The sequence below is a fragment of the Sorex araneus genome, chromosome 1 (genome assembly GCF_027595985.1).
Source record: "Sorex araneus isolate mSorAra2 chromosome 1, mSorAra2.pri, whole genome shotgun sequence".
NCBI classification, from domain to species: Eukaryota; Metazoa; Chordata; class Mammalia; order Eulipotyphla; family Soricidae; genus Sorex; species Sorex araneus.
Genome location: NC_073302.1, coordinates 1,922,266 through 2,033,683, shown reverse-complemented (window position 1 = coordinate 2,033,683; position 111,418 = coordinate 1,922,266). Strand labels below are relative to the sequence as shown.

The 111,418-nt window shown below is 65.7% G+C and overlaps 3 protein-coding genes across 10 annotated transcripts; 1 reads left to right on the top strand and 2 right to left on the bottom strand.

The window, feature by feature from the left end:
* Nucleotides 1-6,120: 6,120 nt before the first annotated feature.
* Nucleotides 6,121-68,042, bottom strand: AK8 (adenylate kinase 8). 3 transcript variants are annotated; one of them, XM_055126623.1, is made up of 13 exons: nucleotides 67,784-68,042; nucleotides 66,462-66,546; nucleotides 64,536-64,585; nucleotides 62,656-62,778; nucleotides 59,578-59,646; nucleotides 50,037-50,118; nucleotides 49,598-49,669; nucleotides 48,216-48,416; nucleotides 46,995-47,126; nucleotides 43,875-43,964; nucleotides 33,525-33,666; nucleotides 6,766-6,846; nucleotides 6,121-6,494 (listed from the first exon to the last, which is right to left on the bottom strand). In XM_055126623.1, exons 1-13 carry the CDS (start codon nucleotides 67,907-67,909, stop codon nucleotides 6,257-6,259), a joined length of 1,491 nt encoding a protein of 496 aa, XP_054982598.1. In that variant the 5' UTR covers nucleotides 67,910-68,042; the 3' UTR covers nucleotides 6,121-6,256. The 3 variants fall into 3 exon arrangements, with proteins under 3 accessions (XP_054982598.1, XP_054982462.1, XP_054982534.1); XM_055126487.1 differs by having other exon boundaries at nucleotides 66,462-67,921; XM_055126559.1 differs by lacking the exon at nucleotides 49,598-49,669 and having other exon boundaries at nucleotides 66,462-67,921.
* SPACA9 (sperm acrosome associated 9) lies at nucleotides 67,971-73,168 on the top strand. 3 transcript variants are annotated; one of them, XM_055126802.1, is made up of 6 exons: nucleotides 68,002-68,069; nucleotides 68,475-68,540; nucleotides 71,124-71,283; nucleotides 72,300-72,502; nucleotides 72,666-72,813; nucleotides 73,101-73,168. In XM_055126802.1, exons 3-6 carry the CDS (start codon nucleotides 71,140-71,142, stop codon nucleotides 73,110-73,112), a joined length of 507 nt encoding a protein of 168 aa, XP_054982777.1. In that variant the 5' UTR covers nucleotides 68,002-68,069; nucleotides 68,475-68,540; nucleotides 71,124-71,139; the 3' UTR covers nucleotides 73,113-73,168. The 3 variants fall into 3 exon arrangements, with proteins under 3 accessions (XP_054982844.1, XP_054982777.1, XP_054982711.1); XM_055126869.1 differs by having other exon boundaries at nucleotides 67,971-68,069; nucleotides 72,666-73,168; XM_055126736.1 differs by lacking the exon at nucleotides 68,002-68,069 and adding an exon at nucleotides 68,149-68,304 and having other exon boundaries at nucleotides 72,666-73,168.
* Nucleotides 73,169-73,440: 272 nt separating this feature from the next.
* Nucleotides 73,441-106,755, bottom strand: TSC1 (TSC complex subunit 1). 4 transcript variants are annotated; one of them, XM_055126184.1, is made up of 23 exons: nucleotides 106,516-106,755; nucleotides 98,256-98,318; nucleotides 94,026-94,206; nucleotides 93,309-93,412; nucleotides 92,193-92,345; nucleotides 88,886-89,030; nucleotides 87,599-87,753; nucleotides 87,336-87,409; nucleotides 84,272-84,447; nucleotides 83,628-83,746; nucleotides 83,135-83,246; nucleotides 82,796-82,890; nucleotides 81,676-81,745; nucleotides 81,330-81,434; nucleotides 79,662-80,232; nucleotides 78,971-79,014; nucleotides 78,669-78,835; nucleotides 78,267-78,449; nucleotides 77,842-77,952; nucleotides 77,609-77,731; nucleotides 76,471-76,658; nucleotides 75,997-76,155; nucleotides 73,441-75,888 (listed from the first exon to the last, which is right to left on the bottom strand). In XM_055126184.1, the coding sequence occupies exons 3-23, from the start codon at nucleotides 94,165-94,167 to the stop codon at nucleotides 75,456-75,458; spliced, it is 3,429 nt and encodes a 1,142-aa protein (XP_054982159.1). In that variant the 5' UTR covers nucleotides 94,168-94,206; nucleotides 98,256-98,318; nucleotides 106,516-106,755; the 3' UTR covers nucleotides 73,441-75,455. The 4 variants fall into 4 exon arrangements, with proteins under 4 accessions (XP_054982159.1, XP_054982364.1, XP_054982233.1 ...); XM_055126389.1 differs by having other exon boundaries at nucleotides 78,971-78,996; XM_055126258.1 differs by lacking the exon at nucleotides 106,516-106,755 and adding an exon at nucleotides 105,807-105,835.
* Nucleotides 106,756-111,418: the final 4,663 nt, after the last annotated feature.

Here is a 111,418-nt window from a genome sequence, read left to right as displayed (position 1 = left end):
GTCAGAGCAGCTCCTCCTGGGGGGCCGGGGGCTGCGAGTCAAACCCCAAAGGGGCTCCGAGAGTCCCGTGTTCGAGAGGAAGCAGCTCTGGCCCGGCTGGGGGCTGCCTGCCGCCCCCTTCGCGCCTGCGACTCCTGCCTGGGCGTCTCAGAGCCCTCGACCCGGGTCCATCACGTGGGGCCCCGCACCCGCCTCCCGGGGAGCCTCCACTCCCGCCCGGGACCCTCAGGCCCAGAGGACGGCTGGCGTGCTGCCTCCATTGCTGCCCGGGAACAGGGGACGCACGGGCACCTCTGTCGCGTGGCGGTGCCCGGGGGCCACGGGTTCCCTCCCTGGTGGCTGCTCAGGGCTGGTCCTCACGAGACCCAGGCTTCAGGCCCCTCGGCCCCGGGCGGCTGGTGCAGCTCAGCCCTGCACACCCGGGCCCTTGGCTGACGGGTCACCCTGGGGCTCCCCTCGCAGCCCTGTCTCCTTCCGGGCCAGCCCCCGTCTGCCTGCTGACCCCCCATTGACAGTTTCCACCTGTGACCTGGGGGCCACACAGCCCCCGCTGAGAAGCTGAGCTCAGGCCCTGCGGCTTTAGCCCCCCAGGGACACCCCCCACCCCCACCCCTGCCAGTGTTGTTCTTGACGAGCAGGAGTCCAGCGGAGTGGCCGGAGCGTTGGAGGACAGTCCCCGCGCCCTTTTCTGCTCCAGACCTCGCCGGGAGCTCGCGCCCTGCAGCACAGCTGGCCCCCTCCCTCCGGGTGCAGCTCACAGGACAGGAATCCGGCCGCTCCCCTCAGCAGAGTCCAGACAGACGCGGAACTGCTTCTGCTCGGCCCCTCCTGTGCGGCCCGGCCGCAAGGGAGACCCGCTGTCCCGGGCCGAGGTCAGGTTTATCCCAGTCCCAGGCCGGCCAGCTCTCGGCCACTGGGCCTGCAGGCCGGGCTCGGTCAGCGCCTCAGCCCCGCCCCCGCCCAGGCTGTGTCTGCAAATCTGTGGCCAAAGGGCTTGACCTGTGGCTGCGGGCCTTCCGGCGTCCTCCGCCACATCTCGTTTCCTATCTGGCTCCTGAGTTCCTGCTCTCGCGACGGGCCGCGACCCTCTCTGCCAGGGGGGTAGGGGGTGTTGCTCTGCAGCTGCGTTCCGGGGTCTCCGGCTGGCTGCATGGCCCAGCAGAGGAGTCAGAAAAGGGAAAGGCCGGATTCCCGTTGTGGGGGTTGTTGATTTTTAGGCCACACCCAGCGGTGCTCGGGGCTTACTCCAGGCTCTGTGCTCCGGAATCGCTCCTGGGGTCTCGGGAGACCCTGTGGAGTGCCGGGGATTGAACCCGGGTCAGCTAAGAAGAGATTTCAGGAATCGACGTCTTCTGTCTGTCTGCATGTGGTTATCTCACTGTCGGGGAACGCTAGTCCAGGAAAACGCCCTGCAGGTGGGTCCAGCGCGTCCTGCCGGAGCCTCAGGCCTCGAGCTCGCCAGGTCCCCGGCTGAGGGCCTCCTGGCTCGGTTTCGGTAGGGTGCAGAGTGAGCCCTCCCTCCCCAGGACTCAGCTTCGGGCTCCGGCAGGGGAAGGGCCAGTAGGTCTGGTGGAGGGGCCGCCCGTGCCCTGGGCAGGACCGGCCGTTCCCCCGGACGCGGCTCTCAGCTCCGCGTTGGCGCACGTCGGACCGGCTGAGGGCGGAGGCGCGTGTTAAGGTCCCCTCTCCGAGGATGTCAGAAGACTCGGCGCAAATTTCATTCTCGTCTGCAGTCCACCTCTGGGAAACGGGCTGTTTCCTTGGCCCGAAGGCCCCGGGCTGCTCCTACCCACTGTGCTCCACCGAGGGGTCGAAACGAGCTGGAGCTGTGGGTCGGACTAGAGCAGAGACCCCGGGGCGCCCCAGATTGTCTTGGCCAGCGGGATGCAGAGGGCGTTCCCGTGGCTCTGTCGCGCTGGGGGTGTGGACCAGGGGGACCCCACTGCTCTGACCTGTTGGCCGGTCCCTGAGGGGTGGGAGGCTGGGCTGGCCGGGTCAGGCCCCTGGGAGGCCGCAGTCGCGGGGTCCCCTCGTGCACGCAGCCGTCGGCGTGTTCTTGGCCACGGTTTTGTTCTAGGTCACCCATGGTGTCTTGCCTGCGTGTGCGCATTTGACCGCCTGGGTGATGGGGAGCGACGGGAGAGAGAAGCGCCTCCAGCCCCCTCGCAGCGTCCCCGCCGGGGCCAGCCAGGGGCCTTGCACGTGCCAGGCACGTGGCCTCCCAGCCCCCTCTGCTGGCCTGGCCCCGAGTTCTGCAGTGTCTCTCCACGGGGGTCTGGCCTGCTCCGACAGCGCCACTCCCACGCCAGAGACACGGCACGCAGAGAAGACGCCAGGCCGGCCGCCACGGACACCAGGGAGGGGACACGGAGGACACAGGGGACGTGGGGGAGGGGCATGGAGGGCACAGCAGGGCCAGAGAGCAGTCAGGGGCCGGGGCACGGGTGCCCACAGTTCTGTTCTGACAGGGCCCAGCGGGGTTCCCAAACCAGACCACCCGGCCAGGGGCCAGTCCTGCCCGCCGCCCGGCCCCAGCAGAGCCCCCTGGAAGCCGCTGCCTCGCTGCCCGCTGTGTCCGCCTTGGCCCTGGTGGGCTCCTCGCGGCCTCCCAGGCCGTCAGCCCTGTTAGCCAGCCCCCGTCTGAGGGCAGAGGGCGTCGATGGGAAGTCACGGGTGTGGGCGCGTTCTTCCAAACAGGCCGGCCCCAGACCCCTCGCGCCTGCCACGAGGGGACAGACCTGCTGGACACGGCGTCACGGGGACTTGCCGAGTGCTGTCAGCCAAGCGTCCGGTGCTCGCTCGCCCAGGAGGACACCTGGGAGGTGGTCGCGGCCCTACCGACAGCCGTGGCCGAGGCCGGACCACGTGGCCACAGCGTGGCTGAGAGCCCCGGCGGGGCGGGCTGAAGCTGACCACACCGGCCATGTGCCGGACGGCCCAGCCAGGCTCCCCACCCCGCAGGGCTGCGAGCCCGAGGAGGGGCGGCGGAAGGGTGACGGTGTGGCACCCCGGGAGCACGGGGGTCTCCTTCCCCTCTGCAGGGTGGCCGGCCCCCCAGGGCAGGGTCTTCTGCAGGGGCGCCTGGGTGTGGGCGGGGAGCAGCCAGAGCCCGACCCACACGGGGCAGGGGCGAGGGGGGACGTGACCAGCAGGCCAGCGGCCGGGCAGGGTCAGCACATGCTGGACCTGAGACTGCAGCCGAGACGAGTGGCCTGTCCACTGCGGGCCTCCCTGCGCCCGGCATGGGCGGCTGCCCCCATGGTGATAAGTGGGCGCCCCTGTGGTCCCCCTCTCTCCCCCGCCTCTTCATGGAGGTCTGCACCCCAACCTTGAGGTGGCCCACGGCCCTTTGCACTGGCCACTGAGTGGGGGGGTGTCCCCACCCCCACCTCAGGCTTCTGCAGGGCCGGGAGTGGCCTCTGCTGAGACTCAGCCGGCGGGGGCGGGGCAGGGGGCCCTTCTCAGTCCTGACCAAGCACACGCGTCTCCGGGCACAGAGGGGAGGGGGGTGCAGAGCAGGGCGAGTGCCTTGGGGAGCACGGGGATGGGCTATCGAACCCACGGCCGGGGAGGGGCGGCCGCTGCTCTCCCTCCCCGCTGGCCCAGCTCGGCCGCCGCCTCCAGGCTCGGAATCGAGGGAGGGAAGCAGCTTCCCGGAGGATGCGGCCGGGGCTTTGGTGGGGCGCCCGAAAGATGTTGCAACCCTCGGAGGACGGGGCCTCCTGGCGGGGCGTAGCTGGGAGCTGGCCCCCTCCCCTCCCAAATTTCCATGGTGGGCAGGAGGGGGCCGCTGGCCGCGGGCGGGGTGCGGGGCCGCAGGGCCTGGAGGGGCATTGTGGGAAAGAGGCGGGGAGCTCGGCCGGAAGCGGGCTGAGGGGCCCCGGCGGGCCGGGGGCGAGCGGCTCTGTGCTCCCAGCCTGGTGCAGGGCCGGGGGGACGTCAGGACGCACAGTCTCGGGGGTCCGTACCACGCAAGCGAGCTGCCGCTGTGGCCGGGGGCCGGGCAGACGGGCACCGCGCCCGAGGAGCCGCAGGGCACCCGGCCCGGGGGCGTCCTCCAGCTGGGCCTCTGCCCAGCGCCGCCCCTTTTCCTGTTTCCTGAAATCGGATCCTGCAGAACGTCACTTTGGACCATGGTGGTCCTCGGCCAACCACGGGGCGCCGCGTTGGCGCTACAGGGGCGGGCCAGGCTCTCAGCGCCAAGCACCGGACCCCGCAGGCAGAGCCCCCCACCACCGCCTCCCGCCCCCGGGAAACCCTCCCTTCTTGTACTGAATGTTGGGGTTCATAGAATCAGAGGTTCTGAGTCTGGGGGCACCACCCCTCCAGGGGCCAGAGTTCCACCGGACTCCCCCCAGCCATGAGTGCTGCCCAGCAACTTGGGGTCCACAGCAGAGAAAAGAGGGTGACGATGCCATCCTGGACCCCGATACCGCAGGTGGCCAGCGGAATCGGGCAGTGAGACAGTGGCCGCTGGGGCCTGCGGGTTGGGTGGTTCCCACAGTGCTGGCGGGGGCTGGAGGCATCGGAGGGACCATGGCCAAATGGGCCCTGACCCTCCCAGCCCTCGGCTGTGGGCGAGCTGGACGCAGCAAGTAGCCACCAGTACTGGACAGCTATGCAGCCTGCAAATTGGCGTCTCCCTGGCCAGGAGCTCCCGCAGTGGCACCCCGAGATCACACGAGGATGTCGGGAGTCAGTGCCCTGGGCTCATCCCGAATCCTGGGACTGGCGGCTCAGTGTCCCCAAGCACTGCAGGGATGACCCGACCCCCGCAGAGGAGTCCAGGGGACAAGTGATAGGTCACTAGAGTTCAGTGAAGTTAGCGGTTTCTGCCGGATGTAGAGGAGAGCTGCTTGTCTCCTTCATAGGCATGTGCAGTGCCGTGTGCATGCTGCAGGGGGGTGCCGTTGCAAGGCTGTGTGCTGGGTGCTGTGTGCAGTGCTCAGTGGGGTGTGCAGTGCGGGTGTGCAGCGCTGTGTGCAGTGGGGTGTGCAGTGCTGTGTGCAGTGCTGTGTACAGTGGGGTGTGTGGCGCTGTGTGCCGTGTGGCGTGTGCAGTGGGGTGTGTGGTGCTGTGTGGTGTGTGCAGTGCGGGCGTGCGATGCTGTGTGCAGTGGGGTGTGTGGCTCTGTGTGCCGTGTGGCTGTGCAGTGGGGTGTGCAGCGCTGGGGGCAGTGCAGGGGCAGTGTGGGGCAGGGGCAGTGTGGGGCAGGGGCACTCAGCCTTGCTCCGCTGCTGTGAGCACTGGCTTCATCAGCAGAGGGCAGTGGACAGGGCAGTGGGAGGCGTTCCCTGGATCCCCGCACCCCGGCCCTTCCCTCCCTGCCCTCTCCCTTCTTCTCCCCGGCCCTCCCACTCGCAGCCGCTGCCTGGTTGGGAGAGAATTCCACAGGGGCTCGGCCCCCAGCCCGAGCCTCGAGAGCAGCAGCTTCCGGGCTGCCCCCGGTGCAGCCAAGGGTGCCCTCCCCAAACACTAACAGACCTGGAGCCCCCCATGCTGGGAAAAGCGAGGCTCTTTTTCCTCACAAATAAGCCTCCATATACACAGGGAAGCTTTGTTGGTTTTATGCCTCATCCAGCAGTGCTCAGGGCTGACTCCCGGCTCTGTGCTCAGGGCTCATTCCTGGTGGGCTTCGGGGACAGTATGTGGTGCCGGGACCAAACCCATGGAGGCTGCATGCAGGGGCAGGAGGACGGCGGCTGGACACCAGGTGCAGCCAGAGCCCCTCTTCCTCCTCAGACCCACTCGGGATGTGGGGTGCCGGCAGCCGGGCTCAGCAGGATGCAGCCCCAGGCAGTCACCCCCACATAGTCCATAGTGTCCACTGTCCAGCTAACCAGTCCATTAAGGATAGGCGTGGACTGAGTCCAGCCCCTCTCCTGCACGCTCGCTCCCACACCCCAGCAGCTTCCCTGGTGCCCTTCTCGGGGCCCCCAGGTGGCCCCACTGGTCCCACCTGCTCCTGTGGGCTTCTCCCCCCACTCCGAGGGGCTCTGTGGTCACACTGGGTCCATAGTCCCAGTCTGCGCCCTGTGGCTTCCGCTGGGGGCCGGGAGCGCCCTCTGCTGGTACCTCATTGCAGTGCGTGCATCGCGGTGGCCAGCGGGGGCGCCCATCCCCAGTCCCAACTGCCCGAGTCTCCCAACTGGACACGTGGCCTCGCTGGCTCATGCCAGCGTGCTTTATTGGCGTGGCAGAGTTCCAGAATGTCGGGGTGGGGGGTGTCTGGGAGGGGGCCCCTGCCCCGAGCCCCTCAGTGGACCTTCTTGGGCAGCGGGTTGATGACCCCACTCTCGATGTACTCGAAGACCGTGTAGGGGTCCTGGTCGCCGTTGAGCGTGATGGCCCCGGGGTAGCACGCCTCCAGCTCGGCCGAGTTCCTGTAGTACTGGTCCAGCTTGGCCTTGACCCGCTCCTCGGCGTCCTGCGGGTTCTGCAGGAGCCGCTGCTGGGCCTCCATGGTGGGCGGCGGCTTGTGCAGGAGGTGGTACCTGGGCGCGCAGAGACCCCCAGAGGCCCCCCACGGGGAAAGGGCTATGGGCCCCGGCAGTGACCAATGCCAGGGGGTCCGGGGCAGGGCATCCCAGCAGGAAGCGGCAGGGAGGGCTGACCAGGACCCCCGGGGCAGCCCCAGCACCGAGGGACAAGCATTCGTGACTGCCTGAGGAGTCAGGCCCTGCCCGAGGACGTGGCTGGGGGAAGCCCCTTTCCAGAACCTTCTGTCTGTGTCGCCAGTGCCGGCCCTTGTCAGCTGGCACTGACCTTTCTCCCGTGACGGGGTCGGTCCTCCTCAGGGTGAGCCGCTCCATGATGGTGTCGAGCGGGACGTTGAGGATGAAGACCCTGTGAGGACAGGCGGCCGGGGCGGGCAGTCACGGCCCCGTGGCCCTGGGCACTCAGAGGTCCCATCCGTTCATGGCTGGCATGAGGGGCTCCCAGCCCAGGGCGTGGGACCCCAAGGGGAGGGGACCCGGGGCAGACCCCAGTGCTTGGCAGAGAATGTGTTTGAAGCCGAGAAGGTGAACATGAGTGATGGAATGTTCCAGAAGTTCTTCACAGGTGGGTCTTTGGGTTTCGGTTGTTTTCATGACTTGCGGGACCACCAGGGGGGCCAGAGCAGCAGGGCGAGCAATGAGCTCTCGGGGCCTCACCCGCCCGTCCACGGGCCGTGGCCTCTGCACGTGAGGCCCGTGAGGAGCCTGGGGAGACTCGTGCTCGGGGGAGTGGCCCAGGAGCCACGGGCCGGGAGCACTGGGGAGGGCCCTGCACCCCCACCCCAGCCCCAACACTGCACAGACCCCCGCGGCTGCTCTGGGCAGCCCCCCGGGAGGCAGTGCTCCCCGCTGACGGACGCCCATCTCCGGCCTGGCGGCTCTGCTGGCAGGTGGGTGACGGAGTCACCTGGTCCCTGGGCTCCACGGGAGTGGGAGCACGTGACCTCTGACGGCGCCTCCACTAGGCCCCGAGGGGCACCTGCCACCACTGCCACCGGCAAGGCTGAGCTGGCTCGGCCCCCCACTGTCCAGCGAGGCTGAGCTGGCTTGGCCCCCCACTATCCAGCGAGGCTGGGCACCGCCTGGTCCTGCTGCCACTGTCCAGCGAGGCTGGGCACCGCCTGGTCCTGCTGCCACTGTCCGCGCACCCGCCCCCTCGCCCTGAGGCCAGGCAGGACCTGGCAGCCCTGAGGGCCCAAGGTCGCCGGGAAATCAGGCACTGTCATCAGGTTCCCAAAACAGTGCCAGTTTCGGGACCAGTGGCGCAAGGGCCCGCCTGGCAAGCCTGAGGCCTCGGGTTCCCCGGGGTGCCCCACATGTGCCGGGCGGCTCACGCAGCCCTGCTGGCGGGAGGCACCATCACGGCCCCGCAGTCTCCGCTCACCGCAGCCCGGTGTGGGCACCGCAGCAGGGGTGTGGGCACCGCAGCAGGGGTGTGGCGTGACACGGTGCACAAGACACCAAGGTCAGGTGTGCAGGCACCAGGGACAGGCGTGTGGACACCGTGGTCAGTGAGCAGGCACCGTGGACACTCAGGGGTATGTGTGTGTGTGTGTGTCTGGAGGCATACTTGGCTGTGTGTGGGCGGGGGGCACCGTCATTGCTGACTCGGTCCCCAGCACCCTGGGGTGGCCCCTGTGGCAGAGCTGTGCATTTCGTGTCTGTAGCTTTGACCAGGACGAGCGCTCAGCGGCCTGGGGAGCTGGCAGAGTTCTCGGCGAGTGGGGCGGGTCGGGGCTCCTCGCCCAGCTCCCCCAGTGAGGTGCTGTGCAGACGGGAGCGTGGGCCGGACCGAGGCCAGGAGAGTGCCATCCCGAGCCAGGCCGGCACCAGCCCAGACCCCTCGGCAGGCGAGCCTCCCCTGAGACAGACGAGGCCCGGACAGAAAGCATTTTGTCAGCCCATTTTTCTCAGACACCAAAGCAGGCTGGAGTGGCCCCAGAGAAAGCCAAGGTGCTCGCGAAGACAGACGCAGAAGCAGCAGGTGATACCCTCGCGGGGCGGGGCTGGAGCCATGGGCCAGCGGGAGGTCACCTGCCGGGCACGCGGCTCACTGGGGGCTGGTCCCGGCACCCCAGGGGGCCCCCTGAGCACCTCGGGAGGGATTCCTGAGTGCACCCCCCTGAGCAGCGCCAGGTGTGGATTCCCCACGCCCCCCCAAAAAAGCCTCTAACAGGTTGAATCCAGCAATCCATTAAAATATTAATATATTAAATTACGTGGGGCTCAGTCTGAAAACAAAAGTCAGCCTGAACGTTTGTAACTCAGTTCACATAATTCATGGAATGGTTACACTAAAGAAGAAAAATTATATTAATAGGAGATACGGTGCCGCCAGCAGGTCAGCCTGCGCCTGCGGGGCGAGTGCATCAGCAGCCTGATGGTGCCCTCAGGCTTCCAGATACCCCAAAGTTGCTGCTGTGCCTTTGACCAGACCCCAACAACTTAGGGCCAAGCTTACCAGGAAATTAAACCGCCAAAAGTTAGGTATGTGGAAACCATGCCCACAAACCACCTCCGGCTCAGCTATATAAGCTCATTTATTGGCCTTATTTCAGAGACCCATAAATCTCAAAAGAGATCAAAAGATGCAATTAGGGCGTGTAGCGCAGAGGTAGGTGGGAACCCATGACTGAGAGCTCCAGGCTCACTTGGATCGGGACTGGGCATCCTCCCCCCAGGTCCCCAGTTTCCCAGAAGCTTGGCAGTCACACCCACAAACTTCCCTGGCGCCATGTGATCTCATCAATGGCCAAGACCCAGAGACTATGAACTATAAACCGGAAGAGAGCGCCACAGAGGGGCTGGCGCAATAGCACAGCGGGTACGGCATTTGCCTTGCACGCGGTCGACCCGGGTTCAATTCCCAGCATCCCATAGGGTCCCCTGAGCACCACCAGGAGTGATTCCTGAGTGCATGAGCCAGGAGTAACCCCTGTGCATCGCCAGGTGTGACCCAAAAAGCAAAAAAAAAAAAAAAAAAAAGAGAGAGAGCCACAGAATGGTGTGACCCCATGCCAGGCTGTCTTCACCAGGCACCTCGGAGAGGGGCGGGTTGAGTTTCCTTCCCTGCCCCAAGCAGAACCCCGGCAGTGGAAAACCTCCAGAACCCAGGCACCGCCATGTCCAAGGCCACTCTCCACATGCTCGGATGAGCCTCACCTAGGAGGGGATGAGCCTCACTCAAGAGCAGACCGGCAGGAAAACCCAGAAATACAGGAACCCGTGACTGAGATCGCCAAGCCCGCTTGGATCAGGACTGGGCCTTCTCCCCCAGGTCCCCAGTTTTCCAGTAGCTGGGCAGTCACACCCACAAACTGCCCCGGTGCCATGTGATCTCATCAATGGCCAAGACCCAGAGACTATAAACTAAAGCTCCCAGGAGAGAATGACACAGCATTTCCTGGACATTCTATTTGACAAGCAACACAAATCGTCTGGCACTGCCTTTTCATCAGGTCTGAGTGGTGGTGAGACTGGTGTCGAAATAGCGAATGTGACCAAAGTAGAGAGAGAGTATGGGGGAAATTGTCTGCCACACAGGCTGGGGGTGGGGGGAGGAATACTGGGGACTTGGGTGGTGGAAAGTGTGCACTGGTGAAGGGACGAGTGTTTGATGATTGCATGGCTGAAGCTCAAACACGAAAGCTTCGTAACTATCTCACGGTGAATCAAAAAAAAAAAGGGAGGCGCATATGCTGCCCGAGCCCATGTGCTGCTTGCGCCATTGTGGCCGAGCACACGTGTCGCCTGCATCTCCCCCTTGAGATGTGGACTTTCATGCTTTCGTGTCTAGTGCTGGGATGTGTGTAGAGCTCTCTCCACCCTTGGAGAAGCCCGTGTTCTCTCTTGAGCGCGTTACTGTTACTATTCTCTCTCCCACTTACCTTCCTCTTTCCCTCAAAAAGCCTCTAAGTAAAATCTGTTACTTCACTAAAAAATAATAATAAAATAAAATAAAATTAACATTCAGAACAGAATAACAAAAAAGTAATGTGGAGTTCATGCCAATTCAATCAGCTTAATCAATGGCTGAATAAATCACAGTACTCCTACATTATAAAAAGAAAATTATATTAATAATAGAAAACCTCTCACGAACGTTGACAGCCACTTTGGCGAAGGAACCTGAGCAAAATATAGTATATAGAAGGTGCCGTCCTGTCCCAGTAGAGGGCCTGTCCCACAAAGGCAGGGGAGGTGGTGTGGGCCCCTGGGTGGGGGAGAGCGACCCCTGCAGGGGAGTGGCCGGGAGACGCCCCGAGCCTTTCCAAAGATGCTACTAACACTAGTACCTAGTGACCCCCAGGCTAGGAAGAGCCGTGCACAGGAGGAGACTGACCGTCTCTCAGCTCACTACCCTCGCATCAGAGTGAGATACACGGGCGCGAAGCTAACGGGACAGGCCCGCGGTCTGTGAGCTGACAATGACAACACGCTGACCAGCAGGTCTCGGCGTGATGAGGAGCCAGGCCAGTCACCGGCCAGAGGCCACGCCCGGCCCCGCGCAGACCCACAGGAGGCCCGTGTGATTCTCAGTGGCCGGGGGTGCTGGGCGCGGCTGGGGGCTCGGTGCTTCCCGGCACGGGCGGCGGCTGGCTGGGACACGTGGCTCTGTCCAGGCCTGCACAGGAGCGGGCAACGTGGCCGGGGCCCCCCGGAGTCTGACGGGCTCCCCCACTTGGATCCAGAGGCCCAGACTCACTGGACAGCCGCCTGCCCCCAGCAGGGGAGTGTGGAGCCCCCTCGCGGCACCCCAGGGAGTGTGGAGCCCCCTCATGGCATCCTACAGGGAGTGTGGGCCCCCCTAACGGCACCCCAGGGAGTGTGGCCCCCCTCTCGGCACCCCACAGGGAGTGTGGGCCCCCCTCGTGGCACCCCAGGGAGTGTGGAGCCCCCTCGCGGCACCCCAGGGAGTGTGGCCCCCCTCTCGGCACCCCACATGCCCCAACACGGGCCCCTCGTGTCCGCCGAGGAGCAGCGTGAGGCTGACGGCGGCAGCCCTCCTGGGTATCACGCAAGCACCCGCGGGCTCCACACGGGCACCGTGCAGACACCCTGGGGCATCACACATCCCTCTGCTCCCCCACCAGCCCCCGCACCCCTGCAGACGGGCACACGCCGAGGCGGGCGAGTTAAAGCGCTGACAAGGGCGGGCAGCGGCCGCAGCTGGCAGGGCAGAACGAGCCCATTTGCCAGGTTGCGCTGGGGGGTTGGGAAAGGGCCACTCGGGGTGAGGCTGCGCAGGAAGCCACTGGCTGCGGCCAGGGGGCAGAGGACGCGGCCGGGGCCCCTCGGGCCTAGAGGTCAGCCTGTGGCTGCGTCTGTGCCCAGCTCCGGGAACCAGCGCCCAGACTGCCCGTCCTCCCGGGTCAGGGCCCTGTCCGGCTCATCGGGACAATTCCGTCACCAGCACACAGCCACGCCGCGGGGACACGAGCCCCTCCCCGCGGGAGGCGGCCCACCCAGGCCAGACCGGGCGGCCCCGCAGCACCCTCTGGTCAAATGCGAGACGGTGCCGGCCAGCTCTGAGTGTCCACCGGGGCCCCGCGCCCTCCCCTCACTGGTCCGGGCGTGACTGGGCAGAGCAAACTCCCCCCGAGGGACGAGCGTGCGGGCCCCTGTGCGCCCACCACGGGCGCCTCCCGGGAGAACACCTGGGCTGGGGGACAGACGCGGGGCACACAGGCACCACCATCCCTGCGTGGGACACTGAGGCGCCCGTGTGTGTCCGGCACAGACTTCGCCGGCCCCACCAGGGAGGAGCAGCCAGCGCCCCACAGACTCTGGGGACAGGGCCCGGGGGCCACGGGCACCCCTGCACAGCCATGGTGGCGCTCAGCACCCACAGCCTCCGGGCGGGGAGTGGCTCTGGCGAAGGACGGACACTGGGGGGCTCCCGGGGCCCAGCGGGTCAGAACGTGGGGACAACAATGTGGGGGAACAGCTGCTGCTGGGCCGAGGCGGAGGCGGTTTCGGGGTGCGGGAGCACTGCCCTGAGCACCGCTGTCCCCTGGAGTGCCCGCCCGGCGGTGCTCAGGGGTCGGCCCTGTGGTGTAGGGGGAGCACTTGGGCGCGGGAGTCAACTCAGCGCCCCGCCGTGCTGTCCCTCCCGCCCCGGCCCCGCCCGGCCACTTCCTTCCTTCCTCCAAGTCTCCTCAGGTCTCGGTCCTGGACTCACCCCCAGGTCTCCGCGCAGAGAAGCCGCCGCGGGAGCCCCTCGCCCAGGCGCGGGCGCGGGAGGCACCACACGGCGGTGTCTGCACCCCAGGCCCCGGCGGCCTCCGCGGGACTGCACTGCCCACGGGGTCAAGCCCACGGGGCCAGGGACACGCAGACCTGCTCTGGGCGCTGGGCAGGGCAGCCCCGCGCAGGGGACAGCCCAGCCAGGCCCAGCCAGAGGAGAGGCCCCTCCGCTGGGCACACCATCCCGCCCTCCCCCCTGTCCTCCTCCTCCGAGACCCCTCCGCTGGGCACACCATCCCGCCCTCCCCCCTGTCCTCCCCCTGTCCTCGCCCTCCGAGGACTTGGACCCCGCTGGCCCCTGCAGCCTGCGGGCACCACCCCGGGGTCAGCTCCGCGGGCCAGCACAGCCCCGGGGAAACACGGCGCTTAGCCCCCGCCCCAGCCGGCCCCTGGCCCCGCCCGCCCCGTGCCCCGCTCGCACCCGACCCTGCGGCTTCCTGAACAACTCCATCCACTGCAGTCTGCCCCGCCGCCCAGAACTAACTCGGCCAGAGCCGGACCCCGCCCCAGGGCCCAGAGACGCCATGGAAGACCAGGGCTGTGCCCAGTGGCCTCTCTGCCTCCCCCCCTCCTCCTCTTCCTTCCCTCCCTCCTTCCCTCCCTCCTTTCTTTCCCTCTCTCCTTCCTTGCTCCTTCCCTCTCTCCCTTCCCTCCGTGCCACGCCAGCAGTGCTCAGGGCTCACTGCAGGCTGGCAGTGCCCAGAACGGAACCCGGTCGGCTCTGTGCAGGGCCAGCACCTCCCGGTAAATCCTTGGCCCAGCAGGCCCGGGTTCGAGCTTCTCTGAGCCTCCCGGCTCTGCGGCTGGTGAGGTTCTGTGGCTACCCGGAGTCCTTCGCGCTGCACACAGGTGGCGATGGCAGAGAGGGGCCGGGCGGGGGCGGGACCGGAGAGGGGGCTGCGCTTCCCGCCTTCCTGCTGAGTTGGGGGGGTGGGGGGCAGGCCCGCCCTGGAGGCCCCTGGAGGCGGGGCAGGAGCTTCCGCCCGCGCGCCCCACCCTGCCGCCTCCTCACGGGGCTGTCAGTTTCGCTGCTTAATGAGTTAAAGGCTTTTCTGCAAAACGTTTATCACCTGGGCCCGCCCCTTCACCTCAGAGCGCGCACTGCGCCACGTGCTTGACCAGGCCACGTGCTGAGACGGCCACGTGCTGAGATGGCCACGTGCTGACCAGGCCACGTGCTGAGATGGGCCACGTGCTGAGACCAGGCCACAAGCTAAGGCTGGCCACGTGCTTGACCAGACCACGTGCTGAGATGGCCAGTGCTTGACCAGACCACGTGCTGAGATGGCCAGTGCTTGACCAGACCACGTGCTGAGATGGCCAGTGCTTGACCAGACCACGTGCTGAGATGGCCAGTGCTTGACCAGACCACGTGCTGAGACGGCCACGTGCTTGACCAGACCACGTGCTGAGATGGCCAGTGCTTGACCAGACCACGTGCTGAGATGGCCAGTGCTTGACCAGGCCACGTGCTGAGACGGCCACGTGCTTGGCCAGGCCACGTGCCGAGATGGCCATGCGTGGTAATTAGCTGCACTGCTGATGCAGCTGCGGGGCGGGGGTGGGGGGCGTCCTTCCCGGCCTCTGTGATCACGTGCCGTTTGAATTCCCGTGTCCGCTGGCGGCGGCCCCGTGGGGGGCTTCCCCCACCTGGCGGAGGTGCTCGCGGTGCGGCCGGGAGGGGAGCGTTGGCCCTTCTCTGCCGGAGCCGCTTCCAGAAGCTTCTCGCTCCGCCTCCTCTCCCTGCCTCAGCACCACCCCCTCCCCGGCCGCCAGAGCCGCCGCCTCACCGTGTCCCCCATCGCGGGAGGGCCCCCGGGCTCCCAGGGACGGGCCCCTCCTCAGCTCGCCGGCCAGGGTCGCCCCCGGTGGCGGACGGGTCCCGCGAACTCCAAGGCTCCCTCGCGCCCACCCAGCTGCCGCCCGCGGCGTCTGCCCGTGTTGGTTCAGCCACACTTTAATTACTCCAAAATTATGTCAAATCCTTGCATAAATATTGCAGCGGCATCTTCCAAGAATTTCATTACGGCAGGTTGGGCGGCCGCCAGCCCCTCTGCCGAAGGGTCCGGGAGCAGACACGCGCGAGCGTGGGCCAGGCGCCGGGGCGGCCCATTTCACAGACGGAAGGGAGAACATGCCCCCCGGCCTTCCGAGCTAATAAATAGGCTTAACGCTTGGAACACCCAAAAGCTGATGAAATATTAACAGCCGCGGTATTAATTAAGGGGGAAAAGCCCATCGCGAGAACCCCAATATGTTCACAGTGTCCTCGGGAACGGGGGAGACTCACAATCAAGTGTGTAAATGTTCTAAAACAGGGTCCTGAATATTTTATGAATATTTGTCATAAAACAGAAATAATAACCACTGTGCAGAGCTATTAGAATTAATATTTATGCCGCCCGCGATGAAATATTCATGGGGACAGAGAAAGGGGGGCCGTAAGACAAGAATTAATTTACACTGGGCTCGGTTTACCCGCTGGCTTGATGTTTAAAGACGGCTGACAAGCCTGGGTGCGCATCCCCCGCGCCGCGCCGAGCCGGGCCGCGGGCCGGGGCGGGCCGGCCGCTGACAGCCCGCAGATTGAGTCCCTGACAGCCCTTACAAGCCCCGGCACCCCCCCCCCCACCTGTCCCCTTCTCCCCTTGCCCAGGGCGTTCTGCCCTGCCGCCACCGTTCACCCCACCTCCCCTTCCATCTGCTGAAATTAACGAATTAATGAGCGCGATCCACTTTACGGAGGGGCCTATGAATGTTTACAGGCGATTAAATTATAATGCGGGCCGGCTGTATAATTCATGAACCAATTAAAGGAAGTGTTAGTTGATTTGATGGGATGAGGACGTACAAAACGCATTTAACTAATGGGAAGCCGCGGGCCGAGAGCGGCTCCCCCGCTCGAGTTACGCGGCTAATTGCGCGCTTACGGGCCGCGCGGTGCCATGCATATTTCATTGTTCTCAAGTGCTCCGGCCGCAACCTGGAGAAGCGGGGCCAGCGCGGCTGGAGCGCCGTGGCCAGGCCGTGGCCAGGCGCGGACACCCGAGCTGGGGTGTCCGGTGTCCCCGCCATTAGGTGATTAAAGCGCCCTGCGTTCCGAGGCCCGCTGCTTCCCTCGGTCTCGAGGCCGGGAGCATGGCACCGAGCACCAAGCCCCACGTGGGGAACCCACCACCTCGGCCCCCTGCCGGGCCCCCGCCCGGACACGGCCTGGGTGAGAGGTGTCCTCCAGGCCCGGCTCTGTCCACTACGCGTGGTTGGGGCAGAGGTGGGCCTGGACCCCGGCTCTGCCGGCCTCAGGTCCGGCGGCCCCACAGGGGGGCAAGGGCGGGGTGGGGGGCAGAGGCGGAGGATGAGGCTCGCAGGGGTCGGCCGAGTACAGGCCGGCCAGAGCCCGGTGGCCAGTGACCGGCCGCTCTCACACCAACAGCAGCAGCAGCTCCCCCTGCCAGCACTGGGGGCGCCCAGCCCACCCCGGGTGGCTGGAGCCCCTCCACGAGCGCCTGCGGGATCCCCATGAGGAAGGGGGCTCCGGGGTGCCCAGGAAAGTTCTCTGGGGCTGGAGAGACATCACCGGTGAGGCGGGTGAGCCGTCTGCCTTGCTTTTGCGACCCACGTCAACCCGTGCTACCAAGCATGTCCCTCAGCTCCACTGGGAGTGACCCCTGAGCACTGAGCCAGGAGCCAGCCCTGAGCACTGCTGTGTGGCCCAGAACAGAACCACAGACGTTCTTTTGCCCTCGAGTCTAACGTTAGGTCGTACCCAGCGGTGCTTGGGCCACACCTCGTGGTACTAGGGATGCAGGCGGGGACTCCGGAATTTGAACTCTGCACTCCAGTGCTCACTTCCACACCCAGCACCCTGGGCTGCAGGGCGGGAGCGAGTGTCTGTGGGGTTCCCCAGGGGCGGCCACCCAAGCTCAGCGGCAGAGGGACCAGGAACGCTCCCGCCATGCCAGAGATGCTCCAGGGACTCAGGCCATGGCACGTGGCACCAGGCACCACTGCGGGAGATGCAGCTTAGGGTCGGGACAGCCCCAGCTGGACTTCAGAGTGGACACACCCTGTCACAGGGGCCGCGGCGAGCCTCGGGGGCCGTGATGGGCAAGGTTACAGGCACTGGACAGCCCAGGAGGTCAGGGCCACAGGGAAGAGGAAGCACTGAACAGCCAGGGGTGCGGGGTGGGGGGAGGGGGCAGGGGAGGGGGAGGGGAGGGCAGGGAGGAGGAAGGGGAGGAGGGGGAGGGAGAGGAGGGCCCAGGCCTCGCGTGCTCCGCGGCCTCCGGAGGTGGACGCTGCAGTGCCCAGGCCCCTCACCGCCCACAAAGTCGCACAGGAGACCCAGGGCTGGGCCACGGCCTCTGCTGTGCCCCCCCGGCCGGTGCCGCCTCCAGGGAAGGGCCTCACGGGCTCCGGGGGTCTTACGGTCTTCCCAGCACCCGTCTGAGGGCTTTCTAGAACATTCCACCTTGGGAGGGGGCTGTGGGCCTCGGGGAAGGCCTCGCTCTTCTCTGTCTCGGATTTCCAGGGCGACCAGCACCGCTCTGGCTCAACGGCCTCCTCGGGCGTCACCTGGGTGGCCCTTCACTGCCCAGCCCCCACGAGGAGCCTGGGAAGAGGGTGCCAGGGCCCCGCCTGGGCCACTGCTGACCTGGCCACCGCCCTGTTTCCACAAAAATGTCACTTGGGTCCCCGGAAATCTACCTCCTTCACATGCAGAGCACCCGAAGGTGAGCCCACGAGGCAGTGCAGGAGCAACCCCCGGGCATCACCGTGTGACCCCCAGAGAAGGGGCCCCAAGAGCACCCCGCGCTCAGCACACCCCTCGTCCCAGCTGCCCCCGGGAAGGAGGCCAGGGTCAAGCTCTCTATCGGGGTCTGCTCGCGGGCTAAACTCCTTAAGTGACCGACCGAGGCAGCGAAACTAGAGTTTCCAGATAAGCCTCCTTGTCCTTGGCTCGGGGTTCGGGCCTGGAACTTAAAACTGCGGTCCCCGAGCAGAGAAATCGATGCTCGGTCCTGTCCCCCGGCCGGGCAGGCGGCCCGTGTCGGGAGAGAGGTACCCGGCTCCCCCCGCCCCACGGGAACCTAACCCGCGTGCCGCGCACAGCAGCGGGGGTCAGACACGCAGATCCAGGGTGGGGGCGGGAGGAACAGGAAACAGGCGTGAGACTAAGGCCCACTTGGAGCTTTGAAGCGGTCAGCGCCTGTGGCCACTGGACACTCTCCTGCGTATCCCATCGAGGCACACCCCGTGTACCCACTGCTCGAGAGACGCACACACGGTCCCCCTCGTCTGGCTCTCCGGCCGGCAGCCCTGGGACACGCCAGGACCCCCACCCAACCCCACTTCCAACCCTCAAGGCGGTTCCTGCTCTGCAATCAGGGTTGGCTCACGTGACCCTTCTGGGGGCCGGGGAGAGTGACCCGGGCAGGGCACTGCCCGAGTGTGATTTCTCGCACCCCCTCAGCTTCCCTGAGCCCCGCTGGGATGAACCCTGAGCACGCCAGGGGTGGCCCTAACCACCACTGAGGGAGCACCGAGGGTGCTCCAGGTTGACAGTGCTCCAAGACGGCCCACACAGCCGCGACACCCGTCCTCATACCCATCCCACAGCTTCCAATCCGACTCACTCCTCAAACCAGACAAATGAAAAGGCCTCAAGGCCCAGGCAAGCCACGCGCGGGCCAGAGCCTCCTGCTGTTTCCATCAGCGTCTCCCCTTCCCACGGGAGCAGCCCGCTGCGAGTTTGCCTTTCAGCACAGTGTAGGGTGTGTGTGTGTGTGTGTGTGTATGGAGTGTGTGTGTGTGTTGTGTGTCCTCGAGAAACTTCCCTCTTCCCCCATGTCAGGCTGGAACCCCATCCAACCTGCCATACACACAAACACACCACACCACACCACACACACCACACACACACACACCACACGCCACACACACACACCACACACACTATACACGCACACTGATTTCTTGTCCAAGGGTCTTCCTGGCTGCATCCCCCTTTCTTGTCCAAGGGTCTTCCTGGCTGCATCCCCCTACCCTGCGCCTCTCAGCCCAGCACCCAGGGACCCCCTTCTACAGGCAGGTCTCCTGGGGGTGGACAGTCACGGGGTAGCACTGAGCATCTCCAAACCGACTGCCTGTGTGCTGTGACTGTGTCACCCCGCCCAGAGCCCAGAGTGACTGAATGAATGAGCGACCCCCACCGGGGCTCAGCAGAGTGAATGAATGAATCACCCCATCGGGGCTCAGCAGAGTGAATGAATGAGCGACCCCCACGCGGCAGAGGCGTCAGCGTGTGGCTGTGGCCTGGTTGTGGCCCAGCTCCAGGACAGCCGGGACTTGGGGGGGGGCGCTCTGCTCCCGGACTGGGAGTCGGGGTGGGGGAAGAGCCGCTGCGACCGGCCGAGTCCCAGCCTCGCGCACACGTGCTGCTCCGGGTCGCCACGTCCCGGGCCCCTCGACCCTGTGCGTCTTGCTGTGGGCGGAGCCTGCGCCGAGCCACTTGCCCACACAGCAGAGCCCCTGGCCAGGACCGCGGGCCCGGGGACGTGCCCGCCCAGCAAGACAGCGCTGGGAACCCTCCCTGGAGCTGAGAAGGGCTTCCCGGGTGGGACACAGCCCAGACCCACGCCTCCCGCAGCCTGAGGTCTGGCCGGGGCGGGGCAGGGCAGGGCGCCCGCAGGTCAGCGTCCTCTGCAGCTGGCCCCGGCCACTCCAGGGGGCTGTCGGCCTGGGCGGCTCTTCCCCAGCCACCTGGAGCCCCGCCCCGGGGTTCGAGGTGGAGGCGTGGACCCCCCATCTCATCAAATTAACGTCTGCATAGCCATAAAACGCCTCGCTCAAGATCATTACCGCCCGACATGCATAACGCAGCAGATTGGTGTCTGGGGAGCTCCGCTCGCCTAACTGCTGCACAGCCCGACGCTTCACAGAGCCATTTCCTCCCCAAATATTTATGTTCTCAAATGTTTATTAGCCTCTTGGTCACGATGCGGGTTTTACGAGCACTCTCGGCCAGCCGTGAATTAAACACGCCGTTTCGGCCCCATCCACATCCAGTTCGGTGTGACGCGTCTCAATTATGCCACGGCAGCCGCCGGGGGCACCCACGGTGACAACCGCAGGCATGAGTGTGGGCAGCCAGGGGCACTGATGTTTCAATCTGGAAGCAGCCTTGGGGACTTACCGTGGGCTGCGGGAGAGAAGTCTCCAGTCCCAAGACACAGAGAACAGGGCGGGGGGGGGTCTCGGAAGCAAAGGGGGGCTCCTGGGCTGCCGCCCTCGCTCTACAGGCCAGACCTCGCAAGGCAGACACGCAGGCTGGGAAGCTGGACGGAGGACAGGCTGCCTTTCGCGCGGGGTGGGTGAAGAGCGGCTGGGGAGAGAGCGGCCAGGCCACCCCTCACGGCCAGCACACGGCGGCCCAGTGATCCTGCGAGCAAAACAGGAAGGCGGGTCCTGGAAGGGGAAGGAAGGGGATGCTTGGCCCAGTCTTCCCCTCCCCCCCTCTCTGGGGGCCCTGGAGCTACTTACAGCAGCTGGTGTGAAACAAGCCCATGAGCGTCCCCAGGAGAGAAGCCCGCCACCACCCTGACCCACGGGGGTCTCCAACGTCAGAGCTCGCGTTTTCATTAACGCAAATCCCACCCCCTCTTGAAAGAAACAGAGGCAACCTGGTGGGTCCTGGGGCAAGTGGAGTGGACCCCTTGAATCTACTTCCCGAGGCGCTGGATGCACACCTTTCCTCCCCAAGGAGGGAAGATTCCAGAATGCTGAGCCACCTGGCCACAGGAGGGGCCCAAGCTGAACGCACCGCCTCTACCTTTAAGAGCCGTGCCACCTGACAGCGCGGCTCTCGGGCCCAAAGGGCAGAGCCACGCATACTACGGTGCCCCGCCCACACGACACATAACCCCGCCCACAGGCAGGTGCCCCGCCCACACGGCTGGTGCCCCACCCACACGACACATAACCCCGCCCACATGGCAGGTGCCCCGCCCACACGGCTGGTGCCCCACCCACACGACACATAACCCCGCCCACATGGCAGGTGCACCACCCACATTAGATGCCCCACCCACACGAAAGATGCCCCGCCCACATGAAGGTGTTACGGCCATATGAAATATGCCCCGCCCACACGGTGCCCCGCCTATGTGAGATGCCCCTCCTACATGGCAGTGCCCGCCCACATGGTAGCTGTCCCACCCACATGGCAGGTGCCCGCCCACTCGCGGCACAGGCTCCTGTTGGGAACAGCAGGGGAGCGCAGGCCTGGCCGCTCCTCCAGGGCGGGCCTGTCGTGTCATGACTGTGAGGCTGAAAGAATGTTAAGCCATTGTCACTGCTGAAACACACGGTGACTGCTGGGCCTTGAAAGAGAGCCTGGCTCTGTGGCTGGAGTGACACTACAGTGGGTGAGGCGCTTGCCTTGCAGGCGGCTGACTGGCTTTGGCCCCGGCCACCCCCTGGAGTGACCCCTGAGCACAGTGCCAGGAGTAAGTCCTGAGCACCACCCAGTTCGGTCCCCAAACAAACAACCACGCCCACTTCCCCAGGAACCCTGCCCAGGCCACGCCCATTCAGGGATCACGCCCAGGCCACGCCCACTTCCCCCAGGATGCCCAGGCCACGCCCACCCACCAATACCTCTGCCCGGGCCACGCCCATCCGGGACCCTGCCTAGACACGCCCACTCAGCTGGAAAACCCAGGACGCGTGCACTTCAGGGGGAGCTCCCCAAGACCCGGCCCACTCCCCGGGACTTCGTGCGTGCGCGGGGCTTTACTCAGTCCTCTCCCCGGGAGTGTCCACTGCATGGCGCGGGGCTCGCCCACCGTCACCTCACTGGTCTCTGTCCTCTGTCCACAGCGTCTCTGCTCCGATCCCGGGGGTCTGTGGGGCCCGAGAGTCTGCACTGTTCCTTCCCCAGCGTGGCGCCCCGGGAGACCACCCACATGACAGCTCAGCCAGGCAGTGGGTGCAGCCTCACAGCTCCCCTCGGGCGCCCTGGAGCATCCCGCCCGGTCCCGCGCCAGCAGGGCCCAGCAGCTTTGTACGTCTGAGGCCTCTGTGCCGCTATGGCGTCAGGGTCTCTGTTCCTCCCCGGGAGCATGTGGCGTGTGGGCGGCACCATGCTCCACCCAGGCCCTGCAGTGCCCCCCACACCTCCCTGAGCTTTAAACTCACAATCACCTGTGGGTATAGTCACACGCGGGTGTGAAGGGCAGCGCCGCCACCTCTGCCTCTCTCCCACCTAGAGTGTCTCTGTGTCCGTCATTGGTGGGCGCTTTCGTCAGCCTTGGGCTCGGACGTGATGGGGGAGGGGTGCTTTGACTAGAAGTTCCCAGTCGTGACGTGTCCGGGATAGGGAACACTCTCCCGGGTCGCGAAGACCATCCGCTCCTGCCCACTCTCCTCAACGCTGGAAGGCCTCGTCTTTCAGGGCTAAGCAGTTGGGCCGTTCGGGATGGGTCGTTTCCTACGGGGCGAGTGGCCAACGGAAGCCACTTTCCCGGGCGGACATGCCGTTGCCCCAGGGCCACCCTTGGGAAGCCACTGCTGGCCCCTGATTATAACAAGCACAAGCAGGGGGCGAGCAAGGGTCCAGCGGGAAGGGACTCGGCCTTGCGTGGCACTGACCCGGGCTCGATCCCCAGAATCCATAGGGTCCCCCGAGCACCGCCAGGAGTCATTCCTGAGTGCAGAGCCAGGAGTAAGCCCTGTGCATCGCTGGGTGTGACCCCAAAACAAAACAAAACAAAACAAAAACCTTTTGCGGGGATGGAGTGACAGTACAGTGGGTTGGCTGACCCAGGTTCAATCCCTGGCACCACGAGGTGCCCTGAACCCCTCCAGGAGTGACCCCTGAGCACTGCCAGGTGTGGCCCTGAAACAAACAAACGGAACAAAAAGAACAGCCTCTAACTCTCTTGTTCCTTTGTTTCCCATGCAGGGTCGCTCTGCCTCTTGTCCGGGCCACTCTGTATTATTTTCTTTAATCAAAATCAGAGGCCGAGACTATCACTTCTCAGTCGTTCTTTCTGGGGGGTCGAGTTTTCTCTGAACACCCGCATTCCTTCCATTTTTTATTCCTTTCTATCAAAAATAAAAGTAACACACTTCTCCTTGTGCAGACACAGCCTTTGCCTAGTAATTCCCTGATTGGAAATTTTTCCTTAAAAAAAAAAAAAATCTGTTGCTACATCATTTCCAATAGAAAAATCTGGAAACATCTGTCTGCGGACAGAGGCATTGAAGCCGACGTCAACACAGCCGCACCTGCTCTAGGTAACAGTTTCCCTTGTGTGCCGTGTGCAAACACTTAATGAACCATAACTTAGGTGCCGAGAGAGGGGCTCGGGGTTCCCGTGTGTGAAACGCAGAGTCCGGGGCCCCGCAGCAGGAGTTCCGGTCCCTGCCCCTCACTCAGGAGAAGGAACCTGCCAAGGCCAACGTGCTGTGACAGTCAGGCGCGAGGGAGGGCTTTCAAGTGGCCCCAGGTCCCGTGGTCCTCGCCGGACAGCTCAGTGGGTTCGAGGGTTCCTGGGGGACATGCCCAGCCCTGGAGACGCGGCTCAGCTGTCCCCCGACAGCGAAGAAGGACCCCGAGGGGTGGAGGGAGGGTCCGGGGCTACGGGGATCGCCTGGCCAGTGCTGGGGAGCCCTGAGCACTCCTGGGTGTCCGTGCACCGAGGGACAGGCCAGGAGGAAGACAAGGAGGAAGAGGGGGAGCGTCTGGGAGCACCCCCAGAGGAAAGTCTGCCCGCTGGGCACCTGGGGGATTGGGGGGGGCGGGCTGGGGCAGGGCTGGGGACTGGGGTCGCCCAGCCACACCCTCCCCATGACCTAAAGGGCCAGGCCCCGCCACTCTGAGCCCTAACTTGGGGCAGTAAAACAAGAGACTTCGACTAAAGATCTCAGAGAGTCCTCGGATTCTCTGCGGGCGGGAGATGGAAGGAATGGAAGGTGTATGCCCCTGGGCCTCGGGCCGGGGAACCCCGAGCACCCGCGCCTCGAGGGCAGGGACCCCACCGTGCACACGAGAGGTGCAGGAGAGAAACTGGGCAGGGGGCCCAGGCCCAGGAGGCCACATTGGAGCATCAGGGACACCGAGCCCTTTCTAGAATGTTCTAGAAAGTTCCTTGCAGGTGGTCACGAGCGTGTCCCCAACACAGCCCAGGCTGAGAGCCCCGCATCCGCTCCGGGAGCTGAGCCTTCCTCTTGGCAGCCACCGGCTCCTTCGAGGTGATGGAATGGCAGCTAATTAATCACCCTGTCAGGTGGGCTGCCCCCATTAGCGCCCCCTCCCTGGCAGCTCAATTAACGGCCCCAAGCCTCACTGGCCTCTCCTCCTCACTGGCCCGAGCAGCGCCTGTTAGTCGCCTAATTGGGCCTTCAGCAGGGTAATTAGACGCGATGGCGTCCATTAGTCGTACAAGGCTAATTACCGTCTCGCAGAGACCACACTCCCAGAGCTCAGTGCTGAGGGCGCGGGAGGGGCGGGGCGGGGAGGGGCGGCGGGAAGGTCTCGATCCGCAGCCCTGCCCCTGCAGGAGCACCAGTCGGGACTCCACGCGCAGAGCTCCGGCCAGGGACAGCCCCTGGGCTCAGCCTCCGCGCCCCGGCCAGGACTCCCGGTCAGCACCCGAACCCCAGGGGCACTGGAGCCCGGCCGTGTAGACGCGGTCTGGCCTAGAACTCCAGACACTCAGGGGGACACCGCCCAGGCACTAGGCGAAGCCTGGGCCCCTCCTGCACCCCGCCCACCTCCCCACCCTCCTCCACCCTCCTCCCCGCCCCCCACCCTCCTCCCCTGCCCCTCCCCCACCCTCCCCTGCCCTCCCCCGCCCTCCTCCCTGTCCTCCCTCCCGTCCTCCCCCCTCCGCCCTGCCCTCCCCCCGCCCTCCAGCCCGTCCTCCCTCCCCTCCCCATCCTCCCTCCTGCCTCCCTCCCGTCCTCCCTGCCCACCCCCATCGCAAAGCCTCTGACCAGCTTTGTCCACTACAGATGCGGTGAGAGCCCAGCCCTTGGCACCCATGTGGCCGCCCCTGGCCTGGGCTGCTCCCCACAGTGCTCCTGCCTCCCCGCCCCCCTGCCGCTTGCATGACCCTCTGAGAAGGTCAGTCAGGCGCAGGGCTCACGCACCTGCCTCACCAGCACGGTCTTGGGGGTCCTGGGGTTGCCGGTGCCCTCTTGTGCCCTGCCTCGCTCTGACTGCTGCCAAGCCAAGCCCGATGTGGGCGCGCACCACAGAAAGGGGCACAACCCTCCCAGCGACACCACGGGGGACAGGCTGCACAGAGAGCACCATGCGAGCCTGGCAATCAGAAGGCAGCCCAGGGAGCACTGTGGTGAGAGTGTAGCCCGGGGAGCACTGTGGTGAGAGTGTAGCCCGGGGAGCACTGTGGTGAGAGTGTAGCCTGGGGAGCACTGTGGTGAGAGTGTGGCCTGGGGAGCACTGTGGTAAGAGTGTAGCCCTAGGGAGCACTGTGGCAAGTGTGCAGCCCTGGGGAGCTCCGGCGTGTTTAGTCCTTCAGGGAGCACTGTGGCTAAGCATGTGAGCACCGGCCTGTCTGTCCCACCCCCACCCCCATCCTGGTGACACGGTCACCACCAGCACAGAGAGAAGCCCAGCTCAGGCCCACGCCCACCCTCCTGGCCGTCCACGCACGGCTGCCCAGCGTGGCCGCGCGTCCCAGGAGGCCCTGCTGATGTCCCTTCAACCTTCCCGGCCCTCCTGCCCCCACCGCGACCTCCAGGACCCCCATGCCTGAGCCCCGACTCAGCTGTCACCAGCCTGAGGCAGACACGGGTTCTGGAGTCACTCACCGTGCCTCCGGTCAAGGTCATGCCCTGCTCACACGGGAGCGAACGGGCTCAGAGACCAGGGCGCCTGCCCGGAGGGCATCCTGGAGGAGGTGACCTGCACAGGGAGCTTTCAGAAGACAGGCTTGGCACAGCCCGACAGGGAGCGACTGTCTCAGGATCTGGGAAGAGCGGGGGTGGGGAGGGAGGGGGAGGCGGGGGTGGGGGGGTGCAAGGACACCCCTGCTCGGCCCGCACCTCCCCACTCTGTGAGGGGCGTCTGGGTCTGGCGGGCACGTCTCTGGGCCTGCGGTCTCCCGCCTCCCCCCAGGCCCCCGGGACTCGGGCTGCGCGTCTCCTCGGGGCGGGGTTCGAGCGCGGCTCCTGCTGGGCGGCTGTGATGTCCCCGAGGCGGGTGCCAGGCTGGCCCGCGCCCGCGCCCGAGTTCAGCAGTTCAGAGCTTGATTTACGCCTCCGAGGGAGCCAGGAAATTGAAGCGCCCGCCCGCGTCCCCGGCCCCGCGGGGAGGGAGAGCAAACACGGCTTCCGCGAGTCTCGCCCAGGGAGGCGCGGGCTGAGCGCGGGCCCCGCGCGGCGAGCAGGGCCTCGAAAATGCCACGCGCCCGGCGGCGGCTGAAGGTCACCTGTCACTCACCAGCCTCGGGATTGCTTCGGCGCCTGACCAGCGGCCGCGCCCACCCCCCCAGACAGCCTCGAGGGAAACGAGGCGGAGGGGAGAGAGCCAGGCGGGGCGGCGGGTGACGGTGAGGGGGACGCAGTCGGCCTTCACGGGGCCGGGCCAGCCAGCCCGAGAATCAAAGGGACCCCATCAACGCTCAGGAGACCCCGGGGCCCTGCCAGCGCCTCTCAGTCTAAGGACCCCGTCCTGGGGTGCCGGGAGGCCAGGGGATGTGCAGCTGAGCCTCTGCCACCAGGCCGCCCGCCCGGGTTTCTGGGACAGGCAGACCGGGGAGGGTGAAACGTTCTCAGCCACGGTCCCAGCCATGAGGCGGGGAAAGGGGGCGAAGGCGGGGGGATTTCAGGGTCATTTGCTGCCCAGCTTTCATCGGCGTGTTCCGAATGCTCGGAGGGGCCAGGCGGGCGCCAGGAGCTGAACACCCCGAGAGTCCAGGCCCCGCCCCCGCCGACGGCCCAGTGACCACCCTCGGCCAAGGGTGCCCCTGTGTGGTGGGGCTGACCTTCTCGTGTGTCTTTGGTCACTCCTGAGGGTGCTGGGGGCGGGAGGGGCCTGCACTGCAGCCCCCGGCCTGGGGGGGGGACGGGGCCTCCTGCCCGAGGGCCCACCCCCCACCCCCCGCCCCGCTTCAGGCTGCTGCTCCCCCCCCCCTGGCTGTCCCCCAACCCCGGCCTCCCGGGACCTTCCCCACGGCGGGCGTGTTTGGTCCCCGCTCTGCCCCGCGGTCTGCCTGCAGCGGGGACGGCCCCCCCCAGAGGCCCCGGCCAAAGGACCATGCACATCCGTGGCCGGTGGACTCTGAGGAAGGAGCCCCGGCCTCCGGCCCGGCCAGCACAGCCCTCCAGTCCCCGGCGGCCCAGGACAGCGGGACCGGCCGTGCGCCAGCCGAGCTCTCTCCGGCGAGCGGCTGCGTTCCCGGCTCTGGGCCGCCACGCGTGTGCACACGCAGTGTTGCCTGCGGAGACGATGGCTCCCGGAGAGGCGGCCGCTGGCCAAGCGTCCGGGGGCTGGAGCCACAGCACAGCGGGGAGGGCGTTAGCCTTGCACGCGGCCGACCCGGGTTCGATTCCCAGCATCCCATAGGGTCCCCTGAGCACCCCCAGGATTGATTCCTGAGTGCGGAGCCAGGAGTAACCCCTGTGCATCGCTGGGTGTGACCCAAAAAGAAAAAAAAAAAAGAGCATCTGATCAGGAAACCGAGTCACTGAGCAGGAGGCCGGCACGGCCGGGCCGTGAGGGCTGGGAAGGATGGGTGGGGGCAGCTGCCGGGTGTGGGCACCGAGGGGGCGGCCGAGGGCCACTGACACGGGCGCCCCAGGCCCCGGGGGCCCCACTCCAGAGCCACGCCTGGGTCTCCCCAGGTGCCAAGGGACCCCGGTGGTGAAGGAGACCCAGGGCCCGGCCCGTGGGCAGGGGGTCCTGCCGGCCCGCCCCGCCCACGGCGCTGCAGGCTGTGCACGCGCGCCCCCACGCGTCCGGCTGGCGGCCAGGCGGGGTCGGCGGGTTCTATTAGCTCAATTAATGAGGAGTGCGGGAAGGCTAACAGGCTGGCCGGCCGGCGGCTCTCCCGGCGCTGCCGTAATGGAGTTATTAACCTGCGGCAGCCGCCCGGCCCGCGGCTGAGCCCAACTCCATCTCCCGGTTCAGGGCTCCATTAATGGGCTGTTTATTAACCCTAATCCACGGCGGATCAGGCGGGGAGCTTCCTGGGAGGGCCACGCAGGAGTGAGGGCGGGCGGGAGCCTCTCTCGCATTTTAATGTTCCTCCGTCCCTGGGCTCCACGTCCCGCCTCCCGCTCGGCCCGGGACACGGCGGCACACGCAGCTGGACGGAGCCCGCTGCCACCCGCGGCCCTCTCCTCTCCGGCAGGAGCCGGCCCAGGGACGCTCTGCAGCCACAGCCAGCGGCGCCCCACCCCCGCCCCACATCACAGTGACCACCACCCTCCCGAGGGAACAGGCTGCCTAGCGGGCTCAAGGTCCTGGGTTCAAGCCCCAGCCCTGCTGCCTGTGCCCCTCTGGGCCGCCGGGTTCTGAGGGGAGAGAAGCCGGCAGGGCTGCAGCGAGGGGACAGTCACAGTGGACAGCAGCATCACGGTCAGCCCCCCGGAGTCGGGGCCCGGCCTGTCCACTCCTCAGCCTCACAGACCTGCGGGGTCTGAGCGAGAGGTCAGGAGGGGGGGTGGGTCAGCACGAGGCAGCCCAGGGGGATCCCCAGGGCTCACCCACACCTGCACATACACACACTCCATACGCACACACGCACACACAAACATGTATGCACACACATGCACACACGCACTCACATACACACACACTCACAACCATGCACACACACGTACACGCATGCACACACACTCACAACCATGCACACACACTACACACACATACACACACTCACAACCATGCACACACGTACACGCACACTCACATACATGCACATATACGCACACACGTGTGCACACAGTACATGCACACATACACACACACAGACACAGTTCTCTCCAGGTTTACTTTGTCGCTGCCAGAGCAGGGGTGATGCCCATGTCACAGTGGGGAAGACTGAGGCGAGAGGCCGCCTCCGGGCCAGGGTCAGCGAGTGGGCACTGCGGAAGGCCGCAGGGCCCCCGTATTGCCAGGATGGGGCGCACACGCCTTAACTGAGCAGGACTGGGGCGGCCGGCAGGAGGGCGGGCAGGTGGTCCCTGGCCCCTCACCAGGTCCCGCTGCCTCGCCCCACCCGGGCCAGCCCCACCCTGTGGCCTCTGCCCAGAGAGGCGTCGGGAGGGAGAGTCGCGAGGGCGGCCTGAGGGCCCCAGGACCCCCGCACTCACCCGGCAGCGACGGGGCCCCCAGCCCTAAGGCACAGTGTAGGGGGGGAGGGGAGCCCCTCCCTCCTCTGCTCTCTGGCTCCAGGGGACGGGCCCGGGCCCTCGCCCAGAGACATGAGCACAGGGCCGGCTGGAAAGGCCACGTGCCCACCAGTGCTCCATAGCGCCAGGCCGACAGCCCGGGGGAGGTGACTGGATGTCAGGACGAGGATGATCAAGGGGTGGCACCATAGGGCCAGGAAGAGTGCACAGCGGAGGGCACCGGATTTACAGGCAGCTGACCCAGGTGCGATCCCAGCACCCCATAGGGTTCCCCGAGTACCACCAGGAGTTAGCCCCGAGCACTGCCAGGAGTCAGCCCTGAGCACAGAGCCGGGAGTCAGCCCCAAGCACAGAGCCGGGAGTCAGCCCCGAGCATAGAGCCGGGAGTCAGCCCTGAACACAGAGCCAGGAGTCAGCCCTGAGCACAGAGCTGGGAGTCAGCCCCAAGCACAGAGCTGGGAGTCAGCCCTGAGCACCGCTGGGTGTGCCCCAAACCCAGACCAAGTCATGGCCATACTCTGAAAGAGCGAGATCAGCCAGGCGCCAAGATGTGGCGGAGCCGGGAGGGCTCCCGGGAGAGGAGGCAGCGGGCGGAAGGGCCAGGCTTGTCACCCTGGGGGTGAGGAGGGCCCGTGTCCTGGGGGGCGGGTGCGGACGGTGACGGGAAGGCGCGGCACAGGCGGCAGGGCAGCCCAGCTCAGCCCCCCCGCCCCAGCCCCGGCACCAAGGGGTCCCCGTGCCCGGCGAGGGATTCCTGAGCAGAGGATGAGCCTGAGCGACGCTGGGCAGGGCCCAGACAAGCCGGACGATAAAATCAACACACTCGAAAGCAACACCCCGAGCCCACACCGCCCTCCGCGTCCCGGTGCAGCCGCGGACACGCAAACCGCGCACCCACACTGCAGCCGCCAAAGTGCACCAAGCGGCAGGAGGGACGAGGCTGGGCGGGTGGGCTGGCCTCCGCCCGCTCCCTGCTCGCTGCCCGCCCCCGACAGTGCTCCTCCCCATGGCAAACATTCATTTTTGATGAGAGCCGTGTGCCAGCCTCGTGCCGCACGATGAATTACTTCCCAGACGGCAGAGGAGGGCTGGGCGGCCCCCGGCCCTTGTCTCTGCCGCCCGCCGGCCCGCACGCCCTTCCTCACCCTCATTACTACGTTTTAACAAACTTTATGGCCCGTTTTATTTGTTCTCAAATAACTTTCTCTCCGCCTTCCCGACACATCAATCACTGGGCTGGCTGCCTCCGGAGTGATCCGGAAACGGGGGTCGCTGTGGCTCTGCGGAACACAATTTAGTGCTCTGTGCCCGGCCCGGGCAGGAGCCGCGGCAAACGCCACGCCTGAGCGTTCCCCGTTCGTTAGCTCCGAGGAGAGATTTATATCCGACCGAGAGACAATAACTTTGCCTCCTGATAAGTCAGAGGGTCTATTTCTGGCGCCAATACCCAGAGAAACTGCCCTTCCCTGCAACTCTATTTACTCGTGCGAATATATTTTAATAATAAAATTGATATATATGTAAATTTATTTTAATCTAATTTCATCGAACACTCCCGAAAGTCAAAAAAAAGGAAATAATAAAAAAAAAAGAAGAACTCTTTGTGGAGGGTTTCGGGCTGAGTTATAGATTTGTGTGTCACACTCCCACGTTGATTTCTCAGCCATAATTCTGCCAGGATTTCCTCCTGGCGCCGAGAACGGCAGCCCGCCGCCCGCCCGCTTCCTGGCCGGCCCGCACAGCCGGCAGGCCTGACGCCGCCCGCTCTTCCTTAGCTGGCGCGGGGGCTCGACGGGGTATTGTTAGAATCGCTTTCTGGGTACATCATTGAAAGGTCTAACCGACCGCGAGGGGCCGAGGGGCCCAGGGGGCAGGGACCCGCCCCACCTCCCCCCACCCTCGGGTCCGAGAGACTAACTCGGCTGCTGACAGAATCTGCTTTGTTTGCTTTTGCTCTTGGCTCCGACCGGCGGTGCTCAGGGCTGACTCCTGGCTCTGCACTCGGGGGTCACGCCCAGCGGGCTCAGGGACCTTTTGGGGGTCGGGGGTCAAACCCAGGCGTGCACGAGAGGGAAACGCCCGCCCCGCTGGACTGTGGCTCGGCCCTCGGCGGGGTCCGGGGGGCTGCTCTCGAGGTGCGGGGGCTGGGGAAGGGTTTCCCTGCAGGCCTGCCTGGGCCAGAGGCCCGGAGCACCCTTTCCGGAGTGCTCATCAGCGCGGGGCTCGGGAGGCCAACGCGGGCCCCCGTCCAGCCGGGCGCTTCCCGCCAGCCCTGAGGGCCCCTGGGGCTGAGCATGGAGGCGGCCCCGCACCCACCCGCGTTGGCATAAGTCATGATGGGCAGCCTCGTGGCACCTTGACCCCACGGAGGGGTGGGGTGTGGACGCAAGGTCTTGCTCCCCCTGCCCCGGTCACCAGGGGGCGCTCTCCCGCCCAGGGCAGAGCTTGGTGTGGAGCCCGTGGTTCCCCACCTGACCTTGGCAGCCCAGAGCCATCTCTGCCTCTGTCAGAGGCCTGGCCCGGGCTGCGGGCGCCCCAGGAAGTGCCCCTCCCCCGCCCGTGACGCTCTGCGCTCAGGAATCACTCCTGGCGGGGCTGGGGGACCCTGTGGGATGCCGGGGATCGAACCGGGTCAGCCGCCTTCGTCACAGGGGCCCTCCCGGCCCGGCTCCCCTCTGCCCTCGCACCCACTGCTCTTATCACTCAAAGGCCAATGAGACTCACTAAAAAAAAAAAAAAATGCTGGCCAGGGGCCAGAGCCGCCAGAGCGGGGAGGGCGTGAGCACCATGTGCTGCCGGCTGGGTCCGGTCCCGGCACCCCACGTGGCCCCCAGCCCCAAGCACCGCTGGGCGCGCCCCCTACAGAAAATAAAGCTAGGAACGAGCCCGAGCGAGTGCAGTGGGTGGGGGCTTGCCTTGCACGCGGCCGGGCGTCTGAGGCCCCCAGCGCCCCACGGGCCCCCCCAGGCCCTCCCGTGGCCCTGCAGAGCCAGAGTGAGCCCCGCGCCCGGTGCCCCTTCGGGAGGGAGCCGGGAAGCCCGGGACGGGCAGAGTGAGCCCCACTGCTGGAGTGACCAGAGGGGCCATGCGGTCACCTCGCATCGTGCCACGCCGCGGGGCCAGCGCGACGGGCCCAGACTCGCGCCGGCCTCCGGCCGCCCCGGGGAAGCTGCCGGCTCGGGCCCAGGACTGTCCTGCAGTCGGAGCATCTGATCTAATCTGCTAAGTGACCTTGGCCACACCTGCCAGGTCCCATCCGTCAGAGCCGCCGTCCACAGGTGCGGGCGCGGGGCCGCGGGGTGGCACCACGGGCCCTTCAGAACGTGAGAACGGGCGGCAGGCCCTTTGGCAGAGCCTCGCTGTGGCTTTCTGGAAAATGCAGCTGGGCCGGAGCTGGCAGAGAGACGGCCCCGAGCAGGGCGCCCAGCACGGCCCGTCCAGTGTCATCAGGCAGAGAAGTGTAAAGGCGAGAAAGGGGGCGGCGAAGTGGACGTGTCTGCCCGGCCACAGAGCAGCCGGCGGGAAGGCTGGCACCCAGAGGGGGGGGAGGGGGAGAGGGAGAGGGAGAGGGAGAGAGGGAGAGAGAGAGAGGGAGAGAGAGAGAGAGGGAGAGAGAGAGGGAGGGAGAGAAAGAGAGAGAGGGAAAGAGAGAGTGAGAGGGAAAGAGGGAGAGGGAGAGAGAGAGGGGGAGAAAGGGAGGGAGAGATGAGGGGAGAGAGAGAGAGGGAGGGAGGAGGAGGGAGAGGGAGAGAGGGAGAGAGGGAGAGAGGGAGGAAGGGAGGGAGGGATGGAGGGAGAGAGAGGCAGGGGAGAGAGAGGGAGGGCAGAGAGAGGGAGAGAGGAAAAGAGGGAGGGAGGGGAGAGAGGGAGAGAGGGAGGGAGGGAGAGAGAAGGAGGGAGGGAGGGAGAGAGAGGAAGAGAGGGGGAAAGAGAGGGAGGGGAGAGGAGGAGAGGGAGGGAGGGAGGGAGGGAGGGAGGGAGGGAGGGAGGGAGGGAGGGAGGAGGAGGGAGGGAGGGAAGGGAGGGAGGGAGGGGAGAGGGAGGGAGGGAGGGGAGAGGGAGGGAGGGAGGGAGGGAGGGAGGGAGGGAGGGAGGGGAGAGGGAGGGAGAGGGAGGGAGGGAGGGGGGAGGGAGGGAGGGAGGGAGGGGAGAGGGAGGGAGGGAGCTTTAGCAGGAGGCCGAGGTCAGAGAAGCCGGAATGTGTGTCACCCCTGGGAATCGGAGGCGGGCGGGGGCGGGACTGTGTGTCCTACCCCAGCTCGGGCGGGGCTGGCCTGGGATTAGGCCGGGCCCTTGTGGCCAGCGCTGGCCTTTGGGGGCAGCCTCCAAGTCCCGCAAGCACAGCGTCGTCCAGAAGGGGGCGCTGTCCTCACCCCGCCCAGCCCGCCCGCTCACCTGTTGGGCCTGTGGCCGAGGTCGTCGAGCAGCCGCGCCTGGTCGGGGTCGCGGGGGAAGCCGTGCAGCACCCAGCCCCTCTGCACGCAGTCCGGCCGGTCCAGCCGGGGGCCCAGCGCCTTCATGATGAGCTTGTCAGGGACTGCAGGGAGGGGGGGCGTCACTCTCTCCTCCGGTGGCCCCGCTCCCCAGAATGGGCCCGGGTCAGAGAGAAGAGTGACCGCAGGCGGAGTGGACGCGGCCGCCAGGGAGGGGCCAGCGGCTGGCCCCCGGGACCACCCCGTGCTCAGACTCAGATCCAGTGTTTTTCTTTGGGGGGGTCACACCCAGCAATGCTCAGGGGTCACTCCTGGCTCTGCACTCAGGACTCACTCCTGGCGGTGCCCGGGGGACCCTATGGGATGCCGGGGGTCGAACCCGGGTCGGCCACGTGCGAGCAAACGCCCTCCCCGCTGTGCCGCGTCTCCGGCCCAGGGCCAGCTTTGCAGTGCAAGACCTCGGGGGTCTCAGCCCGGACAAGCCTTTTCATGCTCTCCCCCTCGTGCTCGTGGCCCATTGGGGACCACTGCCAGCATCGCCCGGGCCCGGGGTGGCCCCGGGGTGCCTGCCCGGACCAGCCCCGAGGCGCAGACGCCCTCACGCGTGGGGACACTCGCCACTACTGACTTCCCGGAACTTCTCTGTCCCTCTGTCCTGCAGTGGACGTCCCTGGGGCCGCCCGTGCCTTGCGCAGACACCACCGCCCTGTGGGCCGCCCTGCAGCAACCTTGGGCTGGGCCAGAGGGCGCAGGACTCCTGCTAGAAGCTTCCAGAAGGCCCAGGGTGACAGCGGGGGCGCAGGTCACGGCCGTGAGCAGGGCTTCTCCCCGTCCCGCCTTCCTCCCGCCCTCGGACTGCAGCCGCCCCCCCACGCGCCCCTCCCCCGCTGCCGCCTGCCTGCAGAGGTGCAGTGCCTTCATCTGCTCTTTGGTTTGGGCTGATGCCCTGCTGTGCTCAGGGCCTGCTCCTGGCTCTGTGCTCACGGGTCACTCCTGGCGGTGACGAGAGCCACACGGGGCGCCGGTGATGGGACCCGGCCGGATGTGTCCAGGAAATGCCCTCACCCCGTGCTGCCTCCGGGGCCCCGGCTGGTACATATCAATACAGAGCGCGCGCGGGCCCTTGATCACGGGTCACCATCATGCTCATCACGTGTCACTACCACACTTGTCACGTGTCACTATCTCGCCAGGTCATGTGTCACTATCATGCTGATCACGTGTCACTACCATGCTGATCACATGTCACTATCACGCACATCACGTGTCGCTGTCGTGCTGTTGCGCCTCCTGCCCGGGGCTGCAGGAAGCCAAGTGGCCCTGGGGCCCACCCTGATCACGGGGGGGGGGGGGGGCTGCACCCCAGGGTCCCCAGGCTGCTCCTCCCGTCTCCAGGGGCCGGGGTCTGCCCTGGCCAGCCTGGCTGCTCTGAGGGCGCCCAGGCACGTGTCCGGCCGGGGGGTCCCGCCCACCCCACGCTAAGCCCCCGTCTCCCGTCGGCTGCCTCTCTCCCTGCAGGACCTGGCCAGCGGCTCCGCACAAAGGCCACTTTTCTGCCACTGAATTCTCACTGCGCACAGTTCAGGACCCCTGAGGGCCGGGGAGACGGCCCGCGGGGCCAGTTCAACCCGCCCAGACGCTGCCAGACCCGCCTCACCCCTGCCCGCTCGGCCTCAGGAGTTGGAAAGTTGCCGCCCTCTGCTGGCCACTTGGGGAACAGCATGAGGGTGGCTCCCAGACCCCTCCCCGCTCTACGGCCCCCCAGACCCCTGGCCCCCATCCCTTCGCTTCACACCTGCGTTCCCTGCACACACAGCTACACCCTCACACACAACCCTGCACAGCCACACAGCAACACGCACATGCACGGCTCACACCACTGCACACAACACACATCTACACACATGCACAGCTCCGCCAAAGTGGGGGGTGGGAAGCCAGCGGGCTGCGGGCGGTGGGCACAGTGGGAGGCTTCAGAGGGGAGGGGGCACAGCCCTGGGGCGGGAGCGGACCCCAGCACCCCCGGGCCCCCCAGCCCCCTGCAAGGCCCGGCGGCCCCAGGCACTTTGTTGTTCTTTCCTGCCACCTGCTGGCGAGCTGGGGCACTGCATCCACATTGCCAAGGCCTTGAGCCGGTAGATCCCCCTGCGGGGTAGGCCAGAGGGCGCAGGACTCCCAGGCTGGGGTGCCGCAAGCCCCCTGTGGCCGGCCTTGGGCGCAGGGAAGAAGAGCAGCAGCCTCGGGAGCACTGCAAGGCCGTGCCGTGCCGTGCAAGACAGCACCGCCCGGAAGTGGATATTTTCCAGCCCCCCCCTCCCGCGGCTCCCCCCTCCCTGCCACGTCTCCATCTCGGGCTGCGGGCAGGGCTGAGGCCGGGAGAGACGCCAGGCCCGGCCCGGCCCCTGCTCCTCGCTCGGGAGGCGCCTGCCGCACTCAGCGGCCAGAGAGTGCCCCGGAGCCCTGCCAGGAGTGACCCCTGAGCACAGGGCACAGCCAGGTGTGGCCCAAGGCCTCCTCCACACACACACACACACACACACACACACACACACACACACACACACACACACGGCAAAGGGGAAGAAAGAAAAGGAAAGAAAAAGCAAAAGCGGGGCTGGAGCCTTGGCACAGCGGGGAGGGCGTTTGCCTCACACACAGCTGGCCCGGGCTCAATCCCAGCATCCCATAGGGTCCCCCGAGCACCACCAGGAGTCATTCCTGAGTGCAGAGCCAGGAGGAACCCTGAGCATCACCGGGTGTGACCATCCCCCCCAAAGATAGAAAGGAAAAAAGGAAGGAAGGAAGGAAGGAAGAAAGAAAGAAAGAAAGAAAGAAAGAAAGAAAGAAAGAAAGAAAGAAAGAAAGAAAGAAAGAAAGAAAGAAAGAAAGAAAGAAAGAAAGAAAGGAAGAAAGAAAGAGAGAAAGAAAGAAAGAAAGAGAGAAAGAAAGAAAGAGAGAAAGAAAGAAAGGGAGAAAGAAAGAAAGGGAGAAAGAAAGAAAGGGAGAAAGAAAGAAAGAAAGAAAGAAAGAAAGAAAGAAAGAAAGAAAGAAAGAAAGAAAGAAAGAAAGAAAGAAAGAGAGAGAGAAAGAAAGGGAGAAAGAAAGAAAGAAAGAAAGAAAGAAAGAAAGAAAGAAAGAAAGAAAGAAAGGGAGGAAGGAAGGAAGGAAGGAAGGAAGGAAAGAAGGAAGGAAGGAAGGAAGGAAGGAAGGAAGGGAGGAAGGAAGGGAGGAAGAGAGAAAGTGCCATTCAGGGGCCAGAGAGGCAGTACAATGGTCAGCGCTCTTGCCTTGCCATGTCCAACCCAGGCTGAATCCCTGGCGTCCATATGGTCCCCCAGCCCTGCCAGCAGTGATCCCTGAGCACAGAGCCAGGGGTCCGCCCTGAGCACCACCTGGTGTGGTCCAAGACAAAACAGCAGAAGGAGCCGTTCAACTCGACGGAAAGAGAGGCCCTTGGCCAGCAGCACGTCCCCGGCCGGGCCTGTGGGGACCCTCGAGGACTCCTGGTTCCTTCCTTCCTTCCTTCATTCATTCCCAGCCAGGCGCCATGGCTCATTCATTCATTCACCAACCTGAGCTCGCCGACTTCCTCCCGCCAGCCCTGCGGACGGACAGAGCTGAAGGGCAGCCCGTCCCCTCGCGGGCAGCCGCCAGCAGGAGCCGCCCCGCCGGCCGGCCTGTCACGGCGCGTTTCACAGCTGAGCGGCCAGCGGGGCCTCTACCCATCTCCCACCCGCGGCTCCACCGCGGCCTCCCAGAAACGTCTGCGCGTGCAGGAACACGGCGGGGCCAGGGGTCCTCGAGCTGTCAGGGGTCACTCACAGCCTGTTTCCCCGCTGACTCGCAGCTGCCCGGCCTTGGGGGACCGTGACCGCACCCCACTTGGGGTCAGGGCCGGACGCTGACTGAAGCCCCGGGGAGAGCGTGCTCTGTGTGCAGTGCTCCGAGCAGCCCGAGGCCCACCCCTGGCCCTGAGATGGAATCAAAGCACCAGGCGCTGGGTGGGGGCGGGGGGGCGGGGGGCACAAACCTGTTGGCAGACAGTGGGCGGCCCCCCCTTCCTCCACCTGCCCCTAGCAGGGCCCGACTTCCATACGGAGACCTTTGTAGCGGCCCCGGTGGGAAAGCCCAAAGTGTGACTTGAAAAAAGGAGCCGCTTCAAAAGCACTGTCACGAGGTGAGGGAGCCTTTAAAATGCATAAACGCCGGGCGTCTGTCCACCTGCCTGCGGCAGCCCGCGCCAGCAACACGGGACACGAGTGCAGCCGGGTGCGGGGAGGGCCAGGACGCACACATGAAGTAAGAGAGTCAATTAGTGTGTCTTACTGCTCGGACTGTGCGTGCCGGAGCCCGCAGGCCCACGTGCCCGCGTGTGTGCGTGTGTGTATGTGTGTGTGCGCGTGTGTGTGTGCGTGTGTGTGTGTGCGTGTGTGTGTGTGCGTGTGTGTGCATGTGTGTGTGCATGTGTGTGTGTGCGTGTGTGTGTGCATGTGTGTGTGCGCGTGCGTGAGTGTGCATGTGTTTGTGCGTGTGTGTGCGCGTGTGTGCGCGTGTGTGTGCGTGTGTGTGTGCATGTGTGTGTGCATGTGTGTGTGTGCGTGTGTGTGTGCGTGTGTGTGTGTGCATGTGTGTGTGCGCGTGCGTGTGTGTGCATGTGTGCGTGTGTGTGTGTGCATGTGTTTGTGCGTGTGTGTGCATGTGTGTGTGTGCGTGTGTGTGCGTGTGTGTGTGCATGTGTGTGTGCATGTGTGTGTGCGCGTGTGGGGGGTGTGCATGTGTGTGTGCACGTGTGGGGGGTGTGCACGCGCATACACACAGGAAAATTAAAGAAAATGTAGGTTTTTCTCCTTCAATAATAAAAAGGGAGTTGCACCACAGCCCCCGAAAGCTTGTGAAAAATTAAACTCGACGGATTCAAACTGTCCTATTTCCACTTCAAAAGCGGAGAGGCGCTGAGCGCTGCCGACCCACCATCAAACGCCAGCACCCTGGAAAGTTTCTTTACAAAAATAAAGGCTCGGCTCCCCCAAGCGCTGCAGCGGTTACTGTGCCCGCGTCTCTTCCTCCCTAATTATACCCCTGTGAGTCTATTAATCAAACTGGTAAATTATTCAGCGAGGCAGGCGCCGCCCGCCCGCCGCCCCCGGGGGCCCCTCTGCTGCTCAGCCCGGCTCAGCGCTGGGGCGGCCGCTTCAATCCAGAAAGTTCCTCCGCCCAGGCCCCCCCCCGCCCCCCGTCTTTCAACTCGGGGGCCCTTTGCAAGTTTTTGTCAAAAGAGAAAAGTCGGTCTCTCGCCGGATCTTTGGTGAGCGTTTAGTGATGAGAATATTAATCCAGCGCCCCCAGCCCCAGCCCAAAACAAAGGAGCCCCTTAGGTCGGGCTCCCCACGGGATGGGCTCATGGAAGGCTCTGGAAAAATGCTCCTAATCATCCCGATTTGGGTGTGGCAGGGGCTTGTTTGTGTTTGGGGCTGCCTGGGAGAGGCGGGCTCAGGGCCAGCCGAGGGGAGCACCAGCGTTCTCTGGAATCCTCCGGCCGGCCAGGCCAGGAGGCACCCGAGCTGGGGGGGGAGGGGCGCGCCTGTCTCCGGCCATGGTGGTCTCTGTGCTGGGGAGGCCCCGCACCCCCCAGCTGCCCCTCCCTGGGCCTGGAGGCGCTTTCGGGGGGCTTTTCCTTTGTTCCTGAGCCATGCCCATGTCAGCCAGACCCCTGCAGGAGCCCCCCAAGACCTGATGAGACCCGCAGCCCCCCGGCCGGGCTCCTCCTGGGGCCTCTCAGGGAGCCCGGGAGCAGGAGCCCTGGGTGGGGGCTGGGCAGCCAATAGGCATGGGGAAGGCGTGAGGGGACGCTTGTCCCTGCCCAGGGCTGCAGGGTCCCTTTAATTTTAGGGGCCACATCTGGCAGTGCTCAGGAATCACTCCTGGCTCTGTGCTCAGGGTCACTCCTGGCAGTGCTCAGGGCTGACTCCTGGCTCTGTGCTCAGGGTCACTCCTGGCAGTGCTCAGGGCTGACTCCTGGTTCTGTGCTCGGGGCTGACTCCTGGCTCTGTGCTCGGGGCTCACTCCTGGCTCTGTGCTCGGGGCTCACTCCTGGCAGGGCTTGGGGGACCCTGTGGGGTGCCAGGGACCAAATGCGTGTCGGGTGCACGAAGGCCAGCGCCAGCCCCCGTGCCTCTGGGCTGTGCCATGCTCGGGGCAGGGGCTGAGGCTGGGTCCTGGGGCCCAGCAGGGAGCAGGAGGCGCGGGTAGCCGTGGGCGGGGGCAGAGCTCTGGAGCGGCGCCGAGTGTGGACGAGGTGTTGGCAGCACCGTGAGGCCCCGCAGCAGAGGGCAGGCGGCCGCGGGAGGGCCAGGGACAGCTCGGTCAACTGGCCTGGCGGGAGGAGAGCCGGGGGATGGGGGGAGAAGCCGCTGACAGGGGCTCCGGAGAGACGGGCAGGAGGGGCCGCGGTGGCCGGCAGCCAGGAGCGGGGGCTGCCCCCAGGACCCCAGCAGCTGGCCAGTGCCCGCAGGCGACCGCTGAGGAGGGCGCAGGGTGCGAGGGGGAGAGGCGAGGGCGTGAGGGGCCCGGGAGGGAGGGGGGGCTGCACATGGTGGGTCTGAGGCTGGAGCAACGTCTGTGTCGTGACTGTTGCCTCCACCCTCGGCTGAGCCCCTGGTGCGGGGGCACCTCCCCCTCCCCCCACGCAGGGGGCACAGGTGCTGCTGGGGCAGCAGTATCGGGCAGTGCCTGGGGCCTCACGGGGGAACCTAAGAGCTACCATGGGCGCCCGGCAGGGAGCAGGGGTGAGGAGTGCCTGGTGGGAAGCGCCTGGCGGGGAGCAGGGGTGAGGAGTGTCTGGCAGGGAGCAGGGTGAGGGTGCCTTTTGGGGAGCAGGGGTGAGGGGCACCCAACAGGGAGCAGGGGTGAGGAGTGCCTGGCGGGGAGCAGGGGAGAGGGGCACCCAGCAGGGAGCAGGGGTGAGGAGTGCCTGGTGGGGAACAGGGGTGAAGGTGCCTGGTGGGGAGCAGGGGTGAGGAGCACCTGGGGGGGAGCAGGGGTGAGGAGTGTCCAGCGGGGAACAGAGGTGAGGAGTACCTGGCGGGGAGCAGGGGTGAGGAGCACCTGGGGGGGAGCAGGGGTGAGGAGCGCCTGGCGGGGAGCAGGGGTGAGGAGCGCCTGGTGGGGAGCAGGGGTGAGGAGTGCCTGGCGGGGAGCAGGGGTGAGGAGCGCCTGGCGGGGAGCAGGGGTGAGGAGTGTCCAGCGGGGAGCAGGGGTGAGGAGTGCCTGGCGGGGAGCAGGGGTGAGGAGTGGCCACCCTGTCCAGAAGTGCTGTGAGGGATGGGCCGTGTTGGGGACAAGCCATGTAGCTCTTTTTCTTTTTTGTTTTTGCTTTTTGGGTCACACCTGGCGATGCTCAGGGGTTACTCCTGGCGGTGCTGGGGGACCCTATGGGATGCTGGGAATCGAACCCGGGTCGGCCGTGTGCAGGGCAAACGCCCTCCCCGCTGTGCTGTCGCTCCGGCCCCAAGCCATGGAGCTCTTGGCACCGCAAATAACCTCTGATGTGAGCAAGGCAGAAGCCGCCCCTGCCTGCCCCCTCAGCCCAGGGGCCCCCCGGGGCCCCCCAAGTGTGAGGGCCCGGGGAAGGCATCAGGACCCTCCTTCCCCCACCGGGAGTGCAACCCTGTCAGCACCTGCACCCACCGCTGCCCCCTGCTGGCCGCGCCCCGGAGGACACGGCCAGGAGGTGCAAGTGAGGGTCCCGGGTCAGACCCCAGCCCGGCCCCTCTGCCCTGGCACTGCCCGCTGGCCCTGGAGTCCATCCCCTCACGGAGGGGCTCAAACCTCAAGGGGCAGAGCGGCACCCGAGGCCGAGACTGGCTAAGCTGAGTCACCTGCCCGGCGACGTTCCGCCCCCGCGGGTCTGGGTCCCCCCCCCAGCCCTGAGTCCCCGCACCCCCCCCCCGACCGGAGCAGGGGGCCTCCGTGCCCGCCCACGGCCCCCTGCTGCACGTCGCTGCCTTAAGAAACTCCAGAGCCCCCGCCCAGGCGGGGCAGCCAGGGGGCCCGGGGGGTCTGCACCCCAGCCGCCCGCCCGGCCACGAGCACCCCAGCCGCCCGCTCGGCCACGAGCACCCCCAGCCATGAGCACCTCAGCCGCCCGCCCGACCCTGAGCACCCCAGCCACCCGCCCGGCCATGAGCACCCCAGCCACCTGCCCGGCCATGAGCACCCCAGCCGCCCGCCCAGCCCTGAGCACCCCAGCCGCCAAGCCAAGGCCGCTCCAGGCAAACCGCCCTCGGGGCCTCTCAGAGGGCGGCAGCCCCTCCCCGCAGGCCCTGGGTCCCCGAAACACCCGCAGACCGCACAAGCCTGACAGCCCAGCAGGACGGCAACACGCGCCACAGGCTCAGGACACAGCCACTCGGGCCCCCGACACCCCGGGGGGGCCCTGGGCCGCAGCCCGGCCTGCAGCCTCTCAGATTCCCTTCAATGGAGGTTTTTCTAAAAATAATGATAATAATCGCACTGGCCACTATTTGTAACAGGCAATGTCAGGCAGACTGCTCTGTGCTGGCTCTGGGGTGCAGCCGGCGCTGGGGGCGCAGGGCGGCAGCGGGACGGGGAGGGGGTCGGGGACGGGGATGGGGACTGGGACGGGGACGGGGACGGGACGGGGACGGGGACGGGGACGTGATGGGGACAGGGACAGGGACGGGGAGGGGACGGGACGGGGACGGGGACGGGGACCTGACTGGCTGGCTGCCCCTGACCGTGACCCAGGGGAACAGGACACCGCAGGGAGGGGTGTGGAGGGCAGGTGAGGGGCCCCCTTTCCAGGAGGCAGGTCACGGGGTCTAGAAAGCCGCCGGGTCTCGCTCCCCCCAGGGCCCGGCCACCCCCACAGGGACAGAAGCGCCCGCTGGCCGCCCTCCTGCCGCTGACCGGGCCCAGGGTCTGCTCGGGGCCGGGACAGGCGGGAACTCTGCGCGCGGCCACACCAGAGGCCTCGGGCGGCCCGAGACAGGACGGCGGGAGGCCCGGCTGTGCTCACTGCCCACCCGGGTCCAGCCCTGAGCCCACCAGGAGCACCGAGTCAGGAGTCAGCCCTGAGCACTGCTGGGTGTGGCCCAACGTCAAAACAAAAATCCTCAAAGGCAAAGTGTGGGGTCCTGGAAGGGGCGGGGGTCCAGTGTCCCTGGTGGGGGTCACTGAGAGTGTTCCAGGTGGGGGTCACAGAGTCCCCTGGTGGGGGTCACAGGGAGTCCCCAGGTGGGGGTCACAGAGAGTCCCCAGGTGGGGGTCACAGAGTCCCCTGGTGGGGGTCACAGGGAGTCCCCAGGTGGGGGTCACAGAGTCCCCAGGTGGGGGTCACAGAGTCCCCAGGTGGGGGTCAGAGAGTCCCCAGGTGGGGGTCACAGGGAGTCCCCAGGTGGGGGTCACAGAGTCCCCAGGTGGGGGTCACAGAGTCCCCAGGTGGGGGTCAGAGAGTCCCCAGGTGGGGGTCACAGGGAGTCCCCAGGTGGGGGTCACAGAGTCCCCAGGTGGGGGTCACAGAGAGTCCCCAGGTGGGGGTCACAGAGTCCCCAGGTGGGGGTCACAGGGAGTCCCCAGGTGGGGGTCACAGATTCCCTGGTGGGGGTCACAGAGAGTCCCCAGGTGGGGGTCACATATAGTCCCCTGGTGGGGGTCACAGGGAGTCCCCAGGTGGGGGTCACACAGAGTGTCCCCAGGTGGGGGTCACAGAGAGTCCCAGGTGGGGGTCAGAGAGTCCCCAGGTGGGGGTCACAGGGAGTCCCCAGGTGGGGGTCAGAGAGTCCCCAGGTGGGGGTCACAGAGAGTCCCCAGGTGGGGGTCACAGAGTCCCCAGGTGGGGGTCACAGGGAGTCACCAGGTGGGGGTCACAGATTCCCTGATGGGGGTCACAGAGAGTCCCCAGGTGGGGGTCACAGATAGTCCCCTGGTGGGGGTCACAGAGAGTCCCAGGTGGGGGTCAGAGAGTCCCCAGGTGGGGGTCACAGGGAGTCCCCAGGTGGGGGTCAGAGAGTCCCCAGGTGGGGGTCACAGAGAGTCCCCAGGTGGGGGTCACAGAGTCCCCAGGTGGGGGTCACAGGGAGTCACCAGGTGGGGGTCACAGATTCCCTGATGGGGGTCACAGAGAGTCCCCAGGTGGGGGTCACAGATAGTCCCCTGGTGGGGGTCACAGGGAGTCCCCAGGTGGGGGTCACACAGAGTGTCCCCAGGTGGGGGTCACAGAGAGTCCCAGGTGGGGGTCAGAGAGTCCCTAGGTGGGGGTCACAGTGCCCCAGGTGGGGGGCCCAGGCCGTACCTGTCATGTCCTTCTCAAAGTAGGTCCGGATGACCTCGCCGAGGTTGTCCTGGGCGGCCACGGTCTCCTTGAGCAGCTGCCCACAGCAGACTGGGGGAGAGAGACATGGTCAGGGGTCCGGGCATCCATGGGGGGACCCTCGGGAGAAACGTGGAGACCCCGCGGGACCCCGATAGTCCACTGAGGCAGGGGCGTGCCCCCGGGGCCCCATAAGGCTGCCCTGACCAAGCCGAAAACCAGCCAATGGCCACAGTCCACACCCGGCCACTGTCCACTCCCATCCAGGGCTTTTCTACGGTGGCAGGTGAAGGCATGGGTCACCCCTGGCAGTGCTCGGGGGCCGTACAAGGAGGCGGCAGGCGACAAGGCGAGTGCGTCCCTGCTGAACTGCGGACCCAGCCCGGGACTTGACTCTAACTCACAGTGCTCGGGTGGGGGCTGCCCCCTCCCCACGGGCGGGGACAGACAGACACCGCACGAGGGGCAAAGGACAACTCCCCCCTCCAGCCCAGGCCCCCGGCCCAGACCAACACAGAGCAGCTCAAGCACAGAACAGCTGGACAGAAGGGGGCGGGGCTACGGCAGGTGGACAGAGGCCAGGGGGCGGGGCTACAGCAGGTGGACAGAGGCCAGGGGGCGGGGCTACAGCAGGTGGACAGCGGCCAGGGGGCGGGGCTACAGTAGGTGGACAGAGGCCAGGGGGCGGGGCTACAGTAGGTGGACAGAGGCCAGGGGGCGGGGCTACAGCAGGTGGACAGAGGCCAGGGGGCGGGGCTACAGCAGGTGGACAGAGGCCAGGGGGCGGGGCTACAGCAGGTGGACGGAGTCCAGGGGGCGGGGCTACAGCAGGTGGACGGAGGCCAGGGGGCGGGGCTACAGCAGGTGCACAGAGGCCAGGGGGCGGGGCTACAGCAGGTGCACAGAGGCCAGGGGGCGGGGCTGCAGCAGGTGGACGGAGTCCAGGGGGCGGGGCTACAGCAGGTGGAGGGAGGCCAGGGGCGGGGCTACAGTAGGTGGACAGAGGCCGAGGCCGAGAGAAGAACCCGGGAGTCTGACGGGAAAGCAGCCCGTGGGAGTCTGCTGACCTACTGTGCTTTTAAGGCCTCCCCCGGGGGCGGCCAGGGGTGAGTCCAGACTCTGCCCCAGGACCACGGGGGCCAGGAAGCCGACCCGAATGTCCCTCACATCAGCGTCCACTCTGGCCTTTGCGGTCAGTCTCCCCACCCCAAGGGCGGTATCTTGAAGCCGATCTGGGTTCGATTCCCAGCATCCCATAGAGTCCCCAGAACCGCCAGGAGAGATTGCGAGCGCAGAGCCAGGAGGAACCCTGGCATCGCCCAGTGTGACCAAGAAAGCCTGGCTGGGTGCCACGAGATGTCAAGAGCATCTAAACCTGAATGAAAATCGGGGTGTGGAGGGCACCGTGGGACGGGAAATCCCCCACCACCAGGCACCCACGGGGTACCGGAGAGAAGAGACGGGGGGGAGGGGGGCGCCTAATCACCTCCGGACAGCGACATTTCAAAGCCAGATTAAGAATGTCAACCCCAGGGACCGGAGCGACAGCACAGCGGGGAGGGCGTTTGCCTTGCACGCGGCCACCCGGGTTCGAATCCCAGCATCCCATAGGGTCCCCTGAGCACCGCCAGGAGTGATTCCTGAGTGCAGAGCCAGGAGTAACCCCTGTGCATTGCCGGGTGTGACCCAAAAAGGAAAAAAAAAACAAAGAAAGAAGAAATAAAACCTGTGCTGGCCTGACGGAGACCTGGGGGTCAGGGGCTCGCTGCCCGGCCCGGCCCCCCGTCGGGGCGAGGGTGGACGAGCCTCCCTCACCTGCGCCCTGCGGGGCTGACCCCACTGCTGAGCAGGCCCCGGGGGGCAGCAGCCAGCGGGCGGGACTGAGCCCCATCCCCGGCACTGCTCGGACCCCGGACCCCGGAGCTTGGCGTGACCAGGTGGCGCCCGCGCTGAGCCCCGCCCCGCTCCTGCCGCAGGGCAGCAGGTGTTTCGGGCATCTCTGGGCACGTCTCACTCACCTGGGGGTGAAATCTCGGGCCTTGGGGAGGGAAACATGCCCAGGGCTGACTCCTGGCTCTGTGCTCAGGGATCACTCCTGGCAGGGCTTCGAGGATCGAACCCGGGTCGGGCACCTTCCCCACTCAACACTTCCCGGGGAAACTGAGGCTACCTAGGCCACAGCACTTGATTGGGGCAGGGCAGGCCTCTGGCCCCGCCACCCCAGCCCCAGGCCACGGGGGCGCCCCCGGGGAGCCGGGGGCTGCAAAGTTTCTGACTTTAGTATCTTCTCCCCACCTGGGGAAACAGTTATTGAAATTGCACAGGGCAGCAGTTAGGGTGGAGAAGGGCCAATACGACAGAAATAGTTGGAATGATGACACTAGGCAGGAGCAGAGTGTTGAAAGCAGTAAAGGGGTATGCACGATACAGACCACCATGCCAAGGAGCGTCTTCCCTCCCTCTCCTCTCCCGAAAGAGGGGAGAGAGAGAGGAAGGAGGGAGGGAGGGAGGGAGGGAGGGAAGGAGGGAGAGAAAGAAAGAGAAGGAGGGAGGGAGGAAGGGAGGGAAGGAGGGAGGGAGGAAGGGAGAGAAGGAGGGAGAAAGAGAAGGAGGGAGGGAGGGAAGGAGAAAGAGGAGGAGGGAGGGAGGGAGGGAGAGACAGAGGGAGGGAGGGAAGGAGGGAGGGAGGGAGGGAGCATGCCTGCCATAGCGGCGGGGTGGGGTGGGGGTCGGGAGGGGAACTGGGGACGTTGGTGGGAAGCACTGGTGAGGGAATGGGTGTCGGGCCATGTGTGACTGAGACCCAGCCATGAGTAGCTCTGCAACTGCGTATTCACAGACTCAACAAGAAGGAAAGAATGAATAAGTTATTTTATTATTTAAAGAGATGAAAAAGAAAAAAGAGAAAAAGAAACTGCTGCAGAGGGCAAGAAGCGGAGCACTGATCCCGGAGCCGTTTGCCCGGAAAGGGCTGGGCTGGGTGTGGGGGGGTGCAGCAGCCCCGGGGGGCTGGGCCCGGGGGCAGGAGGATGGGCCCACCGGGACAGCGGCTCCCCGGCACGGGGCGGGGGGGACTGGGTGGCGCGAGGGCCGGGCACTCACCGTCCACGAGGCCGTATCTCTGGGCCAGGAGCGCGGCCTGCAGCCTCCTCCCGCTGCCCACCGGGCCCAGCAGCACCACCCGCGGCGTGAAGGGCGCGTTGGACCGGTGGCTGCTCTGCACGTAGGTCAGCGCTGCGGGGAGGAGGCGCGTGAGGGCCGCAGGGCCCCGGGACCCTCGGCTGGGACGCACCCCGCCCCCCGCTTCCCTCCAGGGACAGGAGCCTGCTGGGCAGTGGGTGCCCGGGTGTAGGCCTGCCTCTCCACACGTCTACACCCGGGGCTTCGCTCGCGGTAAGCAACCCGTTAATCAAGGGCACTGGTCCCGGACGGCCGCCTCGCCGTGCCTCTCTGGCAGCGGCAGAGGAGGGAAACGGCAGCGGGGGAGTGTCCCTCGCCCTGGCGGCAGGACTGATTAATGGTGATTGATACTCAGATGTTCACGCCTTCATTTCCAGTTCCGGGCACGAGTTCTTTATGAATGAGCGTAGGAACGCAAACGTGATCAAGCAATCTGGAAGTAATTAATGGATAAACTCCGAGCCCGACCCTAAGTAAAGGGGGTTCTCTGTCTTCGGGCGGCTCGCGGGGACCCCCAGCAGGAGGGCTGGCAGAACCCTGCCACCCCCCCAGAAACTCCAGCCACGAGATCTGAGAGATGCAGGAGACTCTGGGGGCCCAGGACCTGCGGACGGGCAGGCTGTGACCTGAGCCGCAGGGCGGGGGGGGCTGGGGGCTCCCCAAGACTGTGGGGGGCGGAGGGACTCTATAGCGCGGAGGGCGCTGGCCTTGCACGTGGCCCACCCGGGTTCAATCTCCGGCACCACATAGAGTCCCCCCTGAGCACCGAGCCAGGAGTCAGCCCTGAGCACTGCCAGATGTGCCCCCAACCCTGCAAATGAAATCCGGAGTGCCGGGAGCTGTGGGTGCCCTGTTCGGGGGCAACACGGCCTCTCGCCGCTCGGCTCAGGCTGTTGATACGAATAGCCACAACCTGGGCTGTGGGCGCAAGCAGGCGGGACCCGAACCCCAAGCCAGGCCCGGCCCGGCTCCGGTGTCAGGGACGGGGGAGATCTGGGGAAACCGCCCAGCGCGGTGACCCACACCCCGGCCCTGAGCCTGGGCGGCCTGCCGCTGTCCACCCTGGACACGAGGGTCACTGCCAGGGGCTGGGAAGCAGGGAAGAGGAGGGAGGGGCCCCGTGACCGTCCCCAGAGAGCTGACCCTGGTAGAAGACGTCCATGCACGGCTGGTCAGCGCTGATGGCCTTCAGAATCCTGGGGTACGCAGGGGTGACCTCGGTGATGTTCCTGTGATACTCCAGGAGCCTCTTCACCGTCTCCGGCTCCGAGATGCCCGGGGGCACGACGAGCCGGTTCTGGACGTCGATGTCCGAGGGCCAGTCAAAGGTGGTGTGGTAGATCTCTGCAGAGAAGCCAGTCACCACAGCCCCTGACCGCAAGCCTGGGTGCCCGGCGACCCGATAGAACACAGGGGTGCCAGCCAGGACAGGTGACCCTGAAGGGGTAGGGCCAGGGCCTCTTGGAATCCCTCTGGGTGCTGCATGGGGCTAGCATTGGGGCTATGGTTAAGGTAGGGTTAGGGGAGGGGTAGGGGTAGGGGGCTGTTTGGGGTTAGGGTTTGTGTTTGGGGTTAGGGTTAGGCTTAGGCTTACGGCTAGGGTTAGGGTTAAGGTTAGGGTTAGGGTTGGGGTTGGAGTTGGAATTGGGGTTGGGGTTGGGGTTAGGGTTGGGGTTGGGGTTGGGGTTAGGGTTAGGGTTGGGTTTTGTATTGAGGTTAGGGTTAGGTTTAGGGTTAGGGTTAGGGCTAGGGTTAGGGTTAGGGTTAGGGTTAGGGTTGGAGTTGGAGTTGGAGTTGGAGTTGGAATTGGGGTTGGGGTTGGGGTTAGGGTTAGGGTTGGGGTTTGTGTTGAGGTTAGGGTTAGGTTTAGGGTTAGGAGTAGGGTTAGGGTTAGGGTTAGGGTTGGGGTTGGAGTTGGAATTGGGGTTGGGGTTGGGGTTAGGGTTAGGGTTGGGGTTGGGGTTGGGGTTAGGGTTGGGGTTGGGGTTGGGGTTGGGGTTAGGGTTTGGGTTAGGGTTAGTGTTAGGGTTAGGGCTAGGTTTAGGGTTAGGTTTGGGGTTAGGGTTAGGGTTGGGGTTAGGGTTAGGGTTAGGGTTAGGGTTAGGATTAGGGGCTGTTTTGGTTAGGGTTAGGTTAGGGTTAGGGTTTGTGTTAGGGTTAGGGTTAGGCTTATAGCTAGGGTTAGGGTTAGGGTTAGGGTTGGGGTTAGGGTTAGGGTTAGGGCTAGGGTTAGGGCTAGGGTTAGGGCTAGGGCTAGGGTAGGGGGCTGTTTGGGTTAGGGTTAGGGTTAGGCTTATAGCTAGTGTTAGGGTTAGGCTTAGGGTTAGGGCTAGGGCTAGGGTTAGGGTTAGGGTTAGGGTTAGGGTTGGGGTTAGGCTTAGGGTTAGGGCTAGGGTTAGGGCTAGGGTTAGGGTTAGGGTTAGGGTTAGGGTTGGGGTTGGGGTTAGGGTTAGGGTTGGGTTAGGGCTAGGGTTAGGGCTAGGGTTAGGGCTAGGGTTAGGGCTAGGGGGCTGTTTGGGTTCTACCTCCAGTTCTGGGGTCGATTCTCTTGCCCAGATTCCTCTCGATGAGAACCACATCTGGCGCATTGAGAACAACTGCACAGATGTGAAGCAAAGTTCGGTGTGGATTGGGGACACTCTCCTTGTGTACCCGCAGCCGCCCCATCGCCCCCGCTGGTCCCTGCCCTGCCTGGGCCCTCCAAGGCCCTTCCCTCTCCGTGTCCCCAGGAGACCCAGGGTCCGCCCCACCCGCCCACTTGGAGGCCCCTTCCAGAGACGGTGTTCGGTCCTGGCCCTGTTCGGCCGGGGTGGGGTTTGCAGGACTCGCCCTCACCTCCCCGGCAGCTCTGGCTGCCGGCCCGAGCTCCCGTCCTGTGGTCAGGTGCTCCCTGCGTCCCCGCATGGCCCCTCCCACGCCCGGGGGTCAGGCCTGCAGCGCCGTGAGCGCCCGGGGGCTACTCACTGACATGCCGGGGGCTGATCCCGGCCGTCTGGATCCTCAGGGTCTCCTCCCTCGTCTGGGGGATGCTGTCCAGAATCCAGCCCTCGGGGACAAGCAGAAAGTGCGTGTCTGTCCTTCTCGATGGTTTTGGGACACTGATATCAAAGGGGGGTCTTGGGGGCCGAGAAACAGTCCCGCCGGTAGGCCTTTGCCCTGCACGCGACAGTCCCGGGCTCGATCCCGGCACCCCCCACTGCCCTGAGCCGCCCGGCGTCATTCCCGAGCGCAGAGCCAGGAGTGGCCCCTCAGCACTGCTGTGTGCCCCCAAACACCAAACCACAACCACAACCCAACAGCCCTTCCTGCAGGCCCCGGGAGCATCTCGCCCAGACGCTGGGCCTGTCCCCAGCCCCCTGGCCCGGCCCCCGGGGGGGCTCAGCCATTCGCGGCTTTCCCTGGACAGTGAATGTTCCCGCTCTCGGCTCCTTGGCTCCAACATCGCGGGAATTTCCCCCGACTCGGACACTCGGACCCGTCTCCCGCCCACCCCGAGGAAGGTGTCCCTGAAACGCACATCAGACATGCGGGAGACCAATTTCTGAACGTTGCTTCAGTGTCAGGCCATCACTGCCTTTTGCCACGTCACCCTCCAAAGTGGCCCCACACGGGTCAACGCCTCCCCCGGCCCCGCGGACAGGCGTCACTGTGGGACATCGCTCCAGAAAGCGAGAATCTACCAGTTTCCTCTTCTCCGGTCATTGCTGCGGTTCAGAGCTCTTGGATCTTCTTCCCCACGGTCAGTGCAGGCCAGCACTGCCGGCCCTGAGGCGCTCTCACGGCGGGAGGCCGTCACGTGAAGGGCGTGACCCCTTGTGACCAGCACTTGTCTGGCCTTCTGATATCGCGGGTGGTGTTGCTCTGAGCACATATTTTGAGCCAGATCCGCCTACCTTTCCCTCTTTGGGTGCTGGCCCAGCATAATCCCACGGAAAGGCCTCCCGGGCGCCAGGCGGGTCCCAGAGCTCCCCGACCCTTAAGCAGGCCGGGGATCACGCAGGATTTCGGACCTGTGGTGAGGCTGGGCCCGGCGTGGTTTCCCTGAGGTCTGCTACGCTCCCGAGGGCCCCAGAAACAGCCCCACACCCCAAACACAGTCTCCCCGGCCAGCAGCCTCCCCGAGGGCCCTGCACCCGCAGATCCGGTCTCCTGCGACACTGTCCAGCGGGGGAGAGAGGACCGCGGGGAGGGTGCTGGCTCGGCACGACCCCGCACCAGAGACGGCCCTGAGCCCGCCCCCTAGGATGCACACAAGCACCAACAAAGACAGGCGAGAGAGACCTCTCTCAGGGAACAGCACCGTGTCACGCCCAGAGCCGAGTCAGCTGGACTGTCCAGCCCACACTGTCCCTCCCGTCCCGTGCCGCGGAGCTGGTGTCGCCCGACCAGGGGCACAGCAACCCGTTTCTAAAACCCTTCCCAGTCCCCCGAGTCAATACTGCTGGTGCTCATACGCACACGCGCACATGCACACACACACATACTTGCACACATGTGTACACACCACAGCACACACGTGCACCTTTAGTGCACAAGTGTATGTGTACACATGTATGTGCGCACATATACATGTGGCCCGTGTGTGTGCAATCAGCCTGTGTGCACACACAAAGGTACACGTTTTTACATGTACTACGTGCAAGCACATGTACACGTACGCACACACGCACATATCCTACTGAACGTGATGTGTAGCCCCAGGTCACCTGTGTCCGGCCAGAGGGGACACGGCAGCACATCACCCAGGACGAGGTGAGGCCCAAGCTGGGGCCACATATCTGGCTCCCAGGGGGTCCCCGCCCCCCTCACAGCCCCTGCCCTGGTGTTCTGGGAGCTTGCTGGCTTTAACACCGGGGGGTGGGCACGTGTGACTCAGGCTCCTAATCAGCAGAGTGTGGCGTGGTAGGGGGCTTCAAAGAGGGGGAACGTCACTTCCTCCACAATGAAACATTTAGGTGCCCTTAGCCTCCAAGGGTTTTTTTAATTTATTTTTTGCTCTTTTGGGTCACACCTGGCCCCTGCCTCTGTACTCAGGAATCACTCCTGGTGGCGCTCAGGGGACCCCATGGGATGCCAGGGACCAAACCCAGGTTGGCTGTGTGTGCGGCAGACACCCTGCCCTGTGCCACGGCTCCGGGCCCTGAGGGCAGTTCTTCAGGAAGCAGGGCAGAGCGAGCAGGGCTGGGGGTCAGAGTTTTGCTTTTTGTTTTCTTTTTGGGTCACACCTGGCAATGCTCAGGGCTGACTCCTGGCTCTGCACTCAGGAATCACTCCTGGTGGTGCTCGGGGGACCCTATGGGATGCCGGGAATCGAACCTGGGCCGGCCGCGTGCAAGGCCCTCCCCGTAGTGCTATCGCTCCAGCCCCGCCGTCCGTTAATTTCTTAAAAGGAACTGGAGCTTCGGGAACTAACAGAGCTGAGGAGAAACCAGCGTTTCTGAGCCGCCCTCGGCTCCCTCAAGAGCTCGTTAGAGCCGGGCCCCCGCCCGGACACCCACGGGGCAGCAGGAGCCCGAGTGCCTCCCGCCTCTGCGTCTCTAACTCCGGAGCGCCTGATTCCCTTTCTTCAGAGACCCCCGCCCCACCCGCCGCCCCTCCAGCCTCTGCACCTCCTGCTCAGCCCCAGCCGGGCTCTGAAAGTCACGAGCAACCGCTGTGACCTGCCAGAGTCTGAGCCGCGCGGGAGGGCTCAGGGCCTTGCGGCTGTCCCGGCCCACTCCTCCTTGGAAGGAGCTTCTGGCCACGCAGGGGACACGCTCCCTTGTGGGCCGGCCTCGCCAGCCCTGGAGGGTGGGAAGCTTCCGAAAGGAGGGGGCCGGGGAGCGGGGGAGGCTCCAGGCAAGGCCTCCAGACTGGCGGGGACGGGGAGAAAGGTTCTGCCTGACAGAGGCTGGCCGAGGCCTCCACGTCGGGGGGGGGCCCCCCCCCGGCCTGGAACCCACCTCCCCCCCACCCCCGCACGGCTGTGTCGGGACTGACACCACAGGCTTCACTTGGCGAGGGGAACCGTGACGCGGGCACGGCGGCCTGTGGGGCGGGTGGCAAGAGCAGCAGGAAGCAGCCCCCACGCCTGGCCAGGGCAGCCCCGGGCCGTGCAGGCGCCCCCATACCCTTTGGCTCGGGGTCTGACCTCTGGGGCTGGCCGGGTCCCTAATTAGAATCCACGCTCCATCTCCCCGACGCAAGGCCGCCCGGCTCTGTGAGAGCAGGTTAATTGATATTCTGATGCTTCCGCCCGTCCCTGGGGCTCGCGTCTGTTTTATCACACATCAAAAAGGCCGTATGCTCAGGGCTGGGGTCTGCACAGCTGCGCGGGGCGCGGTATCACAGGGCGGACAAGCACCAAGCAGATGTCACGGATAAAAAAAACAAAAGCTGAAAACAGAAAGAAAAAGGTCCCGAACGCAGCCAGCCAGCCCGGGGAAGCGCGAGCCCAGCAGTGCCCACGCGCCCGCCCGCCCGCCTGGGAAGGCGCGGTGCCCAGCGCTGTGCCCGTCTGCCCGCCAGGACACCTCCCGGCTGTTATTAAAGCGCAATTAGCCGCTTCAAAAGCAGAGCTGCCGCCCTCTGGGCCCGCCTCTCCCGTCCCGCGAGGACGCCCAGCCTAGCCCCGGTGCCCGGGGACCCTGAGGCTCGCGGCTCGCCTCCCTCTGGGGAGACGATCTGAGACTCGCGCGCGGGGCCCATACATTGGCTCCTTCCAGCTCAGATCTGAGTCTCGGGAGAGGGGCGGTGCCCACCAGACGCCCCCCACGTCGCTGGTGAAACACGACACAGTTCCCAGCCCGGGGACGAGGACAGTTTCTCAGGCGGGGAGGAAACGCATCTCCGGGGATGAGGTCTGGGAAGCTGATGTGTGCGGAGGGCGACGCGGGCGCGGGGGGAGGGGAAGGCCCCCCAGGCCCCCGCACCCCGCCTTGGTTTACCCACAAACGGAGACTCAATCTGCGTACGCTCACGTACCTGCCCGCCATCACACTCTCCCGAGAGACAATGAGCAGGTGCTCGAGGCTGACTCCTGGCTCTGTGCTCAGGCGTCACGTCTGGCGGGGCTCGTGCAAGTCAAGCGCCTGCTGTATCATCTCGCCAACCCCAAGGATTTTTACTAATTTATGTATCTGGGGGCCACACCGGGTGGTGCTCAGGGCTTGCTCCTGGCTCTGTGCTCAGTGCTCCTTCCCGGTGGAGCATAGTGGATGCGGAGTGCAGGGCAAGCGCCCGCCCACTGCACTGCGGCTCCGGCCCCATAAAACTGCTTACCTTTGCTCTGTGGGGGGCCCAGGGCACCCGGAGCCCCCGAGGGCCGCACGTAGAAACCTGGAGCGTGTCCGAGGACGTGGCTGCCCAGAGCCTCGGGGCCTCACCTGCGGCCCCGGGCAGGGACAGCGCAAGGCCTGTGCTCCCTTCCCGGCCCGTTTCAGTCTAATCGCAGACCGGGACACACACCGTCAGGGCCGGGGCCGCAGGGGGCTCCCCACCGCCTGCTCTGTGCCGGCCCCGCGGCCACGGCTGGACCGGCCTGCCCCGGCCTGCTCCTCCGCCGCCAGCCCCAGGACGTCGCAACCAGGTCAGGCCCTGAGTCCCCAGACGGTGACGGACCCTCCGAGTCCAGGTCACAGGGCAGTGCCTGGGCCTGAGCTGCCGGGGAGGGTCGGGGTGTGAGGGCGACCGAGCCCAGTCATCTCTGGCAGTTTGGGCTCATGACACGGGGGTCGGGGGAGCCCCTCAACACCGTGGAGCGTGCTGGGCCGCCTCTTCCAAGACACAGCCAGCCCTGGGTGGGGCGAGGCACCCACAGCGCCCGAATCACTCTCCGGCTCCACTCCCGGCTCCAGCCCGGCTTGTCCTGAGCTGGGGAAAGGCCTGGCGCCAAGCCGTACTGTCACCTGGGCCCGCCCCACCCCACCCAGCCCAGGGAGTGCCCCCAACCCTGCTCCAGGGCCGTGAGAAGACCTCCTTCAGGGAGGGGGAGCTCTCCTGCGGGGGCTCGGAGACTGCGGGGCCTGGGACAGACAAGGGGCCCCTCCTGGAGAGGGTGTGGGCCAGATGCGGTGCTTGGGGTGCAAGGCCGGACCGGGCTTGTCCCACAGGCCTGGCGGATACAGACCAACAAACAGAGCTGAGAGCCAGGTGCAGGGGTGGTGCGGAGGCGCCTGTCACGGCTCCCGAGGGCAAACCCAGCTGCGGCCTCTGACCTGGAGTGGGGTGTGCGGGGCTCGGCAGGGGTGACGCGAGAAGGGAGGCTGGAAGCAAGGGTGGTCTGCACCTTGGACCGGCAGAGGGCGGGACCCCACATCTACAAGCGGCCAACCATGGCCCCGACCACCTCTGGGTACAGGGACACCGCCAAGTGAGGGCAGGTGAGGACACGCCCCACCTGCTCCCCCAGCCCCAGGTGTTTCCCTGCGGACCTGAGACAGCCCACTGCGAGCCCCGCCCACCCGCAACCCCGCCCACGGCGCAAGCAACGCCCAGTCCAAACCCCGCCCACGACGCAAACCCCGCCCATGGCACAAACCCCGTCCATGACACAAACCCCACCCACGCAAAGCCCTGCTTATTTGGTAAGCCCCGCCCAAACCAGCAAAGATTGCTGATAGCCCCGCCCACACATCAAGACCCACCACAATGCAAGCCCCGCCCACTTCAAGCCCCGCCCATGTATCAGGCCCCAACCCACCATGAAAACCCCGCCCATGCTTCAAGCCCCACCCACAATGCAAACCCGTGCCTCAAATCCCACCCACAATAGCCCCGCCCACAAAGTAAGCCCCGCCCTCCACCGTGCTTCTGCCGCTCCCGTAATGCTACAGGTCTTCGGGGACCAGCAACAGCAAGGAAGCCAGCGTCCATCCCCGGAGGTGCCTCCCCTGCGACCCCGGGAGGGGGTGAGCGGCAGCTGCGAGTCTCTGGACCCTCGTCCGGCGCTGCCACCAGAGCAGGGCCCCACAAGAAAACCCCGCGTCACCCCTGACCCAAGCAGGGAAGGGCTCGGCGTGGGAGGGACGTCGGGGGGCCGAGGCCCCCAGAGCCCTGCCGGGAGTGAGCCCTGAACACCACCAGGTGTGGCCGAAACCCACCTCCACCGGAGAGAGAGAGAAGACAGAGGGTCCCGGAACCCCAGCAGGGAGCTGCGAGCTCCCGTGCCACCGTGCGAAGTCGGCCCCCTGCTCCTCTTTGAGCGCAGTGAGCACCGAGGGTCCGAGAGCCTCTGAAGGGACGGAAACACCCCGCCCCGCCCCCAAGCGGAATCCGGGGCTGGGGCAGTGCCCGGAGGACTGCCCGGCTCAGCCTCATGGAGTTCCACATCTGATGACACAGCTGGGAGGGGGCGGGGCGGGCCAGCCGCGTGGCCGTGGGTGTCCGGGCCTCTGGCAGGTCACTCACAGCCGCCCTCGGCTCGGCCATGGCTCCGGGGACAGTGAAGGGTGGCAGGGCTCATGGGGGCCAGCGCCTTCCTTTGTCGTGTCCCTGCCCGCCTGGAAGCCAGGGGTCAGCGTGTGGGTTCGAGGCCGTCCTCAGCGTTCTTCTCCGGGACGGCTCGGGCGGTCTCCACGCTCGGGCTCATCCGGCTCCTGCCTTCCTGTCTGCTCCCCCCAGACCAGGGGCCAGGGGCTGGGCAGGGCTGGGCAGTCCCGCGCAGCCGGGCACCAGCAGGGCCTCACACGCCTGGCCGCCGCCCCAGGGCCCCCTGGGTGATGCCTCGAGTTAACCCTGGGGTGGAGCTGGCTCACCCCGGGCTTTCTCGGGCACTCAGGCCGAGCATCGCAGGGAAATGAGGTGACGGCCTGGGGCGCTGGGGGGAGGATTGCCCAGGCAGGTCTGGTCAAAGCTTCCCCCCCATCCCGTGGGGTCCTGATGCACCATCAGCGTGGGATGGCGCCCCCCGGCCGAGGGTCCAGGGCAGGTACCGGCCAGCAGGGAGCCCCCAAGCTGGGAGCACAGGGCTCTGCCCACACCAAGAGTGAGGGGCTTCCGAACGGGCAGGGGAGGAGGGCGGCTGGGGAGACCCACCCTATCGGCTCGCCTGGCTCTCCCAGCCCGGACTCCGCCGTGCGCCCTGCACCCCAGTTGCGCAGACTTCAGGGCGCCCTGCCCCGGCTTCTCTCCCGGACACGCGTGTATACTGCATCGGCACCAACCGTGTCCTCGGCCGGTCTCACCCGCTCCTGCTGCAGAGGGAGGGAGGGCACCCCAGACGGGGGACAACGGTGGCCCCCAAACGGAGATCAGGGCCGGCCTGGCGACCAGGGCGGGGAGCGGCCGGCCAGGGCCGCGCAGAGGGCGGGGCTAGCGCTTGATTGACACCCCGGCGTGGCGCGCCGGCCCCCGGCCTCGGACTGGATGCGGGACCCGCCAGCCCAGGAGCCCCGGACAGTGGCCGCTTCCTGCCGGCCGCGTCCAGCGAAGGCGGCTCCTTTCAAGCGACTCCGGTGCCCCCGCGTGGACGCGCGCGCCTTTCATGTGGGCCCCGCGGGATTCCGGGAGGGGGCTCCTAATTACGCGCCTGGCTGTACGGGGCGGAGCCCACTGGCCCCGGGAGGGGGGGCGTCTCCTGCATATTCATTTCCGTGGGGGTGATCATTATTATTTAGCTGCGCCGACGCGAGGATGCGCCCAGCCGCGAGTCTGCTGCAGGTTGGGGTGTTCCTCGCGCCCCCGCCTAACGCAGTCTCTTTGAAGCCTCCTTTTGAAGTGACCCTGGGTGGCCAGAGGAGGAGGAACTGGCGCGGCCCGCGGGCCCGTGCAGCGATGCCGAGGTGAGCACTGCCTGCGGGAGCCCCAGCGCCTGCGCCCGCGCCACGTTCCCGCTGTCCAGAGGCCCCTCTGAGCGCTCACGGGCGGGTCTGTGCTGCTGTTTTGGGGGTGGGCGCTTTCCCGACGCTGAACGGGGTGGGGAGGGCTGGCAAGCCAGCAGCTGCCCTTGGCCGGGCTCCTCGGCTCATGGTGGCCCGCCTCGTCCCTGGCCCCAAGGCACCCGAGCACACCCGCCCCCCTCTGGCACCGGCCTGGCTGCCTCGCTGACCTACACTCCTGGACAGATGCCGGGTTTTGTTCTGGGGTGACACCTAGACTTACTCCTGGCTGTGCACCCAGGGGTCACTCCTGCAGGGCCCAGGGCACCCTGTGGAGTGCCCAGGGTTGAGCCTGGCCAGCTGCGTGCAGGGGAAGTGCCCTCCCCTCTGTGCCCACTTACCAGCGCCACGAGACCTCCAGGGCCTGCCCTGCTGGGCTCACTGCGGCCTCCGGCCTCCTCGGCTGCCCCTGGGCCCTGCACAGGTGGACATGCGAGCCCGCGGCTGCCTTGCCCTCGGCTACTCAGCCCAAATAGCCAGTTACTCCCAGCCTGTAACCCCAAGGGGCTGGGCAGCCACCCAAAAGGACCCCCAGGCAGCACCTGCCCAGCCCGGCGTCGCGAGATGGCCAATGCTGCTGACCGCTCTGGGAGAGCCGGGCCCAGCGCCTCGGCCCCGGGGGGAGTGAGGGTGGGGGGCCCTGAACGTGCGGGCGGGAGCGTCTGTGCAGAGCTGCAAACCCAGGGCCGGTGCCCTTCAGGAGTCAGTGCCCAGGGAGGGCTCGGCAGGACGACGGCCCAAGCCTGACCCCTGGGCCCACAGGGAAGGCCCCGCTGGGCCTGAGCCGCCCCGGGGAGACGGCCCCCAGCGCCTAAGAAATGTGAGATTCTAAAAGATGTTAGACATGCTAAGATTTCTTTCCAGGACGTGCACAGAAGGCCACTTCCTCGCTTTCTTTGCAAAGGGGTGGGGCAGAGGGCAGAGGGCAGAGGGCAGTGGTGTCCTGCTGGGGCATCCCTGTGTCAGGGGTCGCCTCCCCCACACTCCTGCCGCTGCTCTCCCTCAGAGGTGCTCCCTGAGCCCTGGGAGGCAGCCCTTCCTAGGGACCCCGGGGACACCCAATGCTCCCTTGTTACTTTCCCTCCATCCAAAGGCAAGTCCACGCCCACAGCTGACCTGCATGGAGCTGTCCCTGCAGGGAAGGGGGTTCGGGCCACACCTGGCAGGGATCAGGGCTGACTCCTGGCTCTGCTCAGGGCTAACTCCTAGTTCTGTGCTCAGGGCTGACTCCTGGCTCTGTGCTCAGGGATGACTCCTGGTTCTGTGCTCAGGGCTGGCTCCTGGCTCTGTGCTCAGGGCTGACTCTGGCTCTGCTCAGGGCTGACTCTGGCTCTGCTCAGGGCTGACTCTGGCTCTGTGCTCAGGGCTGACTCCTGGTTCTGTGCTCAGGGCTGACTCCTGGTTCTGTGCTCAGGGCTGGCTCCTGGTTCTGTGCTCAGGGCTGGCTCCTGGTTCTGTGCTCCGGGCTGGCTCCTGGCAGGCTCACGTGTGGAGCCCGAGACCGAGTGCGGTTGGCCACATGCCAGTGTGCCTCCCCGGTATGCCCAGTCTGCCTCTCTCCACCTCTGGCAGCGTCTGCGGCAGGAACACGCGTCCCCACCCGACAGTCGACACCCACAGCCCCGGGAGGTGGCACGAGTGCCCCTTACCTGCCGGACACAGTCGTCCTCGGCCAGCCGTAAGCGGAGCATCTGGACGAGCAGCGGGCTGCTCAGGGCCTGGGGCGGACAGGGACGCTGAGCCTGACCCACACCCGGGGCCTCCTCCCTCTGCAGCCCGGCCCACCTGCCTGCTCTGTAGTTTCCCCCCCACAGAGACACACAGGCACAGACACACGCAGACACACACAGACACACAGACACAGAGATACATAGACACACACACACACACACACACACACTCACACACACAGACAGCCCCGTTTAGCTGTGAGCCCACTGCATGCTGTCCCGCCTCGCCCGACAGCCAGGTTCCCTCCAGGATGGCCAGGGCCACCGACGCCCTCAGCCACCAGCTCGGCTCCCCCTAGCCAGCACGCAGGCCCTGACCACTGTCCACCCCTGTCCCAGAGACGGCCACAGTTCCGCAGGAGGGGAGCCGGACCTCACTGACGGGGTCCGGCAGGGGCGACCCCGACACCGAGTCCTGTGACCTCGCGGGGAGCTCAGGATGGACCAGGGCCGGGTGGATGTGGGGGTGAGGGGTGGGGGGTGGGTGATGGACAAATTGACGGACGAATGGACGGATGGAGGGATGCTGGGCGGGTGGGTAAGGGTGAAGAATGGGCGCGCTGGCTGGCTGGCGCGGAGGGAACGGCAGAGGACATGGGGGCTCGCCCGTGTCCACGTCTGCTGGTCCCAGCACCTCCTGAGCCCCCCATGTGGCCACGGCCCCTCCCTGTCCCAGAGGGACAGACCCACAAATCACTGGTCTGCCTGTGACTGCGTATCTGTAACAGGGTCTCAGGTGAGGTGACAGTATCAGCACCAGCGGCCACGGGCCTGCCCTCGGGAACACCAGCTCACCGCACTCAGCAGCCAGGGCCAGGGGCAGGCAGGCATGTGCAGAGAGAAACGCAGGCACACACACAGGCACGCATGCAATAAACACAGGTATGCATGCAGACACGCATGCACATCAATGCAGGTACGCACACAGGCATGCATGCAAGCATGCATGCAAACACAGGTAAACACACAGGCACACATGCAGGCATGCATGAAGATAAACGCAGTTAAACACACAGGCACAGGAATGTGTGTACATATGAAGGCACACATAGTCATATACACATGCTGGCACACATGCACGCACACATGAAGGCATGCACACAGGCATGTACGAGGGCATGCACGCAGGCATGTACACAGGCATGTATGAAGCCGCACACAGGCATGTACACAAGCATCTATGGAGGCATGCAAACAGGCATGCATGAAGGCATACACACAGGCATGTATGAAGGCGTGCACATATGCAAACACAAAGGCATACACACAGGCATGTATAAAGTCATGCACACGGGCACATACACAGGCATGTATGAAAGTGCGCACACAGGCACACACGGATGGAGGGAGGCTCGAGCCTCGCTGCTCTCAGGCTGCCCACCCAGGCTGGAGAGGTGGGGCCAGGGAGCAGCGTGCCCCTCCCTCCCCGGGGCAGCCCCCATCCAGACCCGCTCAGGACCCGGGTTCAGGTGCCTGTGGGGGGCGGGCAGGGCGGCAGCCAGCCCCAGAGCCGGGCGAGGAGCGGCGTGGGGGCGGCCAGGGCCTTCCAGGCTGCCTCCGGGAATCAGGCTCCATCCCGGCCCTGCTCTCCCCCGCGGCCCCCGCAGGGCTGGGGCAGTGGAAGCCCTGCCTGGTGACGCTGCACCAGGGCTCCTGCTCTGTGTCCCCGGGACCCTCCGAGGGCCCCCAAACAGTGATCAGGAGTCGGGGTTCAACCATATCGCGCAGGCACCGGGCAGCCCGCACCTCACGGTGGCACTGAGCTGGCGGGGGAGACGCCCCAAATCCTGGCTCTGTCCGGGGTTCAGTCAGCAGCCTCCTTGCAGACCCGGGGCCCCGGGGCGTGGGGCGGCGGGAACCACCCACAGTGGGTGTCCGCCCCTCCCGGGCCAGAGGGGCCCCTGTGAGTATGGGGGGCCACTGCCGGGGCTTCCCCTGGCACCTGGTCACAGGGCCGGAGCAGGGGCACAGCGGGGAGGGTGGTTTGCCTTCCACCTGATGACCCGGGTTCGATCCCGGCATCCTATAGGGTCCCCGGAGCCCCACCAGGAGTGATCCCTGAGCACAGAGCCAGGAGTCAGTCCTGGGCACCGCTGGGTGTGGCCCAGAAAGAAAAACAAAAAAGAAAAGAAAAGAGAAAAGAAAAGAAAAGAAAAGAAAAGAAAAGAAAAGAAAAGAAAAGAAAAGAAAGGAAAAGAAAAGAAAAGAAAAGAATCTCTGCTCCGAGGGCGCAGAGAGGCTCCAGCGAGAGAAACAGCAGGAGTCCCGAGGGCAGGAGAGCTCCAGCGTCCAGCCGGGGTGCGTGGGGGGTGGGGGGCGCCCCGACTTCTCTGGGACAAGCGTTTCTGCCACCCGTTACTCAGCCGGGCCTGGAGGGACCTCGGGGCTGGCCTGGGGCTGATCCCGCGTCCTGGGCAGTAGCTGCAGCCGCCGTGGGCTGGGGGTCCTGCACTCGTCAGCAGACGCCAGTAAGGACTAGGACGGCAGGGGGGGGCAGAGCACCCACACGCCCCCGCGGGCCCCGCTCTTGGCCCCTCTCGGCTCTGCGCTGTCTGACCGGCCGTGAGGAGAGCAGGTGTCTGTCACAGCGACTAGGGAGGGGACTCCAGGGTGGGGGTCTCAGCTGGTGGGCCTGAGTCACAGGGAGGCCGGGCCGCCATGGCCCAGGGGTCCTGTGAGTCGGCGCGAGGGGCGACCTGCATGAGGCAGACTGAGGAGGGGGGGTCTGCAGGCCCCGGGACCACCAGCTGAGACCCCTTCGCCAGCGCTGACCCTGGAAGGCGGGAGCCAGTGGCTGCGGGGCCCCGACTCGTCTCTGGAACGTTCCGTAATGGCTCCGGGTTTCGGAGCTCCCCTAAAAACGCTGCAGGTGGGGCTGTGGGAGGTGGGGTGCAGGAGGCTGCCCTTCTGGGACTGGCCCCTGGGGGGCGCCCGCACTGCGGCTCAGAGCAGCAGGGGCACCGCCCTCACCGGCCCCGGGTCCCGCCGCCAGCCTACCTCGAGCCTCTGGCCGGGTGGCCTCTGGAGGTGTCCGTGGGACTCGGCCAAGGAGGAGAAGCGGCGGGACAGGCTGTCCCTGGTCACGAGGGTGCTCCTGAGGTGCTTGCACAGCCACATGCCCTGGGGGGGCCAGGACAGCCGTGACCCGGCGCTCCGCGCGCGCGCACACACACACACACACACACACACACACACGCGCACGCGCACACACACACACACACGCGCACACACACACGCACACACACGCGCACACACACACACACACGCGCGCACACACACGCATGCACACACACGCGCACACACACACACACACACACACACATGCCCTCCTCGCTGCCCGCGGGGCAGCCCGGGCATGGTGCCCCCAGGCCAAGGCCCTGCAGACACAGAAACTGGCCCAGAACTCAAGGCCCCGGCAGGAATCCGGCTGCTCCCAGCAGGGCCGCCCGGGCTCATGTCTGGGTGCAGAGGGTTGACGGGAGGCCTGACCAGCCCTGGGCTAGTGCTGCCCGCGGAGGACAGTGGCCGCCACGGCGCTCGCTGGGGTCTGAGCTGCCGGGCAGGGCGGGGTCACGCCAACAGTCACCCCACTGTGCGCAGACGGGACTCGCGACCTGGCCACTGGCGCAAGCCAAGTGTGTGGGGGCCGGAGTCCGGGTGATACAGCTCCGACCTTGGGCCCCAGGCCTGGCCCCAGGGGACCCCCGTTCACACCCCGCACTGAAGCAGCAGACTTGGGGGTCCCCACACAGCTGACGGGGGCAGTGACAGCAGAGGCTCCCAGCCAGGGCCGCGGGAGGGACGCAGGAGTCAGAGGCTGGACGCCGGCTCCTGCGTCACCACTGGCCAATGCTACAGCGACCAAAGCAGCTTCAAAGGAAATAAAACAAGGCTCGGAGTGGGGCTGGCAGGGAGGGCGCCTGCTGTGTACACGGCTGACCGGTCCCCAGGCCCATAGCATCCCCAGAGCCTGCCAGGAGAGGAAAGAAGGGAGGGAGGAAGGAGGGAGGGAGGGAGGGAGGCAGGGAGGGAGGAAGGGAGGAAGAGAGGAAGGAGGGAAGGAAGGAGGAAAGGAAGGAAGGAAGGAAGGAAGGAAGGAAGGAAGGAAGGAAGGAAGGAAGGAAGGAAGGAAGGAAGGAGGGAGGAAAGGAGGGAGGGAAGAATGGAGGAAGGAGGAAAGGGAGAGAAGGAGGGAGGGAAGGATGGAGGAAGGAGGAAAGGAAGGGAGAGAAGGAGGGAGGGAAGGAGGGAAGAAAGGAGGGAGAGAGGGAGGGAGGGAAGGAGGGAGGGAAGGAGGAAAGGAAGGGAGAGGAGGGAGGGGAGGAGGGAAGAAAGGAGGGAAGGAGGGAGGGAGGGAGGAAGGAAAGGAGAGAGAGAAAGAGGGAGGGAGGGAGGGAGGGAAGGAGGAAAGGAAGGGAGAGGAGGGAGGGGAGGAGGGAAGAAAGGAGGGAAGGAGGGAGGGAGGGAGGAAGGAAAGGAGAGAGAGAAAGAGGGAGGGAGGGAGGGAGGGAGGGAGGGAGGGGGGAAGAAGGGAGGGGGAGGGATTTCCTTTGTCTCCCCCACCTTTCCCGACTGGCTGGTCAGTGACTGAGACCCGGCTATCTGACGTGAGGAGCCCCACTTCCTCCTCCTGGAACCGGGTTCCAAGTCTGTCACTGGGGTGACTGGAGCAAGCAGAGAAAGTGGGGGGCAGGGGAGCAGAGCCAAGCCGGGGGACCGACCCCAGGACTCGGGGTCTTGGAAAGTGGGGTGGGGGCTGTGTCGAGGCCACAGGCGGCCCCTCGGGACAGAATAAGGCAGGATGGGAAGGGGGGGAAGTGCGCCTGTGGAGGTGATGAGGAATTACGGTATTACCGTATATAATGTGGCACACTTACAATCGTTGTTTTCCCTGAGGCCGGTGGACCCAATATTACAATCTTCGGCACTGCGGAAGAAAAAGATGAGACTGTCACCCCTCGCTGTGACAAAGCGACCCTCACGTCCCGGCACCGATCCTCTCGGTTCCTGCTCGCCCCAGACTTCATTTTCTGCCAGTGACACGGTCGTTTGTAAAGGCCACGGAGACGCACTCCCCAGAAGGCGCCGGTGTTTAGAGTAAGTGATGGCCACGGCGGTTTATTCTTCTGTCTCTGCTGGGACACGCACACGGCGACTCGTTTGCCAAAGTCGTAAATACCAGAAACGATCGGGCTTCAAACGCCATAAAGCATCTTAAAGGGGCCTTTGTCTGCGGACGCCCTCGGAGAAAGCTGTATTTCATGTAAATCCACCCTCGAAGCTTTTGTTTTCCCTCCATATTTATGATTTCTTATTTAGTAAATTGTATTCCCCATCATGTTACCCAGGGAAGTAACGAGGGGAGACGGGCGCGCGGGCCAGATCGATAAACCCAGGCCAGGAAGGTCTCGGTGTTCAAATCGGGGCATTTCTCTGCAAATGGGAGACTCCCTTCAGCCTCGCGCCCCAGCCCGGAAGGCTCCCGGCTGCCGCTGCCCACTGGGCCCAGCCTTCGCAGGGACACAGAGCAAGGTCCAGGGGGCGGCCGCAGAGACGCCCCCAGGCTGAGGTCCCGAGTCAGGGCCCCGGCAGGAGCCCAGCCTGGACAACAGGGACGCCCCACCCCGAGGCTGACCCGCAGGGCCCAGCGGGGGCTGTGGGAAGAGGCGAGGGTCTTCCTCACCCCCACGCACCCGGGTGCAGGGGCCTCGGCCCCCCACCTGCCCCTGGCCTGGACCGTGGCTGCCGAGGCCACCCTAAAGCCAGGCCCCGCGGGGTGGGGCAGACGCACCCCAGGTGCTGCCCCGCCGGACACTCCTGCCGGGAGCCCGCCCCGGGTGTGCGGGGCGCAGCCCTCTGGAGGCGGGAGCCCAGGCCCGGCCCGGCGGGTGGGGACATGGGCAGGTGAGGGGGCTGCAGTGGGATACTATGGGGGTCTGTGGGAGGGTCTGACACAGCTCATGCGCCCACACCTGCCGTCACCCCCTGCTCGGCCTGGGAGCCTGAGGAGCACTCATCCAGGAGCACTCGGGGGCCGAGTCACAGTCCCGGGCTCGCGGGTGCTGGGAGAATCCCCCTGGGACTGGGCGTGATTCCCCTGGCTGAGGGCAGCGGCCAGTGCTGACGTCCCCTCGCGCCCCACACACGGACGGATGGACGGACAGACGGACGCGGCGTCAGCCCCGGCCCCACGGAGAGGAGCCGTTTGTAACGCAGTCCTGAGGGCTGAAGGGCGAGCAGCTTCTCTGCACTACTTCCTGCCCGGCAGGGCCGGGGGCTCCCCCACAGTGCTCGAGGCTGCCCCCACTCCCCGGTGCCCCCCACTTCAGAGCCCGGCGTGGGGAAGCCAGAGGCCCGGCCACTGCCCGGGACGCCCATGAAGGCTGCGGCCACTCCCAGGGGCACCAGGCGGGTTTCTCTCCTCGGGAGCACCCCCAGGCACCCACCCAGCCCGAGGAGGGAGACCCCCAGACACGGCCGGGGACCCCGTGCGCTGGCGAACAGCGGGGCCCGAGCTCACGCCACAGGCGCACAGAGGCCTGCGCCCGGCACTGGGCGCAGAGCACGGACGCCCCCTGCAGCGAGGCCCTGGGGCTGTGGCGGTGTGGAGGGGACACGGGACATCTGCGGGGTGCAACACGGGCCGTGCAAACACCACGTACGGTGTGAGGGATACAGTGCGTGAGGTGTGGGGTGGGTGTGACACAGGCTCGTGTGTGAGGTGAGACCTGGAGCGCTGACCCCTCCCTGGGCGCTGGGCCCCTCGGGCAGGGAGAGGACAGCGGGGCGGGCACGGGGCTCACCGTCATCGTTGTCCAGCTCCAAGTGATGGATCATGAACTGAATGGGCTCCGGGGGCTGGTGGATCAGCAGCTGCTCCAGCAAGGACTGCGGAGAGAAGCGCCAGGGCCAGCTGCAGAGACACGGAGAGGGAGAGAGAGACAGAGACAGAGACACAGAGACAGAGACAGAGAGAGAGAAAGAGAGACTGACAGAGAGAGAGACAGAGAGAGAGAGACAGAGACAGAGACAAAGACACAGATAGAGAGAGACAGAGACAGAGAGAAAGACAGAGACAGAGAGAGACACAAAGACAGAGAGAGAGAAAGAGAGACAGACAGAGAGACAGAGACAGAGACAAAGACAGAGAGACAGAGAGACAGAGAGAGAGAAAGAGAGACAGACACAGAGAGACAGAGACAGAGAGAGACAGAGACAGACAGAGAGACAGATAGAGAGAGACAGAGAGAGACAGAGATAGAGAGGGAGACAGAGATAGAGACAGAGAGAGAGAGACGGGAGACGGGCCGGGGGACTGGCGCAGGCTCCGAGCCGTGCCCAGGGCCCAGTGCTCTCATCTTCAGGACTCGGGGTACTGAGCCTTGACGGACTGGGGCTCGGCTTCTCGGAGCAGAGCGCGAGGGCGGGGCGTGTTCGTGCCGCCGGGCGGCTGGGGGGGGGGTGTCCCTTCCGCAGAGCAGCAGCGCGGGGGCCGCTCCCGCTTTCCCCAGGACTCGGGATGCGCCTTCCCCGGGTGACCCGCGCTGTGCTCGGGCTCGCCCGGCTGCGTCTGCTCCCTCCCATCACGGGCTGGCGCCTTGGGTCGCCGTGGCCACGGGCCTCCCTGACCACACCCGCAACTGGCCGCGGGTCCCCTAGTCCCAGGTCGAGGTGTCTGCTGGGGACGAGCACGCCGCGCTGTGTCCCCCGAGGGAGGCCGAGCAGCGGACAGGCCAAAGCAGCCCGCAGCCTGCGCTCGGCCCCTGCCCTGGCCCTGCCGCCCGGCACACCCGTCTCTGGCCCTGACGGCCCCCCGTGGCTCAGCCGTGTGACTCCGGAGTCTGGGCAGGGGCGTGAGGCGCGCGGTCACCCCGGGGGGCTCCGGCCCACGCCCAGCTGGGCCACACGGGGCCGCTCCCGCCCCTACTCGCTCGCTGGCCCCGCGGGGCCGACGGCGGCGAGGGCGGCGCTGCACCCCGGGCCCCGCAGCGGCACCGCGCCCCGCACCCCGGGCCCCGCAGCGGGAGCGTTTCCTCCGCGGCTGGCCGCCCCGTCCGCGAGCACTGGGCAGGCCCCCGGGCTGCAGCGTCCGGCGGGGACGGGGCGGGAGCACTGGCCGCGGCACCTGCATCATCTCGAAGACGTGGTTCTCCTCCCCGTACTGGGGCATGTCGGCGGGGACGCGCGGGGACCGGCTCGTCTCCACGCCGCCCGGGACCTTGAAGACCGCGCCGCCCTGCGGGGCCGCCATGGCGCCGCCGTCGCCATGGAGACGCGTCCTGCGTCATCAGAGCGCGCCGCCGCCGCCGCCGCCGAGCCGGCCCGCACCCCGCGCGCCCGGCCGCGGCCCCCCGGGACAGGGGCGCCCCCCGGAGGGGCCCCGCGCGCCCGGCCGCGGGCAGCACCCCAAGGCACGTCGGCCCCCGCGGGCGCGCGCGGCGGGCCCGCCCGGCCCGGCCTCGGTTTCCCCGTCCGGACGGCGCGGGCGCCGGGGTGGGCGCGGGGGGCGGCCCGGGCCCCTCGAGCCGGCTCCAGCCCCGCCCGGGCGAGGCGCGGGTTGCCACGCAAACAATCGCCGCCCCGCCCCCGGGCGCCAGACCCCGCCGGGCACCGAGGCCTCGGGCCGCGCCGCGCAGGACGGGCCAGGTCCCCGCGGGCCCGGGACGGCTGGGGGCGGGCGGGCGGCCGAGGGGGGGCACGCGGGCCGGAGGGGGGGCTCTGCCTTCCCGCTCTGCAGGGGAGGGGCTGCAGGGGCGCGGCGGTGCGGGCGGGCCGGCCTGCGGGCGAGGCATTCCCTCTTCCCCGCCTCTCTGCAGCTCTGGGTCTGGCAGCATCTGGGATCCAAGGCTCTTCAAGGGAAAGCAAACTGCCCTGCTTTACAGGTGGGTAAACTGAGGCCCAGGGAGGCCAGTGTTGTTGGCTGGGTCACTTGTGGAGTCAGAAAGGTGGAGCCCCTGGGCTGGAGCAATAGCACAGCGGGGAAGGCGTTTGCCTTGCACGGGCCGACCCGGGTTCAATTCCCAGCATCCCATATGGCCCCCCGGGCACCGCCAGGAGTAATTCCTGAGTGCAGAGCCAGGAGTAACCCCTGTGCATCGCCAGGTGTGACCCCAAAAGCAAAACAAAAAAAGGTGGAGCCCCTCCCCGGGACCACACACCCAGGTGGGCTTGTCAGACCTGCCCGCAGAGGCCCCCGCCCCACCCCCAAAGATCGCAGTGGCCTGTGCTCATGGCCGCCTGGGCGTCTCGGGGGCGCTCGCCTTTCGCTTTGTTTCCTGCTCTGGGCACTTTCTAACCAGGACTGACGCTTCTCTGGCAGCCTGGAAAGTACAAGTCTGAGAGCCCCGAGCCCCGCCCCGTGGGTCAGTGGCGTGTTGACACTCCAGTGGCAGGGCTGAGCCGCCTTGGCCCTTCCTCCCGCCCCGCAGGTCCCTGCACCCCGGAGCCCTGTATGCCCGCGCAGTTGGCTGCGGTCTCAAGGCTCCGTCGCCCTGAGGCTCTTTGCAGCCCCTCTGCCGGGCAAGCTTGTCACGAGCTGCCCAATCACAGGCTGCGTTGGTTTTGCTCTCGGGAATTCTGCCCGGCGGTGCATCCCGGGGCGTCTGGCGGGAAGTGCACAGGGCGGCCCCCCGCCCCCGTGTCCTCACTGCTGGGGATCAGGCTGGTGGCAATGGGACCGTGACCTGGGTGACGTGGGTCCTCCCCCCAACCCCCACCGCCCTTGTCGAGGGGCCTTAGCGAGTCGGGCAAGGCTGCACTGCGTCCTGGAAACTCGCTTCCTCCCCGTGGCCCCCGTTGGCTCATCTGTCATGGGACCTCCTGGACACCCCTTCCCGGGCGGTGGCGAAGACCCAAGCAAAGGAGGAGCATGCTTCTGGGGGGTTGCACCCCTCCATGCTCAGGGGTCACTCCTGGCTCTGCACTCGGGAATCACTCCTGGCGGGCTCGAGGGACCGACCCAGGTGGGCTGCGTGCGAGGCAAACGCCCTCCTGCTGTGCTGTCGCTCCAGGCCCGAGTGCTTCCCTGGTCCCCCTCTCCCCCTCTCCCCCTCTCCCCCTCTCCCCTGCGCTCAGCGAGGATTTCCCCAGGTTCTTGGCCGGTGCCGGCCTCAGCGTGAGCTTTCCTGCCATGCAGGGCCCCTTGGCCCCACGCGCACCTGCACCCTCAGCACCTCCACGGCCCCTCTACCAGCCCCCCCCCAGCGGCCTCACTGCCCACGAAGCACCCCCCCTCGCTCGCTCCTCCAGTGCCACCGCCCAGTGGGATTTGAACTGAAACTCGTGACCCCAGAGCCTTGCGTTTTCCCTAAGGGGAGGGCGAGCTCCAGCCGCACACACTGCCCCCAAGTGCATGCTCTGGCCTTGTCCTCTGAGCACTGTGTAAGCGGGGAGCGAGCCAGGCACAAATCAGGCCTCGCTGTGCCGGGCCAAGACGCGACTCCCAGGGCCTACAGTGCGGTGTGCAGTGGGAGCGGGGGTGACCCCACCAGGCGTGACCCCCAAGCCCAAGTAAGAATAAACATTATTGCCAGACCCCACTGGGGGCCTCACACCGTGGGGGGGCACGGCTGTGTCTTCCTCCTCTGGCCCCCCAGTGTCTGCTCACTGGCTCGGGGGCCGGTGCCAGCTGCCTCCTGCCTCTGTGCCGAGGCCATTCCCGGGGCCGGCGTCTGACCTCTGGCCCTGGGCTCCCGAGCTCTGACGGCGTGTTTGGCCGTGACGGGGCAGGGCTTCACACGCTGGGTGCCGCCCTCCGCCAGGCGCACACGCCAGGGACGAGACTCCGGCCCGCGCTGGCCGCCTGCTCCCTGGGCCTCCCTGGACTCTGGGGCAGTCGTTGTGGCTTCCCAAGGACAGGACGTTCCACGCGAGTCCCCGGTCCTGGCAAGCCCAACGTGCAAAAGGGCACGGGAAGGCCACGCAGCGCCCCCTGCTCCCCCGCTGACCCGGCCAGCGCCGTCGCCATGGCTGCGGGTCCTGCCCGTGCATGCCAGCCCCGCTGGGCGTGAGGCCCCAGGGCTCGGCCTGCCTGCCACCGCCCGCGTCTGCGGCCCCCCACCCGGTGGTACCCGAGCCCTCCCAGCCCCAGCCTGCCCGGCGCGTCCTTCCCACCCTGCCCAGACCCGACGGCCTGGGGCCCCTGCACCACTGGGCTCCCCTCCCCCTACTCCAGTAAGCCCCTGGCCCTGGGGCCCCTGCAGCGCTGGGCTCCCCTCCCCCCTCCCCTGTAAGCCCCTGGCCCCGGGGCCCTGTGCCTCCAGGTCTGAATGACAGACCCCACCCACGTGTGAACACCTGGGGGCGGAGGGAGGCTGGGTCGGGAGGGTGGTGTGGACCCCGGGCGGGGGGCCACGGCGGCCCTGTCCCAGAGAGGGGAAGATGCAGACGCCTGCGGCTCAGCCTGGAGGCCGGGGGCGACGAGACCCCCCTGCACAGGCCCCCGTGCTCAGACGCTGCCCCCGCAGCCGCGCCCCTGCGAGGATGAACCAGCTGAAGGAGGCCCTGCGCGCCGTGGAGCAGCGGTACCGGCTCTTCCAGCAGCAGCAGTTCACCTTCATCGCGGCCCTGGAGCACTGTCGCGAGCACGCCCACGACAAGATCCGGCCCGTCTCCACCATCGCGCAGGTGACGCAGGCCCTGCACCCCGTGGGGCCCCCAGCACCCCCAGGAGTGGTTCCCGAGCCCAGAGCCACAAACACCGCTGGCCAGGGCCCCGGCTGAATGCAGGCACGCGGGCACACGCGCCAGTGCAGTGGTGCATGGGGTACTCCTGGCTCAGTGCTCAGCACTGCTCTCTAAGTGCTAGGATTGAACCAGCCCTGCCGGGCACACCTGTTCAGGGCGTGTAGCCGGGGCCCTCCGCAGCCACGGGAGGGGCCCTGGCTGGATCTGCTCAGAAGTGCAGGGAGGAGTCCGAGCGGCACCCAGCCTCATGGCTCCCCGGGGAAAACAATCTTGGCCTTGCATGCACTGACCTAGGCTCGATCCCCAGTATCGAATACGCCACTCGCAGAGCCCGGAGTCGTTCCCGAGTGCAGAGCCAGGAGAGACCCCCAAGAAACAGTTCTTAATAGAAATGAATAAAATCCCTCTCATCCCCCAGCTTCTGGGCTCCACCCAGCACTGCTCAGGGCTTGCTCCTGGCTCTGTGCTCGGGGCACCATCGGGGTGGCAGGACCGGGCCCTGGGCAGCGGCTTGCAGGGCCAACTCCTTCCCGCGGTGCCAGCTCCCGCCAGACACCTGAGCTCCCAGCCCCGTTCGGTGCCCCCCCAGCAGCCCCCCGACTGTCACGGTGCCCCGCTGCTGGGCAGGCCCCACACAGGCGGACTCTGCTCCTGGGGCCGCCCCCGCCAGTCCCTCCCTGCCGGAAGGCCCAGGGTCCCAGGCCTCTTGCTTTCGGGGCTGCCAGTGGTGCCCGAGGGAGCTCCCGCCCGGAGTCACCCCTGTCCGTCACACAGCAGGTCGAGTCCTTGCCTTGCTCGCGGCCGACCCGGGCTCAGTCCCGGGCACCTGGAGCCCTGCTGGGCGAGATTCCCAAACGCAGATCCAGGAGTCAGCCCTGGGCACAGCCAGGCGTGGTCCCCAACCAAACGTGAATAGAAACGTGGGGAGCCCAGGCCGCGCTCACGCCCGCCCGCAGGTGCAGACCTACATGGAGCACCACTGCAGCAGCTCCACCTACCGCCGTGTCCTCTGCCTGTTCCTGGACATCTGCGCGGAGCTCGCCAGGCTCTGCCGGCACCTGGAGGGCCTGCACGCGGGCACACCGGTCACCAGCAACATCCTGGACAAGTGCAAGACGCTCGTCAGCCCGAGCCACGACCTCAGCAGCCTCCGCGCCAAGTGAGCCCGGCCCCGGGGAGGGTCCCCTCACCACGGCCCCCACTCCGGGCAGGGCGGCAAGAGCTGGAGGAGAGGACCGCGGGGCATAGCCTCGCTCCGGGCTGCTCCGCGGCCGGGCGCCTGGACAGAGCCGGCCGGGCGCTCACGCGGCCCCGGCCCACAGGTACCCGCACGACGTGGTGAACCACCTGAGCTGCAACGAAGCCAAGAACCACTACGGTGGCGTGGTGAGCCTCATCCCGCTGGCGCTGGACCTGATGAAGGAGTGGGTGGCGCACTCGGAGAAGCTGCCGCGCAGGGCCCTGACGCACGTGAGTGAGTCCCAGCTGTACCAGGATGCCGGCTACCCGCGCCCGCCCGCCCACCCCCAGCCCGGCGCCGGGCTCCCGTGCGGGCTCCGCATCAGAGACGAGCTTAGGGGGAAGAAGCAGAGCACGCGGCCTCCCTGGAGACCACCCGGCAGGGGCCTGTAGCCCCCTCTGGCCGGCCCTGGCCCCGGTCTGGGGGGCAAGGCAGGCCCACCCACCTTCCAGGACGGCACCTTGGCCGGCGTTGGCGAGCCCGCGCCCCCGGCTAACTGTCGCTCTTTCCTCCGCAGGGGGCGGCTTAGCTTCTGTACCCTTTGCTTCCCGGGGCGGCAGGCAAGAATAAAGCGTTCCCCCGCCCGCCTGGCCTGCTTTCTGGGACTGGCCCTGCAGGGGACGGCAGCCGCTGTGGACAGGGACAGGGGACCCCAGCCCCCGTGTCCACTTTCGACTCTGGCGAGGGCCTGCCAGGACAGGCACAGAAACCCCCCGTGGCCAGGGGAGGGGGGGCTGGTGCTCTCCAAGTGCACCACGGAGGCTGCAGGGCGTCCCCTTCCTGGGCCCAGCGCGGGGCCTGACCGCGGCCACAGGCCAGTGCCCGGCGGGAGGAAGCCGGCCGGCCCACACGCGCGGTAGTGCAAAACGATAAATGTTTATTTGTTCACAGTTAAACACAAGCGACTGCCTTGACATTCGAGAACGTTCCGAGAAGGACGGCGCCCTCCCCCGTACCGTGACTCCTGCCCTTTGTGTTCACGAGCAGGGCGGGAGCCGGCGGCCGCCGGGCGAGGACGGTCCGGAGGGAACCCGCGTCCCTCCCGAGGCCCAAATGCCGTGGCCGCCCGGGTGCTGCACGATCGAGCCACGGAACTAGTCGAGTCTCGGGGACAGGCCTGCGGGAGTCGGGGGACACTGCGCCCAGGGCCCCCTCTCGGGGCGCACCCCTGCCCTCGGGCGCCACCTGCTGGCGGGGGGGGGGACTGCGGCCCAGAAGGCGGATGCGGACACACACACATAAGCGTCTCCGTGGCCGAGCGCGTCCCTGGGGAAGCCGTCATGCCCTCGTCCACTCGCCCTCGTGTCCTGCTCTCAAAGCCCGTCAAAGCCCAGTGAGCCGGCAGCCTCCCCCTCGCCCCTCAGCGCGCCCAGGGCCCTTCCCTGGAGTGTAACCGTCTCGGGGCGGGCCCTGCCCCCGGAACCCAGCACGGCCCGGGTCACCCCAGCCACGCCGTGAGCAGCTCGGCAGAGAAGAGAGTGCGCGAGCTCTCCTGGGGCACGTCCCCACCCCCTGGGCTGTCTGCCACCGAGGGAACCGTCTGAAGCCCCACCGTCCCCTCCACGCCCCCAGGGAGACTCTCCCCGCGCTCATGGCCGACCTGAGAGAGCTTCTCAGACCCCATGGGAGTTCTGCTGGTGCACGCGGGGCCGAGGCCCGACCCGGAAGCCCTTCCTCGAGGGCCCCTGGACTCGGACACTCGCCACCTTCCCACGGGCTCTGCTGCGGGGGGCAGCAGTGGGCAGCCCGAGGCCGCTCTCAGTGGACTGGCCGAGGCACCCCCTCTGAGACCCCGGCGGGCACCAGCTGCACTTCATGGGAGGCGCTGCCCTCGGGCCTTCCTGGCCACCCCACGTGCCCACCGGGCAGGCACCCCAACCCCTGCCACGTGCATCACCTCCCAAACCAAGCTAGGGGCGCAGCTCCTGGGCCCACGGAAGCCACCGCCAGCCAGCACTGCTGACCGGGAGCCCTCCTGCCCGCGGCATGGGGTCCAAAGTGCGTTTCCCTGTGGCCGTGAAGGCCACGGGCTCTCACCTGTCCGGGGACACGGGGACGTGGGGGCCAGGGCTCAGCCGTGACCTGCGACCTCTGCCCCCCCGGGAATCCATCGGTGCTTGACTGAGACTCGAGTCGGACCCGAGCAGATTGGCTTTCACGCTTTCCTTTGGACAACGCTGACCAAGCGCGTGGCGGGATTCTGCCCTGGCACTCGGCCCACTCGGGTGCCAGTTGCCCGTGGGCCAGAGCGCTGCCCGCCGCGTTCTACCCAGCAGCCTGAGCCCGCGCTCGAGCCTTCGTACCGTTAGTCTGTCTCCCCTCCTGACTCCCCGAGACACGGGCGCCTCCAGCCCCTCCGGCCCTGCCCGGCCGAGCACGGGGTCCGGCTGCCGCCTTCCGGCTCCTGGCGCGCGAGAAAGCAGAGGTAGTGGGTGACGGGGCAGGGGGCTCCGGAGGGCTGCGGGCACCCGTGCCGGCCCAGGCTTTCCCAGACACACACGACTTCACACAGAACTTTCCAGGAGCTTGTCAGACCCCAAGGAGGCCGCGGGGGCGCACAGGCCGGGGCGGGGAGCTTCCGCGGGGCCTGCGGCTGGCGGGCTTCAGGGGGGAGGCGCGGGCGGCTCCAGGGTCCCACCTGGCCTCGCACCACGCAGGCGGGGCCCGGGGAGAAAATAAAGCTACAGAGGAAGGCAAACTGGCCCGACGGGCAGGGCCAGGGCGCGGGGCCCGGGGGAGCGGACGGCGGGAGGCGTTTCGCCCCCGGCCCCGGTGCCCCGCTCGTCCGGCCAGCTGCCGCTTCCCCTCCGTCTCCCGGGCCGGGCGGGCGCCTGCTCTGGCACCGAGCGGGTCAGCGCCGACCGGCCTGTCCTTAGCTGTGTTCGTGGTGAGTCTCGTTATAGTCCATGATGCGGAGCTGTCCGACGCTGTCCGGGTTTGGGGGAGACGGGCGCGGGCTCTCCGGGTCCCCCCCCGCGTCTCTGCCCGGGTCCGAGCCCGAGGCCTCCGAGGGGCCCACGCCGGCCACACCGTCCTCGTCGCACTGGCTCTCGCTCTTGTTGCGGAACAGCTCCCGCGCCTTCATGCCCAGGAAGCTCCGTGAGCTGGGCAGCGAGCCCACGGCCGGCTCCCCTGCGGCCGGCTCCCAGCGGCCGCCCAGCGGGCCTGCCCTCAGCCCGGGGCCCTTCTCGGGGGTCGGGAGCTCGCCGCCAGGCCGGGGGGGCCGGGACTCCCCGTTGCGGTCGGACACCTCCTCCCCGCGCCCCGCGGCGGGGCCCGAGCAGCCGTCGCTACCGCGGTCGCGCCTGGAAGAGACGGGCGAGGGGGGATGGGACGGCGGGGATGGCGCTGGGACTCCCGTCCCGCCACGCCCAGCCCCGCCAAGCGGCCCTGCTCGGGGACAGTCCACCCACCTTTCTTCCGCCATCGCCGCGTCCGCGGTGGCCTCCTCGCGCTTCCTGAGGAGCCCGCCCTTCTCCAGCCTGCCGTACAGGTCCAAGATCTCCAGCTCGAAGGCCTGCGTGATCCGCTTCTGAGCCACGTACCTGCCCTCCGCGGCCTGCAGCTGCTGCCTGCAGACGGACACGGCGAGGGAGAGGCGGCCCCTCCCCCGGGCCCGGTGGGCACAGCCCACGCCCAGCACAAACCCGGGCCAGCACACGCCCACTGCCAGCACACAACTGTACCCAGCACACACCTGGGCCAGCACACACCTGTACCCAGCACACGCCTGTAGGCAGCACACGCCTGGGCCAGCACACACCTGTACGCAGCACATGCCCGGGCCAGCACACGCCTGTACCCAGCACACGCCTGTACGCAGCACACGCCCGGGCCAGCACACGCCCACTGCCAGCACACAACTGTACCCGGCACAGCGACGCTACCTGGCCTGGGCCTTGACGTCCTCCAGGTACTTCTTCTGCTCCACGAGCAGGTGGTCCTTCTTGGCCAGGTGGGCTTCCAGCTCCTGGACCCGCTTCTGGGAGGTGTCCAGCCTCTGGCTCTGCTGCAGAAGGTGGCTCCGGTGCTTCTCCAGCTCCTTCCGGTACGCGGCCTTCATCATCTCCACCTCCTGACAAGCAGAGCAGCCCTGGGCTCACGTGCCCGCCCCAGGCCGCAGGGAGTGGGGGGGAGGACCAGGAGCTGAGCAGAGCCCGAGGGGAACGTGTGTCACAGACGACCTGCCCGGCCCGTCACTGCCTGTTTGTCACGGAACACGACACGGAGGGCCACGACGGTGTGTGGGCCGCTTGCCTGGCACACGCCGGCCGAGACTCAGCCCCCAGCACCACATACGGCCCTGAGTGCCCAGGAGAGAGCCCGGGGCCCGGCGGGGCAGAGGTGCGGCAGCAGGGCTGGCACTGACTCGCCAGCGGCCTGCGCCCAGAGACAGGAGCACTCTCCGAGGGCCCACCTGGCAGGGGCCAGGCCACCCCCGGGAAGATGGCGTCTCCCGGGGCAGCAGGGAGCAGCCGCCCGCCCACAGGACAGATGGCAGGGGACAGCACACAGGGCGTCCACTCGGGCTGCGACTGCTGCTCCAGGCCCAGGGAGGCCCACACCCGCCTCTCGGGGCACTGCTGTCCCCATCCCCGCTCGGCCCTCTCCTTCCAGCACCTTCTACGGGAGTGCCCACCTGTCTGTCGGGAGAGGCCTCTGGTGGCTAGCCCCGGGCGGCTGCCCGGAAGCCTGTCCCTGCCCCAGTACCGACACTCCCGGGCCGTTGAGAGAGACAGAAAACCCGCACGGCCACCCGAGCCACCCTGCTGCCGTCGGCCCAGCGTTAGCAGGGGAACGACACGGAGGCCCTGGAGTCGGGCAACAGACTTGGCCCGTCTCCCCTCAGGCCTTTGGAAGGGGCCGGACAGTGGGGGGACGGCTGCCCTGCATGGAGCCCCCAGCACGGGGGGCGGTGGCCAGAGCCCCCCAACATCACAGGCCCTGCAGCACCCTCCGGACCCCACGGAAAGGGCGTCGGGGCTCCTGAGCACTGCTCAGACCCTGGGGCGGGGCCAGGCCCACCTGCGTGGTGTCCGCGTGCTTGTTCTGCAGCTGCTCCAGGTACAGCTCGTTGACCTCGCCCAGCACCAGCAGCTGCCTGTTCAGGAACTCCATCTGCTGCTGCACCGACTCGCTGTTGGAGAGCTGCGGGGGGAGCGTGAGCGCGGCCGTCCCAGGGAGGACGCCCTCGCCAGGGCGCCCCGAGCCCGCGGGGACGGCTGGACCCCCTGCACCCCGGGAGAGGCCGCGCCTACCTTCCGCGCCAGCTGGCTGAGCTGCAGCTCCGCCTGGCACACCCTGCTGTTGGCCTTCTTCAGCTCCAGCCGCAGCTCCGCGACCATGTTCCTGCAGTCCTGCAGCTTCGTCTGCGGCGGGGCAACGGGTCAGAGCAGCCCCGGCCGGCGGCGAGCCCCTCCCTCCCTGCGCCAGCAGCGCCCTCTGCTGACCACCGTGCCAACAACACGCTGCGGTCGGGGAGTTCGGGCCGCCCCTCCCCTGCGGCCACTGCGGGGGCTGCTCTGGGAAAGGCCGGTGAGGCCCCACAGGGAGCGGGACGTGCCGGCAGCCCCCGAGACTCCAGATCCTGGCAGGTGAGAAACTGGTGGGAGAAGGAACCTGGACCCTGGGGACTGTCCCTCCCACACAGGTCCCGAAGCCGCAGGAAGCCGCGGCCGTGTACCTGCAGCTCCTGGCTCTGGCTGTAGAACTCCTCGCGGTCCTGCTGCAGCTGCCGGACCTGGCCGTGCAGGTGGCTGACCACCGTGTCGCGCTGCTCCTGCAGCTGCCCGTAGCGGGCCTGCTCCCTCTGCAGGCAGGACTTCAGCAGCTGGATGTCCTTCTCCTGCAGCTTCAGCTGGTCTTTCTGGCGGAGACCAACAATGGCCTGTTGGCTGCCGGCAACACACCGCCAGGCCAGGGGCCCCGCCGCCAGCCGCTGCGCCCAGAGCCCGGTCGGGAGCTCCCCGCTGCTGCACTCGGCCTCGGCACAGGCGCCCCGGCCCCCACTCAGCCGAGGGGCCTGCGCGTGTGCTGCGGCGTCACCGTCCTCCCGGCCCCACCCCCACCGGCCCGAGGGGCTCACCATGGCGGCGTTGTGCTCCTCCAGGGCGGCGGCGCGGATGGCCCTGCGCAGGAGCCGGCGGTTGCGCTGCGCGTGCTGCTGGCACTGGAAGCGCTCGTACACCATCTGGGTCCGCAGCAGGAGCAGCTGCGCCCGCAGCGTGCGCACCTCGTCGGCCGGCGGGGAGCCTGGGGGCCAGGGCGGGCTGCGTGGCGCAGAGGCCCCGGCAGGAGGGCAGGGCGGGCGCTCCCGGGGCCCCTCCCTGCCCACCCCCGCCCGGGTGGGAAAGGCAGCAAGCAAGGGCCTGGGGGCAGCGACGTTACCTCCGAAATGGGTCCAGTCCACAGACCTGCTGGGCAGAGACGACCTAGGGAGGGGCAGCCGGGCTCACACCAGCACCCGCCCCAGCTGCTCTCGCTGGCTCGCCTGCCCCGAGGGGCCGCTCTCAAGCCCCCCCCAGCCATCTCTGGCCTCAGGCAGCACCCGCTGGGCCCCGCCCGAGTGGTCACACCTCCCCGTTTCTTTCCTCCTGAGGGGGCGGGGCGGGGCCGTGCCAGTGGTCCCTGGCTCGCTGGGCAGGGCAGTGCTCGGCAGACGCGAGGGTCGCAGAGCCAAGCACAGCCCCGCAGGGCGCGAGCCGGCAGCATTCGGGACTGACTCGGCGGCGGGGGCCAACTGGGGCGCGAGCCGCCTCCCGGCCTGGGGGGGCAGGAGATGGGCGGGATTCCCTCCACCAGACCCAGGGGCCCGAGCGGTGCCACATGAAGGGCACCGGACCCACAGCCCCGCGGGGAGTGACCCCGACACAGAGCCAGGCACGGAGCCTGAGCAACAGCGAAGACGACATCCTAAGGGTTCCACTGCTCGCGTGACCCCCGCAGCCCGGCCCTCTGCCTCCCCCTGAGGCGGGCAGGGGCTCTGCCCTGCACCGCAGTGCTCACGGCTTCGTCTCGGGGACGTGAACGGAGCCTCTAGTCGGCGGCCTGGGTTGGGGGGTCGGACCCGGGGCCTCACCTGCTCAGCTCTGCGCTGTGCACGTCCGCCCCCTGCTGGATCAGCCTGTCCAGCACTTCCGCCGGGGAGCAGGACGGGCCCAGGTCCTCCTCGGCGCCCCCGGCCTGCTTCCGGGACAGCTCGGCGGTCTTCTTGCTGATGAAGTGATGGGCGGTCTTTGGCAGTGCCACCTCGAAGAGCTGGTCGTACGGGGGAGGCTGGCCCCTGGCGGAGCCGTGGGCCCTGGGCGGCGGGGCCTTGTGGGGGCTGGGAGAGAGGGTGCTGGTGTCCGAGGCTGCGTGGGGCTCCCGGCCTCCCGCGGGGCTGTGGGCGGCACGCGCACAGGGCGGCTCGATGGGAGTGAAGGTTTGCTTTGGTGTGTCGGGCCCCGGCCTGTCCAGGGCCGAGTGGGGCGGCTCAGGGTTCCCGCCGGGGCCCGCGGCACACGAGGCAGCCGGCTGCAGCTTCCTGGGACAGCTGGGGAGACAGCCAGGAACACTGTCGCGGTAGAAGGGAGAGTCGAAGCCACCTCGGGGGACCAGGGGCTCGGCGTCGGCCGGGGTGATCTCAGAAAGCTCTTGAGATATTGCCGCTGAGGAGGGAGGGAGACGAGACCGAGTCAGGCCAAGCAGGGGTGCCCACTGCACGTCCCCGAGACAGAGCATGCCTTTCGACACGGCTGGACCCCGGGTAACAACCCCCTGTCCCCTCCATACACATGCTCACATACACACAAGCTCATACACACACTCAGATACACACGTGCTCACATATACACACTCTGATACACGCGCTCATATACACATATACACACATGCTCATACACACACGCTCATATATACACATGCTCGTATACACACTCATATACACATGCTCATATATACATATGCTCATATACACACTCATACACAAGCTCATACACATATATACACATGCTCATATACACACACTCATACACACACGCTTACACACATGCTCGTATACACACACGGTCATATACACACGCTCACATACACATATACACATGCTCAAATACACACATATACACACTCATATACACATGCTCATACACTCTCCTATACACATGCTCATATACACAAACTCATACACACATGCTCATACGCACATTCAAATACATGTTCATATACACATACACTCATGCACACTCATATACGCATACGCTCATATACACATGCTTATATACACATGGATCTTATAGCCTAGTTCTCCCTCTCGGAGAACCTGGCAAGCTACCGAGAATTTCCTGCCCACACGGGAGAGCCTAGCAAGCTCCCCGTGGCATATTCATATGCCAAAACCAGTAATGGGTCTCATTCCCCTGACCCTCAAAGAGCCTCCAATGCAGCATCGTTGGGAAGGACGAGAGGCTTCCAAAATCTCAGGGCTAGAACAAATGAAGACGTTATGAGACCGCTCAAGAAAATTCACGATCAACAGGATGATGATGATGATAATGATGATGATGATGATATACACACGCTCATATATACACATGCTCATATACACACACATACACACGCTCAAATATATACACTCATACACACGCTCACATACACACTCTCACACACACACTTTTTCTGAGGGGAAGCCGGCCAGCCGGGGCGGGCTGACAGACAGACTCCACAGGACAGACTCCGCCCTGCGGCCCTGGCAGGCCCATACGTCTACCTTCCTCCTTGTCCTTTTCAACGCTGTCTTCTTCAGACGCCAGCCCGCCGAGAAACCCAGGCAGATCACTCAGAGGCACAGAGCCCTTGTGGTCAGAAAGCAGCTCTAGAGAGACAGACGGCTCCCGTCAGACAGACAGACCACAGGACACACAGGGAATCCCCATCCCAGAAACACACAGAAGCCTGCGGGTGGGGCAAGCACCACTTTCCCCTCCCGGGGCTATCCCGCACCAGACCCCACCCCAGAGGAGCCGGCCTGCAGCTGCGGACACGTGACCTCCCACCCCTCGGTCTGGGCGCCGGTGGGGCGTGCCGCTGGCTTGGCTCTGTGTCGCCCACCGTACCTGCTCCTCGGTCGTTGGGAAGGTGGTGCTGTCTGTGCAAACAGGGCCGGGCGGCGTCCGCTTTTTCCTCCTGGAGAGACAAGGAGGGCCATCAGAGCGCGGCCAGGCCGGGGCCCGGGGCCCTCACACCGCCGGGGCCGGCCGGGCAGCGCCGTGGGTCTCATGTCATCTGGCCTCGGGCATCTTTGCTGTCTTCAAATGGATCGAGACTCAGAGCCACCATGCTAGAAATCAGACTTTCCAAAATATTGATCATCTACGTTGTATGACTGAAAATCACGAACAGCTTTTTGTAATGCTCTCATGGTGACTCAATAAAATTTTAAAGAAATGTGTTTTATAAAAATACACGTATGTTTATCTCCCTGAAAAGAGCAGAGCCAGGCCAGAGAGAGCCCCAGCTGGGCACCAGGCTGGGTCCCAAACCCAGACCCAACACTGGCTTCTCAGGCCTCGGGACGAGGAAATCCCCATCCCCAGAGAGACTCTGGGCATGCCTGAGCCCAAGGACTCCGGTACCACACACACATGGTTCTAAAAAGCAAACACGGTAAGTTTCCAGACAACTTTTTTCAGTTTAGACCACGCCTGACACGAGGAAGGCTGGGCCCCTGCCTTTGGGTACTCAGGGGCTCCTCCTGGCTGCGTGCAGGGATCACTCCTGGTGGCGGCAGGAAGCGAGCCCAGCCCGGCTCTGTGCAGGGAAGGGCCCGGCTGCTCCCAGCCCAGGAGAAAGGATTCTGTTCCAGAAAGGCAGAGGCTGACGCCACAGGGAAGCAGCCGGCCAGGTCAGTCCCTAGAAGTGCCCGGGCCAGCGGCATCCTGCTCCTCACGGCCGTCAGCGACATTTTTTTTTTTTTTTTTTTTTGCTTTTTGGGTCACACCCAGCGATGCTGGCTTTGCACTCAGGAATTACTCCTGGCAGTGCTTGGGGGACCATATGGGATGCCGGGGATCGAACCCGGGTTGGCCGCGTGCAAGGCAAACGCACTACCCGCTGTGCTATCCCTCCGGCCCCGTCAGCGACCTTTTTAACTGTTCTTGTTCACACGCTCCCATTTCCCGCCACGATTCTCTCGGGCTCCTAGATGCAGCTGCGGCCAGCGGTCACTGCACTTACCTTCCTGCCGGGGGCGGCTGTGGCGTCGTCCGGGGCGCAGAGAGGGGCTGGCGGAGGTGAGGTGGCCGGGGTCCCCAGGGGCGTTCCTTTGCCACCTGCCAGGAGACACGCACACAACAACCCCCGGGCACTTGAGAAGCGCGAAATGCTTTCCAGCCGCGACCGCAGACGAGGCTGTGGGCGTCAGCTGCAGGGAGCCAACGTCTGCTCCTGAGCCCACCCGCCAGGTTCCAGAAGCCCCCGCGGACAGGACCTGCCGCGGTTTGAGGCGCCCACGCTCAGTGCTCCGTCTGAGACGGCACAGGCCCACCAGCCAGGACCCCCCGCACGCACACGTACCGGCGGTACCAAAGACTTTACTGTAAGGATGAGACGCGTCAGGGGGGCCGTTCCCGGGAGACGTCGGAGGGGTGGTCAGACCACAGATCATCGAAGGGCTCCAGAGGGAGGCCTGCGGGCAGACAGGGGCGTCAGGAGCTGGAGCCGCGTGTGGCTGAGCCCCCGGGCTGAAGCTGCTCCGAGCGCGAGTGGCCTCTGAAGGGACCCCCCTCTGCAACAAGGCCCAGCCAGACCCAGGGCCACCCTGGAAACTCAGGGGGAGGCTGGCAAACGCCTGCTGTGGCCCGACTCCAGCAGGAGGCCACAACGCGGAGGAGCAGGACAGAGCTGGCACCAGCACAGAGCAGAGAGCACTGAGCAGGGAGCACTGAGCAGGGAGCAGAGAGCACCGAGCAGGGAACAGAGCACTGAGCACAGCAGAGAGCAGAGAGCACTGATGAGAGAGCACGACGGAGCCCGGAGCAGAGACTCGGCACGCTCCTCACTGTCATACCTGTGACGGCGGTTCAGCCGACAGCCGTGCTGACGGGGAACTCAGGGTCTGAGGTAGCTGCCCTGGCGAGCTGAACGCAGTCAGCCGAGAAGAGGAGTGAGGGGTGGAAGTGGCACTCCCTGAAAGGCGGGGCAGCACCGTGAGCGTGGGGGCGATGGGGACCTCTGGGGACCCCAGGCCCCCACGCCCGCCCAAGACGACCCGGAGCTGTCGGGCAGGTCACAAGTGAGGGCGCCCAGGGTCGGGGGCAGCAGAGGGGACGTCAGGGCGAGCGGGCACTGGCCAGACCGGGCCTCCCCGGCAGGCTCCCCCCGAGCCAGCCTCCACTCAGAGCGCCTCTCCGGGGGCCGGAGGCACGGGGCGCCGTCCCCCAGGGACAGGCGGGGGACACTCAGGCAGAGGCTGGGGACGCGGACTCTGCAGGACACTCGAGGCCCGGAGAGAGGCTCCAAGGCCTGGGCACCGGCTGCATGCAGGAGGCCCGGGTTCGAGTCCCATACAGCAATGTCCCCCCAGCACAACCAGGAGTGAGCTCCAAGGACAGGACTGGGAGCTGTCACCAAGCACCGCCAGGAGTGACCCCACCCCTGGCCCCCACCAGAAACTCCCCGAGGAGCTGATCAGGGAGCGCCGGAGCGTCCTACCGTGGCTGCTCGGCGTGTCCCCGTGAGGGCTGGCGCTGGGGTCGGCCACGCAGGCAGCGAAGCGCGCGGAGACGGGCTGGGGCAGAGAGTAGCCGTCTTCGTAGGAGGCTTCGGCGGGGTCCAGGGAGATCCTGGCACACTCGATCACGACATCGTGCGTCTCTAACCTCTTCCACCTGTGCCGCAAAGCCGAGACTCGGAGGTCACAGTGCGGCCGCGACAGGCCCACGGCCAGCGCCCGCCTCAGCCCTCCCAGAGAACACGGCAGGAAACGGGAGGGCGCCTGACTGCAGGCGACCAGCCCAGGTTCCATCCACATCCCGCAGGGTCCCCCGAGCACCGCCAGGAGTGACTCCTGAGTGCAGAGCCAGGGGGACCCCCTGAGCATCGCCGGGTGGGACCCAGAAAGCAAAACAAGAGAAAAAGCAAAGAGCAGGGCCGGGCCCGGGGGGAGCAGCGCCAGCGCGCCAAGAACGCTTCTCGGTCCACAAACCGGGCCCGTGAGACACACCGAACAGAGGCGGCAGTGGCCGGACACTGGGGGGCCCTCCCCACCCCGCCCCGCCAGCCCCCCGCGCACAGAGCAGGCAGGCCTGGACTCAGGGCCCCGCCGGGAACACGGCCGCCTCAGGCCGACCCAAACCCAGGCAGAGCCCAAGAACCCAAGAACTGTCCACGCAGCCCCGTGTGGACCCAGAGGAGAAAGGAGACCCCGGGGCCCGAGCACAGAGGGGACGCGTGCAGGGAGGAGAAATCCCGTCTCCCACGCAGCCTCGGGGCACGGGGGGCGCCAGGCCCTGGCTCTGCCCCTCCCCTGCCGGCCGGGGCCAGCCCCCACCGGAACTCGCGTCTCAGTGCCCGGGCTGTGCTCCCGGAGCCACCCCGATGGCCCGAGCATCCCCTTTCCCGCCAGGTGTCAGGCTTCCCGCCCCGATTATTTACCTTTTGGGGGGCTCTGGGGACTGGGCCGCCCCCCGCAGTGCCCGGGGGTCACTCCTGACAGGCACGGGGACCCTACAGAGGGCCGGGGCCGAGCCGGGGTGGCTGCCCGCAGGCCTGAGCCTGCCGCGCGCTGTCGCAGCCCCGGCCTACAGCCGCATCTTTCACCTCCCAGTCCCCGGGGCCAACCCGGCCTCAAGGACGACCTCCCCGAGGCGCAGCCGGCCTCTCCCTCGCAGGCACCGAGGCGTGGTTCTCTGGACCTCTCTCCAGACACGCGGGCGGAGCCTCCCGACCCCCCTTGTGCCTCACTGCGCGTTTCCCCTCTTTTCTCCCCTTTATGCTGAACTCTAGCTTGCGCCAGAGCCGTCCTCAGAGCCCAGCCCACCCGGGGAGTGTGGCGGTCCAGACTTCCAGCAAGAACAAACACCAGCGTCCCCCGCGTGACCCGCCTGCAGTAGCATCGGCCCCGGCCGACGGGGAAGAGGCGCAGGCACCGTGCCACTGTCTGAGCCCGGCGGGAACGGACAAGGCGTGACCAACTCCGCAACGCCAGAACCCGCGGCTGCTCGTGTCCCCGGAGTGCCAAGGAGGGAGGGAACCGGGCGCGAGGGCCGCCAGTCAGCCCAGCCACGAGGCGCAGGTGCCACCCCACACCCCCACCTGGCTTTAGGGCCCTGGGCTGCCTGGCCAGAAACCTCTACAGAGGAGCAGGGACCGGACATCGGGGAAGGCACCTGCCTCGCCGCAGCCAACGCAGGTTCCATCCCTGACACCCCCATGGGGTCCTGAGCACAGTCTGCAGTAAGCCCTGGGTGTGGGGCCCCCGGGCCCTCAAATCCCAGCAGCTCAAGAGGACGAGACTGAGAGTCCCCAGACGCACAGAGCACGCAGAGGGACACGGCCACCGACACGTTCACCCAGGCACCGGCAGGTTCCCGGGTCTCTGCAGAAAACCCCCAAATGTTGAAGAATGGCAATTAACAAAAACCACTAAGGTTGGTAAGAAATAAAAACCCATTAAAAAAAACAACCCGCGCCTGACATCCTCAAGGCCAGGAACCCAACCGCTGCTCCGAGACGGTCTCGCGAGCGTCACGGGCAAGCCTGGCCTGTCACGACCCGGGCGGCAGGAGCACCAGCAGGAACCGAGGCCGGGGCCAGACAGCGGCAGGGCGCCTGCCTGTGCGGCGGGCCCAGGCCTGTCCCCCAGCACCCCAGAGGGTCCCGAGTCCCACAGGAGTGACCCCTGCGTGCAGGGCCAGGGCTAGCCCTGAGCACCGCCGGGGGCAGTCAAGAAAACCGAAAACCAGAAGCTGCAAGGCCTCGGGGGAGGGAAGCTTCGGCGGGCCGGCGCGGAGGAAGAGCAGACCGTGGGCGGCAGGGACAGGAGCAGCCCCGGGAACCGAGGGACATGCCCCGAGGAAGGCTCCCGGGGTGCACCTTGTCTTCCAGAAGGTTCTCGTGCCTCAGCCCACGCATGCCCCAGAGGGCTCCTGTGTGCCCGGGAGCCACCGTGCTCCGCCCGTGTCCGGGCTCCGTCCAGGGGTGGGGGGGCCCTTTCCTTCCTGAGGCCCGGCCTCCCCGCCAACTTCCAAACAGCCACCCCCACGGAAGACGTGGCGGGGGTCTCTGAGCACGAGCGCAGGAAGGGTGGGCAGAGGCCGGCGGGGGGGACGGCCGCTGCCAGTGTCGCATGGTCGCTCCCTTGATGGACTCCACACAAAGCCGGGTCAGCGGGCTGGGCAGGGGTCCCCAGACTGAGTCCCTGTGGGCATTTGCTGCCCGGGGAGCAGAGGGTGGGCGGCAAGGCACTGGGGGGTCTCGGCACCAGCTCCTGCTCCAGGGGGTGGCGGGGGGCGGAGCTGGGAGCCCAGCTTCTTCCTCCCCACACCACCACCACGCCCCCCTGGGCTCACGGGTCCCGCCGGCCAGCGAGGGGCTGCCCACGTCAGCCTGGAGGGCGAGGTATGACCTTCACGTGCGCCTGTGGCTCGAGCACTGTCCGGGCAGTAACTCGTCACGCAGGGAAACAGCGCGAGAGGGGCCTCGCCCAGGCCCCTGCCCGCGGCCACCCTCTCAGGAGCTTCTGGAAATTTCTGGGTCGGCACTTCGGCGTCTGTACCTTCGAGGGTCCAGTTCGTGGTCCTTGGATCCAGTCACTAGCTCCGGGTGAATGCGTACGTGCTCCATCATTGGCTGGAAGAGTTTGGGGTGACAAGTTACAAAAGGCACCGCGCCGGCGGCCCGCCACACCCGGCAATGACCCAGCCCGGCGTGGGCAGCAGGAGGGGCAGGCACCGCCTCTGCCTCCCTCCCCACTCCCAGGGCAGCCCGGCGGGAGAGGCGCGGTCTGAGCGAGGGCCGGGACCGGGCCGACCGGCTGACCTTGACCACCTCCTCGAAAGTCTCCAGGTTCTCCTTCATGCTGTAGTGTGAGCGCAGGAAGGACACGAAGTTGCAGGGGTACATCCCGTAGAGGCGGTGGAAGAGCGCGTAGACGCTGGCGTGCAGGTGCACCAGGAAGACCTCCGTCACGTGGCCTAGAGACACGCAGCTGGGGAACTCGGCCCCCGGGTGGCCGCTGCCCCGGGCCCCAGGAGTCTGCGCTGGAGGCCCCGGCTTCAGAGAGGGGCCCAGAGACTCGCACCCTGGCCCCTCCCGACGCCTGGCGGCCTGTCAGGGCTGTGGATGGGCCCCCCCACCCGGGGCTCTTTGGGGCTGAATCCTCAAACCCTTCCTCTCCTGCCCATCCTCAGAGGGACCCCGACAGGCTCACTGCTCCCCCAAAGCACTCAAGGAGACCCCGCCGCGGCCCAAACACCGGCTTCCTGGAGCAGCCGGGCTGGCCCGGGGACTCCGGTGGCTGCCCGAGGGCCCGTGAGACCCGGCCAGGCTGTGCAGGCTGTGTGTGCGGGCGGGAGTGGGCCCAGCCCTAGCACCCACAAGCCCTGTCCACTCAGGGAGCGAGCACCTCGCGGTGACCCTGAGACAAACACAAGTGTGCATACGTATGATTTTTCTTTTTCTCTAAGGGAAACTCCGTGTGGGGGGCCGGAGGTGCCTGCCCTGAGCACAGTGGGCCTCAGCTCAATCCCGAGCCCAGCCGGGAGTGATCCCTGAGCACAGGGCCGGGAGCAAGGCCTGAGCACCAGGTGTGGCCGCAAACCGAGCACCCAACGAGAACCCGCTGCAGCCTGGGCGAGGCAGGTCTGTGCCTCAGAGGGAAGGACGGAGCTCGCGTGGGGCCCGCTGGGCACGCCCCGCTGACCCAGGCCCGGGCCGCGGCAGACCACCTCTGCTCAGGTCACTAAAGCCCGACGTCCATGTGCTCAGAGTGCCAAGTGTCCTGCCAGGCCCGGGGCGACCCCCTGCATGCAAACCAGACCCCCGCCTGGACGCGTGGCACTGCCCTCCTGCACGGCGGGCATCTGGGGTCCTCCCTGCAGGCCAGAGAGGGAAGGTCCCCAGGCGGGTCCCCCCGTCCCCGCCACGGCCGCCCAGCTGAGGCCCTGCCCCGAGCATCAGGACGCTCTGTCCACCGTGCGGCTTCCCTGGTGGACACTCGCCCACTGCGGCCAGCCACAGGAAGGCAGGCTGTCCCCGCCGCCCGCTGCCGCCGCCAGGGTAACTCCTTGGGCTGGTGACAGTCCCCGGCAGCCGCAGGCTCCTTACCTGGCTTCTTCAGGCACCAGGAGGAGAGGCGGCCGAAAATGTCAAAGAAATCGTGCAGGTGCTGCTTCCCGCACTGGGGGATCATGGGCAGCAGGATGATGAGCACGAGGACGCCCGTGGTGAGCACCAGCACGTCCGTGTCCACCTGCGGGGGGCGCCGGCCACGGTCACTGCCGCGCAGGGCTCCATAAACGCCCCTCGGCACTCAGACGCGCTGCTCCCTTGCTCCTCCAACCCACTCAGAGCATTCACTTCGCGCTTATGATGCTGTGGACGCGACTGGGGCCGGGAGGTCACACAGTGGGGCCTTGGGGTCACTCCCGCACCCCACGTACTCCCCCGTGCCCGCTAGGACTGACCATAAGCACCGCCAGGTGGGGCCCAAAAATAAGAAATGAAAATGAAAACACCATTGGGGCAGAGCAATAGCACAGCAGGGAGGGAGCTTGCCTGGGCTCAACCCCCGGCCTTCCACAGAGCCCCCAGCCAGGCGTGACCCCTCAGTGCACGGCCGGGAGGAAGCCCTGAGCACCGCCAGGTGTGGCTCCAAAACAAATAATTCTAATAGTCACTGGATCACTGCCATCCCGTTGTTCATCAATTTACTCAAGCAGGCGCCAGTAACGTGTTCATTCGTCCCAGCCCTGAGACTTCAGCAGCCTCTCCTTACTCGATTTTCCCAGTGACTGGAGGCTTCCTTCAGGGTCAGGGGAATGAGACCTGTCATTGTTACTGTTTTTGGCATATCGAATACGCCCCGGGGAGCTTGCCAGGCTCTGCCGTGCGGGCAGGATACTCTCGGTAGCTTGCCGGGCTCTCCAAGCAGCATATGTATTTATTTATTTATTTATTTTTTTTTCTTTTTGGGTCACACCCAGCAATGCACAGGGGTCACTCCTGGCTCATGCACTCAGGAATCACCCCTGGTGGTGCTCAGGGGACCATATGGGATGCTGGGATTTGAACCCGGGTCGGCCGCGTGCAAGGCAAACGCCCTACCCGCTGTTCTATCACTCCAGCCCCAGCATATGTATTTATTTCCCTCTATGATTATCAATAACAATAATAATAATAATAATCAAAATTAAAACCCTGCTCGGGGCTGGGGGATGGGCCCAGGCACTGCAGCACAAGCACTGCGTTCCCGAGTAAGACCCAGGGCTTGACCCCGCCCCGCAGCCCAGCAGCGCCGCTGGGGCTGCCCCTCGGAGACACGCTCCCGCTGACCGGCTCTGCTCTCTGCTCTCTGGCGAGGGGACAGGAACCAAACCAGGGCAGCGCGAGGAGCGGCGTCTCCTCCGAGACCCACCCTCAGTGCTCAGGGGGGACCCCTGGCTCTGTGCTCAGGAAAGGGGCTTCTGTGGTGTGGGACAGCCACGGCCACCCTCGAGAGCCAGCGCCTTACGGCCACCCGCCGCCGTCCCAGGGCCGCCCTCAAGCACAGTGTGAGATGCTCAGGGCGGAGGACGGGCTCCGCACGCAGAGGCCCAGGTCCGAGCCCCAGCACCCAGGGTTCCAGAGCACTGCCAGGACTGATTCCCGAGCACCGGTCAGGAGGAGCCCCTGAGCACTGCCAAATGTGGCCCCAATAGGCAAAAATTCGTGGCAGCAGCAATCAGCAGGAAATCTGGGAGCCCGTGACAGCGTGGGAAGTGCCGACGCCGCGTCACCTGCTTGAGGCGGCTCAGAGGCCCCAAGCCCAGTGGCCAGCAGGTCCCTCGGGCCGGCTGCACAGGCCTCCCGACCGAAACTCAGCCACAGATGCTGCCAGACTGCAGCAAGCTGCGGACCAGATCCCGGGGCGGGCGAGACACGCATCCCTCCCACCGGAAAGGAACCTATGAACCGGACACTGGGTGGGTAGGGCCCAGGGGCGTGTGCCCAGGGCGGACTCCTGGCTCTGCCCTCAGGGATCACTCCTGGCAGGCTTGGGGGACCCTGTGGAATCCGGGGATCGAACCCAGGTCGGCTGTGTGGGAGGCAGGCGCCCTCCCCGCGTCCTACTCCGCCCGCCGTGTAGTTTTACCCCAAGCCCTGCTACGGCAGACGTCTACTACGCACGGGGCGCAGGATACCAAGAGTGCAGACCACGCCCCGGCGTCTCACTGGGAACATCCTTAACTGGAGGCTCGGGCAAGTGCCCCTGAGTGATTTTCCCAGTTCACCCTTTCAAAAAGGGTGTTTCGCAACCTGAACTGAACAGTGTGTACCTCAAGCCTAAAGGTTATACCAATCAACCCATTTGCTTTAAAAAAAAAAACAAAACAACAACAACAACAAAAAAAAAACCACTTGTTAAGAGTCCCTGCTCGGTCTTACACTACAGGAGCATTTTCCTGCCACCCTCCTCGGGACAGCTTGGGCCCCGCTCTATGAAGAGAACTCAATCTTCACTGTGCCCGTGAGACGGAGCCAAAGGGACTGTCACCTCAAACAAATGCTCCTGGAGGCCCCAGGTGCCCGGGAGGCGTGAGCAGCTATGAACCACGCTTCCTTATTCCATGCACAGGAACCACGTGCAAGGACAGAAGCAGGCAGGCAGCCTGGGTGTCTCGACAAGCCGTCACGACAACACCGTGAGCCCTGCTGGGGCCTGGGCTCCCCCTGCGGAAGCACGCCACGGTGGCTCGCAGACGTCAGTTTTCGACCAACCAAACCTGACAAGCTGTGAGCGCCTGGAAGCGCCTTCCAGCCGACTCCTCTCGGCTAGTGCAGGGAGCACCGGGATGCGAGGTCGAGAGACACAGAGGTCTGAGGTGGAGGAAGGCGAGACAAACGGACGCAATCCGAGAGGGCGTACCGTAACGTGGCACCAATTAGGCTGAAACATTACCACGCTTGCTTGGGCAAAAGCCAGCCTCCCCGGGCGCCACGCTCTGAGAACCCACTGGCCGCCAGACCCAGGGCCGAACGGGCAATTCCAAAAAAGACACAGCCTGGACGTGTTTCCGTATGTGCAAAGTTCAAACCCACGCTGGCCCGCTGAGGTCACTGAGACTCCAGGACTCTGCAGGCCAGTCGGCACACGCGCGCACACACACACACACACACACACACACACACACGCACACACACACACACACACACGCGCGCGCGCACACACACACACACACGCACACACACACGCACACACACACACGCACACACACACGCACACACACGCACACACACACGCACACACACACGCACGCACACACACGCACACACACACGTGCACACACACGCACACACACACGTGCACACACACGCACGTGCGCACACACATGCACACATGCAAACCCACCCGCACACCCCCGCAACCTCGTACCTTGAGACATTTGAGCAGAGAAGGCAGGAGGGGGGCCTGAGAGAGTTTGTGTTTCCAGGACGGCTGCAGCTTCACGACGTGCCCCAGCAGCACCAGGGTGGCCAGCCGAGAGGCGGCCTTGCCCACGTATTCATTCATCTTGTCCAAGAGGTGCTGTGGGTAAGCAAGCAGAGGTCAGGCCCGGTGGCCTTGGCACGAGTGCTGTGGGGTGACGGAGGCGGAGGCGGCAGGGGTGCCCTGGCCCTGCTGTCCCTCGGAGCAGCCCCTCCGCACCGAGCAAGCACCTGGCGCCTCGCCTTCTCCCCAAGCACACACGGGCCACTTCATTTTGGGGGGGGGGGTCACACCCGGTGATGCGCAGGGGTCACTCCTGGCTCTGCACTCAGGAATCACTCCTGGTGGTGCTCGGGGGGCCCTACTAAGAGATGCCGGGGCTCGAACCCGGCTCCGTTGTGTGCAAGGCCAGCACCTCCCCAGTCTTTTAACTCCGGCCCCACAATCCGCTTCTTCCAGCAACTGCTGGGCCAACGGGCGCTGGACATTGCGGGAGCCGTGAGCAGCCCGTGCTGGAACTGCTCCTTCCTGCTCTGGCCCGGCCATCAGAGTCTGGCCCTCAGTGGGAGGGCGAAGGAAAGGAGCGGGACGGAGTGGCCTGGAGCACAAGGCTGGCAAGGCCTGGCCACGCCGTCACGAGCAAGCACAGGCAAGCCTGCGAGACTCGGCTATTAGCTCCGGCCGCCCCCAAGCCCACGTGAAAGGCAAAGACGGAGCCACTGAGGCAGGCGCAGGGCCACTGGCGTCTCCACCGGCCGCTCAAGACTCACTCCACACGCCCAGCCACTCCTGCGCCAGCTGGGCCAGGCGGCCAAGCGCGGGGCCTTAGAAGGCCGGCTCCATCCGTCCCGCAAACAGGCTCCCTGTGAGCCCGGGGCCGGGGGTTTGGCATCTGGGGCCCGGCTGCTCAGACAAGGGGTCACGCGCTGAACACGGGAGTCACCTTAAAATGGACCCATGATTTACTCTCCGATAATGCTGCGTTCAAGGGCCTATTCTGAGTGCCCAGACGCCAGTGGTCACAGGAGGCAGCGGGGCAGGGCCCGGGCCGGCGTCACCCACCTTGTCGTGCGGCTCCTGCAGGGTGGTGAGGATGTCCAGCACTGCCTGGGAGCTGCTCTCCATGTAGTAGTCCACCAGGGCGTTGACAAGCATGGGGCCGCGGTCTGCACAGAGCAGAGGGCGCGGTCACGGGGGCTCCCGTGCCGGGCCCCACGGCACGGCTGCTCCAGCGCCCCTGCCACGCACGCTGGCAGAAGAAGTCCCTGCTTTGGGAGGGGGCCGTGCCTGATGCACGGAGACTACTCCTGGCTCAGTGCTCGGAGCTGCTCCCTGCGTGGCTAAGGGGCCAGGCAGGGCCGGGGATGGAGCCGCATGCAAAGCCTGTGCTCAGCACACGGGCATCTCCCTTTCGGCTTTAACCCAAAAGGAATCCACGTCTGCTGCAGCGATGCCGGCCGGGTGAAAGTTCACACAATTAGGCCAGGGCGGGGAGTGGGGACAGCACAGGGGACAAGGCATTTGCTCGGGCGCTGACCCCGGCCCATCCCCAGCACCAGCGGGAGTCACTGAGCACAGAGCCGGGAGTGGCACCAAGCAGCCTGGGGGGGGGTAACCCCCAGCCCTCCCCGCGCCCGAAACAGGAGCAGAAGCCCAGAAGCTGGCCCCAGGGCGCTTGTCTGCGTGTGCCGGAGGACGTCGGAACTGAGGGTCCGGAACAGAGGGGACCCTCGTGCCTGGCTCGCCCCCGGGGCCCAGGGACCTGGGGCCGCGGCTCACCTGAGCTGAGGTTCTCCCTGAAGACGGCCGCCACGTCGTCGCGCACGCTCAGCACGGGCGAGTCCAGCATGGCGAGGAGCTCCCCGAGGCTGGGCTGCTGGGCCATCGTCTCCCGGGACGCGCTGCCGGGGCAGGCGGGCATCACACGCGCGGCAGGCTCTGCGCGGGCGCCATCACCAGCCTGCGGAGGGACAGCAGCGCCACCGAGACTCAGCCGCACGGCGACCCCCGGAGAAAAGTCTGGCCCGAGCTCCGCGGGCCCCAAGCGACGGCACGGCGGGAGGGCGCTTGGCCCTGCACGCGGCCGACCTGGGCTCGGTCCCCGCACACGCAGGGTCCCCCAGGCACCACCGGGAGTGGCCCCCGAGCACAGTGAGGTGTGACCCCAAACAACAGAATTCTGCTGATGGGGACAGTGGTCTTGCACACACTGAGCCTAGGCTTAAAAAAAAAAAGCACAGAGATCTGAATCATTCTTTTCCGGTTTGGTTTGGGGCCACATTCAGTGATGCCCAGGGGTTACTCCTGGCTCTGTGCTCCAAAATCACCCCTGTGGGCCTCAGGGGAAGGTATGGGATTCCAGGGATCAGACCCAGGTCAGACAAGTGCAAGGCCAAGGCCCTCCCCGCTGTGTGATGGCTCCAGCCCCTCAGTAACTCTATCCCTGACAAATTCACCCAAAGGGATCCCGTGAAACACAGCCACGAGAGAGAAATCTGATTAGAGTCAGTAACTAAGGGAGAGTTACTCCTGCAGAGTCCTGCTCTGGACTCCAGCTGTCCGGGAGAGGGAGGGAAGGCACAGCAGCGTCCTCTACGTAAGCCCACCAGTGCCCACGAGGCCCATGAAGGACCGCGGGCAGGCCATGCAGTGGGCCGGAGCTCGATGCCCGGCACTACTGTGGTCCCCGCCCCACACCCGGAGCCCACCAGGAGTTGAAGGTCCGTGAATTCAGCCCTGGTGTGATCACGGACACGGCCGCTGGCGGCCCGCCAGGCCACTGGTCAGACGGGCAGGAGAAACTGCCCGGGTCCAGCCTGGGTTCTCAAAAGCGACGGAGCAAATGTCTGATCTTCACACACACAAAAGGACCCCAAAAAGCTCCCTCCTGGGGCTGGAGAGAGAGCACAGCGCATGGGGCACTTGCCCTGCATGCACCTGGCCCACGTTTGCACACCAGGAGTGATCCTGAGCAGAGCCAGGAGGAATCACAGCCGGGTGTGTGCACCCCAAAAAAACCTCATTCCCCAAGTCTCGGCACACACCCATAATGAGGATGTCTCCCCGCCTTGCTCTCAGAAGCGCTACTTCCAGAAACAAACGGCTCCTTTCACAGCTTCCGAGGAGGGACCAAACTCTCCCGACTCGACCATTCAGTGACCGGTTCTCTTGCCCCAACTTACAGGGGCAGAAACAGGAATCAAGCGACTTGGTCAGATCACAAAACTAGCAAGAAGCAAAAAGAGGGACGATGGGAAACCTGGCCCCTGCTTGCCTCCCAGTTCCTCTGCCTGCCTGGCTCCCCCTCGGGAAGCCCCTTCTTTCCTGAACACCCCCTCTCTCCTCTCTCAGCTTCCTAAACAGGCTCCGATACCATGCAAATGACTAAACACAATTTAAAAAGGAAAAAGAGATCACAAAGGATGTCCACTTTACAGGGCTTAGAACCGAGAGCCCATGGGAGGGTTTGGCTGTCCAGGGCCCCAAAAGGGAGAGGAGCATGTCCCAGCTTCCTGCCAGGTGGCGGGGGCGGGGTGGGGGGGTGAAGGATGCCGGGGAACACGGAGCACTGAGGGCCAGCTCACGACTCAAGGCTCTGAGGCCGGACTGTTGGGTGTGCTGGCCTTTCATTTGGTTTGGGGCCACGTCAGCGATGCTCAGGGCTTCCTCCTGGCTGTGCCCTCAGGACCACTCCTGGCGGGGCTCAGGGGACCATCAGGGGTGCCCTCCCCACTGTCCCACGCCCTAGCCCCCTTGTGTGACTCTTCTCTTTGGCGCGGCTGGGGTCCTGGTTTGAGGGCCACAGCAGGGTGCTCAGGGGACCAGGCGGGCCCAGCTCCCACAGGCAGAGCCGCACTGGAGCCCCGGGACGGCTCTTTGTTGCTCTGGTTGCGCGGGTTTGGCTGCCTGGCTCTCGGGCGGCGCGTGCTGTACTCAGGACGCAGGGGTCACTCCCAGCCGAGCTGGGGAATGATACGGGACACGCGGACTCAGAAACCAAAGGAAAACAAAGAAAAGTCATTATAACATTCTGGGTAACATTCTTTAGTTCTGAATTCTGCTTTCTGGGGGGCGGGCGGGGGGGCGTCTGGGCAACACCCAGCAGTGCGCAGGGCCCTCTCCCGGCCGACACCACTCCGGCCCGGCCCAGCACTGGCCCCCACGAAGGCGCGCGTGGGGATCACAGGGAGTTTTGCCCGTAAACGCTCAGCGTCTTCCCGGGCGAGGGAGAGAGGCAGAGAGCACGCGCCTCGTGTGTGGCCGACCCAGGTTCCACCCCCGGCACCCCAGAGCTGAGTGCAGGGAAGGAGCAGCCCCTGAGCATCGCCGGGTGTGACCCAAAAAGCCAAACCAAAACAAAAAAGTGCTAAATAAGAAAAAGTTTTTTAACTTGGGGGGCTTGGGAGGGTTCTCTACCCAGCAGTACTCAGGGATCCAGGGATCGCCCCTGGTGGGCTCAGGGGCTCATATGGGGGGGGGGGTAGGATCAAACCAGCCCAGCACACAAGACAAGCACCTTTCTGTTCACATTCTCTCCAGCCCCTTAAATTACATCTTTATTCTAATATACATAGAATTGTTTTGTGGCATTTATTACAAGCAAAAACACCCTTCATCAATTTTATTCTTTAATTTGCAGTCTTAATTTTAAACCATTTATCAATAAATTCACATTTTTGGAATGTATCTCATTGTGTGGCTGAATTACAAAGAACATGTCCAGGGGCCAGAGAGAGAATACAGCCAGTAAAGCTTCCGCTGGCCCCGTCCCTGGCATCCCCTGGGGACCCCGGGCACCCCCAGCTGCTGAATGCAGATTCAAGAGTAATCTGCGTGCACTGCGGTGTGCCCCAAAAACCAAAACTAAAATTAAAATATTAAAACGCCAGGCCACAGTGAGGCGCCTGGGGAGGGCCTGGCCTTGCACGTGGCCAACCCGGGCAGCCCCCAGCATCACGAGGGCCCGTGAGCCCCGCAGGAGAGACCCCCGGGCACAGGGCCAGCGTCAGCACTGAGCGCTGCCAGATGGGACTGAAAACTAAATATAAAATACAACTGCACAGGGGCGCGGGGGTGGGGGGGACTGGCGGAGTGGAGGGGAGGGACACGGCGAGGGACAATGCTGGAGTAATTCGCGTCTGGAATCCCGTCCCAAGTATCTTCGTGACTTTGCAATTCACAGTAATTCAATTTAAAAATTTAAAGGGGGGTGGGAAGGATCTGGGCCCAAGAGAGAGCACAGAGAGGAGGGCACTTGCCTTGCACACAGCTGACCCCATATGGCCCCCCAGTCACCAGGACCAACTTAATCCTGAGCACCGCCAGGGTGGCCCCCAAAACAAAATAAACAAAAACCCAGCTTGGAGCCAGGAGAAGGCACACCGAGCTGGAGGCTGGGGTCTGTCCCAGTCCCTCAAGGAACACGAGGGATCCCCGAGCACTGTGCTGGGAGCAGGCCCTGAGCACTGCCAGACAAGTGAGGTCCAGAAGCTGAATCCAACAGGGCTGGCTCTACTCACTGGCCTCACTGGCCTCTTGCCAGCTGCTCGGGCGGGTTCCGCCGTGACCAGTCAGGCAGCCGCACAGACCAGGAGGCAGAGCAGCGCCACACGCCCGGCCGGGGCGGTGCTGGCCGAGGAGCCCGCTGCGGGCCCCTCTGCTGGCACCGTGGGCAGGGCCACGTGTCCTGGGCTCCGTCCTCTCGGAGGCTGCCACCTTCCTGCCTCCGGGCACGGTGGCCCTAACCGAGAGCCGCTGCCAGGAGGCCGGGAGAGACAAAGGCGTCAGCTGGTTTCGCCATGACAGCGGCAGCGCCCTGCGGCCGGCCGCCCAGGGCTGACCGTGTGGCCAGCGGAAGCCCAGGGCTCCTCTCGGCCCGACCCCGCCTGGACGACGGCGAGTCTCGGCAAAGGCGGCTGTGATGAAACAGAACCTGTGCCACGTGCCTGCCGGCGCGGGCTGCCAGGAGCCACGGGAGCCCGAAGGCGCAGGGCACGACGCTGGCCTTACCTGCTCCAGGGAGCACGGGGGCGTCGGTTTCCAGTGCCGGCAGCCGGGGGCCTCGCATGGTCACTGAAGGGAAACACACGACAGGCCCGTCTGCCTGAGCGGGCGCCCGCCCCCGGCAGAAGCCGCTCCCACCCTGCGCCTCGCTCCCAAGGAGCCCCGGCCAGTGGGGTGAGGGACAGGGGAGGCCCCGCGCCCACCCCGCCCCTGCCGCCCCCTCCCTCCTCTGGCCACAGAGAAACGGGCACTTCCCCCCAGGCTGGCGCAGTCCCCAAGCGTATCCAGCCCGACAGGTAGGGAACTTGCTTCCGTCGACACAACAACTCCTGAGACCCCAGCGGCCATTCTCTCTGTCCCCTTTACCGCACCCAACAGCCCAGTCGGGCATGAGCGGCCACGCGCCAGTGTGCTCTGAAAACGGGGGTCTCTGGAACTGTGGGCCCCCCGCCCCCCAACACCTACGGCCTGTCTCAGCACCCGGCCGCCCCTCAGATTGGCCGAGACCATGTCCACTGCCTCGGCGGCCGTCCAGGGCTGAGGCCGCGCACGGAGAAGCTGGGAAGCGACTCCACACACACCGCCCTCCGCCTCAGCTGGGAGCAGTGGCCACCTCTGGCCCACGTGACAAGTCCCTCTCTTTCCTTCCCACAGTGGGGCCCAGGGACACTGGCACTCAGACAACCACCGGCAGTGTCCGGGCCAGCAGGCCTCCACACGGGGCTGCTCACTCAACCAGGGAAGCCTGACAGGAGAAGGTCCGAGCCCTCAGTCCCGACGCCGCGTCACCACAGGGTGACACTCCCAGGGGCTCTGCCAGCTTTACCAGGGGACCAGAGGCAAGTGCGGCCCAGCCCAGAGCACTGGCCCGACAAAGGCCCCCGGGATCCCGGGAGTTTTGCCCGTGAACACGCAGTATCAAGACTAGAAACTTGCCGGGGCCAGAGACGGCACGGCAGATAGGCACACGCCTTGCACGTGGCCAAGCCAGGTGCGATCCCCGGCATCCCACAGGGTCTGGGCACCGCCAGGAGGGGTTCCTAAGTGCAGAAGGGACCCCTGAGCATCGCCACGTGTGGCCCAGAAGGCAAAACACAGAGAGAGAGAGAGAGCACGAGAAAGAGAGAAAGAGCGAGGGAGGGGGAGGGAGGGAGGAGAGGAAGGAGGGAGGGGGAGAGAGACAGAGAGACAGAGAGGCAGAGAGCACACCCTAACGTCCTATGTGGAAAGAACGGCGCGGGCAGGGCTGGGACAGAGTTCAAAGCCGGGTGCGTGGTATATCCTGCATGCACGAGGCCCCACATTCAAGCGCCGGCACCACGTGGCCCCAGAGCACAGCTGGACGTGGCCCGAGGCCCCAGCATGGCCGTCTGCGGCTCTGGCCCCCAAGCTGTGCTGGGTGGCCACGGTGACCCCCAGCACCGCCGGGTGAGCAGCACCGCCAGGAGGACCCCCACCCACAGGCAGCCACACAGCGGCAGGACGGGGCCGGGGGCGCCCAGGGCTGGCCGCTAGTGCTTTATTTTAGTGTCTCCTCCATGATTCCTGCCGAGGGGGCAGGGGAGGTCAGTGCCGGGAAGCGAGGGGGCCCTGGGCGGGCAAACAGAGACCCTAACGTGAAAACTGAACACACGCTCTCGCCTAGAGCGGCGCACGGGGAAGCCCCCGAGATGCAGCCCCCAAAGGAGTAAGGAGGGAAGACCGGGACTGTCACCACACCGGGACAGTCCCGCCTCAGACGCCGGGGCCGTGCTCCCACTCAAGGCCACCCGCGGCCGCCACTGGCCCGCCCACTCGTGTTTGTTTTTACTTTGTTTGGGGCCATACCCGGGGATGCTCAGGGGTTACTCCTGGCTCTGTGCTCAGGGATCACTCCTGGTGATGCTCGAGGGACCATCTGAGATGCGGGGGATGGAACCCAGGTGGTCGTCGTGCAAGGCCACCCCCCACCCCCTGCTGTCCGACTGCTCCAGTCCACCCCTTTCCTTTTTCTGGGCTTTGGACCACAGCCAGCAGTGCTCAGGGCTTACTCCCACTTCTGCACGCCGGGACCACTCCTGGTGACACTCAGGGCCCCGTGGGGTGCTGCCCACCAGACCCGGGTTGGCCGCGTACGAGGGAAGCACCCTGCCCCCGTGCGCTCTCTCCAGTCCCCACGTCTGGTTTTGGTCATACTGCGGGGTGCTCAGGGACCGCTCCGGGCAGGCTCAGGCGACTCTAAGGGTGCCAGGGACCAGACCCGGGTCAGCTGCATGCAAGGCAAGCGCCCGACCCTCTGGACTTTCTCTCCCGCCCCCACAACCCACTTTTAAATAAAAACCCAGGGCAGCCTCGTGGGAGAGAGGAAGGACTCTGTGCCTCAGTGCTCAGCACTGGGCCAAGGCGTGCAGGACAGCCTGCTGTCACCACCCCTGCAGTCTGGCACGCCGACTCCGCACTCCACACTCCACTCCAGCCAGCGCCCAGCAGGGGGGCAGTCCTGGAGCCCCGCCCGCATCCCGGGAAGCTCCCCCTGCCCGCGGCCCTCTGCAGCGGGTCAGGCCGGCCCCTGAAAGGCTGCCTCGGACCCCTTTAGAAAGTGTGTCCAGGGGGCTGGAGAGATAGCACAGTGGGTAGGGTGTGTGCCTTCAATTCCCAGCATCCCATAGGGTCCCCCAGCACCTCCAGGAGTAACCCCTGAGCATCGCCGGGTGGGACCCGAAAAGCGAAAAAAGAAAAAAGAAAAGAAAGTGCATCCAAATCGAGCATCGGCTGGTTGCTCGGCCCTTCCCAAACCAGTGTGGCACGTGGCCTTCTCCCCGGAGAACGGACGTCATGCAATGGGGTAACTGCGTGTCAAATTGCCCAAGACACTCCGGACACCACGACAGTCCCCCAGGCAGGCGGCTTTCCAACCCCGCTGGTCTCCGGCCCGAGGAGGCCCGCACTGCCCGGGGGCTCAGCGAAGCGACTCGAAGACAATGCAGAGGCAGCTCAGGGGCAAAGGGGCCGTCGGGGGCAAGCTGGCACTGTGAGCGGAGACGGCGCTCCCGGGCCAACTCTGCCCGCTCACTCTTGGGGGACGAAGGAGAAGAATATTCTAGCGAGTGCTGGCTGTGGACAGAAGCCTTCGAAGCGGGGAGCTCCGTGCTCCGGGCTCCCCAATGCAGAGGAGGAGGAAGGGGCCACGGAGCACGCCAGCAGCACCCGCCAAAGCGTGCGGTCACGCGCAGTGTCAATGGCCTCAGCAGTCACGGTCCCCAAGGTCAGGGACACTGGGCAGGGCAGCACTGGATGGGCCGTCGGAACTCTGGCCTCGAGGGACCTTGACAGTGTGCCGACACCCCACTCCCACCTGGAACCCCCCCAGCACCCTGTCCGGAGACGCAGAGCCAGACTTCAGGACGGCAGAGCACTGACCACGGAATGCTCTGTCTCCAGAAACGGCTCTCAGGCTTTGGCTGTTCTCCTGGCACAAACAAAATGATTTACCAAGAGAAAGACAAGGGCCAGGCCAACACTGGGGGCGTAGCTGAGGGAGAGGGGAGCACCGCAGAGAGAAGGGAGCACCGCAGAGAGGGGAGCACTGAAGAAAGAGAGGGGAGCAGCGCAGAGAGGGAGGGGAGGGGAGAATCAGCGTCTCAGCAGGCAGGAGCTAGTGCGGGGGGGAACACGTGCCCCCTCGCCCCAGGCAGCAGCCCCCGGGCACAGAGCTGGGGACTAGCCCCTCACACCCTGCAAGAGTTCACTGTGCCCCCAAGTCACCAAAGTGACATTCAGGAAATGCCAGAGAAGAGAGAGGCCCAGGGTCCGAGCGCCCGGAACACGAGACCTGCCTCACCCGGAGCCACTCAGCGCCCAACCCGGCCCTTCCGCTCAGAAGCTGTGCCAGGAGGGCCTCCAAGGTGGCTCTGATGCCCACGTAAATGTGAGAATTACGGGGCTGGAGCGATAGCACAGCGGGGAGGGCGTTTGTCTTGCACTCGGCCGACCCAGGTTCTAATCCCAGCGTCCCATATGGTCCCCTGAGCACCGCCAGGGGTGATTCCTGAGTGAAGAGCCAGGAGTGACCCCTGTGCATCGCCGGGTGTGACCCAAAAAGAAAACAACAAAAAAAAGTGAGAGTAACTGACAGGGACAGGAAGAGGAGAGCGGGTGGAGGCAGGAGACGCCACCTCTGGGCGCCGAGACACTCTGAGACAGTCAGGGATGGACCTGATGGAGCGCGCGAGCTGCGGAGAAGAGCCCGAGGGAATTCTGCCAGGCGCCAGAGGTACCAGCACTGGAGGGTGCCACGGCTGCCAGGCCGTCAGCAGTCAATACCTGAGTTCCTCACTTCTCCGTGGTTCAGGGTTTTGTCGGTTCGAGGCAGTACCCAAGTGCTGGATTCCCAGGAAGTGTAAGACTCTCCCAGCACAAGCGTTACCCAGGGCCAGAGCGACAGTACGGCAGGCAGGGCATTCGGGGCTGAGGATAGCACAGCCTTGCACGCGGCCAACCTGGGTTCGATTCCCAGCATCCCATATGGTCTCCTGAGCACCGCCAAGGGTAATTCCTGAGTGCAGAACCAGGAGTGACCCCTGTGCATTGCTGGGTGTGACCCAAAAAAAAAAAAAAAAAAAACACCAGCAGGTAGGGCATTTGCCTTGCATGCGGCTGACCTGGGTTCAATCCCTGGCATCCCATAGGGTCCCCCAGCACCGCCAGGAGTAATTCCTGAGTGCAGAGCCAGGAGGAACCCCTGAGCATCTCGGAGTGTGACCCAAAAAAAAAAAATACAAACCCAAAACCAAGACTCCAGACCGAACAGTGCACAAGCCGGTCCCTGAATGTGGAGCCTTCCCTGCGGCACTGGTTAAAAGGGAAAGTTTCTCAAGAGCTGAGTCCTTTTCTTTCTGGGCTCATGAAGTTCTTAAAAGCCAGAGCCCAATGCCCCAGCTGTGTGGACTTCCTGGTGACGAGGGACACGAAAGGGTGTTAGTCTGTGACTTCGTGGAGATTTTCAGAGGCCAACTGAGGTATTCCGGAGGTAAGAGCCGAATCCTCTAAGTTTCTGCATTTTGTTCGAGGGCCACACCCTGGGATGCTCAGGGTTACTCCGGAAGTACTCCTGGCAGGCTCGGGAGACCACGCCAGGCATCGAACCTGGGTCAGGCGCGCAGTACTAGGGCTCCAGCCCCAGGCGTCAGGCTCCGATGACTAAAGCCAGAAGAGGTGAGACACCCAAACACCGGGCTCGCTAAGCTTGGCGGAAACAATGTAACTACTAAGCTAGATGTATGCACTACAGAAGGCTTGGCAACTGTCTACCATTCAACAACCTGTATTTGAAACATTGATCAAAATATCCACAGTGTTTCCCCATCTGGGCCTTGCCCACCCGCGGGCTGAACAACCAGGGGGAAGCGAGACCTGTGGGTGCAACCCGGGACAATTTCTGTCGTTCCTTTAGCAAGGCTGGATCTCCAGGAGGGCACTGGGTGATTTTTCTTTTTATTTTTTTTCTGAAACGGGGACTGCAAGCCAAACAAGTGGTGGGGGGTGGGTTTCAGCTCTGAAGGAGAACAGACACTGGCTGGACTTGGAAGCTGCACAGATGACCCTGCTGGTGGCATCTAAGCGTTCCCCCCACCCCCACCCCACACCCCCAGCAAAGGACAGCCGGGTCCCTTGACTCCGGGGCATCCCAAATCCACCTGCAGTCTGTATCAGAGCTCCATCTCAGGGCATCGTGCTCAGGGGGACCATCTGATTCAGACACCCTAACCTCAGGCCGACCAGACCATCACTTTCCGCTACTTCCCCTCTAGAACAGGAGCTTAACTAGGGACAACAAGAAACTTGAGGGGCTGGAGCGATAGCACAGCGGGTAGGGCATTTGCCTTGCACGCTGCCGATTCAGGTTCGATTCCCAGCATCCCATATGGTCCCCCGAGCACCGCCAGGAGTAATTCCTGAGTGCATGAGCCAGGAATAACCCTTGAGCATCGCCGGGTGTGACCCAAAAAGAAGAAAAAAAAAAAGAGAGAAAATCCCAGCAAAGTCCTAAGATATGTATGTATAAATGCATGGATTCAGCTACATTTTTCAAACAATCTACCCCATATAAATAGATGATAAGGTATAGTTTTTCAGTAATCATGCTCTTATAAAGTAAATCAGGGGCCAGCACTCTTGAACAGCTGTTAAGGCGCTTGCTTTGCACGCAGCTAACCTGGGTTCAATCCCAGGCAGCCTTTATGGCCCTCTGAGTCCCACCACGAATGACCCCTGAGTGCAGAGCCAGAAGTCAGTCCTGCACATAACCGGGTGTGGCCCCCACACGTAAATCAGAACAACGTAAATCAGAAACAGAATAATTTCAAATAGTTAAAGGTAGGCTGTTTTCCCAGCAACTTAAATGGGAAAAATGTGAGTCATGCTAACTAAAATATATGAAACTGTTACCGGTTGATCTGAGGGAAAGGCCAGCGGCTGACTCTACACAGGGTAAACATAAACTACAGGTCTGAAAGCCACTGTTTATTCCTGCATGTTTGCTGCGACTTAAGTGACAGCCCTAATACAAGTAAAACGGATCTCTCCCGGGGAGATCTATGAGGAGCTTACAGGGATTACCTTTTTAAAAATTATGTTATTTACAGTGGAGGATAAACGGGCCAGGCGAAAGGTCACCAGCGCGCTTAGCTCTAGAAAGCCATCAACATTAGAGTCCGCTAGTCAGGAGGGCTGACTGGAGCCCTGGAACCTGGACACTCAGATACGGAGACTTAGCCATACCCTGATGGACAACGTGCCTCCTGTTCCCCAAATGGGGAGGCCGAGGTAACCCAAGTGACAGTCAAAAGCAGGAAACTGCCTCAAGCGTAGAACAGCTCAGAAGGGCATCTGCGCTGCTGAATTTGGCTTCTCTGCCCAAGAATATCCAATTCATTCCAGGAAAAGCGCCCTTCCGTCAGTCCGGGCCGGGAACCCCCAAAAGAACATGCCTGCACCCAAACGAGGTCTGAGGGAAGACAGATCTAGCAAATCAAGGCGGCTCCGAGAGGCCCGAATTCCCCCCTCCCCTGGCACACCAAGCCTAGGAGCTATTTTAAGCCAGGCTTCTGCGATGAATTATACATTAAAAGAGAAACAGCCAAGCTGAAACTTTAAGCCACTGGCTTCAAACTCTGGCACGGGCCACCGTCACCTGTGACTTCCCCCCAGCACCGCGCCCCCAGGCCTGGCGGCCCGGCCCAGACGGCGGCAGGGCAGCGCAGCGGACAGCTCCCGTCCCGACCCTGTGGCTATCTGCAAGCAGGGCCCAGACAGCCACTTATCTGATGGCCTCAGAAGCCGGTTCCGGCTCCTCTGGCCAGTGGGACCCGGCGGGCCGGGGCGGCGGCCACCGCGGCGGCGGCTGCAGCGGGCCACGCGGGGCAAGTGCAACTGAGGCCCGGCCGGCCCCCACCCCGTCCCGCTGCCCAGAGCAAGACAAAGGCGGGCAAGGGCCTGTCTCCTGGGACCCGGGTGCTCGGGCCCGGGCGCTCGGGCCGGGGCACCAGGAAACGCCCGGAGCAGGGGCGCTGACATCACCTGCGTCCCGGGCTGTCGCCCACTCCCAGCTCCCCTCGGCCTGCTGCAGCCCCCGGGCCCTCCCCACGCGGGCCGGGCGGGCGGGCCGGGCTGCACAGGTGGTTGCGGAGGGACGGGCGCCCCGGGGGTCCCGCCGCGACAGCTCCCGGGGTCCCGGGAGGGCGTCCCCGGGCCGGGGCCCCCGCGGGGAGCGCGGCGCCGCTCCCACCCTCGCCGTCGACGGGGACGCGGCCCGGCACCGCGCCGGGCGGGAGGCGCCTCGCACCCCGAGCGGGGGCGCCGCGCGCGCGGACTCGCGGCCCGGTGCTCGGCTCCTCCCCTGCCAGTGCTCCCCGCGCGGGGGAGCGGGAGCGAGCGCGGGGCCGCCCCCCGCGGCGGAGACACAAAGGACGCGGCGGCCCCGCAATGAATGAACGCGCGGCGGCGGGGCGCGGGGCGCGGGCGGGGGGCGCGGGCCCGGCCCTCGCGCCCCGCCCGCCGCCCCCTCCCCGGCCCGCGCGCCCCGCGCCCCCCGCCCCGCCGCCACGGGCTACCGACCCGGCGCCCGCCCGCCGCCCCTGCCCGCGCCCCCCGCCCGCGCGCCCCCGCGCCCGCCCGCGCGCGCGCCCCGGGCCGGGCCGGGCCGCCGGGCCGCCCCGAGCCGCCCCGGCGCCGGGGAGGGGGCGACAGCCGCGTCCTCACGCCCGCCGCCTCCCCCGCGGCTGTTTACCTCACAGTCCCTCCAGCCTACAGGGCGCCGCCATCTTGGACGGACGGCGCCTCCCCCCGGCGTGACGAGACCACGGCCGCCGCCGCTTCCGCCGCGGAAAGTAGTCCCCAGCGGGCGCGCGCGTCCCGCTCGGGCGCAGGCCCCGACGACGGCGCCCGGCGGCCCCGCGGCACGGAAGCGGCCGCCCGGCTCATGACGGACGGCGAACACCCGGCGAGGAGGGCCCCGGGCGCGTTTGGAAGGTGGAAGGGGGCGGGGACCGGCGGAGGGATCCCCGAGGCGGCCACCGGGAGATCTTGTGACTCCGAAGGAGGCAAAAAAAAGAAGGGCCGGCCCGGTGGGCGGGGCCAGGCGGCGGCGCGAGGGGCGGGGCGGCGGTCACGTGGGCGTCGGGGGCGGGGCCGGGCCAGAGGCGTAAACAAGGCCGGCGGCTGGGTGTGGCCCGGGCGCCCGCTGCCCGCACCCCCGGCGCCCGGCCAGGCTCTCCGGCCCGACCTGAGCCTGCTCGGGCCACTGGCCCGCGTGTGGGTCAAAGGTCTGCGGGGAGCCGCCGACGCTCCCCTAAGGGAAGGCGGCGCAGCTGCGCAGGCCGCCTGGTGTCCGGGCGGGGTTTGCAGACGCTGACCCCTCCTGCCCGGGCAGGACACCCGCGTCCCTCACTGAGGAGGCAGCCCTCGGCTCAGAGCCCCTGTATTCAGGCGCCGCCCTGCCGCTTCCCAGCGGCGAACCCTGGCAAGTGTCTAGGGCCCGTGGGCCTCAGTTTCTCACCCCGTGAAATGGGCAGTAGTGGCCAGCGGGGACTCCCGAGAGACGGCTGGCACGCGGGGAGCCCGTGGCCTGTGCAGTGCCCCTCGTGATGTGATGGCACGGGGGGCTGAGGCGTGAGTGCAGCCGGGAGGGGGGCAGGGTCCCCGAAGGACTCAGGCTGGGGGCGAGTTCCCTGCAGAGCCCGGGGCAGGCCGGGAGGTAACGGGTTTGGCTTCTAGTTTTTCCCCCTGGGGGCGTGGGCCACCCCCGGGGGTGTGCAGGGATGACCCTTGGCTCTGCGCTCCTGGAGTGCGGGGGGCCGACCCTGGTAGGCCTCGCGCCAGGCAGACTCCCTACCCGCTGGGGTCACGGTGCCTGTGTGAGGCGGGGCTGGCTGTGCCCCTGAGAGTGGCAGCCCGGCCGGGGCACTGCCCCGCTGGGAACCCCAAAGCCAGTGCGGGATCTTCCTGGCCGGCCGGGCAGTGCAGGTGGGGGTGATGTGCCCCCCACGCTGACTCCAGGGAGGCAACCACGAGTTATTTTGTTTTCGGGGGGTGGGGGACACCCCGGAAGTGCGCAGGGCTTACTCTTCGGTCCTGGTCCTGCGAGGTGCCAGGGTGGGAGCCTGATTCCACAGCAGGCACCGTGCCCACCGTGCTGTCTGCCGCAGCCCCCAAGCCTTCTTGACTGAGACCACCAGAAACTTTCCACCATCGTAGCAACCTGGTTACCATGGAGCGAGCCTGGTGCCGTGGATGGAGTCCTCATCTCTTTGTCTCCGGCACCAGGAAAATAATAATGCTTCCGGGGGGCTGGGGGCTCAGAGAGGCCCGATGGTCACTAACCGGGCCCCGAGTAACAGACAGGGAGAACACCCCTTGCGTATGAGGCTGAGTTCAAGCCCGGGCCTCGAGTCAGCCCGCCCCAGCGTGGCCACTGTGAGCAGCCCCAGGATTGAGCATTCCCGGGGGCCGTCCCGGCACTCAGCACCGCTGGGAGTGGCCCTGATTTTTTTCTTTTTCTTTAAAAAATCTCAGAGATCGGGGCTGGAGCAATAGCACAGTGGGGAGGGCTTGCATGCCTTGCATGCAGCCTACCCGGGTTCGATTCCCAGCATCCCATATGGTCCCCCGAGCACCGCCAGGAGTAATTCCTGAGTGCAGAACCAGGAGTAACCCCTGTGCATCCCCAGGTGTGACCCAAAAAAGCAAAAAAAAAAAAAAAATCTCAGAGGCTGGGTAGTACAGAGGGTAGTGTCTTCTCTCACGTGCGGCCAGCCCGCATTCATCCCCCGCACCCCACAGCTGCTCTGGGTGTGACCCCTGAGCATAGAGCCAGGAGGAGTAAGCCCTGAGCACTGCACGGTGTGGTCCAGAAGAAAATTACGCGGGGCCAGGGAGACGGTAGAGTGGGTAGGGTGCTTGCTTTGCACGCAGCCAGCTGGGTTCGACTCTGGCACCCAGGTGGTCTGCAAACTCAGCAGGAGTGAGCCCTGAGCACCACAGGGTGTGGCCCCAAAAAGTAACTAAATTAAAATGTTTAAAGAGTGCGGCTAGTACAGCGGGTAAAGCTCTTGCCTTGCGTGCAGCTGGCCTGGTGGTTCACACCCCCGGGAATCCACGCGGCCCCTGAACCACCAGGAGTGAGGGCAAAGCTACGCCCTGAGCTGCTGGGCATGGCCCAGAGGGAAGGGGAGAGGGGAGAGGAGGGAAGGAGGGGGAGGAGCACTCATAAATGCAGAGTGGAGATCGCTGCATTCCTCCATCACATCGTGGCTGCTAGATCCTTCTGTGCGGCCCGGCTGGCTGACCTGGCTTGGGGGGCGGAGCCGGGAGGGTCGCGGGCCGAGCAGCACAGCTGGAGGTCACTCTCCTTGCACTCAGCCAACCCCCAGTTGGACCCTCGGCATCCCACGGGGTCCCCTGAGCCCTGTCAGGAGTGATGCCAGGAGGATGCCCTGGACATCGCCGGGTGTGGCCCCAAACACGAGACTAAAATAAGTGGAGGGCTGGAGCGATAGCACAGCGGGGAGGGCGTTTGCCTTGCACGTGGCCGACCCGGGTTCAAATCCCAGCATCCCATATGGTCCCCTGAGCACCGCCAGGAGTGATTCCTGAGTGCAGAGCCAGGAGTAACCCCTGTGCATCGCCAGGTGTGACCCAAAAAGCAAAAATAAAATAAAAAATAAAATAATAATAATAAAATAAGTGGAAAGACGGGGAGGAGGAGGGTCTGGGTTCTCGAACTGCCTCAAAAGTAGCTTGGGGCCACCCCACACGGGGGCCCGGGGGACAGATTTCAGAGGCCGCAGTTTCGGCTGGGGGGAGGGGCGGCAGGCTCTATTCCAGACCTCTGACCCAGGCGCCCCCTGGCCTGCCGGCCTCCCCTCCGCCCCTGAGGACCCCCGCGCCCGGCGAGAAGAGTGGCACGTGGACAGCAGGACACCAGGGGCCGCCGCCTGGGCGCTGACAATTAGACGAAAGGCCTTTGGCGACGTCTTTCCGCTGAGGACCGGCAGGGCAGACCGTCCGGCCTGGACCGCCTGCTCCGAGTCCAGCCGCTGTGTCCAGGGCCAGCAGAGGGGCCGGGGCTGGGGCGGGGCTGGTGGCCCACCGCAGAACCCTGGGACTCCCCGATCAGCCCTGCTCCCCTTCACTTCCGACGGCGTGGCTCCCGGCCCGAGAGCACTGGCCAGTCACCCGGCATTTGCCTGGACAGCGCAGCTGGCCCTGGGAACACTGTCCAGCCCGGGGCCCTGGTTGCAGGGGAAACGCTGAGTAACGGAGCCCGAGCAGTGAGCAGGGGACAAGGCCGTGGCCTTGCACGCGCTGACCTGCACCTGATACGGTCCCCAGGGTCCTGCCAGGAGTGATCTGAGCACAGAGCCAGGAGTGAGCCCGGAACACTGCCGGGTGCGGCCTAAACCGGAGGAAATAAGGAGAAAAGGAAAATGCAGGTGGGGAATTCCAGTTTGTTTATTACTTATTTTCTTTGAGGGTCACACCTGGTGGAGCACAGGGTCGCTCTTGGCTCTGCACTCAAGAGTTGCTTCTGGAGGTGCTCTGGCATCACACGGGATGCTGGGACCGAACCCGGGTCAGCAGCCAGCAAACATCCTACCTGCTGCGCTTTCGCTCCAAGTTATGATTGGAACCCAGTTCTTTTTTTTTTTTCTTTTTGGGTCACACCCGGCGATGCACAGGTGCACAGGGGTCACTCCTGGCTCTGCACTGAGGAATTACTCCTGGCGGTGCTCAGGGGACCATATGGGATGCTGGGATTTGAACCCGGGTCGGTCGCATGCAAGGCAAACGCCCTCCCCGCTGTGCTGTCGCTCCAGCCCCTGGAACCCAATTCTTACTATGAAAGTCTGCAGAAACGAAGTAGCTCTACTCTCTCATTTTAGAGTGACAGTGACTCATCATTTAGGTGGAAAAGCTTTTCTTATACCAAAAAAAAAAAAAAATGGCAGCTAGGTCCAGAGAGAGGGTGTGGGAGAAGCCACTTCTGCGTGCAGGAGACTCTGACTCCATCCCTGACGCCATGTACGGTCCCCTGGAGTGACCCCAAGGCCGAGCCAGGAGTAAGCGCTGAGCACCACCAGTGGAGAGCCAAACAAACGCTTAGAAAGTGCCGGAGAGATAGTCCAGCGGGCAGGGCTCTTGCCTTGCGTGTGGCCCCTCACGGCCCCCCTCCCATCCCCGCCTAGAGCGAGGCCTGAGCACAGAGCCAGGAGTAACTCCTGAGCATTACCAGGTGTAGCCTCAAAACAGAATTGGTACCAGAGGGGCTGGAGCGATAGTACAGTGGGTAGGGCGTGTGCCTTGCCCATGGCTGACCCGGGTTCGATTCCCAGCATCCTATATGGTCCCCTGAGCTAATTCCTGAGTGCAAAGCCAGGAGTCACACCTGTGTATCACCGGGTGTGACCCAAAAAGAAAAAAAAAATAGAGCCAGATACTCAGTGTGGGTGGAATGGCTAGAGTTGGACAAGGGGGGCCGGAGAGAGAGGACAGCGGGGAGGGCGCTTGCCTTGCGTGGGACCGACCTGGGTTCGATCCCCGGCATCCCATCGGGCCCCCCGAGCACCTCCAGGAGTGATTCCTGAGTGCAGGGCCAGGACAGGGCCTTGGGTGGAGCTGTCGGAGTTTGGGGC

Excerpts from the sequence above, each read along its gene's own strand:
- AK8 (XM_055126487.1), bottom strand. The coding sequence starts at position 67,242 with ATGGGAGGGAGCAGACGCAGCCGGGCGAGCCCGAGCACAGCGCGGGTC. Across the intron at positions 48,417-49,597 it reads AATCGACCCCAGAACTGGAG|AGATCTACCACACCACCTTT; the intron begins GTAGAACCCAAA and ends GCTTCTCTGCAG. Across the intron at positions 6,495-6,765 it reads GACCCCGTCACGGGAGAAAG|GTACCACCTCCTGCACAAGC; the intron begins GTCAGTGCCAGC and ends CTGCGCGCCCAG.
- SPACA9 (XM_055126869.1), top strand. The coding sequence starts at position 71,140 with ATGAACCAGCTGAAGGAGGCCCTGCGCGCCGTGGAGCAGCGGTACCGG. Across the intron at positions 71,284-72,299 it reads CCGTCTCCACCATCGCGCAG|GTGCAGACCTACATGGAGCA; the intron begins GTGACGCAGGCC and ends GCCCGCCCGCAG. Across the intron at positions 72,503-72,665 it reads CTCAGCAGCCTCCGCGCCAA|GTACCCGCACGACGTGGTGA; the intron begins GTGAGCCCGGCC and ends CCCGGCCCACAG.
- TSC1 (XM_055126184.1), bottom strand. The coding sequence starts at position 94,167 with ATGCCCGCCTGCCCCGGCAGCGCGTCCCGGGAGACGATGGCCCAGCAG. Across the intron at positions 92,346-93,308 it reads TGCAGGAGCCGCACGACAAG|CACCTCTTGGACAAGATGAA; the intron begins GTGGGTGACGCC and ends GCTTACCCACAG. Across the intron at positions 83,247-83,627 it reads CGGCTGAACCGCCGTCACAG|GCCTCCCTCTGGAGCCCTTC; the intron begins GTATGACAGTGA and ends GTCTGCCCGCAG.